At 42.3% G+C, this 113,826-nt stretch overlaps 1 protein-coding gene across 1 annotated transcript; it reads left to right on the forward strand.

Moving 5' to 3' along the window:
• Nucleotides 1–12,886: 12,886 nt before the first annotated feature.
• On the forward strand, nt 12,887–74,817 carry plppr2a (phospholipid phosphatase related 2a; the record flags this gene model as incomplete). Its single annotated transcript, XM_083931059.1, has 7 exons — nt 12,887–13,003; nt 50,955–51,143; nt 70,178–70,298; nt 70,855–71,105; nt 72,572–72,748; nt 73,545–73,672; nt 74,709–74,817. The coding sequence occupies exons 1-7, from the start codon at nt 12,935–12,937 to the stop codon at nt 74,815–74,817; spliced, it is 1,044 nt and encodes a 347-aa protein (XP_083787185.1). The 5' UTR covers nt 12,887–12,934.
• Nucleotides 74,818–113,826: the final 39,009 nt, after the last annotated feature.

The following is a 113,826-nucleotide window of genomic DNA, read 5'->3' on the forward strand; positions in this document are numbered from 1 at the left end:
TATGGAATAGCAATACTTTCATTCTGTACCCCTCAAACGCCCTGCGGTGTATCTTTAAAAAAAAAAAAGCTTTAATAAAGATTCTACATAATAATATCTATAGTAATAATATGACTGACTGAAACCTTGACTGATATGAATTATAGTCAGTTAAGGTAACAAAAAGATGAATACTAATAACTATGGCTTTGAATACGATATAATGATATGAATAGTTGCAATAATAGCAGCAGCAGCTGTAATGCTTCTAGAAATTTGACTTGATCTTAATCTATATGAGGTGTGCTTTGTTTTCATGTTGTATGTGTCCTTGTTTTAAAGTGTTTTTTATGTCTTTTGTTAGTGTCAGTAAACCTGCCCAGTGACTGCAGTTGCACATTTACAGAAATGTTTATTGATGTGCACTGTCCCTGTAAATTTAAACTGTAATTAAAAGAGTGTCCGAAAAACAAAACGGTGAGAAACAATGTCGAATATTTAGGTTAGTTTCAACCCCTTGCCCCACTCTCAGATATATCAGGCAGCGGTCACAGCTGTCTTGTGTGGTACCATCTTTTTTTTTGCTAAACTGTTTCCTTTGTACTTTATCGCATTTTGCTTTTATCGATTCATCATCTATTCCACTTTTTGCGATATTTTAAGATTTTTTTTCTGGAAATTATGGTGTTTCCAGTCATGCTTGCATACCGCTTCTTTGTAGTACATCAGTGTTCAGTGTCTGTTATTATTATTTTTAGAGAGACTTATATGTGAAGATTTCAAAAGTGCTGTATACACAACAATAAGTGCAAATAGCCATCATATAAAAGGGATGAGAATAATTAAAAACAAGAGCTTTGTTGAGTGGTTAACTGGTAGAATTAGCACAGGATCAAATGGAAGATACAGACAAAGGAGAAAGCAAAGTGTAGGAATGTGTTCCTTTGTTGTCGGGCTGATTAATGAACTGCCACTGTGGACCACAGCTGGAGCTCTCGGCATAATTAGACAGGGGTGTGTGTGTGTGTGTCAGCATGCGTGCGTGTGTGCGTGTGTGTGTGTGTGTGTGTGTGTGTGTGTGTGCGCGTGTGTGCATGCACGTGTGTGTGTGCCTGGGTGGTTGTGTTTAGGGAGGTGCTGGGAATTACGTGTGCTGTATAAGGTGTGTTCAATGATGGCTTGAAATTGGACATCAAGGTTGTGTGCTCATGTGCCCCTTTTGTCTCCCGCAGTGTGGACCCTTTAATGATAGATAGATGGTGTGTGGCTGTTCAGAGGAGGGTTTCTTTGTTCTTACTTAAAGGTATAAATTGACATTTCTGGAGTTAGCTGAGAAGAATACCATGTTCATTGTCTGTGGGGTAAATTTGAAGCTACAGCCAGCAGCTGCTTAGCTTCGCATAAAGGCTGGAAACAGAATGTCCAAAGATAATAAAACATACTTACCAGCAACGCATAAGTGGTTGAAATAGATAGCGTAGCTAAAAGTAATGAATAACCAGGAAGGATCGCTTTAAATATTTCTTTTAAACGATACAATATGTCGTGTTAAATAGCATCCAGTTTAAAATAAAATAAAAAGAACATGTTTGGACCATGATGGATTGAGTATATGAAGACTGGTGGACTTATACAACTTTAAAGCATTTTATTGAGTAGATTTGTGCTTCAAGCTCTTTATCCAAGCTTCAGATTCGGCACATTGGCCAAACTTTTTGCGTGAATGCCCATCTGATGTTGAACTGACTCTGAGTTGATCATCTGAATTATTGAAATGAGGTATGTGCAGTATGCAGTAAAGGTAAAGGAAGGTATCCAGCTGTACTTCTGGTCCTGTGGATGCCTGTATTCAGGCATGCAATGCAGCGCACATATACAGTATACAAGCATTACTGGAATTATGGTAGTGCATGAATGAGTAAATGTGCTAATGCATACAGTGCATATAACTTCCGTCCTGTTGACTAAATGGGTTTTCTGTGCATGCACAGAAAGGTGCATACAAAGACAAGGTTTCTGTGGTAAAAACAAATTCACACAGCTAGAAGGCTTAGCAAGATGTCTTTCAGAGCAACCTCTGTTCTTTTGCCCTACTGTATATGTATCCTACGGTATTCAGTTTTATTTTTGCATCAGTGAAGGAAAGAGTTTGGGGGGGGTTCCGTTCTAGATTCAAGGATGGTGCAAGTAGCCGGAGAGGGGGGATGGACAGAGAGATGGAGCAGGGTATATGGCCGGGAGGAGAGTAGACCCATGGGACAGGCCTCCAATGTGCTGCAAACCATAACGACCCCATAACAGGCAGATTTCTCATTTCCACGATGCTACAGCCATATCTCATCTACCGCCTTGACAATCCCACTGAGACCTATACAAGGCAGCACAGCTCACTCAGCACTGGAGGAGGGGAAGTTGGACCTAGTGAGGTAGCGGTTTGTTCATTGACAGATTATTTAGCGACAGGACCTAAAAAGCTCAAAAGATATGATTTGATTCCTCCCTAACTTGATTAGGATTGTGAATTAGGGAGCTTATCAGGTGATATTTTACATTTGAGCCATGTAGATTTATTGTTTGGTCAACTATTTTTACCACCCCGGGGAAATAAGTCAGTGGCAGTTATTGTTAGTCCTTTCCTCTTTCTTGATGTATTATTGTTCATAAAAAATAGACCAGAAGCTGTGTACACATGAAAGAAGCCTAGTGGCTATTAATGTCTCTGAGGTAATGCTATATTAATGAAGAGTGGGCAGGGCAGAAGCCACCAGCAGCCTGGCTAACAGAAAGGGCTGAGGTTAGCCTCTTGATTCATTTAGCACCTCTGGGTCTCTCTGAGCTGAAGGAGTCAACCTGTCCTTCTGTTAGTGTGTGCATTATAAAAGAAGATAATACAGTGTGTCGGGGATGAGGTACATCAAATAAGTTGTTCTTGATCAAAGCATCTTGCAAAAGGTGATCACGTCCGACTTTGTATTTTAAATTTGGCACATTCTGCTTTGATGTTTCATGTTATTTTTCATTTCCGTAACTTATTCAGTGAAGGCAAAATGTATGTGATGTCGGTTATGATCAGAGTCGGTTTAGGTGCCATGTCAACCTCTTTGCAGTAAGCAAAACTCAGATATTTTTGTCAAACAAACAACAAAAATGACTGGATAAATACATGAATAAGTCAAAAGAGTCATTTTTGTATATCATTTAAAGATTTCGACACATAGATCTGGAACAAAGCATCTCTTCTTTTCGGTTGAGATCAAAGAAACAAGTTGACACTTATACATATTTGCTTTCTTGTTGAGAGTATGGACTGTATCAAAAATGGACTTAGCATACCCGTCGGGGGGCTGTTCTCTCAACTTGATCCAGTCCTCCTCGCCTACGGGAGTCGCCATCTTGTCAGACTTTGACTCGGCCTCATTTCCTCTGACCAAAAAAGGGCATGTATGTGACGTTGGGGGGAAGGAGATACACCCATCTGTATCTCCCATGTTGTCATGGAGATATGAGCTAAACATACAGACTAGAATGTTGTTTTATCCCAGGCCTTAAACAGGTTTAATGATGCTGTGAAAACAGCCTGTTTAACTTGGGGGTCAATGAGAAACTGCTCTATTATTAAACCTACCCCTACTGGACACTCTGGGAACTGCAGTTTTGGCACTTCAGTATTGGATCAACCAGGAAGTCACTGTGGTGGGGGCTTGGTTAAGAGTAGTCTGACTCACTGGATGTAGACTGTTGGACTATAGCCTGCCATCGGTTGCCTATTTCAGGAAGTATCCCCCCCCCCCCCCCCCCCCCTTCCCCTATCTACGCAAGAGATAAAGGTGCAAACAAAATATTGGGCAGCGTTTCACCTTGTGCAATAAATGCAGGATTTAGATGACACTGTTAAAGATTGTGTTTAATGGGACAGGCAATAAATATGCAATATTCTCGAAACCTTAACAGGGACTGTGCGTTTAAGAGAGTGTTCCAATGGCCAGGTCCCCGGAGAATCTAGCTCTATCCCAGCGGAGTTTACTCGCTCAGCAGAGCGCAAAGAGACCAACAGCCAGCAGAGAGAAAGCAGAGGCAGGGATGCAAGCTGGAACCTGCAGTACCCGGCATCTTTCTCGCCAATAACCACTCTCTTATCAACAAGCTGGATGGCATGAGACCGCAGATTAACAACCACTCTACCGATAGCTGTGTTGTGGTGATATTGGAGACCTGAATGCAGGAAAAAATCCCTGAATTGGCCGTGGAGCTAGCAGGCTACATCCACTACTCGAGTAACCTCAACTGAGATTAGTTAGACCCTCCAGGGACCGGTTCTTTGCAACAGACTCTTAAATGCAGAATCTCAGTTCAGGTGTAGCTGGTTTTAGTTTTAGTTTTAGGTGTAAAGTTGCTAGCTGTTGCTAACGGTGTACAGTGCTTCCCCTAAGTTGGAGGTGTAGCAGCAGAACATGTGTGAGCCTGCAAAACACACCCTGCCGGGGAGGGCTTTTTGGACCTAAGTACAAACAGTACTTTTGTTCACAGTCATGGGAAAATGTCTAGCATACTACTTAAAACTTGATATGTCCAAAAATGTGTGTCTGTGTGTCTTAAATCCATACACACACATGTTCCTATTATACTTTAAGAGTCAGGGGGTCACCAAAATCAAAATGGTCATGGTTCATTCTCTAGGGACCATGAATTTCTGTACAAGGGTTTGTGCCAATCCCTCCTGTAGTTGTTGACATATTTCAGTGATGGATCAACCAAACGGCTTTGCCATACATAGAACCTGGCACGAGTTTGTCCAGTTAGTTTCGCCACCCTCTTCCTCTGTTACCACCCTAACCCTGTGGTGTTACTGTGCTTCAGGAGTGTAAGATCAACGGCCGTGTATCATTAACCCACATCCAAAGTGTGCTGAGCTGGAGGCAGGGAGCCAAGCAGCCTACAGAGATACACACACATCCACACATCCACACACACACACACACACACACACACACACACACACACACACACACACACACACACACACACACACACACACACACACACACACACACGCACACACACACACACGAGCAACTGTCTTTTTCCCCTAGTCTGCAGCATCCCTCCTTCATTCCCCTGTTTGGGTCAGGTTCATGTCCTCTATGTCCATTCAAGAAGAGGAGGAGAGGAAAAAGGAGTAGTGAGGATGGAGGTAGATAAGGGTAGAGATGGACAGAGACAAGAAGGGAAGGGGTGGAGAGGGAAAACAAGCTTTGAATACAAATGAGCTGACACACATAATGCATGCCCTCCCTTTCTCTTTCTCTCTCTCGCTCTGTCTCGTGCTCTCTCTCTCGCTCTCTCTCTCGTGCTCTCGCTCTCTCTCTCTCTCTCTCTCACACACACAGACGTATTCTTACTCTCTCACACACATGTTCCTGCACACTCTCCCTCACCTCTGTGTCTCCTCATTGGACCGAACGCTGCACAGGAGGTAATTTCAACCACTTAATTTATTAGTCATTGCTGGTTGTTGGAACAAGCTAATTAACAGGAGGGGGAGTGTGTGTATGTGTGGAAGATTTGGAGAGGGACGCCGCCGCTGCTGCTGCTGCTGCTGCTGCTGCCACTGCCACCGTCTCTCACGCTTCACTGTGGACCAGGAGGGAGCCGGGGAGAGTAGAGGGAGGAGAAGGAGAGCAGGAAGAGAGGAGAGACAGACAGCTGAGTGGAAGGAGATTTTCACACCACTTTACTATCATCTGATCTGACATGGCCACCACATAGGAATCTGGTGCCACGGCAAACGCCAGCTCGGCAACAGACAAGGGTATCAAGGGGTAAGAAGGGAGGGAAGAATGAAGATGAATGAATGAATGAACGGATGGCAGGTCTCCTCTCGTCTCCTTCAGCCAGGAGTGATTTGAACTGCCTGGGGTGATTTTAAACTGCCTGGGAACTGCCAGAACAGTCATGTTGTGGAAGTCACTGTTTGGCATTTTATGCTTTAAGTGGATCTGTTGTTATGTGCTTCTTCCCTGGATCTTTAAGTCTGCCTGTGGGTGTGTGTTGTGGTGGTGGTGATGGTGGTGGTGGTGGTGGTGGTGGGGGGGTCTCTCTGTGGTACTGTGGGTTTTTTGCAGTGGTATTCCCCAAACAGAAGCCCTAATTATCCATCCCTGGGTAAATCCTCTTATGGATTAACTCTCCTTCTTGACTTTGTCCTACTAATAGTAGTGAGGGAATGCCGTGTAGTAGAGTGGGATGTTTGTTGTTTGCTCGCAACCCAACTCCGTTGACAGGATAGGTGTATTGTTTGTGGTTGTAGCCTGCGTTTGCTTAAGAATTATCTGAGTGGAATGGAATTAGCGTGACATTGTCAGGGCAAAAATGGCCACACTGAACACACACATACACCAAATAAAAATTCCAAAGCAACATTAACGATAGTGACAGCACTAGGCTGCAGGTAAATGGTGGAACAAAAATGAGACTATTTCCATCACTGCCCCACACTGAAAACTGTCTGCAGTTAATGTCTTGAATATTTAGGTTATGGGAGAGTTATCTCTGTGGATGTAACACACAGATATAGAAGAATGGCAGACTGACAGTTGTTCTTTTACCGCTGCATCGCTGCTGCATCTTCTCTTATGTTGCTGCTGCATGAATGTGGATTTATTCAAATGTGTAGAGCATTGTTTGGCAAAAAATGAAGCATGATCCAGATTGTTTTGCCTAATTAGTGTGTGTGTGTGTGTGTGTGTGTGTGTGTGTGTGTGTGTGTGTGTGTGTGTGTGTGTGTGTGTGTCTGTGTGTGTCTGTGTGTGTCTGTGTGTGTGTGTGTGTGTGTGTGTGTGTGTCTGTGTGTGTGTCTGTGCGTGTGTGTGTCTGTGCGTGTGTGTGTCTGTGCGTGTGTGTGTGTACTGTATGTCCTGGAGCAGTGGTGGGCTGCACAGGCAAGAGAGAGGACTTATGGCTGCCTGGATCTCTACTCTTTGACTGGAGTCCTCAGAGCAGCAGCAGAGGATTCAAATGTCCTACTCTATGATGTGTGATCAGTGTAAGTGTGTGACGGTGCTAATTCAACTTTCCCCTCTGCAGCTTGCTATGCTCCTCTCATCTCCACCATTTTGATTTCAGTTCCCTCCTGTTTTTATTCTCATTGTTGTGTGTGTGTGTGTGTGTGTGTGTGTGTGTGTGTGTGTGTGTGTGTGTGTGTGTGTGTGTGTGTGTGTGTGTGTGTGTGTGTGTGTGTGTGTGTGTGTGTGTGTGTGTGTGTGTGTGTGTGTGTGTGTGTGTGTGTGTGTGTGTGTAAATGTCTTCTTTGCTGTAGTCTCAGTCTTTAACTGTCTCCTGTCCAAACTGCACATGTCTGTCTATCCATCCATCTCTGTGTTGACAGGTTGGTTGGATTTTCTCTGATTGATAGATGAACTATCACATTAGACCCCTTTTGATCTGATCCAAACCAGCTGGACTGCCCCTTTCTTCTACATAGTTTCTCAAATACAGACATGCACTGTTTTACTGGCAGTGGGACATTACTTAGCGTTGTTACAGTAATGTAATTACTTATTTCAGTTATTTTCAGTAGTTGATAGTTAGCGTCAGCTATGAGGACGGGGCTTCGAAAGTGCTTTGTGGGGTCACCGTGGCTAAAATTAGATAGCTGTTGATGGACAGCAAATACCTCCAAACTGTTAGCTAACTTGTTTAACCACAGTCTTGTTTTCTATTCCTACTGTTCACGTCTTAAAAAAATGACACATTATCATCAACTTTTCAGTAGATATAGTAAGTGTCTTACAAACAATTGTTTATTCACACATCCAACAATATTCATTTTGAATGTCCAGTATTCAAATGTTGCTGTAAAAGCTAAAGGAGTTAGCCATTGGTTTGTGGACTACTGTTTTGAAGCCTTGATCCTAGCATTTTGCTGTCGCCAAAAAAAACAAGATTTTTGTAGAATTTAGACCACATTTAGAACAGAAGACGGAGCCTGGGAGGAGCGCTACCTCACTGTCACTTTTACCAATTTTCAACCAGCTGACACAAGTCCTCCGCTGGGGTGAGAGCTGGAGCTCCACTCATTTTTTATTTTCTTATGTTTGTTTCTTCCATAAACTGCAGAATGTCTCAAACAGCTGATCTGTAAAGTAATTCAGTGTGTGTGAATTATGTTGAGAAAATGTAGTGCCAAAGGAAAGGGCTTTCTGACAACAAGGTAAAGCGGTGAAAATATTCTAAATATAGGTTAAATGTAGGGTTGTAATCTGTAAGAATTGAGATAGTTGTTTCTAGTGGATGCTTTGGCGGTAACATGTAACTGCAGGAGAGCCTCTGGGACCTCATGAATTCAGACTTGAACGCCCCCTTTCATTGCACTTTTACTTGGCAGAAGTTGGAAGTTTCTGATTTCCGAGTGAATGCGGCATAACATATAGACAATAGACAGTGAATAGCTCCAGCTGGACAGACCAACAGCTGCTGACTGACGCAGCACATCTGCATTTAGAGAGGGAATGTCTCCACAGACACTCAGACTGTAATACTCAGCAAAGATGCAAGTACAAGTGCTTTCATTCGTGGGTCATATGATCAATCACCATTATTTTAACTCACTCTTTGATAAAGAGGAACTTAACAGACAATTAACTAGATGAAAAACTCACAGATTAAATCTTTAAACTGAGATATGAATTTAGGTTGGCCTTTTTTTAAGGTGACTACTACGTTTTGATGCAGCTGCTGCCTCCGTCCACAGCAGCTTCTGCGTCAGTACTCCTGTCTGATTCTCCAAACTGACAGTATGCTAATTGTCATTTGCTGTAGCTAATAAACTGACTATGGCTGGGTACCTTATAAAACCCTACTTCAAATTAGCTGAATGAACCCTCTATTTTACCAGCTAATGCTAGCACTAGCTAGCGAGCTTGGTAAGCAAGTTGCTACCACCAAACAAAAATATTACAACTTACTTTAATGAAGTGAAAACACACTGTGAGAGGGTCAAAGTTCACACTGACAACACCCAAAAACAAGTTCACGGCTATTTTATGTAGATACAAAGTGCTGTGATACCCTCAATCCTGACTGACAGGTTGCAGTTTAGCAACACCCTTAAGCATCTCCTGCTCTATCATCTATTTGACTCTAAATGTGACCATAATTTACAAAATAAACATCATGCTGTATTGAAGAAGATGTTAAACTATTCATTTTCTCATTGACTTCTATACAATCAGACTTGTTTTTGCCAGCCAGTGGATTCGCCACCTGCTTTTTCTCTGAAAACACCAGTTTGACGCTAAAGGGGAAGCAGTGAGAGTCAACCAAAATAGTAAAGTTGTGGGCCCGACAGAACAATGGGCTGATACTCACTATAAAGCTCTGGAAAGATGAGGAGGGCTTCAGATCGAGGTGACAGTTTGAGCAAAACCTTTGACGTTGTCACATTGTTTTCACATCTATCATTTGATCCATCCTTATTATAAAAATATTGATTATAGCAGCTTTAAATAATGAAACGTCTGATACGTTTGGATTCTGGAAGCTTTGGAGTCGTTTGAAGGTCTGTCACAGAGCTTTGCTGAATAACAAAACCAAGATAATAAGTAATTGATAACAAGTTTCAAATAACTTGCTCAACACTGATTTTAGTGCCTCTGGACTCATTTGAGGAAAGCAATTTTAAGTAGATCTGTGTAAGCCCTCAGCTCGGTTTCCATGTTCTGCATACAGAGCAGTAGCCAGATTTTCTCATATTAATGAAGCTGCAAACTTGTCACCCAAATCAGCACTCACACTTCTGAGAAAAAAATCATTCACACCAAATTTGTGTGGGGCAGCTCAGAAGCCTGCACACACCCCTGGAGAAAACAAGCTTTATAATTCCCATTCTTTAGGTGAATTATCCCTGGCTTGGTGTCCCACTTATCTGTTAATAAACATCAAAAGCTTCCCCGCCTCATGTCTGGCCACTCGAGTGCTTTCTCCCTTAACACAGTTTCATCTTCAGGAGATCTGTCACCACCAACTTACAGCTCATGCCTGTGCATTCTCCAACGGTGGCCCAAACTGTGGGGGAGAGCCTCTTTGTGCTGCCTCCCACTTAAGAAATGAAATACTAAGTAACACTTCCCATCAGCCTCTAGTGGAGAAGAAACAAAAAACATTTATTCTTCCGTCTCTCTGTTCCTCTTTCTTTCACTGTTGGTTTCTGTTACCCGGGGCTAGTGCTTGTTCATTCTGACAGCTACTTTTTTTTGGCAAGTCACGCACACACACACACACACAAACACACACACACACACACACACACACACACACACACACACACACACACACACACACACACACACACACACACACACACACACACACACACACACACACACACACACACACACACACACGCGCGCACACACACACGCACACACACACGCACACACAGGGTCCAACCAACCCTCTCTAAAAGCAGTCTTGGTTGGCACCTTGCATTGTTCTGAGGGCTTCTAAGAGCTTCATGCCTTATTCATCCCTCAGGCCTATTCTTTACAGTGTAGAGGGAATAAGGAGGAAGAAACCTACCTAGCACATAACACACCACTCACCAGCAGAGCAGAGGTCAATCTGACAGCTCCTTAGAAACAAAAAACTATTTTTTTCTATTGTCCTTTCTATATTGTATGTGTATTTAAAACCTGTCAAACTTGACAAAAGATGATTCGGGGTCTATGCCGGGCCAAGTTTCTGTTTTAAGTTCAGCAATGCGATGGGTAAATACCTGAACTCTAAATTTATTTAGTGTTCAGGTCTGCTGACATCCCTGCTGTCAAGTGTTTATTTAGTACTCACTTGACAGCAGGGATGACACTGTACTGCTGGCACTTTACTGCGAGGACTCGATTATCCTCTGTAGTAACATGTTGAAACCCCTGTTCTTTGTCTGGGTTTACGTTCCTTCAGTTAAAGTGGAAATACATTGAGTCAGTCAGTAGTTGTCTCATGCGAAACTAGATATACTGCAGCTTAAAGTAATAGTCTGACAATTTGGGAAACATGCTTATAAGCTTTCTGCTGGATGATTAGACGAAAAGTTTAATACCACTCATGTCTGTCCGTTACGCCAGGAACGTATTAGCTTAGCTTAGCAAATCCAAGGTCACAGGGGCAACAGTTTGCCTGTCCAATGGTAAGGCCTCTAAGGTTCACTAATTAAAATGTTACATATCTTTGTTTAGTCCGTACACAAACTCAAGTGTAAAATTGACAATTACACGTGCAGTCGGCAACAATTGTTTGATCATATTCACTGACACTCTGCTCTGATAGAACAACATAAATCATCGGGTTTTAGAACAAATAAACACGCCTCTACGTGCACCTAGAGCCTGTTGTTTGTTTTGCAAAAATCCACAGCGCTCGTATCATCCTGTCCACTCAGCACAGTTCACAGTTTGTGTACACGCCAAAGATCCTCCCTCAATGCTCATGCATGTGACAATATCACAGGCACACGCTAAATGACGTTAGCAGTTGCTATCTATGAGTATGTTAGCCAGCCTTCCTCTGTGTAGCGTGTACTCCATGCTGTTTATTGATGAGAGAAGACACGGCCACGTTCACAGGAATCTGGTGCACACGCACTGACGAGCACTTGATGGGAGGGAGCGGAGGAGCTCGGTGGTAGAGGGGGAGGGGCGTGAGATTTGTAAACATTCAACATTTGACTGAGTCAACTCCATCTGCCAGATTTGCCGACTGCAGCTTTAAGATGAAGGAAGCTTTTATATTAGGTTTGCTTCACCCATAGAAATATAATTGGGTATTAAGGACATTGAGCTGTTTGACTAGTACAAAACAAAATGGCAACAATTGTTACTTATCATGCGGACAGCATGCATCAGTGGGGCCATAAAGTTTGTCGCAGCTCGTTCCGAGACCTTGCCTACTTTGGCTCATTTTCTGTAACCTATGCAACATGAAATCAATGCAGAACCAGCAAGCCAGTTTCCAACCGGCTAGCTAACTTGCTCACTCCATCATGCCTCTATGCAAAGAATCTCCCATTGTGGCTGGGATGTTCTGGGCTAGTGAACAAAGGTTCATCCCTATGTTCCCTGGGTCCTATGTTCCCCGGGTCCTATGTTCTCTACTTGGCATCAGACCCCTTTTCCCCAAAAGGTTGCTATGTTCCCTGGTCAAATACAAAGCAGGGAACATAGGACCAAAGGAACATAGGTACGCTCCTGTGGACAACATATTGCCAGTTAGCTTGCCTGCTACTGTACATCGCCACCTAGCTCTGAAAGTTGTCTTCACTTAGCTTCCGGCACCACTTATTTTGCGAGATACAGTGAATGACTGTGCTAATATGGTGTGACTGTTCACTACTCTCACTTGTAAATCATTAGTATATGAGAGTGAACAATGTTTCTGTGTGTGGTTGACAAATGATTATGCCTGCATGTTGTTTTGAGACTTGTCCAATAAAATGCAATTCACAGAGACAAAGATTGTGACATCGTTTTCACAATTTATCTGAATTTTTTTGTTCTAACTCCTCGGGCAGCTTTGATACATGGAGCTACAAAAAACAAAATAAGTAAAGCAATATCAATGACTGAAACAGTAAACTGTAGAAAGCACATAGCCCACAGCACCACAAAACAAGCTCACTTTTTGTATTAAATATTCATGGATATAGCAGAAATAGTGGATGAACAATACAAATGTATCACAATGTGCTGAATAAAAAAAACCCAGCAGTGTGATTGTGTTGAAAGAAAAACACCAAGGAAATCCCCAGATCTATCCAAAGCCTGTGTTCCTGATTGGATTTCACTTAATCTCATACTCTGGACTTGGCCTCAGGTTGACCTGTGGACTAACATGCCTCACCCTCTTTCCTTCAGGGTAAGGAGACAGAGAGCTGGACAGAGGGACGTTCAGAGAAACAGAGAGAGGCATGGCAGTGGAGGAGAAGCCCGGTGTGAAGAGCAGCAGCTCCATCGTCCCCTGCTTCCTGTTTGTGGAGGTAAGAAATGTGAACACTTACACCGTTTCTCTTCTGTCATGGTGTCTGGGAACGAACCATGAGAATCAACACTTGAAAGACTAGATCATTTTCAAATATGGGTTGATTATTGAGAGCAGACAACTCCTCACCAGGCTGATGCTGGTGTAAAGGGTTGGTCCAGTGTAAACATTTTCAAACCAGTTTGATATAAAGCCAAACACCAGACCGGTATACTGTGTGTCACAGTTGACTCAGAAGCTGCTCCTGAGACTGAGAGAGTCCATGAATGAGAGGGACTCCAGGCCACTGGGGGGCGCTAATGCACCTCTAAACCATTTTTCTAAACCAACTATTTTATCTGTAGTGTTTACACTTTGCATTGCCTTTTTAGCTTACCTCTTTCGTCGGCTTCAAATCCAAAATGCTGCTATATTGTCACCACAGTTTTGGTTTTCTTTGAGACTACTGTGACTCTGCTATGTATTGTCTCTTCACTCCCAAAACAAACACTATGTGTGCCGTTCAAGCCCCCACAACAGCGACTTCCTGGTGGATCTAATACTGAAGTGCCAAAAACTGCAGTTCTCCCAGTGTCCAGTAGGAGTAGTTTACACAATAGAGCAGTTTCCCATTTACCCCCATATGGGGTTAAACATGGGGGTCAGTGACACTGAAATGTCAAAATAATAAAACTGTGCGCTGTAGAGTAGTGCTAAACGTTTGTTAATAATATGTTAGTATATAATAATGTTAGCAGTAGCTGTGGCTGACAGACAAACAGATCTGCATTAAAGATAATAAATACACATATAAATCAAAGGTTAAATAACATATAACATAGATGACAAACGGTAACACTAACAAGAACACCTTTGGTTCACCTATACAGTCAATGATATTTCTGCTGTGTGTACTATAGCTGGTTGAATGGATGCATGAATTCATGAAAGAATCTCGTACCTGTAGCTGCTTCTCATGAAGGGAAAATTATATTTTACCGAGCAGCTATTCCACCAATCAAAACACCAGAAATATGGGCATTGTTCCCTAACCTCTGAGCTGGTGCCGCTTGTTCTGGCTTTAGCCTGTGAGCCTGTGCGAGTCATAGGGTGGGCAACTATACGTGTCGTTTGGTCAACATTTACGTTTTTAATTCTTTCCTATATTCCATTTTCCGATGTTTCAGTCACAGTGAAAACCGGGGACATTTCCTGGGACAGCAGTAGCCAGGGACAGGTCACCAGAACGGGGGACGTCCGGTCACTCTACATTAATCACATTCTCATGTTTCTGCGTGATGTTGGCTATTTTTTTTTTTTTACCAGAATGTGTCATAATGACAAATGGCGTTTTAGCTGTTTTGCATCAAATTAAACCGGTTTAAGCTCGACCTGAGCGGCAAAACTGGAAATCTACCCAACTCTAGTGAAGAGCCAAAAGGTATCTCATATCTCTGTTGTCATACATCCTATTTCTCTGGGCTTTCACCCCTGATTTATCTCTGTGATTGCCCGTCCTGTCAGCAAAGAGAAACCTTTGTGGCTCTGAGATTTGACTCCCCATAACCCCCCCCCCCCTTTCCTGGCCTCACATCTCTACAATCTAAGCCACAGTAGTAAATATTTCACGATGAACAGTGGAGTCTGGGACAGCTCAGCAAACACGCTCTCTGTTGCTGACAGTCCCAGTATGTGTCACACATCCTGCCTGTTCCAGCACCAGGGGCAGCTGAGGCTTTGCAAAGTGGCTGCAGTTGTTTTGTGGTTTGTTGAACATTTTCCAGCAAATTTGTGAAGTGCATGATTCATTGAGGTGGTTGCGGATGTCACAGCACAGACAGAGGGGATTCTCAGCAGCTACACTGTGGACTTTGGAGCTGCGCTGTACAGATCAGGCCAAAGGTCATTGTCTATGGCAGCCTGATAAAAACACCAATTCACCGCATTCACACTTACATACCAATTCATCCCTTGTGGAAAGCATGCACTACATTGTTTGTGAGAGCACTTAGACAGATGACTCAGAGGGGAATGGAAGTCCCAGGGCCTTCACTAAATTGTAGCTGAGGTGGAGAAACGCATGAACTGGTGAAGTAATCAGACTGTCTGTAATCCAATTAGACAAACCAAGCAGTCCAAAAGCTCACTGGCCCTAACTAAGTCAACCATCATCTTATCAGCTGGAGTACCCCATGCATTCAGAGCATTGTTCTGTAACAGATTTACAGAGGCGAAGGTGCATCATGATGTGATGCAGATGTCACACAATGTATGTGTAATGCAAACTGTATTTTACTGCATGTATCTGAGATATTTTTGTCTACATTGAGATCTCGTTGCATTCATGTATTCAAATTGATTCTAAGGTGGTTGTAACCTAAAATGATAAAAGTGTCATCTCAAACAGAAGCAAAGACACTGCATGGGGTGAAAGGGACCAGTGCATGCCAGTGTTGTAAAAACAGCAGGAAGTTTGTTACTTTAGCTTGGCCGTTTACCAACACAGACAGCAGTTGCAGCAGCAGCTTTGACACACATGGAGGCAATTAGGGTACTTAGCACCCGATTGCTGTATCCTGGCATCACCAGACTCATTTACAAATGCATATTAGTCTGGAACCTCTAAGTTTTTGATTTCTAAGAGGCGTTATCAACAGTGCAGAGCAAAATGCCTCTGGATGCAATTAGATAGAACTCCAGTTTGATCTGAATTCCATAAGCCTGGTAATCTGTGCTGAATGGAGAGTGCCAGTCACCTTCAGTAATTATGTTCAAGCCTCTGTCAATCATCGTCTTAAACCCGTCCCACATGAGATTGGTTGTCGTTGGCTGTCTTTGGCCCAATCAGCTTTTTCTGTAAAAACTACTAATCAGTGGAACACCCTGCCTGACGATGTGAGGAGCTGCAGCTCTGTCAGCACTTTCAAAACCAACCAAAAGAAGGTTGTTAAAAGCTGCTCAGTTCTGTACTCACTCACATTGTAATCATGCATGACTTTCATTCATGGCTTTTGTTTGACAAGCATACATTTGTGACGTTGTGTGGCTTTGTATTAGGGATGCAAATCATCGAGTAATTCATTAATCAATACTTGTTTCATCTTATCGGTTGATGATTGATCGATAATTGATAAGTGGTAATTCCTCTGAAAAGCTGAATTTCCCTCTGAAAAGGTTAACTGTATAGACCTTTTTAATGGAATGCCATTACTAGGCCACAGCGTAGGTCCTTGTTAACTTCCTGTCAGGTGATGTCGTTCACATTCACTGCAACAGGAATCAAACTTCGACACTTTTAGAATGTTCATGTTTACAACTTTGAAAAGGTCTGTACGTAAAATAAACATGCTATCTTCCTTATGATATAAAGAAAAAATGCAGATCATATTCCTTAATCACTCACTTGAGGGCAGAAAATAACACTTTGGAAGCATATCAAATGTATTCTGAATAGAAAATATCAAAATATTACACAGGCTACTTAACATGAAAATGAATTGGGCATTCTCTCATCTGCAACATTGGAAACATTAATAGCAGCAGCATCAAAAAATCATTCCTCAGTAGAAGAACACAGTCAGGGCTCCAGACTAACTTTTTCACTAGGAGCACTGAGGACCCAACTGAAAATATTAGGGTCACACACGGTAAATCAATAATAGATGCAGTAATTACAATGTGCTGTTTCAAATTCAGTGTCACATTTTCATTGTGCTCTTTTGAAGATGAAACATAGAAGGTAAACCGACAGCACCATCACTGTCATTACAGTACAATATTAAAAAATATATCATACATTCAGAATAAGGGCTGTGACGAGACGATACACGATAATAAGTCCATGAGGACAAGACGCGACAAGATTTTAACACTAAACTAACACTAACACTAACACTAAAATGTCAGTATTTTCTTTACAGGGGGGTTGATTTTAGCAGGGAGCTGTGGTGGTGCTGAAGGTGTCTTTGCATAGTATTTGTGTTAGCCGCGGAGTAGCCTACAGTACTCACAGGGGTAAAGTTATAAGGTTATGTGTTTTAAACATATGAACTGTATCTACATTATCAGATCAGTCTGTATATGTGTTTTAAACATATGAACAGTATCTACATTATCAGATCAGTGTGTATATGTGTTTTAAACATATGAACAGTATCTACACTGACTGATCAGATCAGTCTGTATATGTGTTTTAAACATATGAACAGTATCTACATTATCAGATCAGTCTGTACATGTGTTTTAAACATATGAACTGTATCTACATTATCAGATCAGTCTGTACATGTGTTTAAACATATGAACAGTATCTACATTATCAGATCAGTCTGTATATGTGTTTTAAACATATGAACTGTATCTACACTGACTGATCAGATCAGTCTGTATATGTGTTTAAACATATGAACAGTATCTACACTGACTGATCAGATCAGTCTGTATATGTGTTTAAACATATGAACTGTATCTACAATGACTGATCAGATCAGTCTGTATATGTGTTTTAAACATATGAACAGTATCTACATTATCAGATCAGTCTGTATATGTGTTTTAAACATATGAACTGTATCTACATTATCAGATCAGTCTGTATATGTGTTTTAAACATATGAACAGTATCTACATTATCAGATCAGTGTGTATATGTGTTTTAAACATATGAACTGTATCTACATTATCAGATCAGTCTGTATATGTGTTTTAAACATATGAACTGTATCTACATTATCAGATCAGTCTGTATATGTGTTTTAAACATATGAACAGTATCTACACTGACTGATCAGATCAGTCTGTATATGTGTTTAAACATATGAACTGTATCTACACTGACTGATCAGATCAGTCTGTCACCTGCTGCTTCACTCTCTGTGCTGGGCAGAGAAATAAAGTCAATGAATCAGTTAAAGACTGTTGATTTCTTCCCATAGAGCAGACATGAAATGTATTTTAGTTCGGTAAATTTCTGCTGTCACTCGGCTCTGGAGCTGCCGACAGACGACAGAGACCATCTGTCCCAGTGCGTCACATACGGAGGCTTCAGGTCCGTCAGGTCCCAACACTGTGATTATAACTTGTAGCCTGATGTTAACGAAACTGCGGGAGCTCACGTCTTAAAGTGGCTCCATACTGCACTCCGTTTTGGCCTCTTCATCCTGTCAGTGTACTGCTTCTTGTTTGTTTTGTTGTTGTCGTCAGAGAACTGCCCCTTCCAGCAACAGACGTCCCCGTCCCCTGATATCTCGCGTAACATTTCTGTGCTGCGGGGAAATTCGCTGCCTGGGACTTTTCAAACCTTTTACATCTATTATTAACTTATATTTTAACAAACTGACACAAATCAAAGTTTACATGTTTTGCTGGAATAAATCCTCAATGGGCTCCTTCCTTTTGGATTGCATTCGGTAATCAACTTTAATGGACTTTTCTACTCTTTTAAAACACTCTTTTAATAAACTCTGGGTTCACTAACTATGTTGTTGGTGCTTTGTTTTGTGTAGGGACTCTGATCATGCTACTGCAGCGGTTTTGTGTTATCATGAGCAGTATTAGTGATTAAAAAAGACGTTTTAATGCCTTCACCGTGTTGCCCCGAGCTAATCAGTTTTAGCCACATCTGGCTGTTAGCAAGTCCCTTGAATATACAAAAAAATATCTTAATGGCTTATATGATGAGTGTATTTGCCAAAAAAGACCCTGGGATGATTTTACACCGGAATTTAACTTCACGTTTTCTTTTATTGTCTTTACATCTATAGTAACACTGCATCTGCCTTCTTGTTCCTGAACACATTGTTTTTGTATCTAGCTGCAAGTAGACATGCCATAAACTGAGAGGGATACTGGTATATTTTATTAGTCCTTTTACCTGAACATCTCAGCAAGTTCTCACTGTCCACCTACTCTACTGTGCCTTTATGTGTGCCTGGCCCCAAAGGACACACAAGGATAGTTACAGCAACTGTCCCGCCCCTGTGAGCCTGTCTGTGAAACACTGTCCCTTTGGTTATAATACACTGTAAAAGCTCTCCATTAGGCCACTCCACCATATGCCTCCCACACATCAGCTCTCAGCCCTCAGGACTTAGTCAATTCCCTCGCTAGCTATACATCTGTGTGTGTGTGTGTATGTGTGTGTGTGTGTGTGTGTGTGTGTGTGTGTGTGTGTGTGTGTGTGTGTGTGTGTGTGTGTGTGTGTGTGTGTGTGTGTGTGTGTGTGTGTGTGTGTGTGTGTGTGTGTGTGTGTGTGTGTGTGTGTGTGTGTGTGTGTGTGTGTGTGTGTGTGTATCATAGTGAGGGAGAGAGTATTTCTATCTATTTCTATTTGTTCTGGGGTGGAGTACACCAGCAAGCAATCAGAACCAGGGAAAGAGGCCAGCAGCTGTTACCTGTAATGGGCAGTGAACAAGGTTTGTTTTTCTTGTTGTAGAGACAACAGCATGAATGTGTACATGGAAGCCTGACAAAGAGCAGGTATAATTACAGTTTCACTTTGCATCATCACCATCTGCCAAATTAGAGGTAGAGAGCTTGTTTACTTGATTATGTTTCTCTCCCTGACTCATTGATCCTTTCTCTGACTGGGGTTAGCAACTAGTGTTGTATCTCTTGTTCCTGACTACCTCTTTCATGTAAGATATTGAGCAAAGCTCAAGCTTGGCGCCGCTGTTTACTGAGTCTTAACGTTCATTAGTGTGGATGATGACATCCACTTCTTTATAGTTATTAAGTTAGGTAATTATAGTTATCAATATAGTTATAGTTCTTGGTGGGGACGTCCCTTTAGCTTGTCAAGGCTAGTTTGCTGGACATGCTCACGATTGTAGCTTAAATCATTTGATTTTCTTCAATGGCTGATCTTCATTTTTGTTTGATGGTAACTTAAAGGTTGAACATGGAGAATGAGCAAAACAAGTGATTTATCACTTATTTTGCTCATTCTCCAACTACTAATTTGGACTAATCTATTAATTTGACAACAGTATTTAACGTTAGCCAGTCTTCAACTGAAGTCTCTCTTTGAGTGGTTTGTAATCCATTAGCTAGCTCTAAACTCAAAATGATTCTTGTTTCTGTAGCAACAACAGACAACCCTGGTAACCAGCAACGCCCAACACTATTGGCTGCTACAATGGAAACAGAACAGGACAGAAAGTCATTGTCAAACCCGTCAAAAAATGTTTTTAATATTAATTCAGACTAAATATATTTTTTAATTGAAAAGCAATTATTTCATTATGTACCCCTCAAAACGCCTTGTGGGGGTATTTTTATTATTTTGGTTTAAATATACTGTAGCTTTTAATAAAGATTCTACATATTCAACCTTTACTCAAAAAAAATCAACTGTACTGTAACTGTGATGAATACTCATGCTAGAGATGAGGAACTACTTCTCCTACTGCCACAGCCTGAAACATCCTCGATGCCAGCTACTGACCAGTTATTTACATTTAATTGCCATTTTTGAACAATATTTTAAGGGGGTTTGTGCTGGGACGGCAGTCTAATATTCTGTGGACAGTAGAATGTGTAATCAGTCCTGACCTATGATTCTGCAATCAGGAAACTAGACTCATCAGGCCCCTGAGTCAAAGTATGAACTGGGTTTGGAGGAATTGATCTCATTGCTGATGCTACAGAAACATCACAGAATTTTCTGTATGGATTTCTAGAAAAAATCTGTAAATATGATATAAGATGACATTCCCTCATATTAGAAACATATGGCCCCTCTATTACACAAAATTATTTCCATTAATTGTCTGGCCTGAAGTGACCTCCTTTGAAGTTACCCAATGTTCAGTAAAGACAACAGTGAGGATGGCAGAAATTAGCTTTTCATTAGTAGACAAATGAGAAAGCAGGCTTTTCTCAAGCAATGATGTTACAGGGATAAAAACCGCACCACAAACTGAAGGGGTTCATCTGGGCTGAGAAGACAGTGTGAAGCACAGACAGCCAGGTATACGGCAGAAATGATTTATTTTGCACCATTACTCTCCATTAAGCTACTTCCCAGTATTATTACTCTGCACTGCTTCTGCTGCTGCCTTCCTGAAATAAAGGTGTTACTGAGCATCCGTGCTATTTCAACACCCTGTTTCACACACACACACACACACACACACACACACAAACACACATTTCGGCAGTCATAGGGAAACACCTTGGAACGGTTGCCTGTCTGACATCCCGTCCACGATCACACCCTGAATGGCAATTCTGAGAAGCCTCAGCCGATGACCGATATGGACTGCTGATTTTCTTGAGCCTATACTACTTTTGCGCCCTCTATTTACAAATAAAAAATACACAATGATGATAACAAATGTTACGAGTTTCAAAGAAACTAAAAAATGCCGGGAAAAAACTATTAGCGAACGCAGCAGCCTGCATCAGCTGATAGACGTAAACAATGCAAATATCGGACGATAATATCGGCTGGCGGAGGTATCGGTCTATCACTACTACATGTCTTCTGTGATTGGCTGGAGTTCACGTGACCTGGTTTCAGGACACTGCAAGCTGCCCATAGCAATGACTGTGAGTGAGACAGATCTTCAGTCTGTCTGTGTTAGCCTTGTGATGGGTACTTGAATCCCTTATCTCTGCGTATCCTGGGCCAGGTTCTGCTCCATGTGACACAGAAAACAGGAAAACTAAAACAAGAAACAAAGAAATGATTCACATAAGAAATAATGAAGGATGAGGATTGACAGCATGTAACGTGCTGAGTAGCGCACGGCTCTAGTGCAGTGGCTGCTCTGCTTTGTGAACTCAGAGAGCAATGTCAGTGAACTATTAATAAGTTGATATTAGAGAAATGGGCTTTTGGCCAGAAGGCACTCTGGAGTGGAATGACAAATCTGTGTGAGGAAAGTGGGCGAGGAGGCTGCTCACTTACCAACAGTAGAAAGAAAAGTGATTCTGAAATGTATATATGTATAAAAAGGACAGGGAACCACACAGGATACGTAAAAGGAATCGTTTGGTATTTTGGGGTAAAAAAGCTTGCCAAATGTTTTATGAGAAGACTGGTTCAACTCTCAAAAGATATAGTTCCAGCCAGCAGCCAGTTAGCTTAGCGTAGCATTTGGTCCAAACCAAGCCCCCACCACAGTGACTTCCTGGTTGATCCAATCAGGAAGTGCCAAAACCTGCAGTTCTCCAGTGTCCTCTAGGGGCAGGTTTCATAACAGAGCAGTTTCTCAGTGACCCCCATGTTAAACAGGCCTTTTTCACAGCATTATTAAACCTGTTTAAGACCTGGTACAAAAAACCATTCTAGTCTGTATGTTTAAGTCATATCTCCATGACAACACTGAGGGGGGTGAATATTTTTGTACCATGCTAGTTTTTATTTTAGTAAAGGTTAAATTTTATGAATAATTAAGGGCGTGGCCTCTTGAGTGACAGTTAGCTTCTGGCCCTCACTTCTAGTTGTCAGGATTAGCATCATTAGCATGCTTACTCCGTCATCTCGACCTTGGCTGTGGTCATTCGTGTGGTGGTGTTTCTATAAGTGACAAGATGGTTTGCGGGGGAAAACACATCCATATCCATCATCATCCATAAACTTTGAAGGAGCAATAAGCGATAATGCATTATTTCTAGACTGAAGGAATAAAAAAATCGCTACGTGAAGAATGGGAGGTGTAATTTCATCTGGAGTATAGGATGATGTCACACACCCGCTCTCTGTGTTGATCTCCAGCCCAACATTGACGAGGCGGGCCAGCCGTGCGTCCAGATTCATGTGCGTTCATGAGGCATACGGCGTCACTGACTGCATTCGGTCTCTATCATGCATCTTCAAAAGAGCACAATGAAAATGTGACACAATGAAAATGTGACACTGAATTTGAAAGAGCACATTGTAATTACTGCATCTATTATTGATTTACCGTGTGTGACCCTAATATTTTCAGTTGGGTCCTCAGTGCTCCTAGTGAAAAAAGTTAGTCTGGAGCCCTGACTGTTTTCTTCTACTGAGGAATGATTTTTTTGCTGCTGCTGCTATTAATGTTTCCAATGTTGCAGATGAGAGGATGCCCAATTAATTTTCATGTTAAGTAGCCTGTGTAATATTTTGATATTTTCTATTCAGAATACGTTTGATATGCTTCCAAAGTGTTATTCTCTGCCCTCAAGTGAGTGATTAAGGAATATGATCTGCATTTTTTCTTTATATCATGAGGAAGATAGCATGTTTATTTTACGTACAGACCTTTTCGAAGTTGTAAACATGAACATTCTAAATGTGTCCAAGTTTGATTCCTGTTGCAGTGAATGTGAACGACATCACCTTACAGGAAGTTAACAAGGAACAAGGCTGTTCCTGAATTCCATTAAAAAGGTCCATACAGTTACCTATTCAGAGGGAAATTCAGCTTGCGGCGCCTACGAATAAGATGAAACAACTCTCGATGAATGAATTACTCGATAATTTGCATCCCTAGTTGAAACGATTTTGCTTTAGTCTCTAAGTAGATCTTGATTTCCTGTAACTAGTGACCACCGTTAGCCCCTCCTTAGTGTGTAACTACACTGTAGTTGTCCTGGAGTTGCCCAGTAACTACAGGGTAGTGGGCTGTATTATAAAGGGAGCACCGTAATCATCAGAGTTACATGCTAAGATGCAGCCGAGTTACACTGTAAATGCAAGGGGGCAACCTACGCGGAAAGTGAGCACTAGGTACGCTCTAAGTCCTGGGCCTTATCGTGCAATGTTATCTGAACTATTTCTATAAATTACGGTAAATTTAGAGAGTGGACCTAATTCATCCTCAGCCTCTAATAAGGAAAGGAGTGAGACTGCCTATCAACCACGTCCCTCTACACCCTCAACATTTAGAGTGTGTGTGCGTGTGTGTGTGTGTGTGTGTGTGTGCGTGAAATGTGACAGTGATCCATAACAAGCCACAAGGACCTGCTCTTTTATTTAGACCCACACCTCATCAGCAGTTACCATGGAAACCAATCAGCCAGACTCATTCTCCATCTCTGCTCTCTTTCTTCTGACTCCTTTCATCCTGCCCGCCCTAATCACAAGTCACAACCTTTTCTATCAGTGCTACCCACTCAGCCATCTTGTTCTGCGTGTCTCTTCTGTCCCCTCCATTTTGCTCCATCATTTCCCCTTTTTTTTCAGTGGGATTCCCTGCCAGTGCTCATCTTTCATCTCTGATTTTGGTCAGATATTTGCCCGGCCATTCACAGCAGCACAGACATTGACATCAGCTCTCATTAATCTTTCATTAATCCCAGTTTTTAATGTGTACAAATAAGCGCCATCGTCTCCCCTCCTCATCTCATCAAATTCTATAAAGGCTGATGAGACAATAAGATGGAGTATTGAACCTTCTACAATTAGGGAGCAGAAATAAATCACTCTAGCTCATTTGATTTACAGATTGCAGATGTTTTTCTGCTTGTAGTGTGGGCGGACCAACCTCTCTCTAGCTTCTCTCTTAATAAATGGAATTATTCTCTGCCATCTGGGGACAAGCAAGCAAATTTGCAGTTAAAAAGTCATTTCTGTTTAAAGCTAATCTACTATGTGCTTCAGTGAAGAGTTGTTATGGAGAATGCATGCTTTTTTTCTATTGCGAAGAGCCTCTGATGAGGCACTTATCCAGACCAGTGGAGGGGCGACCATAAAGCCCCATTCCACTGCTGTAAATACTCTTCACAGCTCTTCTCAGCTCTGCATCATGTGGCACACTGGGCTGTTTCGTGTCACATTTTCACCTGGGTTCACCATTTACGCTGCAGTTTTTAAAAATGCATCGACCCAGTTTTTTCCGATACCTGGGCGGAGCGTATCGGCAGATACCTGATACAGATCCTATCCTACTGTTGAATGAATGAAGTGTTTACCTTACTCTGTGAGTGAAGGCATCAGGCCTGACATTTATCCTTGTTAAAAAAAGGTTACAAATTAACACAGATATAAATGTACTTAATATTATTTATTAACAAATATCAAAGTGTACATTAGCAGCAAAAAGAAATAAATAACACTTCCATGTAAAGTGCAAACAGATATTTTAAACTGTAATATAAAACCCTAACCACTGTTGCAAACATAGAATTGTAGTGACTACATCCCTGTAACTGTATTTCTGTTTGTGATATTAATAAAAAAGAAATGACTGGATCGGCCTCATTCATCCCATATCTGATCCAGATAATTAGTCAATATAGGAGCTGATATCCGATCAGAGTATCGGATCTTTGGATCTCTTGCAGTTTTACCCCTTGGCCTTTTCATAACAGCTGTGATTGACGACAATTGGGATTTTTATCAATATATATTGTCAGTTTAGGCCTTTAAAATATCATCATATTAGGGACTGCACAAATTATGTGTAATGGATTTTTACCCATTATGGTAGGGAGGGTAGTATGGCTTTTTTTAGAGGAGAAGGGGGAAGTTCTTGTCCTTTCTCATCCTGGTTGTTTTAACCTTTCCTTGTGAGATTCAATGTTGCAAACACAATAATAAGAAAAAACATTTATATATATTTGAAAACACAACAGTCATTATTTTATCTACAGAAAAAATGAAAAGTCCCTGAACAGTGCTTATATTCTTTAAATAAAGTTTGCAGAGGCACGCAAGGTCAGTTCCTGTGGGATAAATTAGATGAATAAATAGAAGTATACATGCTAAAGTATTTGGGGAGGTCCAAATCAAACATGAATGATGCTGAACGTTTACTTTTTTCATTCAAATAAAATATATAGAAAAAGAATACACTGTGATCATGAAAATGCCATTAGAACTGCTGCTTCAGTAATTAGTTGTCAAAGAAAAAAAGTCAAAATTCTCCGATTCCATCATCTTAAATAGGGATATTTTCTGGCTTCTTTCCTCCTTTATGGCAGTAAACAAAATATCTTTGAATATCTAATTAATTTAAGAAAATGATTTGTCAGATTAATCCATAATAAAAAATAATGATTAGCTGTAGCCCTGTACACCGTGATCATTTTCTTTGGCATCATCTAAATGTAATCACATATAAACAGTCAGCAAGTGTCTTAATCGTCCACTGTTGTCCCTGAGGTCCCGATGATGAATACATGACATGTTTGGATGGATGTCTTCCATTAATCTTCTGGATTCTGCACACATTTCTATGTCTTTAGTGCTCTGCATAGCCAACCGTGGACACATGGTGGGACCTGATGGTGCTTTTCTTTTCCACAGTGCTCCTAAATCATTTTTGTAAGCGTAAACCTGGATTTATGCAGCAGTTGTGTTCCCATTACTTATTTAGGATAGCAGCGCCGCCACCAGAGGGCAGTGTTGTAACGCAGCTGAAGCTCCCTCACAGGATACACTTCTGCTGTCTGCAGAGTGTTTGAACCTGGTCCATCAACAGGTGTTTGACATCACTGTGTTTTTTTACATTCCTCCTTTCTCTCACTTCATTGACTTTGACACTTGGGGGGGATTGTGTCATGCATGTACACACAAACACACACACACACACACACGCACACACACAGTCTCACAGCCTCATTAACACCTGAGCAACATGCCGAGATTAGACAGCACACATCAGCGTGTCTCTGGCTGCCGCCCCCTTCTTTATAAATAGTGTTGTGTTTAATGGTGGGTAACACTCTGGTACTGTAGCTTCACACCTCACACGAAGTCCCCCCAGTCTAGCCAACAGGGACCCCCCCCCCCCCCCCCCCCCACACACACACACACACACACACACACACAGATATTGGAATAGACGCACAAACATTGTCGAATATGTGGGTAAGGTTAATGCACTCAATAATGAGCAACACATATAAGCGTCTCTGAGGTGTGATCGTGCCCTAAGGTCAAATTAAATCACAAAGCTAACTAGAAAAGAAATGTTATCATTTTCAGCCAAACTCCCTATGAACAAAGAAAAACAGAAGAAAAGGAAGGAATCAGAAATCGACAGCTCTCCCCTTCTGCTTCCTGCTGTCAAGTAATTGAAAAGAGTTTAAGACTCAAAAACCACGGGTAACAGTAATTCAGAATAATTAAGTAAACTGCAATCTAACAGCAAAATGGCTACATTTCCCAAGTTTTCCAATTCTAATCCCAACTCGTCACATATGGCTGCTTTGTCAGGAGTCTTTGGCGTCATTTGTCATTGCATTGGGTAGCGTTATGTGTGTTTTAGACACAGGGAACACGTGGTTAACTTTCAAACAAAACTACGTGGTTAGGTTTAGGCAACAGAACCACTTGGTTGGGGTTATGAAAATGTAGGGGGTGAGGTTAAAATAAGTGAGTTCATAACGTAACTACAGTGACACATGGGACATGAATAGGATATGAACTGCGGCCTCCTGGGTGAGAGTCCAGAGACAGCCAATCACCAGGACTTTTAGATCTTGACACGTCTAGCATGCTGCATGCTTATTGGCTCACTGACACTGTTGAGATTCATCCCTTAGGTATCGAAAATTTGGCACTGAACGACGCAACATTCTTCGACCTGACGCCATGTAGGCATTTCCGTCAGTGCCAAAAAAGTATTGAACTTCAGCACCTAGCCCTTGTCCTGGTTGTTCCAAATTCTCCCATCTATGAATCATGGAGGCCACTGTGCTCTTGGGAACCTTCAATACAGCAGAATGTTTTTGTAGCCCTCCCTAGATGGTGCCTCGACACAATCTCGTCTCCTTTGATTAACAGTCATAAAAAGACATTGACATGTATCCGTCTGGAAAGGGTTCCAAAGCCATTCCTAAGGCTTTGGGCCTCAAGTAAACCACAGTGGGAGCCATTATCCACATGAGAGGCATTTGTTTGATGAGCTGAAGCATGTTAATGGCACAAAAAAGCAAGAGCAGAAGAAATCTGTCTTCCGCAAATACATTTGCAAAAAATACTTAAATACTGTTTTGGCTTTGTCTTTATTGGGTATTGACTGTAGAGTGATGAGGGGAAAATGTATTTTACTGATTTTAGCCTAAGGCTGGAACATAACAAAATGTGAAAACAGTGAAGGTGTCTGAATACTTCCTGAATGCACTGTTTATCAAGTGCTGGCTACATAGGCAATATGTGATAGCAATATTATTCTCCCTTCATGAGAAGCAGCTACAGGTACGAGATTCTTTCATGAATTCATGCATCCATTCAACCAGCTATAGTTCAATCAGGCTGTCCTCGTTCAATGTTCGTACATACATCTTCAAAAAGTAATGTTGGTATTTACATCAGGTGGAAGGGAATCAGGTGATGTAGTGTGAGAGGGCCAGAATCTGCATAGGGAGGTGGATGGGTCCCAAAACACAGGCCTTTTACCCTGGGGTACCAGAAGTACTGACCCTAAACCACAACCTTTTGTCGGATCTTGTTTTGTTGTCTAAACTTAACTGTCCCCTTTTGTTGTCTAAACTTAACTGTCCCCTTTTGTTGTCTAAACTTAACTGTCCCCTTTTGTTGCCTAAACTTAACGTCACCTTTTGTTGCCTAAACTTAACCGTCACCTTTTGTTGTCTAAACTTAGCCGTCACCTTTTGTTGTCTAAACTTAACTGTCACCTTTTGTAGTCAAACTTAACTGTCCCCTTTTGTTGTCTAAACTTAATCGTCACCTTTTGTTGCCTAAACTTAACCGTCACCTTTTGTCGCCAAACTCAACTGTCACCTTTTGTCGCCTACACTTAACCATTATCTTTTGTCGTCAAACTAAAGTGTCACATTTTGTCGCCTAAACTTAACCGTCACCTTTTGTCGTCAAACTTAACTGTCACCTTTTGTGGCCTAAACTTAACCCTCACCTTTTGTTGCCTAAACTAAACCGTCACCTTTTGTCGCCTTAACTTAACCGTCACCTTTTGTCGCCAAACTTAACTGTCACCTTTTGTCGCCTAAACTTAACCATTATCTTTTGTCGTCAAACTTAAGTGTCACATTTTGTCGCCTAAACTTAACCGTCACCTTTTGCAGTCAAACTTAGCCGTCACCTTTTGTTGCAGTTGTTACAGTCACAGTCACGTACCAGTCCCCATTTCACAGCGATAAATAGAACATCATATGTCGTAAGATATCAGTCAAATTGTTGCGCGTACATTTTTCGTAAGTTATGACACGAGCCCATTGATGAGAATATATTGGATCGGTTTGCTGCTGGTTTTGGTCTTTTACTGGCACTTGTCAATAAAAAACACAATATCAAACACTGAATGCATTCATCATGGTGGTTTTCAGTGATCAACAAAGAGAGTAAACCATCCCCTGCTCCTTTCACTGTTTTGTGTTCTGGCTACTTGTAAGTAATTAATGAGGAGTGAGTAATACACAGATGTGTGACTTGGCAGACAAAGGAGTTTGGAGCCCGGGGCAGGAACTGGGCCAGCATTAGCTGTTTTGCTGCAGTGTAATCTCTGTAATGTGCACACCCGGGGTTTCCCCATGGTGCTAGGTGCATTGCAGGGGTGTGTATGTGAGCACACTGAAGACATGCAGAGGTGGATCCCCAACAGCGTGTACAGTTGTGTTATGTTACTGTATTATCTGTAAAAAAAAGACTGTTAGGCAGTGTACGCGATGGCGCAGGAACTGAAATGAGAGCAACAGGAGAGTTTTTAAAATGGCGAGCAGGACTGGAGGATGATTAAAGCAAAGCTCCTCTCTTTTCTCCTGCTCCCATTGGACTCTTCTTTCCCTTAAGCCCTTTTTTTATACAAATGCAGTATAAAAGCTCCCACTCACTCTTTCTCTCCTGCTCTATCTGTCTGTTCTCATCTCACCTGCCCAGAAACACACACACAGCCAGTGAGAGGAGCGCTGCTGAAAGCATGTAGACCTCTCCAGGCAACCATCTCCACTGCCAGCTCTCCTCTTCTCCCTTTCATCCGCTCACTCCATCTCAACTCCTCTGTCGCTCCCTGACCACCTCTCCTTCTCCCTCGTTTGTCTTGTCTTTTCCCTCGCTGCTGGGACTACAACAGCTCTCTGAATGCACCATTGGTTCTGTTGCTTTCTCTCTCCAAATCCCTCTAGTAATGGAGTTCTCTCTAAACTTCTATAGACTATGAAGTGCTCCTCTCACTCTCTGTCGTTTCCATTCATTTTTGCAAACAACTGACAACCCTCACAGGGTCATTATCATGTGGAAAGCATTTATTCAGCCCACAAAGCCTATTTATCATGTTCCCATCCGTCAAAATATGAGCAGAGATTGGGTGCACAGGCCAGCTCCAAACATTACTGTTTTAATGTAGCTGTTTGTCATCATTTGAGCGAGATAACAATAGAGAGGGATGATGCATGTTAAAATGAGTCGTGGAGTAGGAATGTGTAGAGAGACAGACAACAAATGCTGGGAGATTTCCAGATCTGATGCAGGACTCTTTGCATGGATTTAAAAGCTGCTTTTTCACTGCAGCTTGACTCCACTCCACTTTCTTTTTCTGTTTTCCTGAGTAGACTGTAGATAGCAGTGTTTTGGTACCATCTCGGTCGAGGTTCCAAGCGAGCTGAGCCGATACTAGAAGGTGCAGTTAAAACCTGCAGACCACTGATTGGGCAGAGAGAACAGTCACTAGTGCAACACGGGACATCCTGTGCAGCTTCTGATTGTTAAATAGTCACGCTGCTGTCAATAGGGCCTAGGAGTTTAAATCTGTTTAATCACAATACGATATTATATTGATTCTTTGGACAATGATACACTGTTTGCTGATATCACAAAGTCTGCCACGATACCATTTCGATTTGATTCCCTTCAGGGGTGCGATCGATGTGAGACCATATCATCGGCCCATTTAACACACTCAGTGACATTTATGTCAGCTCAAAAAAAGCTTCCAAAATAGGATTTTACAATTTTATTACCGCGCTCCTCCAGACATTAGAATATTAAACAATTCATTCTTTTTAAAGTAAAGGTTCATCTTAAAGACGATGAAATGTTGCAATATTTGACTTGTTGAAAATTGAATCAATATATCAATGCAGATGAATGCATCATTACACTCCAAATAGCTTATAGGTTTTTATTCACTCACCCTAGATTAAAAAATGGAGCAGCCTAGAAAACTTTGGCGTACAATTTGGTGTACACTACAAACATCATAAAAATCCCATTGCCGACTCATATGGGATCAAAAGCTAAAACAGTATGGGCCAACCCCAAACCCCTCTCCAAACACATAGCTGCTCCCAAGAGCCAGTTGGCTGTGCCCTTACCAAAGGGGTGTGGGCTGCACTAAAAGGGATCTGACCTGCCCCCCTATGGGTCTGGTGACAACCTAAAGCAGGTGAGAGCAGAAATCAAGGGAGAGAAGGAAAAGGAGTTCAAAAATAATTATAAAAGGGGAAGAATAAAGAAAATAATAAAAGTAAGTGCTCTATCGTGACCCAGCTGTCCTAACTGGACCCACCCTAAATCCACTCTGGTGCTTCACTGTCCTCCGTCCTGAGGGCCCAACCTGAGATGCCATCCAAATAGTTTTTTTACCCCTCTTTCACTCTCTCTGCCATCTGTGAGAGAGAGATGACCTCCGGCACAAACGCTTTTTCATGAGTCATGTCATGTTTCTGTAATAATGATTTATGTGCAAGTAACAACTGAAATTATCACACAACATTTTTCATTCAATATGTTGTCTATCTATCTACCTATCTATTTATCCATCTATCTATCTACCTATCTATCTATCTATCTATCTATCTATCTATCTATCTATCTATCTATCTATCTATCTATCCATCTATCTACCTATCTATCTATCTATCTATCTATCTATCTATCTATCTATCTATCTATCATCTATCCATCTATCTATCTATCCATCTATCTATCTATCTATCTATCTATCCATCTATCTATCCATCTATCTATCTATCCATCTATCTATCCATCTATCTATCTATCTATCCATCTATCTATCCATCTATCTATCTATCTATCTATCTATCCATCTATCTATCTATCTATCTATCTATCCATCTATCTATCCATCTATCTATCTATCCATCTATCTATCCATCTATCTATCTATCTATCTATCTATCTATCTATCTATCTATCTATCTATCTATCTATCTATCCATCTATCTATCTATCTATCTATCTATCCATCTATCTATCCATCTATCTATCTATCCATCTATCTATCCATCTATCTATCCATCTATCTATCTATCTATCTATCTATCTATCCATATATGTTAACTGAAAAGATGTACGTGTTCATTTGCATACAAAGCAAGAAAGTGAAATCAGATCACAAGTCGTGACTGAAGACGTATGTGGAGGCACATTTTTGCTGCGGGTGTGAGCAGACGTACTGAGAGCTGTGTTCTCTGCTAAATATGAATCAGAACAGCTTTAACACACATGTGAGGCATCCTGCTAGCTAGTTATCAGAACAATCAGAGCTGTAGAACTTGGTGGACGCAGATGTGGCAGACAAGAACAACTTCCACCCCCGGACAGGTTTGTCCTAAAAGTCGATCTATTTCATCCCACTCCTTACCAGTTGATAGCTACAATGCAGTTTATTGTTTGCCAACTGAGAGTGGAGGAAGGGATAATCCTATTTTTTAGGGCTGCCCCCGACCAAGGATCTTCTTGGTGGACCAGTGCCCCCCCAGTATAGCCTAAGCGACTGAATAACATAATTCAACATAATTAATAAACATTATTTATTTTATTACTTTTTTGAATGTCTGTTTCGACAGAACATGGGCAGGTAGCTAGGCTAACATTTATTACGTTTAAGGCGGTAGGTCATGTTCATCGTGGACGAGTGATGGACAAACTTTTTCTTGCAAACTTTGCATGTGACCCTCCTTGTTCTTTTCAAAGTGATCTCATATTTTAGACTAGGGTGACCAGACCTCCCAGGTTTCCTGGGACTGTCCCCTTTTTCAGTGACCTGTTCCTGGCTACTGCTGTTCCAGGAAATGTCCCTGGTTTTCACTGTGACTGAAAGATCTGAAAATGGTAAACGTAAACGTAAATGTTGACCAAATGACACGTATAGTTGCCCACCCTATGACTCGCACAGGCTCACAGGCTAAAGCCAGAACAAGCAGCACCAGCCCAGAGCTCAGGGCACAATGCCCATATTTCTGGTGTTTTGATTGGTGGAATAGCTGCGTGGTAGAATATTATTCTCCCTTCATGAGAAGCAGCTACAGGTACTAGATTCTTTCATGAATTCATGCATCCATTCAACCAGCTATAGTACACACAGCAGAAATATCATTGACTGTATAGCTGAACCAAAGGTGTTTTTGTTAGTGTTACCGTTTATCATCAATGTTATATGTTATTGAACCTTTGATTTATATGTGTATTTATTAGCATGGATGCAACAAACAACTGTTTAGCACTACGCTATGGCACACAGTTTTATTATTATGACATTTCAGTGTCACTCTCGCTTCTTAGAGGTAGTTGGTAACTTGTCATTAAATAAAACTTATTATAAACTGTTCATCACCACGTATGTCAGCCTGTCAGTGTCAGTGATGACCAGTGATGCTACAAACCAGTTAGCCTACTTACTAACGCTACTCTAATCTGACTCCTTTGTTTCAGTAACCAGGGGGCTAGTCTAACACGTTAATATTTCCAAATCAGTAGTCAGATTAAAGTTACTGATCTAAGTCACTGTGTGTTACTGTGGTGACAGACCCACCTCTTCATTGTGTATATTCTTGAGCTGAGTTGTATTTGCTCTGACAAGACGTCTTCCTCCAGTCTTTAGAATATTTTATATAATAATAGCAGCAGGATGAACCAAAAGTTTAAAAAGTCTTCCTTTCACAATGGGTAGGCTCCATATAATATCCAGTTTAGTTTGGCTCTGGTGAAGACTTAAAAGCAGATGAGCATCTGTTTGGTTGTGGATGAATGACATAATTCCATTATGGCCTTTTGGACATTTTATTCTTCACATGCTGTGACAGCCAGTGAGGACACACAGGCCTTTATTTCAGGCCTATCAGAACATTAAATTAGGACCAGAAACAGATATTAATACATTGCATATATTTTTCCATTGTGTTAGGTAAATCAAGTGTAAGGTATTTTGGCTTTCATTTGTCATTTTTAACTTAAAGTTGATTTATTTCAAGTTGTACAGCAAGAGGAGATATTTTATGCCAAGTTGTAGCTGTTTGCTATGTTCCACACACATTAATGGAAAACGGATTCAACCACCTTAAAATCACATCTTTTCTAAAACCATATACCCCAAGATGTCATTCAGCATGATCGGTGGCCTTTTCCATTTTAAACCAAATCTTGTGAAAATCATGTTTGGAGGAGGCCTTAGTTTGGGTGAAGTGTTATGTTGTGTTGTTGTTTATGTGTTGTGTGGATGTTCTTGATCTCTAAAACTTTGACCAGAGGAAGAAAACTCATTGTAAATCAATTCCTTTGCAATTTAGGAGAAATAGGGTGGGATAAACTGCTTTATGAATGGTAAAAATGTCCCAGAAATGTGGTCACCTTATGTAAGATTCCCGACATGATTAGCCGACAGTAAGTGGGTGTCACGACTTCATGTATATGGCCCTTCCTGTATCTGGCCCTTCAAATTAGAAGCCCTCCAGCCTTTTAGGCCAATTGCCAGTCACAGATTTTCACTTAATTTTGACAAGACACGGCTCCAAATGTTTTTTGCTTTTTCCTGCGACCAATGGACTAATGAAATGTTGGTCGCTAATGATTTTTTGGCCCACTATTTGGGGGCTGCCCTACTATTTGTTACTAAACTTTTTGAACATGAAAAGAGATTACTAATGTGGCTGAAAACAGCATTGTTTTTAGGGGTAATTTACACAGAGATGAGTCACCACGGCCATGTCTGCTTCAACAATTGTGTTTTTGAAATGTTTTGTTTGTGTCGCCAAGTCCCTTCAGTCCCAGTCTCAGCAGGCAGCCTCTTTTGTATTTGCAATGATCAGTACAGACCACTGAGAGATTCCCACTCCTCTTTCAAAGCTGTAATTAGCACTGACCGCCTGTCAGTTTGCACTTCATACAAAATTACCCACATTAGGATGACACAAGTCTTCCTGTTGTAGATTTGTGTCAGGGCATTTTCATCTGTGTAATGAAAGATAGAGAGTACACACTAATGTGTGTGTGTGTGTGTGTGTGTGTGTGTGTGTGTGTGTGTGTGTGTGTGTGTGTGTGTGTGTGTGTGTGTGTGTGTGTGTGTGTGTGTGTGTGTGTGTGTGTGTGTGTGTGTGTGTGTGTGTGTGTGTGTGTGTGTGGGCAGGTTTGGTGGATGTGCTGGCAAAGTGTTCTTTGGTAGGAGTTTTTTGGCTTTAAACCTGGATGTGGAAACAGACTGGCTGTACAACAATACCAGGTCACATTCTTCCAGCATCAAACTTGGTTTTTTTTTCTGGAATGTGTAGCAGAGGATACACCAGTTGTTCAATAATGTATCTTGTTATTGTGCTGTGGAGTTTGTCAGAGCGTGTAGTGTATTTCTGCTGTTACACTGAACAACTTTGATGTTTTGTCGTGTTGTTCACTGCAAAACAGAGTGAAGCAGAAGAGCTCCAGAGACTCAGCCACAAACAGATAAACCCATACAGTAAAGCAAACACATGTACATGCACACGTTACACTTCAAAGATATGTATACCAAAAATCTTTCATATACTGTAACTGATTTTTGATCTGCAGCCATATATGTTTAAAGTAATATTTTGATATTTTAGTATCTTTATTTTCTTTCTGAGGGTTAGAAGATAAGGTTGATGTTACTCTATTTATGTATGTTAAATATATAAGTAAAGCCAGCAGCTGGTTAGCTTAACTTAGCATTTAGACTTGAAACAGGAGGAACAGCTAACCTGTACAATGTCAACAAAGTTTTCTTTAAAGGTTGAATATGGAGAATGAGCAGAAAACCGCCATCTAGTGTCTCAAGATCGTAGTCTCAACAACAAAAAATAATTCCAGCAGTCGGGTTTCCAGGTTGGTCAGACCCGGCCCAGTAGCTACAGGAGACCAGAGTCTGTTTGAGCCTGTTTGAACCCGTCCCCTCCAGCAAATCACACCATAAAAACAAGTATTACAGAGGAGTTTGACTGACAGTTATCATTACCCATTAGCCGTTAGCGTTAGCCATTCCAGCTAAGTAAAGATAAAAGTGATAGTGATCAAGGAGAAGCGTAGCCATTTGGGCGTGTGTTTTAATGGCGTTTCTCTCCTTTCTCTCAGTCCATGGAGTGAATGCTCGGCCTATATTGACTTGTTTTTGCCCGTCTCGCTCACTCAGCTGCTGGGACAAATAAGCAGCTGCAGGATTGGCAAACTCCATTTCACCCAGTGCCAGCCTACAGTAGCTGCACCCAACAACAGACAACCCTGGCAACCAGCAACGCCCAACGCTATTGGCTGCTACCATGGCAACGGAACGGGACAGAAAGTCATTGTCAAACCCGTTGAAAACTTTAAAAAATATTAATTCATTAATTCATTCATTTTTTTATGCAAGAGCACCACTCTCATTCTGGGTGTATTTTGTTTTTTTCAAACTAGTTTTTAAAAAAGATTTTACATATTTTACCTCTGAGCACCTCTAAGGCTCACCAATTTAAACCACAACATGTTACTCAGGGTTCCCACCCTAAAAATGCTGTCCTGTATTTTCAAGAAAAACTCCTTGAAATGTCCTAGAAAATGATTTCTTAAAAAGAGTGGGGACCCTGGTTGCTTCTTTACTTCAGGTTTCGGTTCAGTTAAAATGTCTCAACTGCCACAAATCCACCAAAAAATGGAAGTAAATCAAGTTATGTCACAGCTGCTCCAAAAAAGAGAGGAGATGCTGATGCACTGACAGACAACTCAAATCACCATCGGTTCAGGGAGAGTCAACATTACACTTGAAAACACTACAGTCAAACCACCGCCAACCGTTCAGTGGCATCTTTTTAAATGTCCGTCTTGGGGAACAGTTGTATATAAATATATACATCAGGACCGCTGTCAATACCCGTGCTCGAGCTCGTACATGTGCATCCGTGCTTCACTTAAGTCCACCTCTCTCAACCAGGCTCCGGCCGGCAAACATGCAGTGCCTGGGTACAGAACAGTTGTACTCACACTGGTCAAAGAAACTAGACTTTAGCAGTGAAGCGTTCTTGGGCACACAGTGGACGGTGTGAGTGCGCCCTTAGAGCTCTGAGATGGTGACAAACTAGCCTGGATTCTGCTGGTGTTTCCTTTGCTCTGGCAGGAACGTCTGGCCCCTCTCTTATACAGACAGATTTCCAGCAGTTTTAGATCAGGGCCAATTACAACTGTTCGTCTCATCTGGGGCGGATTTAAGATGATGACTGACTGACTTTAGGTTTGGCTGAGATTGAAGAGAGATAGGTCAGGACCCCGTAAGTCACTACAAATAGTAATATTTGTCTCATTTGACGAAAATTTGACGGCCTCCATTTCAACGCTCGAAGCTCCCTCGAGGTAAATGCAAATCTACAAGAGCTGCTGGCTAAAGTCAGCGAACTGGAGTGCAGGAGCCGTCGCCAGAACATCAGAGTGGTCGGACTGCCTGAAGCAGTGGAGGGGCTGCTGCCAACAGCCTTCTTCGCAGAGCTGCTCATGGGGGTATTTGGCGAGGGATTCCTGGAATCGACGGCGGAATGTGCCTCACCACACACTAGCCAAGAAGCCATCATCAGGCTGCAAAGATACCAAGTGAAAGAGAAATTCAAATGCAAGGCCGGCACCAGTAAAGGGAAACTGCAGTACAGAGGCTCCCCTATCGCCATATATGTAGAGGACTACACACCAGAGGTGGTGGTGGAGCACCAGAAATACCGAGAGGTGATGTCCGAGCTTTACAACCTGAGCTTCAGACCCGTGCTGCTGTTCCCTGCAAGGCCGATCATCACGATGAAGAATGGAGGGAGGAAAAGGCTCTCTTCGGTCACTGAAGCTTATGCCTTTATTACATCCACCCGCACAGAGGGGCCCTGATGACCGCGGAGAGCTGTTTATTTTCCCGTAGACGAGCCGCTGCCATGTTGTCTTGATAACCGTGAGTTTGTGTGTTGCTGACTGTATAGCTGTGCTTTAACAGCCCCAGACTGACCAGAGTTTAACTTTAGACCGCTGCGTTAATAGTTACAGTCCTGACGGGCTCCTGATATTCTGTCTGTAAAGAGTTTTGAACAGAAATCGCTAAATGGACACTTTAACGCACCGTGGACATGTTGACTTGAGACCCAGTGTTTTCTGCTGTTTTTTTAATTCCTGTCTGTTCTTTTCATCTTTCTTTCTGTGCCTGCTTACACTAATATGTGAATTCAGATTGTCTTTAATCGGCCTTTGTGCCAGGTACTGGAAGCTCGTCCACATGTGGATTTCAGTTCATTATTATATATTTTCTTCTCAGCCTTAGGGTTATCTGAAGTATGTTAATTTCTGTGACTTGTTGGGTCGAAGGGTGCTACTGCAGCCTGGTACTTATCGGAGGCGACCTGCACCAGTGCAACATATGCATTCTGGTCTATTTTTTAGCTCTAAAGCAGACACACTGTACAACAGTTATATTTTTTCTTGTGTACCTGTCTGCAGAACTCAGTGAAAAAAAAAAAATGAAAAAAGAAGATGACCAAATGAGGAGCCTCATAGTTACTAAAGTAACTGGTGTTGTCCGTCCAGCGCAACCAAAAGGCTTTCAGAAACACATTTTAGTGTACTGCTTTAAAACGGTCCACCAAAAACACTGCCTCAACTTTCATGTGTCGCTCAGCACCATGTCATCCAGCATTTTGTCCCACACCGTTGATAACGCTTCTTGGAAATCAAAAATGAACTGAGAGATTTCCGACTAATATGCATTTGCCAATTAGTGCAGCAGCGTGAGTAAAGCTAAGTCAAGAAAAGAGGACATGAGGAGGATGAAAATGGAGCAGAGGAGGAGGTGGTGGTAAAGTCTTCGGGCCACCACCCCGAGCTTTGCACCTGTTCCCCAGCAACCCTCCTCTCTATTTTTTTTACCTGTAACACATTCACACTCCACCCTCCAACATTTCTGTCTGCCTTCCCCTCCTCTCTCTCTGCATTCCTTCCATCTTTTGTCTCTGATTTTCTCATTTTTTCTCATCTCCTCCTTCATCCCTCTACCCTCCTTCCTCCTCCTCCCCCAGGACTCCTGTCATGTTGGCCAGGTGCAGTGTAGCGTGAGTCAATGGCAGGCCTCTTAATGGACAGCATGTGTCTGACGGTGGACCCATGTGCCTTGCCGTCCTTCTGCTCTAAATCCTCCATCCGTAAAACACAAAACTGCTCTTTCAGGCAACATGGTTTTAATGGCATCCAGGGACATGACTGGACCTCCAGAGGAAGGTATAGAGAGAGAACAACAGAGAAGTGCAGACAGACATGGAGACCCTTGTTAGAGCTTTGTAACATATTCTGTGGAGATCTATCTTGGAAAGGTGCAAAATGTAACATTTAAGTATGAATAATATCTTATTTTCTATCTTAACTTAAACTTTCATTAGCTCTCTATACAGAACTGCGATGGAATAGGATCATTGTGGGGACATTTGGCAGCTGCAGTGCTGAATTTTGGGGCACCGGTTTAAACTTTGTGATAGGTTTATTGATTTACAGCACCAAACAGGAAGAGGGCAGTGTACCTCCAGCATAAACTAAGCTAAATGTCTGTGTTGATGAATGGAAAAATCCACTTCAAATGTTTATTCTCTTCAGCAAAGCAAAACAGAGAACACTGATCGAAGGCAAGATGTGAAGCAAAATATTTTTTTGCAAGAAAAAGCAGATGAGTGTCGGGATAATATAGTTTTTCATTTTGAGTCAATAACTTCAACATTCACACCAGGGTGAGACCAAGTCTCTCTATTTTGATGCATCATAATCAATATGATCAGTACTTATTTGTAGTGTGCATTAAAGGGACATTTCACATGAAAAATGGAAGATGTCGTCGCTCAAATTTGGAGAAAATAACCGCTGTGATGTCATCACGAGTTGTGCTTCCAACGGTCAAGCAAGGTCTAGGGAACATGCACTGTGTGAATTAATTTATTAATTCATTTCGATTAATTTTTGATTAGTTTTATGTTCTTTGGTGAATTTTATGTCCATCTTTAAAAATGGTCGTTCAATTTTGATTCATTTTTCGAACGACCATTTTTAAAGACGGACATTAAATTCACCAAAGAACATAAAACGAATCAAAACTTAACTTAGGAGCCGGGATCGATCCACTGATTTCCCAGTTAGTGGATGGCCCTCTCTCCCTCCTGGCGCACACCTTTGTGGCTGTGTGAACTGTCTGAAACTGCTGATGAAGACAGGACCGCTGTGCTGTGCTGTGTTAATGATGTCCTCTAAATACAATGATAGCTGCAGTGGTGACAATAAAAGAAATTGCTGGCAGTTTGACCCTGCCAACCCTCACAGCAGAAAGTCATAAGGGCTTCAGGCTACTGTGTGCTGTGCTGGCAAGATTTTTAACATACATTTTGGTCCTTACATCTAACTATAAGGCAAGGACTCTCTGCCTGTGTCTGTCTCTGTGTTTCTGCGGCGCCTGCTCCAAACAGTCACTGCACTAGTAACAGTGAATTTGTTTTGGAATATTTGAATCCAAAAAATACAGTAGTCACCTCACCACAACCTCACACCCCCTGAGCATGTCCAAAGCTTTTTTTAATGTCTTTTACGTCAACTCAACTCAGAAATTAGCCGTTTTTCCACTACCACGCCACTGTGAGCGAGGGTTATCGTAGAGGCAGACGGTGTTGCTGGCCCCGGGCCACCAGCCCGGAGAACAAAGAACATTTGCCTTTCTATTATCGAGCCAACAGACCTGCAGTATTTCTTTAAAACCCGCCCGTAACAATGGCGCCCTATGTGAACGTCACCCAGTCATCCCACGCGCAAAGTTAATGGACTCAGACTGTAAGCCACAATAGAATACAGGTAACGCCATTCAGCAATCCACAACACAGGTAGAGTTAGGCTAACGTTAAGATGCTCAGAAGAATTTTATTAGTATTTTATTGAACCTTTATTCAACCATGAAAAAGATTAAACCATTAAAAGACAGGCAGCAGTATAGTCTTACATACACACAAACAAGGTGGACACAAACGTTATGAACCCTAAAACAGCAAACATTTCTAGGTTAGCTGCAATAATAAAAGCCTCAGGCAAAACATCTACAGCCAGAAGTCTCTGCCTCCAGGTCATTCAATTTCCCCTTAAAAGTGTTCAATGAGACCAACTAATTTCGTTTTAAAGTTTTTGGTAGACTGTGCCAGGCTAAAGGAGCAGCAAACCTAAATGCTTTCTTTCCCAGTTCAGTTCTGACTTTTGGGACAGACAGCAAGAAAAGCTCCCGAGACCAAAGATTGTAAGTCCCAACATTGTTTCAGTTAAAGTAGAACAAAAGGTAAGAAGGAAGTAAAGCTAAGATAGCCTTTCAAACGAGAAGATGCATGTGTTTCAGTCTACTTGTTGATAAGGAGGACCACCCAACCCGTTCATACAGTGTACAGTGATGAGCCAGTGCTTTAAAACCAGTGATGAACTTCAGAGCTCCATGATACACAGTGTCAAGAGCATATAAGCTTTGTCAAACTGTTTCTGTTTAGCTGGCAAAATAGATGAACACCAAAACACTCCAGACAATATGAGTGGTCACCGGGGGCCCTTTCCCCAAAATTCCCCCTGGGTTTCCCACTTGCCTGCAGGCAATGGTTTGCCTCTCCTGACAGCAGTCAGCATCCACTCCCTGTGGAATCCAATATGTAGATTTAAAATGGAATCATACAGAGCTGAGGAGGCACCTCAACCTCTCTACAAGAGGTACACAGTACACATCGAACACTCACCTAGGTAATACACACTATATAGGAACTATATTGAGTTACACATTCTTCATCATATACAGTATTAATACAGCTCATCAAGTATGGCTGACCTTGTCAAGCTGTCCATCACTGTTTGTGAAGGAAAAGATTGATGATTCGGATTTGTGCAAGGATAGCGTGTTTTCTATCCAGGTTAAGGGAGGGAGGGAGAGTGGTTATATTTTAAGAGCTGCACTGAGCTCACTGTTGCAGGTCCTTCACTTGCCGTCGGCTGTTGCTGTTCCCTGGACTCGTTACTACAGTGTTTCCAAATTCCTCTCCATCTCTCTGTGCTATGTTTTCAGTCGTCTTGATGCCACTGCTGTTGTAAACCCTTGCTCCCTCTTGGCGTCACAGTCACTTCGGCTGGGAACAGTTGAAATGCAGAGGTACAGATATGAAATATTCAGCAAAGTTAAAACACTTGTGCATGTAGGCAGGGGTAGTAGTGCAGGAAGTGTTAGAGGGATGAGTGAGAAATGAAGAATGACCGAAACAAGGGGAGATTGGGAGGTCAAATTATAATGGAGGAACAGGAGAAGGAGGAGAGGCTTTGAGAGCATGGAGAGGTTGAAAGGGAGACACACAGTGACATTTCTATCAGCATACATGTAGATATTAGCTAAAACTGGACTGTCGTGTGGGAACAGGGCAGAATATCATCCTGTAGTGCTGTTGGGAATGTGATGGTGCACTGAGGGTGAGTCCCCACTGAATACTGTGCCCTTTCATGTTGTCAGTTATGTTGTTTAAAGACTGTCACATGACGCTCACATATCATACTTTATTTAATATACACCAGCTGTTTGGGAGGTGATTGGTTGTTAATAAAAGTATCATCTGACTTGGATCAACAACATAATCCAGTGCAAGACTGATGCCAAGCATGTGTTGTTAATCTTTATATACTGTACTGCACAAATGACCATTTGCTGTTGCTATGTTCTTCCATTTAATATTCCCATTCCTTTGCAGCCCATATGCAGTTTACAGTGATAACTATCAGATTTTATCAACTGCAGCTAGAAAGCTAATTAGTGATGCTCTTACTACAGCCCCAAGCACACTGCTCCAACATGTGCAGGCATCTAAAACTTGACAAGCTACGATTGGACATCCACTGTTTCTGTTGCTAAAACTGTGGACTTCCGGCTTTACAGGTGTCAGCTCTATGTTTGGAGCTCTGACTGATGTTAAAAACATGGCCCATTATGACAATAACTGGGGTTGGGGGGGGGGGGGGGGGGGTCTGAAGGGCTTCTCTAATTTTGCTCACTGTGTTTTTCACAAAATAAAGGTTTATGTAGAGGTGCCTTGGTTAAAACATTTGGTATTCAATAAATATATAGTCCATATGATATAACCACATACTCTTTGTTTCATGTTCAATTAGTGACTACATTTATTACAAGCTGTGACAGAGACACTGGTATTGTTTTCACCAGGGAGGCCACCCTGCCATCTGTCTCATTAACCTGGGTTAGCAGCATACTCAATGAGTATGAGTGTGTGTGTGTGTCGCAAGATGGTCTCTAGTTTAAACTCTCTATTTGGACATGGCAACATACCTCCTAAAGAATTCCCTGACAGAGACACAAAACAGCCCAGCAGGTCTCAGAGGTATGAGGAGGACGCTCTTAGTGAGGAACTTTTATAATATTAAGAAGTCCTCCTAGTGGGAATATCAAATGTTTTGGAAATAGGGGCGCTGATCTGCCTTCATGTAGGTCTAGACCCATTTTCAACACCCACTCCCCAAGTAAATGCATATTTATCTAGCGAGAGTGTAGTAATCATGACAATGAAATTTGTGGGGGCTTTAAAAAGCATCATATTTCTGCACATTTGATATGCAGCACCTTATTTAATAAGTGATTATACCATGTCATAGAAGTTTAACCAAAGTGGAATCAAAAGTGTAATTCTTCTCTCACCAATATAGATGACTTAAATTTATGTAAGTTGTACGGTTAAAATATTTAAGTACTGTAGGTACCACAGTAAGTACGTAGTGTTTTATAGATGAGTCGTGGAGAGCAGATAAGCCAGTTTCATACTGTACTTCCTCAGAAATCAGTCAATCCACTCATTTCCTGCAGGATTTGTTCCATGTATTCACAGCATAAAGGAACTGAAGCTTGCTTTAAATATCTGAGATCATTCAATCTGTTTTGTGTCAGTGTGTAATACAGCAGACTGTTAATGGCTTGATAATCTGACAGGTATTAGGTATATTTTCAAAGCGCTGATGTAAAGGCGGGCTCAGAGGGAGATGATGACATCTTTTAGAAGGTTGAGGACAGTCTTCACACACTCTTGGTGCTTGTAACAGGCAAGCCTCGTGTTAGTGTGACAGATCCAAATTTGAGCGTTCTTAACGTGACCTTTCATCTTGACAAGCGGCAGCCCTCTTTTAATATTGATCTACCTTCCCATCTCCATGCTTAAATAGGTCAGAGTAGGATGGGTTTTTTGCTCTCAAGCCTGTCCCCTTTACTATTAATAGCAGCTCCTTTTCAATGAGAGGTCAAGAGATTAAAAAGGAAAGGAAGGAATACAGGTCTCTGGGGAGAGTGGGGAGAAGACTGTGAAGGAGTCTTAAAGGGAGGGCAGGGAAATGTAAGGAACTTTTCAGGGAATGAAAGAGCTGCTGCCACCCACATAACAGGTTCAGCAAAACAGCTCTCTAACAGCTGGCTAATCTGTACGATCAGCCCCATATCACTTTGAGATAGACAGAGATATTCACATGTACTCATGTTAGGTATGGTGAGAGTAACTCACCAGCCTTTTCCGTCATTTTATGCTTGAGGTCATGCTCCTTTTTATAATCTCCCAGCACATCGTGACCTAAAATGGGGCAATGAGAAAAAGCCAGAATCACAAAAGAGAATTCACCAAGAAAGCAATGTTTCTGTCAGCTGGACGTGCAGTTTGCAGGTTACAGTTCAATAATATGAACCGGATCTGACCTGCAGCATTTGCAGGAGCTCAAGGCAATTTTTCTTGCCCTTTTCATGCTTCTCAGAGAAAATTAAGGAGGCATGTTAACAGCTGAACTATAAAATGAGAATGCTGCTGATTTACGATTCAGAAATAATCTCTGTCCATACTAACACACCTGAAATCTTGTATAACGTAACAATTAACGTACCCTGGGCATGTGCGTACTGGCATAAACAGGAAGCAGATTGTCTAATGTCACGCTCTGGTTAAAATCATGGATGTATACATTGAAAATACATAAACGTCAGAGTAGAGAACCAACCCCGTCCAACCCCGCCCACTCTCCATCCCTGCTGCTCCTTCCTTTGAACACCTGCCATTTAAACTATCCGGCCCTACGCCTCTCCTCATTTCTATCATCTACCGTCCCCCCAAACCCAACTCATCATTCCTATCAGATCTCTCATAATTCATCACTACATTGTCTTCAACTTTGCCATTTATTTTACTCCTTGGTGATTTCAACCTTGACATCGACTCCCGGACTGTAAAATAGCTATGGACTTTCTGGACCTACTTACCTGCTTTAGCTTCACCCAACATCAACTTTCCCACATACAACCGTGGACACATCTTAGACCTGGTTTTCTCCACTGGCCTCCACATCCAAAACATGTCCAGCACCAACCTCTTCATCTCCGACCACCGGGCCATCACAATCGTAATTGACATTCCCGTCCCCCAACCCAAACAGGACCGCACAATAACTGACACCTCGGCATCATCATGGGACCCACACTCTCCTTCAGGTCACACATCAACCGTGTCACTCAAACTTCTTGCTTCCACCCATGCAACATTGCACGCCTTCGCCCCACTCTCTCTTCCTCAGCCGCCGAAACACTCATCCACGCCATCATCACCTCCAGACTAGACTACTGCAATAGCATCATTTATGGCCTCCTCTCCACTGCACTTCAAAAACTGCAATATGTACAAAACTCGACCGCCTGACTGCTAACTCACTCCCCCTCCAGAGCACACATCACTTCCATCCTCCGTCAACTTCACTGGCTTCCCATAAAACAACGTATAGACTTCAAGATCCTCCTCATCACCTACAGAGCCCTGAACAACGTAAACATAAATGTGTTTTGATTGTATCTTTCTTTGACAATAGATAACAGTATACTGTAATTAGAACAGTAGTTTCACCTTCATGGTGCTGTGTCAGACTGTGTCGGATAGAATGTCTTTAATGAGCATTGCAGTGGATGCAATTTTCAGCAGGATGAGTGTAGTACTGTTGATGATATTTGCTGTAGGTTATTAGTGTGTACTGCGCAAGCCCCCGACACACCGACTTCCTGGTTGATCCAATAAGGAAGTATCAAAAACTGCAGCTCGCAGAGTGGCCACTAGTGGTAACCTGACTATCGCCAGATGACTTTCGTTCCGCCTTGACTCCGCCTAGCTCCACTAAACCATCAGGGATCGCGCCATGGGAAAGTGATTTCAGGTAGTCGAGCCAATCAGGACCGTCAGGGCGGGGTTTTATAGATATGACGTAGCGGAGAAAGGACTGTTGTGATTCAGACAACAATGGCAGCTCACATCGATGAAGCAGGCATCGACATCAATGCTGCTATTTCATCTGTGTTGTCCAATCTAGAAAATATTTATTTTTTAAAAGAACATCAGAGAACGGCTCTGAAGGCTTTTGTTGGTGGAAACCATGTTTTCTCCCTTCTCCCGACCGGGTTTGGATTTTCCCTGCATTGCTCTCATTAGCGTCACAGGTTGGTTTCGATGTGAGTGGTCGAAGTAGCACGTCAATAAAGATGACGGACAAGTGGTTTATCCAATCATTTGCAAGGATCGTTGAAAAGGCCCAGCCTCCTGAAGTCACTTTCCTATGGATAGATCCCAGATGAATGAGGGAAGCAAGGAGGAACCAAATTCATCTGGAGAGAGTCAGGTTACACTAGGAGCAGTTTCATAATAGAGCAGTTTCTCATTGACCCCCATGTTAAACAGGCCGTATTCACAGCATCATTAAACTTGTTTAAGGCCTGGTACAAAAAACATTCTAGTCTGTATGTTTAGGTCATATCTCCTTGACAACACTGAGGGTGAATTCTTTTGTACCAGGGTAGTTTTTTTTTATTGGAGGTTAAAGTTGATGAATAATTAGGACTGTGGCCTCCTGAGTGACAGCTAGCCTCTGGCCCTCACTTCTCGGAGGTAAACATCAGCCAGGTGGACGTATCTCCCTCCCCCCAACGACACATACATGCCTTTTTTTGGTAAGAGGAAATGAGACGGAGTCAAAGTCTGACAAGATGGCGACTCCCGTAGGCGAGGACGATTGGATCAAGTTGAATCAATTTTTTATACAGTCTATGGTTGTGCATCTGGTATGTGTAGACTGGTTTGTGGTCTATGACCACGATAATAACGCATGGAGTGACTCCTTTCAGATTCAGGCTTCAGCTCACTTCATCTTCACACACCTCAGCCTGTAAAGTGCATGATTTATGACACCACGATAGAAACGATAGAACAACATATATAGTCCTGGAACTGTTATTAAAAGAAATAGTATAATATATATATATATATATATATATAAGGAGGTAACAACGATTGAAAACACAGATTGGGTGTCATTGAGTCGTTGTAGCACCCACACAAGAAGGATGAAGTCACAAAAGGTCTGTTAGCCTACCCAACTGATAAGACTGACTGATGAGGGTCAGTCTGCCTCGTCGTTTCCAAATGTCTCTGTTTCTGCCCGTCCAGACCAAAACATGACCCCAGAGTTTTCAAACTAAAACCGGCTCCGCAGCGCTTCCATCTCTGTTTTAGAGGCTCAGAAACACCAGAGTAGTGTGGACACCAGGGGTAAATTACGTAAAAGACGCGTTTTTAAATGAAAACGTAGAAGCGTGGATGTAACCTAAGTTGTGAATTACTGGTGTTCCTTCGGTTTAGCAGTCCCAGGCATGAGTCAGTGCAATATGCTGCTGGGAAAATGCACTATGGTATTAAACAGAAAAACAAAGGAAAGCTTCATGAGTCACACGTCAAACACCCCCTTTCGCCATAAGCAAACCCACCAACAAGCTCCCATCACCTTCAGCACGCACATGCACACAAAACACACACAAACAGAATCACCTGCAATAATGATAACTGTTCAATGTTTGGTCAGAAAGTGTAATATTGACACCACCCTTACAAAAAGACTGGTCCCTGTGGATGTGCTAAAAATACAGAATATTATAAACCTGATTCCTCAGTTATTTCACCATGACAACCACAGATAGCAAAACACATCTTCCTCAAGGGAGGCCCGGCTGAGGTTCAACAGCTCATAGAAAACACCCATTGTTTATAAATAATAAATGTGATATGTACTGTATAGATTTCTGTGGTTGTTTGCTTAGATTTGTACATACAAACAGTGCATGTACTGTGTGTATTATTGCAGGCCATGTGCCAGTGTTTGTGCCACTGGTGTGGGTGGAGCCATGCCTCCGGTCAGAGGGATGTGACTTTGAGCTGCACATCCCTGAGGGCCTCAGGCTGCTACACTCAGCCTCTTCTCTGTCCTCAAATGCAGCAACATTTCCTCCAGTCATTCAACAGGACACAGGACGACAACATTAATTGATACTTCAGCACTAAAGCTGCTCTAATAAAGTCGTTACATCCATTAACAACTGACTAAATATACATGTAATGCGCAGTGATGATTTTTTATCAGTTCCTGTCTGTATTTTGAATTCTTTCAGCTCATTGTTTGGGTTTTTACAGCCCACAAATTTACTGTATTTGGTTAAGTCTTTGTTTATCTTTTGTCTTATGTTTTCATCAACCTCATTACCAGCAGCAGGCAGCTGTATTCAGTGAAAAGATCTAAAGGCAGGGACAACCCAAGCCATTGGTTGAAGTCAGGGTGACAGTGGGGTACCGCAGCCCCAGTTTTTGCAGTGTGTCCCGCACCATTGGCACTAGGGTTGGAAATCGAGAACCGGTTATATTTGGAAAATGCTCCCATCCATCGGAATTGTACCCGTCAACATGTTATCAATTCCTCGGTTTCAGGCGTTTCTGTGTCGTGGTGTACATTATAGTTGAGGGTTATGGTTTTAATTGTTACAGATACAGCTCCAACGGCAGCTCTCCTTTTCAACATGATGCATGGGTTTAGCCAATCAGAAGCAGAGTGAGGCGGGACATGGCTGCACTGCGAGAAGAAATCCAGCAGACAGCTGAAAGCACTGGGGTGCTGGAGGGCAGCGGAGCAAACGGGGCTACTGATAATCAGGGGCCTGGAGCCAGATAAAAAGTCTTCTGTGGAAACAAAAAATGATGCGATGCGTCGTGTGTCTCTTTCTCTCACTTCATCCAGACTAAAGACAACAAGAGCGGCTGCAGCCACACCGTGCCGTCTCACTGGGAGGCCAAGAAATCGAGATAGCACTCCAAACATTAATTTACATAAAAAGAAATAAATAAGGCTCTATTACAGGGAAATACATATTCAAATGATGCCACATAAACAAAATTAAATCACATAATGTGACCACACATTGATGGGCATCACATTACATTAGTTATCATAAGCCTGTTCAAGTCATAATACAGTTAGAATCAAAGTTTTGTATACTTTTACTTCCAATACATAAGTACATTTAATATCAGAAAAACAAAACTTTTGATACTTAAGCACAGTAAATGTCCGATACTTGACGACTTTTTATATAAGTATGTGGTCGGAGTTCCATCCTGGCCTCACCGATTTCAAGTCGCAAGTAAAAAACGCTCAATATTTACAATCCAATATCCTGTTGTGAGCATAGACTGTAAAGATGGATATCGTACCTCCACTTCCTCCTTCTGGACAAGTGAAGCCAAAATATCCCCGATACATGCGCCTCCATGTTGTCATTTGCAACCAGAGTTTGCGCAATAATGGTCAGGTGGTAGAGTTACATCATCCAAGTGGTGACCATACAACCTGTCAACCAATTGTGATTTCATCCCATTTAAAGACTTACCTACTGGCCCCTGTACCAGCTCCTCTCATAGTAAAGTCCATTCAAGTGGATTACCAAAGTCAATCCAAAAGGAAGGAGCCCATTGGTGCTTTGTTTTCTGTGTAGGGCCTCTTCTCATGCTGCTGCAGAGGTTTGCTGTTATTTTGAGCAGTATTAGTGGTTAAAAAAGACGTTTGAATGCCCTCACCGTGCTGCCCCGAGCTAATCAGTGTTAGCCGCATGAGGCTGTTAGCAACTCTACCAGATTTTTTTGTTAATTGTTGTTACACGAAAAAATATTGTCTCGATGGCTTATTTGATGAGTGTATTTGCCAAAAAAGACCCTGGGATGATTTTAAACCGGAATTTCATTTTAATGTGTCATTACATGTGGATACGTGGGGTCTCTCAGATGTTAAACATCTGTTAAGAGGTAAAAATATTTTAGTCTGAGCCAGGCATTAGTCAAAGTATTACAGGAATTAAACTTTGTAGAGACATCAGCTGATGGTGAGACCACTCACTCTGCTCTTACCACGCACATTCATGTATTTCACACACATACACACACACAGTATCTACAAATACACCCACAGCTCAACTGTAGAAGACTTCATGAGTGCTGGCAGCATAAAGGCTGCTCCCCCTTTCTCTCCCTCCCACCTCCCTTTCTCTCTCTCTCTCTCTCTCTGTTCCTCCCTCGCTCCCTATGTAATTCTTTGTTTTTACTGCTTGTGATGCCGCGGAAACCTCTTTTATTCTGTTATTTTGTTGAGAGAGAAGCCTCCTTATGCAGATTTCCTTTTCTCTTTCTTGTCTTATCTTGTTATCACCCCCTCCCCCTTTCTCTCTCTCTCTCTCTCTCTCTCTCTCTCTCTTGAATCCAAATACTGAACCTCTCTCGCTCTGTCTCTCTTGGTCCGTATTTCTTATGCATCTCCCTGTGGTTGAGGGGAACAGGGACTTGACTTTTCCCTCTTCCTCTCCGCCTCCTCATCCTCTTCCACGTCCTCCGCTTCACCCTCCTCTTCTTCACCTCTCATCTTCTCACATCCTAACGGAGGGATAATGTTCTATTTCCAGCTGGTGATCATGGCTGGGACAGTGCTGCTGGCTTACTACTTTGAGTACACGGACACCTTCCCTGTGCACATCCAGGGCTTCTTCTGCTACGACAAGACCTTCTCCAAGCCCTACCCCGGTCCGGACGACACCAGCAAGATCCCCCCCGTGCTCATCTACTCTCTCGTCACAGCCATCCCCACTGTCACGGTAAGAGTCGGGTGTATTTCTTAGTGTGGAAGTAAAGGTCGAGAGATAGAGAGAGGTGTGTTTGAGGTGCATGAGAAAAGCGTTTGTAAGTGGGTGGGTGTCTACTGCATGCTGAAAAAGGAGTGGGGAGTTTTAATAGAAAGTAAAGAAGTTGTTAAAGTTGAGGTGTTGTGTTTGAAGTGTTCTCTGCTTTCACATGTTGTAAAACTATATGAGAGTGTTTGCTTTTCTGCTTCGTATGATCTGTGAGCTTTTGCAGTCTTGTGATGAATAATCTCTGGTGTGTGTGCTGCATCAGGAATGAGCAGATTGGCAAGCTGCATGGAGGTAACCCCCTCCAGCCTTGACGAGCAGGTGTTTGTGTGTGTGTGTGTGTGTGTGTGTGTGTGTGTGTGTGTGTGTGTGTGTGTGTGTGTGTGTGTGTGTGTGTGTGTGTGTGTGTGTGTGTGTGTGTGTGTGTGTGTGTGTGTGTGTGTGTGTGTGTGTGTCTGTGTGTGTGTTTGTGCGTGCGTGCGTGCGTGCGTGCGTGCGTGCTTGCGTGCGTGTGTGTGTGTGTGGAGAGAGTGAAAACGGAAACAAGAATGAACCCCGGACCACACAAAGATGTAATAGGAATTGGCCGGCAGGTCATTAGAGAAAAAAAAGAGGCAGAAGCAGAGAAAGAGAGGCAGACCAAACAACAGTCAAAGAGACAAACAATAGAGAAAGCGGAGGCAGAGCGAAAATGGCAGGCAGCAGATGCTGTCTGATAAAAAAAACTACTCCAGATGATAGGTTAGAAAAAGAGACAATGAACCCAAAGAAAGGCAATCGGGAGGGGGGCTTGGAGTGTGTGTGTGTGTGTGTGTGTGTGTGTGTGTGTGTGTGTGCGTGCGTGCGTGCGCGCGTGCGTGTGTGTGTGTGTGTGTGTGTGTCTGTGTCTGTGTCTGTGTGTCTGTGTTAGGCAGTGAGCGTGAAGTGCAGAACACCTGGCCCTGACTCTATGCAGCGACACAAACCTTAACAGCTTACCAACACACACAGAAACATCACAGACAGAACCAGTCTACAGCCACAATACAAAGCACACAATGAGCTGAAACTACAGTCTGCACCTACTGTGAGGCTCTTACAGGTACAGACACAGATCCTGTGCAAGGATAAAGGCTGTTGGTTATTGTAATGTGGGACCACTGTGTGCAGCACAGTTTGTCTTTCAGCCACAATACACCCTGGACTTTTACAAGATAAAGTTACAAACAGCAGACTTCAGCAAAGTGTATGAATTGTTATTTTCTAGGTTAACAACACTAAAGTTGATACATGTGTGTCTGTGTAAGTGCAGTACTCATTTTTGTGGACTGTAAGAAAATTATTCATAATTTATGAAGGGAGGTCTAGTCGTTTTTTTTTCAAGTAGAGGAGGGGATTCCTCTTCCCAGATTTAATTGCCATTTAATCCTCCAAAAATATTCTCATCAATAGGTTTGTATGATATCTCGCAAAGTACAGTAGTCTAAAAGCAGTATAAAGATGGGCGCTTTATACTGTTCATCTCATCTCATCTTCATCTGCTTATCCGGGGTCGGGGCGCGGGCTTTATACTGTTGTTTTGTTTTAGTTTTGCAGAAAGTTACTAACTTCAGGTACTTTAAGGCTGTAGGGAAAAAGAAAAAATACCATTCATAATTTGAAGCAGAGTGAGACCCCTCCCTCCAGCTGTCCCTCTCCCCTCTCTGTCCTGAGCCAATAGGAAGGTTCTCTCTCTCTCTCTCTCTCTCTCTCTCTCTCTCTCTCTCTCTCTCTCTCTCTCTGAAATGACCAAGAGTCATTTTTTCCCACTTTAATTGCAATATGATGGAAGATTATTATGGATTTCTTTCCCCCTACAACACCAAAAATAAACTGCTTCCCCAGGTTTATGTTCATCTCATCTCATCTCCAGCCTCTTATCCGGGGTCGGGTCGCGGGGGCAGCTGCTTTAGCAGGGGACCCCATACTTCCTTTTCCTGGGCCACATTAACCAGCTCTAACTGGGGGATCCCGAGGCGTTCCCGGGCTAGTGTGGGGATATAATCCCTCCACCTTGTCCTGGGTCTTCCCTGAGGCCTCCTCCCAGCTGGACGTGCCTGGAACACCACTCTAGGGAGGCGCCCAGGGGGCATCCTTACTTTGCCTTCCGGCTCAGCTCTCTTTTCGTACCAAAATGACTTGGTTAAGATTTGAGAATAGGCTGGATTTGGATTAGTGCTTCTGGGACCTGAACGTCAGTCTTGCGAATGAAAGCTGTGTGTTTTGGGTCCCCTCCACCACTCCGACCCTCCACCGAACGTTATTTCTACAGTTATAATGTGGATTACATACAAATTACTGTCCATTGCTTTTGGTAGTTATTTGTACGATCAGTGAATGAGAACAGCAGCAGTCCTGTCTCTGTGTCAGGGCATTTTCACCCATTTGTTGATACTGTTGACTTAGAATGTTTACTGTATCTGTAATATGGAGCAATTATTACAATGTATTATTAGATTCAGCCTACTCCAATCATTTGGGTAATGGTTTAGTTTCTTCCAAGTTCAATTAAAATCCACTATCACTTTATTGTGTAAAAGTGCTCTACTAGAAATACTAAAAAAAGGTCTATCACAACAAACAACACAAAACTCAGATTCCAACCCACACAGAGGGTGAGGGACTTCATTCTCTGCTCAGGACGCCATTAAGGCTCATTTATGCTTCCATTTCTTGTGTAAACAGAAACGTCTGTCATCAACGTTCGTCACTGCTCTCATGCTTTCACGCGCCCTCTACGTTGGAGTGGACGTTGATCAAAACATCCTCTAGAGGGCGTCGTTCAGATTCAAAAGTTACTCCAATAAAGTTTAAAAAAAAAAAAGTTTAAGAGAACAACAAACATGGTGACGATGATGGGGGAGATGACGATGATGGAGGAAATGACGATCCTCCGGCTGATGAGAAGGAGGCAAAATGGCAACAGCGTTGTAGACGATGGTGGTCTGTGAGACACTACAGACGTCCCAGAGTGTGGACGGAGAATTACAGTCATTGGTTTGACAAATGAGAGAAACTGACGACCAACATCTCTTCCAGTGTTTCAGGATGTCTGCCGGGGCTTTTGATGACTTGCTCGCTCCTGATATTCACGCCACTCTTTGTGTACAATGCCCGACACTGCCCCCACGATTTCCGGTGGTAGTGCAACGTTTGGTCAGTATCAGTACGCATCCGTAAGCTTTCAGGATAAGGACAGAAATACAGACAAAATGTAGGCAAGAGTACGGACAGAAGGCTCCATCCGTACGTGTATCTTATGTAGAGCATAAATGAGCCTTTACTCCACTTTATTGTTACAAAGAAAGTGTTGTTTGCCGTAGAAAATGGTGGCTGCTATATTAATGCTCTTAATATTGAGAACAGTACCTTTAACATTGCTGTGTAAATAGAGCACTCTTTAGCACCAAGCTACACTAATTCAAAGGAGGCAGAGCTTCAAAGTTGCCACAGCTGAGGTTAAATGACTTTGGAAGCTGATCTGGGTCAGAGCACTTTACTTACACCAGCTATAGTTGGCCCTAACCTGTGCTGACAGAGGCATTAGTGTGTGAGTGTGTGTAACAAGCAGTAAGGTAAATTGTAGCAGTAACTCCCTGTGATGGCACCAGGCTGGTGCAACTGTGCTATGCCGTTTGCCTCTGGTTCCAGAGGAGCCTGATCTCTCTTCATAAAGTGCAGCAGCAAATCACAGCCTTGTGCTTGGTGATAAAGTGGCTGCCAGCTTTAATACAAAAAAAGAGTTGCTGTGACCTTTTCTGTGGTTTTAGGTAAGAGTTTTGGATCTTTCATAGCATTTTGTTGGCAAGCATCATTGTAAGTAGCATTGTATTTTCAACCCTGCCTTTATAGCACTGAATACAAGCCAGGCAGAGATGTATAGAGAGGACAGTATGAAGAGGGAGACCCGCTTTGCCCAGTCTCTGTAGTTTATCAGCCACCAGACAAAGATTTGGGTCAGTGCCAGGGTATTGAAAGCCCAAAAGAGGGCACTCTAGCTCTCTGACAGCTCCCAGTAGAGCCCCAACATCTAATTAAAATCATCAATCAACGATTCCCAGCACGGGAGCCAATCCACTGCTCAGAGACTGTACCAGAGGAAAAGGGAACTGACATCATCCCACTTCTGTCTGTTAGTCACATTTGTACTATGTGTGCCTTTTGAAACTTATACTTCACTGAATGCGTACTGTATATTATTCCTAGTTTGTGCAGCTGGTTGACATTTGTACCATTTTTGTGATAGTAGTAGTTAGCAGTAACCATACCAGTGACTTCTTGCTACTATAGTTCCCATCTAGCCTTAGCAGCTGCCAGTGAAGAAAGATCTGGAAACAAGGAAAAAAGCAATGGAACTGTCAAGGGACACAAAAGTGACAGAGAAGTGAACTTGCATAATCCTCCAAGATGAGGAAATTGTCGACTACATCGAGAATATGAAAATACACGCCCAAGTTTAAGCAGCGATAGCAAGCTAAGTTAGTGTTAACTGGGATGTATTAAAACAACAATCAATCATGTCGTCTTTTGCAGCCATTGTCCCAAAACAGTCAAAAAGGAGCAAGGATACAACAAACGCAAGTTTGTAGTGTATGTCAAAAGACATGATGCGCCTGAGCACAGTGGAGGAAGACGGGCTAAAACTGCATAATGACTGGTTTACATTGTTTGCATTTTGCACTTTTACTCTAGCCTAAATCTGCGTATTGGCAATTGAGTCCTCAATGAACCTAACACGTGCATGTCTTTGGACTGTGGGATGAAGCCGGAGAACCCAGAGAAAACCCACACAGACACGGGGAGAACATGCAAACTCCACACAGAAGGGCCCCAGCTCGGATTAGAACCAGGAACCCTCTTGCTGTGAGGCGACAGTGCTAACCACCACTGTGCCACCCTGATATATTGTGATAAATATCGATATTAAATATCGTATTTTTCATCCAGCCCTATCTGTAAGTGGTAACATTTGCCTTTGGGTTTGATTATTTACAAAAATACAACAAGGATTAGAGAAAATCCCAAGCTTTTGCAAACATTTTACATTTACCTGAAACATAACAGCAAATCACATAAAACAACCTCTTCTTTCTAATCCTATTTTTATTTAGAGAAGAAAATGAGTGAATTTGAGAAATCCATTCCTCCTTTTCATTCATAGATTAATGCTGGTAGAATACCCTAAGGCAACTGCTGCAGTAACTCTGAAAACTCCCCACACAAGCACACACTTAAGTTTGGTTCACTTTAAGGGCATCTTGAAAGTTTGCCTAATGGAGCTTATAAGCCAGTTAAGTCTAGGCTGAATTAACTTATCTAGCACAGATTCATTCTGACAGTGCATGCTCAAATGTGTCCATGCTCCTCTGTAAAGCCCTGCTTTGATCTCTTGTTTTTTTTTTGTCTCTTTATTTTGTAACCTCTGTTGCGTGTCCTCTCCAAAACCTTCCCCATGCCTTTTACCTTCATGTTCTATTCATTACCTTTACTCTCGACTGATTCGCCCAACTTCAGTCTGACGGCATTTATTTTTTCCTCGTGTTTACCCCTTTCACCTGCTCTTGGGTTTCCACTCTCATCCATGCCTTCACTGCCCTTTTCGACCTCTTCTCTCACCTTCCAATTACATATGTAATCCAACAGAGCTTCTCCGCGATAATCAAACTCCAACGGCACAGGAAGACATCACAATGCTGTTCCTCTGTCCCACTTCCTGCTCTTTTTCCTCAGATAAAAGGAGAAAACTTTTACGTGACTAAAGTCATACTAAAATAAAAAGCACATGCAGCAGATTAGTGAGAAAAAACGTAATCTTTCAGCTATGTTTGGACTCATCCAGTTCAATTCCAGGCTCGGCCCACACTTCATTCATGTGTAGTTAACACCGTACTTAGAAAAAGACAAGGCAAGCTCGATTCTTGATAAATATAAACTAAATTATGATTATAATAAGACCACCTTATTACTTACACAAATTGGTAAACAAGTGGGCCGGATGTGCGCTCAGAGGAGATACAACATTGCCCACCACTGCATATGTAATGAGCTGCAATACACTTGAGTTTCTGTGCTTTGATAACCTGCTGTGAAACATTACCTTCTTCGGTTTCATGATGCAGAGTTATACCTTTAGGGTTATTTTTTGTGTAACTAAAGCAAAAGTAGTGTAATCCAAAGTGGGTTTGCTGACCCATTTTTACTGGGTCACCAACAGGGGTGGAAGTAGTTTTTATTTTCTTGCTGGTACTGTCATTTTGACCCATGGTGCGCACACTTCATTATTTATTGTAGTCTACTTATCAAGCATTCACTGGGACATCTTATCACTCTAGTACTTTTTATCACACTAGTATCACTCTTTCATCCCCCTGTATCACTTTTTGATTACAAATAAATTGCAAACACATCATTTCAACAACACAATCATTTTAAGAAAAAAAGTTTCTTGACTTTTCATTTTGGACACTGGACACAGAACCATGGACTTTTCGTGGTTCACCTTGCGGCCTGACGGATGGTGGGAACGTTTGAGTAAGTGCGTAGGTTGGCGCAAGATCTGGTTAAGCCGTACGCATGCTGTGTAGCTTGCTCATTGTCTGCACACATAAAAACAGAATACTGGAACATAAACATATTTTTTCCGTATATGTTGTTTTTATTTGGGCGACTTTGCAACAAACCTCTGTCTGCTAAAACACTTTGGATACCAGCTGCACAAGTTTTATCAGAGACAGTATATTTTTCTTTCCGGTACAGTTCCCCCTCCAAATCTTTTAGTGCTGTGATATTATTCCCTCACTCTAGGTTGTGTAAATTCATGTTGGCATCTTAAAGAAACACCAAATGTCTATTTTGGGTCTAGAACTAAAAAAGCTTAGGAACCATCATTAATAAAGCCAATAGTTCCAGCTTAAAACCCCTATAGTGTATATAGTTATAGTGTAGGTGTATTGTGTTGTTTTATGCTTCAGTGTTCGTACAGATTAAACAAACATGATCGACTCCAGCCCCCCCGCGACCCCAACAGGAACAAGCGGTTGAAGATGAATGAATGAATGATATAAAATGTTTATTAGTGAGCTTAAGAGGTGCTGGTTGACACATTGTGTTATGGACAGAGCCAGGCTAACTGTCTCGCCCTGTTTTCATTTTTAGTGCTAAGCCAATGACCGGCTGCTCATATTTACCTCACAGACATGAGAGTGGTATCATTCTTCTCGTCTAACTCTCAGCGACAAAGGGAGTAAGCATATTTTCTGAGATTTTGAGCCATTCCCCTCACACTGGTCAGTTGTCACTGTTCACTTGACAGAGCTGACCTTTGAGAGGACATAGAGCTGCAGTCAAAAATGACTATTGCAGCTCATTAGATACGTTACATCATCTTTTATTTCACCTCCAAAAGAGCAGTTTGGAGGCCTCTGCCAAGGCCACGCCCTGTCTTGCAGCAGTGAACAGTGAAACAGTGAAAAATCTGTGTATCCACCAGGGTTGCAACAGTTCAACAAGCCTTTGGTTTGGTCTGGTCTGGTTTGGTTTGGTTTGGTTTGATATGGCTTGTAGTGGCTTAGTTTGGTTTGATATGGTTTGTAGTGGCTTGGTTTGGTTTGGTTTGGTTTGTGGACTTTGGATCACCGTTTTTGTTTGGGTTGTTTTGCACTGTATTGTTGTTTCTCCTCCAAAGTTACATCCTCCAAAAATAAATGTTCACCACCACATGCCACTGCCACTGATCACACTGTATTCTTGCCTCGGCTAATTTACACACAGAGCATTTTTAGAAGCGCACATCACTTGCTTGTCTCAAAGTATGTTTGCTACCATTTTATTAAATGTATCAATCCACTGTCAGTGAGCCCCGTGTATTAGTTCATGCTTAAAGTTTATTTTTGTTGCGTTAAGTGACGCATAATCTGCATGGTTTGAAAAGTGGCCGATCACTGTTGAGCTCTATTGTAACCACATTCGTGTGAAGATCTGATGTCTGAGTGGAGATATGATGTCTGAGTGGCCATGACAATTTTGGTGCCATTTGGCCAATGGCTGGTTCTGTAACAGCATCATCTAACTGTGAAAGAAGAAATCGGTCTGTGTTTGTATGCATGTATGACTTTCCTTCATATATCTCAAGAATTTCCAATTGACGTCACACTTGACGGGTGTACAGTGTTGCTGAGAACCCAAGCGAGTGCAATGACGACTATGAAGTCAGTCGGATGAGCCGTTCTCCAGAACACTGCCAACAGCACTTCCTTTGACCAAGCAGTCGGCCTGCTCGAAACAGGAATGCACTATTAATATGTACAATAAATCCCAGGTCTTGTGTAAATGGTGGCAACATGGTAATTGATGACCAATAGTCAGTAGTAATGCTCAAACGTGATCCTTTATTTTTTGTATTTGTCCTATCTTTAACCTCAGAGCATATCTCAGACGCCCTGTGAACGGTTTTACTGACTGTCACAGAGGTGTCCTGTCAGTGTCCTGTCAGCCATAATGTCAGTGGACCGACATTAAACTGTGGTAGGCCTCACCCAGAGCAACCATGACCTCACACCAGCGCCAACAGAAAACTCAGATATTCATGCACAGTTGCACAAACATGGATCAATGCTTTTCTGTCTGTCTCTCACTTAGTCCCTCTCTTACTGTTGTCTTTCTCTTGAGCTTTTGCTTTTTAGTCCTCTCTGCTGTCTGTCTAATCTTCTTTTTTTCATGTTGTATCTCCCTTTTCAAAATCAAAGACCACACACACACACACACACACACACACACACACACACACACACACACACACACACACACACACACACACACACACACACACACACACACACACACACACACACAAACACACACACACAAATAAACACACACACACACACACAAATAAACACACACACACACACACACACCCTAGGCGAGTTTGCTGCTAACCCAGGTTAATGAGACAGATGGCGGGGTGGGGTCCATGGTGGGAGAGGGGGGCATTGGTTGCAGTGACTGCCCTGGGTGAAGGCTTTCTCGCCTCTGCCCCTTGGCTTCTGTTTGGCATTCTGCAATGGAAAGGAAATGAGGAAAACAGGGGAGATGACGTTAATGCAGGGTACAAATTGTGTAATTGGGAAAAAAGATGTCTAAAGCACAAAATAAAAGAGAAAGGATAAAATCACTGTTCACCCAAGAGAACCTGATAGGGATTCTATTCATGGAATGGAGAGGTACGTGTTGTTTTTCCCATTACACATCAAAGTGGGTATCTGTGGTGCTGATATCCCTGCAGAAGGATAATTTACCACAGTCTGCACAGTTCTCACTCTGTCGGGAACACAATCACAGCTCTGATCTAACCGCTCCCGATAATAATCCCTGTACCCAAGCCCACCACATTTCCTTTTTCCTTTCACCTTAACCACTTCCTTTCTTTCACTCTCTCTATTGTGTTTATTCTTTCCTCTAGCCCATCTAGTGGTTTGGGCAGAAATGAGATTAGACCGAACAGTGGTTTTCATTACTGCTTTTTAGCTTTCATCCATTTTTCAGTCAAGCAGAGAGAAGAGACACCTCAGGGGTCTTGCGTAGCTGGTGGACTGCCACGCTTCACTCAGCACCTCAGAGATCTCTGACGAATGCCTCTGCCCAATCTGCATTCTCAACAGGGGTGCAACCCAGCTCGCCACTCTCTATTCTGACATCTCCTTCTAACAGCTCACTGTGGCTGCTCCTAACTGTTCTATTGCTCCTTTTAATATTTAATAATATTTAATTGACTTATCTTCTGTCAAAAATTAGAAAATGACTGTTTTCTTATTTTGTAGACACATTTTCGATATACTTCACAATATAAGCCTACCCATGTTTCACCAGTTAAATGCTTTTAAGGTGAAGCTGCCGCGGAAGGAAATGGTGGGTTAACATTAGCTCTAATATGTCTGTGGGAGAGTGAAAGGTAAACAGCAGAGATGGTCAAAAGTCACTTTTTGCAAGTCCCTGTCAAGTCTCCAGTCTCTGAGGGAGGCAGCAATAGAGTTGGAGTGCAACCTCATTGTATAATGACACAAGGTCCCATCTAATGAGAGTTTATAATCGACTGTAAATAAACAAAGTTTGCTGCTCCTTTTACCTGGAACTAAATACAGAAACTTCAGCTCCTGCTCTCATTGGATGCTTTTAAAGACATTTGAAATAACTTGGAGGAATCCCATGATTTTGGTGCATTTTGATGTATATTTGCTGTTTTCACTTGTTATTTGATATATTTTTATTGTTTTATAGTAATGGATTTTGTATCGGCTGCTCATTATGTTTGTCAGAAACGTTGTTGCTGCCTGTTTTGGCCAGGGCACTCTAACACAACAATAAACTTGTAACGTAAACTATTCTTTAACGGACATGAATAATAACGTGTATTTCTCTCGGCTAGCCAGCAGATGGTGGTAGCACTGGCAAGCAAACGCTTTTTTTAAATTTGTAATTTAATGAACGCCAATCTAAAAGTTAACCTCTCACAAAGCTAACATCAGTAGCAAGCTTATGTTGATAGATTATGCAGCTGAGTTTAACACAGAGGTTGCACCTTACAGTGATAGCATGATGGTGGTGTGCACAGCAGCAGCAGCTCGAAGCTCTCCATTTTAGTGCTTTTTGGTGCATCTTTGTTTGTATGTCTGTTTAACAGTATATACGTTTTTTCATGCGAATCCCACCTTGAGCTGACAGGATCTAATGACTATCGGATTACAGTGTAACCGGGCAGTGATTTTCTGCACTCACACAACATACCGGAGGAGATAGCCAGGACACTGAAGACTCTGTGGATTGTTGTCACCCCCAGCAAACATCAGAGATGGAGGAGGCACAGAAAGCAAAATCGCGGTCGCAGCTCCGTACTACTCGCTAGGTTAGGGAAACAACCACATAAACCACCGCTACCCGGAATCATTCTCACCAATGCCAGATCCTTCACTAACAACATGGATGAACTAATACTAGAGATTGCCATAAATAAACTCATCGTGGACAGTTGCATTTTGCTAATAAAGGAGATGTGGCTACACGCCTTGGTATCAGACAGAGCCATTGAGCTAGCAGTCCGCGCAGCATTTTGTGGGGATAGAAATAAAAGCTCCAGTAAGAGTAAAGGAGGGGATTATGCATTTACACAACTGGTGCACAAATACCAATACCACAAATCACTGTTCTGCTATTTTGGAGTACCTGATAGTTCGATGCAAGCATTTCAACCTTCCACGTGAGTTTACCGTTATCATAGTTACAGCTGTGTATATCCCACCGGATGCTTATGCCAGCATGGCCTTAGGCAACCTACATAGAGTCATCAGGAAACAAGAAAACACCCACCCCAAAGCAGCCCACATCATAGCTGGTGATTTCAATCATGCAGAATTAAAAGTTCTCCCCAAGAGAAAATACATTAGACAAATATCAAGAAGGGATTTAGAGCTACGCCGCCACCACACTTAGGCCGGTCTGATCACTTATCCATTCACTTAGCAACAGCATACACCCCGCTCAGAAGTAAAGCTCAACCCACAGCAGTAACTTGACCTGAAGGAGTTTCCTTGCAGCTACAGGACTGCTTTGAGAGGACAAACTGGGAAGTCTTTTAAAACCAGGACTTGGAGGAGTACACATCCACTGTACTTTGTTACATCCAGAACTGTGTGGACCCCATGAGTCCGGGTCTGAAACTCGAGTCCCCATCTCTGGTAAAAAGTGAGGCTGACATAAAGAGATATAGCTACAAACAGCCATACTAGATTACGAACACGCATAAGTTCATGTGAAACCCTCATATTTGTGTCAAGGCAATTTGAATCTGCAAATCGTGGTCTCTCTAACAATAAGGTCTTCTATATACATGTAAAAGCATAATTACAGAAAGTAAATACAATGAATGGCTATTACTGAATGCTGACCCTAAATCGCAGCAGAAGCTGGATTATTATGCCTTTAATGATGTTTGGAGAAGGTGTCTTTGATCTACACATTTGATCTTTAGTCTTAAGCCAACAAACACACAGATCAAAAGGATACACCAGTTGGACACAGACTAAACATCCCTGGTTCAAGGTGTAGATTTTGGCTAGAATTTTCAGGACGTTTTATGGTATTTAAAGTCATAATCCGTAAGAGTTGTGATGTCTTGTTTCTAGTGGCCTCTTTGGCAGTAAGATGTAACTGTAATGCCAGTTCTTTCAGAGCCCTCCATCTTGTCACATTCTCAGTCACTATGTTGACTTATGTTGCTATTACACCTCTGTCCTTACTACAAGCCTGTCTCAGATGTTGGAAGTTCCTGATTTCTGCTTAAAAGTGAGCATAACCGTTGATCTGGAAAGCCCAGTGTAGATCTGGCTGTCAGCAGCGTCACAAACATGGCTGCCTATTTACATCTAGCGAGGGAATGTCGCCACAGACACTCAGATTGGAATACTAGGCGAAGAGGCAACAAGTGCTTTCGTGAGTGGGTCAAATGATCAGTCACCATTGGTTGAACTCATTCTTTAATAGAGAGGAACTTAACAGAATTCTAAAATCTTACAAAGTACAACTTGAACTCCGGTCCTGTCACTGATTTAAGTTCATCCATCAGATGACCCTGTTGTTAGTGGTGTGGGTCCAACCCCAGCTCTGTGATTAATTAATGATTATAAGCCAAAGATGTAGGAGGACAAAGATAGAGAAAGAGCAAGTGAGCGAGAAATAGCGAAACATAATGCTAGATACCCAGTGAGACATTAAACAGTTTGCATTCTTGGTGCAGCTTTTTAAGGAGTGTAACAGAGCTGATTTGGAAAAAAGGGGGGGTGCAGGGGTACTGGATAAAAACAGAAATGGAAAGACAAAGAATATATAACCTACTTCTCCTTCCAGTGGGGAGACACAATGCAAGGTGAAAGAGGAAAATAGAGGGATTAGTGATGCTGCAGCACAATGATGAAGAGGTTTTTTTTTTCCGTCTAAATCTATTCTCCTAAGAGTATACCATTGTAATACAAACAAGTGTTTGGTTGCCAGGGCACATTCTCAGCATGGAACGAGGGCATTACTGTGCCTCTATGTGATATTGCAATCTATGTGCATGTGTACTATACATGGGTGGATGTGCTTTGCACCGTTTTTGTAGATGTAGAAAACTCTGTGTGAAGTGTCCTATGCCCATGTGCATGCATCTGTGATTGCGTGCCCATCAATCCAGAACTGAGATCATGTTCTTTTCTCAGTTGTCATTCTTCGTCATGTCAGTGGATTGATGTAAATGTTGTCTGTATTATGATTGTGTTTTCAGTCAGCCTCCTGCTAACATCCATTCCAGGCAGTCTAAATCCTGGTGAGAACCACATGTGAGTAAAGGTGACGGTGATCCTGATGTACTCAGACAGGTGGCACATTGTCTGTATCATCCATTAGCCCGTATCACCCATATACACTGCTTTGCGGAGACTCAGGTCACTGCAGATGATGACAGATAATGGGATACTACTGACAGCTAGGCATCTCTTTGTACTTTAGTTTGTAACGTTTATTCACTTTACGTCATCCTATTGTAAAGAAATATCTGCCGCAGATTTGCCAACGCTTTTTGTTTTGGTAACCGGTGTAACTGACGATGAATGGGGGAATTAGCAAATTTTGCAAAAATTGTTGGGCTTGCTGGTAGAGAGGGTGGTGCTAATGTTACAGGGTGGTGCTAATGTTACATTACCTATCTGTATAAGTTACAGTTTTATCAAAATAGAAAGGATGTATTTTTTTAACGTGGTGTTATTGGAAGAGGTTGTGTGGCTCATCCAAACTCCATTAATGAACTATGAGGCATGTTATCGTATTCTGATGTAAACAGTTTCCAGTGTCACAGCTTTCTCCAAGCTGGGGACCAAAGGGGTTCCATGGAGGACGAGGGTCTGAGCCTGGAGCTCTAGGAGGCACAAATGTTTACTTGGATTCAAAAATAAGGTGATAAGATTTTGTTGGTCAAGGTCACAGTGACCTCTTAAAATACATTTTTGGCCATAATTCAAGAATTCCTATGCTCATTATGACAACATTTCACACAAACGTCTAATAGAAGAGGCTTCACAAAAAAAACATACACTTAATAGCTTTCATATAATTCCGTCAGTCTTCACCCCATATATAACAAAAGTCTGGACAGTTTGGGTGTAAACTGCAACTTGACTGGTCAGCGGAGGCATACAACAGAGTCAGTTACTATTTGCATAGGGGGATAGTAAAGGAAGCAATCTGCATCTCGTTGCTCTGCTGTAGTGACATTGTTAAGGCTTTTTCCAAGATGCTTGATTTGTCCCTGCAGCTTTATTGACATCATTACCACATGATGATGGCACGACAGGCAGTTTGACTCCCATCTTTAGACTCACCCGTGGCTTTAAAGTACAGGAAACACACTAGTTAAAGTTGTTTTATACAATAATCAAATCTCACCGATTCACCATTAACGTTAAATGAGCTCGTTGAGATCACAATCATGTGGAGAATGAGCATATATCCTGCCTTTTTTTTCCTCCAGCTTCTAAATGTGTAAAATAATTAAATATAAACATAAAATCTTATTTCCTCCTCTTCCTGTTTAATAGTGTTCCTCCAATCATCCCTGCTCTCGTCTTGCTCTTTAATTCCCTTTCATCTTCACGATCCTCTTCAACATCCCCCAACATTGTCTTATAATTGACATGTATTCATAAAAAGGGCCAGTCTGAATGCACCCTCACATTTGACTAATACCCACTGACACAAATCGAGATCTGATTACTTACACACACAGAGCAGAAAATGGGTTCCGCACTTGTGACGTCGTGTGTGCATGCACACAGAGTTAATCAGTTCTCATGTGTGTATTAATGTTTCATTCCTTCACTCCTTTCTCTTGTTCTGCTCCTAAATCATGCATGTGAGTACGCATGTAATACATCCTCTACACTCTATTTTATCCAATCTGGAATCTCAAAATGCCATATCTAGAAATCATCATTCTGCACTGTCAGTGTTGACTAGATGGGCACTTTAATTTCAAGGAATTATAATCCGCTTGTCTTTAAACTAGAGCGACAACCTCGTCATATTTAACTGTGAATTGTTGGCAGAGGCAGAGAGCTGGAGCCACTGCAGTGGAGACGGATAATTTAGGAATGTTGGTTGAAATAATGCGCTACACGATTCACATCCATGCATGAATAATTAATTCCTGCGGCGTTACCCCCACCCCGCCACTGTTCTACCTTCCCCACACTCATCGTCTCCTTCTTTCTTTGCTCTTTAACTTTTTTTTTGTATTCTCAGATTCCGTCTTTCACAGACTCTCCTAGTCTAATCTCAAAGGGCATGTTTGGTTTCAGAGGTGATGAGGCGAAATGTAATCACAATGGAAAATATCAGCATTTAAAAAAATAAGAACCTAGTCAGTCTCCCGCTTCAACACAAGTGAGGGAGCTGTAATAACTTCTTATCTGTGGTTCAATACGAAGTGACAAAATTCAAAGTATTCGTATTCTATATTTGTGAAATTTAAAAAAAAAAAAAAAAAGCTTTTGGAGTTTGCTTTAGAAAATAGTCTTTTACATCGTAAAATGTCATCAATTATACTAAATCAACTCAGTTTTTACCAATAACTCAGTGTAATTGGATTGATTTTGGTGCTTTCCAGTTTTCTTTTTTCAAAAGTCGGGATTTCCAAGAGTCGGAACCTTCAACTGGAACGACCCCTGAAGTCGGATTTAAGACCCGGGAAGTCTGATGATCCACACAACCCCCGAGTTGACAAACAGTAAAGAGTAAACAGTAAAGAAGCTCCTGTAATATTCCTTTTATTAACACTTTTTACAATTTGTTGTCACAATAAGTCAGTCATATATATATTTTTGTTAGATGGTATGGAAATGCTGTCATAGTGTAATTTACAGTTTTTCATGTGTGCATGGGAACTACAAACAACGGCTAACCGTAGCCTGGTAGTTTCAGCCGTGTTTTTTCAGACTTTGTAACTGAAACGCTGATAACTCGGGTGTGACGTCATTCCCAGTGCCGACTTCTGACATCCGAGGTTAATGGAACGCACCATTTGTCTGTCTCAAGTCACGTGTATTTAAAATACCCAATGACCTCCACAACTCATAGTCAGTCTTGTAACTTGGATTAATGAATTGACTGACTGATGTTTCACTTAGTCCTTGTGACAAGTAAACCAATTTTCATCTGACTATAAAACAAGGAATCTCTGTCTGTCTGTCTGCCTGTCTGTCTGTCTTTATATTTGTCCTTTGAATATCTCAACAACCATTCATCCAATCACACACTTTGCATGTGTTAGGCAGCACTATGGCTGGGTACCTATTCGCTATCCTTCTGATAATAATTTATCCTTTGGGGTCAACAGCTAATATTTCAAGCTTTCTATAGCCAGCAGATATCCAGGTCAAGACTTACTTTTCCGAGCAATTTACGGCCCAATTAGCAACTTGAAACAGGAGAATGGAGTTGTGTCTCCAGGACCCCACAGACATACATACCTGTAGAATCACAAGGTGAAAACAATACTAGTGTTGCTGTTGCTGTTTTTGGAAATGGGCCCTTGAGCAAGCAGCAATACCAGAGGCCAAACAATCAGCCCATTCTGAACAGGCCTGTTTTGAGCTGACACCGCACTATGCTTCCAAAGAGCCCTAACAGCTCTGCTTTACAGCTTTGCCCGAAGCAAAGTGTCTAAAAGCAAGCAAGTCCATAATTGACACCACACTACCATTATCTCACATTCAGTAGTATACACATGTTTAAACGCTCCACAGCCGGGCAGTCCCCATGGAAACAGCCGCTATGCTGTCTTTAATTGCTCTATAAATGGTTGTCCACAGTGTGACGGTGGCCCTAACGTCTCTGATTTGAAGCTGCTGATTAACCCTCAGCTTTGATTTCATGCTCCTATTAGTGTTGCCATGGAACACCCAGTGGGCTTGCGTTTCACTGATGGAAGAAAGCACTCGGCTGGGCACACACTTCACAGCACTGCTACTCTGACTGGAACCCTGCATGCTATTAACTCATTGACTTGGCTGGACCCACTTGAAAAAGCCCAGAAACATTAGACCTCACTGAAACCTGCTTTCCCTCCTCAGACAGCAGTGCTTGTTTGTGAAACATGGTCAGCATTGTGGGTCCCCCTACTGTCACAGCGGTGCATGGAAACTGTGAGGGTGATTTAAGATTAAGCCTATCTCTGTCAGATAGTTATTCATTGAGGGAGCTATGTTTTGTTGTGTGCCAGTGTCTCTGAGTGCTGTAGGCTCTCGTACAGATGAGTCTCACAGTTGCAATCCAATAAGGGATCATCAGTCTGGAGAGGCACTGCTGTTCACACTCACAGGGAGTGAAGTGAGCACAATCACCTGATTCAAACCTCTGCCACAAGCCTGATGCTCCTCTCATAGAGAACAATGAAACTGCTATTTTGGGTCCCAGAAATGTCTCGACTGCAGTGAGTTCACATCTCTATGTCACCACGACCAGGGAGTCCATGCCTAATATAGCAGATGATGATTAAGTCTAATTAGATTCATTTGCACTGAGAGCTCTGGGGTCATTAGTAATGCTAAGAAGTGCAGCAGCACAGAGTCCATCCTGCTGGAGTTTTATCATCACGGTCAAATGGTTCCTCTGTGTAGAGCTGTATAATGTTAGAACTGAAAACATTCAGCTTATTGTCTAAAAGGTGAGCTGCCTGTGGAAAAAAAATGATTGTACTATACCTATTATAATACTATCATAGACAATCTGTTTATTATTAATGTAGATTTGGTTCAAAATGTGTTTAACAACAACATTTATATCTGCCTGTGCCACTATTAATCCTGACCATATACTTAAAAGATCTGTGATGTACATGTGTAATATACTTTTACTATAGCAAACAAGACTAAAGACCTCTGCAGTAGTCCATCTTTAAAGTCCATTTAAAGTCTGATGGGTTTTATTATTCTGTTTGTTGCAAAAATTTGTATTTTCAGTGGCTCCTTAGTCAGAAGGCTTTTGATGCAAAAAAGCCCACGGGGCGTTTTGAGGGGTACAAGATGGAAGTATTGCTTTTAAATAAAAAATATATTTAGTCTGAATTAGTATTTACATTTTTTTTTGTGGTTTGACAATGACTTTCTGTCCCGTTCTGTTTCCATGGTAGCAGCCAATAGCGTTGGGCGTTGCTGGTTGCCAGGGTTGTCTGTTGTTGGGTGCAGCTACTGTAGGCTGGCCCTGGATGAAATGGAGTTTTCCAATCCTGCAGATGCTTCAGAGCCTCAGTGAAGGGGGCGTTATTTGTCCCAGCAGCTGAGTGAGCGGAGACGGGCAACAACCAGAGTCAATATAGGCCGAGCATTCACTCCATGGACTGAGAGAAAGGAGAGAAACGCCATTCTAACACACGCCCAAATGGACTTGCTTCTCCTTGATTGCTAACATCACTTTCATCTTTACTTACCTGGAACGGCTAATGCTAACGGATAATGCTAACTGTCAGTCAAATTACTCTGTAATACTTGTTTGTATGGTGTAATTTTCTGGGGGGGACGGGTTCAAACAGACTCAAACAGACTCCGGTCTCCTGTAGCTGACCAACCTGGCAACCCTGGAATTATTTTTTGTTGTTGCAACTACGATCTTGAGACACTGGATGGCGATGTTCTGTTCATTTACCAAATTCAATCTTTAATTCAAATCACTGAATATTAGCAGCCTCAACGGTTTATGAGTTGAGGCCTACCTTGGCTTTTGACCTCTCTTTGTGTAAGCGTGTGGGTGAGTGTTGTTGCAGTGGTGGAAGTGTGGAACCATTACCACAATATGGTTGGTAAAGCGATATGATAAAGTCATTGTACCAGATGTTCCAACAGATGGTATTGTGGGTATGTAAAACACTTAACTCACACCCAGTTCTGTTTTCTTTGCGTGCACAGATTCTTGTTGGGGAGCTGTGTGCCTTCTTCACCAAGGCCGAGGGAACCCAGGAGAAGACCATCGTCACTGCAGACTGCTGCTACTTCAACCCCCTGCTGAGACGCATAATACGCTTCCTCGGTGAACACGCTGTTTTGTATTACACAGCCCCTCTGCTCTTTACAGACCTGTGATAGGGCATTTTTGTGTCAAGGTGTGAGGTTTTAATAGAATAAGAGACTAAATCAAAAAGATTAAAACTACATGAAAGGAAAGGTTGACTTGTAAGAACGTGACCTGCAACACTTCAGAGTTTGTCAAGCGGATCTTGTGCATGTAGCTGTTAATTGGATGATGAACTGCGATATAATCTTTGAGGTAAGATATTCAGGATCATGGCAGGAAGAGACTTGTGAATACTAAGCAGCCTACAAATTTGCATCGGGAGCCGAATCAGCTGAGGTGGAGGCTTCTTGTTGCAATTTCACACCTCAGCTGATAATTATGTGTTGCAGCTATTTTAGGAAGGAAAAACTTATTATCACCCTTTTTATCTCATAGCGCTGTTAAGTGTGTTGAAATCATCCAAACATGTATCTTCTGATATATCTCTGAACTTTTTTTTACCTTCTGTCTCTTTGCCTGTTTTTGGTTTATAACACTTCTCAACTCTTCCTCATGTTCATCATCCACCCAGGTGTCTATGCCTTTGGCCTGTTCACCACCACCATCTTTGCTAATGCCGGCCAGGTGGTGACAGGAAACCAGACACCTCACTTCCTGTCTGCCTGCCGACCAAACTACACAGCATTGGGCTGCCAGTCCGCCTTGCAGTACATCGCAGAGCGCCGTGCCTGCACAGGCAACCCGCTGGTTGTCGTATCTGCGCGGAAATCCTTCCCATCCAAGGATGCAGCACTCAGCGTCTACTCTGCAGTGTATACAGTGGTAGGTTGGAGTGTGCTGGAAGGGATACTTTGTGCCTCTGTAAATGTATGCTGCTGATTGAAACCTTGCTCTCTCTGCTAAAGAGGTCTAATCCTGTACCAATGTTTTCACATTTCCACTTTTATTATTATTTAGGATTGAAGCGCTAAACTTAACTTTTAAAAAAAAAAAAGAAACAAGCAATGCAGAGTGTGAGATAAGCAGGTTGATACCACTCCCGTGTACTGTGACTGTACTGTGAATGTGAAGCTACAGTCAGTAAGCTTAGCTTAGCACAAACGTTTTTTTTAATCTATACAAAAACGGAAGTGTAAAAACAAAATTGCTGGTTTTACGGGTGGTTTCCTGCAGGACTATTTCTCAGCGGGGAGTCTTATTGTCAAGGTGAGATTATCAGGCAACCAGTGGAAAGAAACAGCATGTTGGATTAAATGAGCTTTAGAGGTTTGTTCCCTTTGAACAGACCATGGCTAGCTCTTTCACTGATCTTTCACCTGTCTTTATGCTAAGCTAACCTCATAGATGTACACACATCAATCCTGCATCCAGCTTCTGGGATGCATTTCAGCCGCCCCCATCTTGGGACAGGGGTCAGACCCATTTTTACCTTATATAAAGACTCATAGAAAAAGCCAGACTTTCTTGCTGCTTTTGGATGTTCTAACTACAGAAATTCTAAAACGAAGTGACTTTGAATACATTTTTACAGATGAGAAGTTGTTTTTTAATATTTTACTGGTAAGAAGTTAAGTTAAGCTAACGCTGGTCAGTATGTAGTAATCAGTAAAACATCAGTAGGATGCTGAAAAGCGAGTCAACCCCATAGACCACAATGTTAAAAATACCCAACTTCAAAGCATGTTTACAGCCTGGTTCAAAAAACTGTCTCAGTGTCTAGAGCTAATTTACCCGTTCATGAAAACTGTACTGGGGGTGATTTTTTTTAAATAACTCACCTGTTTAAATGATATCAAGTCTTAGAGCGGCTCACTGTTTTTACCTCCACAAGATATGTTATTTTAGTATTAAATCTTGCATCTTTAATTTAACCAAGTATTCTGTATCATAAATACATCCGTCTGACATTTGTAATAAACCAAAGCGCTTGAAAATCACTTGAAAATTCAGCAGAAAATGCTGATTTAATAGTGGATAGACCTTTTGCTTCGATAGACATAATGCATTTGTCACAAAAGTGACTCCCCTGTCTCAAGATGTCTGCGTGATGACACATCGCTCCAACAGCAGCGGCCTAAGCAATACTTTATATACAACTTTACTGTCTCTTAAATCCCATTGTGTTCAGTCTGAACACAGCTCTTCCTCTAGTCTAAGAAGCTCTGTTTTGCCTGTTGTTTTAAAGTCCTGGTCAGTTTGTAATGATGCAAACGCGCTGGTGTGTCTTGTGTTGCTTCCTCTGTTTGTTGTACCCTACTGTGCGCGCCCTCCTCTATGCCTCTCTGCAGATGTACGTGACACTGGTGTTCAAGACCAAAGGCACAAGGCTGACCAAGCCCACCATCAGCCTCACCCTGCTCTGCCTGGCCATGCTAGTAGGCGTGGTCAGGGTGGCTGAGTACCGCAACCACTGGGGTGACGTCCTGGCAGGGTTCTTCACCGGGGGAGCCATCGCTGTGTTTTTGGTGAGAGACTAGACGAGAAAAAAAATGGACGCCATGTTCCAGGAAAGTTGCTGCATGTATCCACGTCACTGCACGCAGCATTGTGGCTGTACAATTCAATTCAATTCAATTCAATTCAATTTTATTTACAGTGCCAAATCATAACAAAAGCTATCTCATGACATTTGACAGAGTAGAAAAGAGACCACACATTTATGATTTACAAAGACCCAACAATTCCCCCGTGGAGCACACGTCGGACAGACCCAGCTCCCTCAGTAACTATAATAATATCTATAGTAATGTGAGTATGCCTTATATGATATGACAGTTAATATAGTAGAATAGTAGAAACAAGCACAGCTAAGGTGACAGATTATGACAATGATAATAATTATGGTGGTAAATGTGATCAATGATGAGTAGTGGCAATAACAGCTGCGGTACAGCGAGACATACCACTGGTGGTGTTTTTATGGCTACAAATGTTATGATTTATAAGACTAATGATAGTTTTTATGAGTGACAGTAATAATAGTAGCAGGAATGCAGGACCAGGGCAGCAGGCACCACCACGATCAGCAGAGACCTGAGAGACGACAAAGCACAAACAACTCCGGGGAAGAAGTTGAATTGATAACAATTAGTAACAAAAAAAGCCGGTTTGAGGGCGTTTAGGCTTGTGTTTTTTGATTAAGGCTTAAATAAAAGGGACTACCCTCCTTCTTGACATACCAGTTTGAATTAAGATTGGGCTATCGCAGTGGGGGGCGGGATTTAGCAAAGGGTTACCACTTAACCTGGTCTCTGTCTCCAGGTGACTTGTGTGATCAACAACTTCCAGCAGATGCTGCCAAGTCCTCCTCCAATGCGACCCCAGCGCCCCGAGTCCATGCTGGGCATGCCAATGGTGACGCTGCCCTGTGTGGAGAGTCCACTCGAAAAGTTAAGTGGCCCTCAGGTAAGGGGCGGGGGTGGGTGTGAGGCACGCCTGCGCTCACAAAAGGGGGGCTGAGATACACACCCCTTGTCTCTTACCTGAATCGTTTGTTTTTTATCCCAAAAAAAGAACAAATCCCCAAACATGCATGCTCTAAGCCCCACCCGCACCCCCAGTGCCAACAAAAACATCCAAGTGAATCCTTTAAATCTCTAAGCCTTGGTGAATGCTGATAAGAACGCAGCTGAGAATTGTTCTACCGCTGTGAAATGAGCCGCAGCTCTATTTCAGCCAGCGGAGGGAACACATTCTAGTGTGAATGTTTGCTCACACACACCCCCCCCCCCCCTCCTAAACTCTACAGTGTTGAACTTTTCCTCTGTACCAGGGGTTTAGAGTCACTTATCTCTTCGAGGTGAGTCAGCAGTTCGACTGACACACTTGATGTGTAATTTACCATTATGATATAATGCAAAGCAGCTGGCTCCAGGAAAACTATAAATCCAACTGAAGGTCCCCTCACCAGTTCAACAGTGCTGCATTTTCTAAAGACGTTATCTAAGGAGTCCACTTCCTAGTGTTCAGGAAGATGTCTTGCGTCTTCTGTGGTCTGTCACCGTCACTAACCCCCTTACCTGACTGCCTCTTTTCCTCTGTCTCCCACCTTGCCTGTCTCCTCTCAATCTGTTCCCTTGTCCCTCACTCTCCTCCAGCATCCTGCACTCTCCTCCTCCCCACCTTACAACACCTACGTCCAACCATTCTAACCGACTTTAAACTTTTTTTGCCCGTCAACGTCACTCCTCACTCCTCACTCCTCACTCCTCACTCCTCACTCCTCACTGTTTCCGTCATCCGTTGCCTTATTTCTGTTTTTGCTCTGTTACACCTGTTTTCCCCTCTTACCCACCCCTCATCACGTGCATTGCTCTTGATTATTCTTTTCTTCACTTTTCTCTCCCCTTCGCCTTCTCTCTGCCCCGTCCTCTCTCTCTCTCTCTCTCGCTCTCTCTATTTCTCACTCCTCTCTTTCCCCTGCAGACTCCGCGGGGATCTCCGTTCACCGAGATCACATGACCATCAGCCCTATCGGTTCCCCGCCACCCCCGATGTCCTCATACCGTCTCGCTCCATTTCCAGCGAAGTCTAGACCAGCCGGAGCAGCACTCGCCGCACTGCGCCGCCCATCCGGCTGGGCGGTACGCAACGCTGCACCGCTCCTATTCCACGCAGGTCTAGACCTCTCCTGATACAGCACACACACATAGACATACACACACACCATCCTTTTGCCCTTTCAACCCCCGGGGAACCGATAGGAAAACTAAGACTTTCTCTTTGCTGGACACCCAGTGAAGAGCTGAACAGTCAGTAAAGAGTCAGGTACATTTTCTTAATTTATTTTGAATATTCTAATTAAAGACTTTTGTTGTAACTTTTTTTGTATAAACTCAATCACCTGAAACTCACGTTCATCTTCAGTGGCGTGCACTGTAAGGAAAAACACATCTGTGACCACTGAGACTCTCATTTGCTTTTCTTTTTTTCCTTTTTTTACAACGGTATGAACGAGTTTTCGGTATGAAGGAATCTAAAAGTGACAGTGAACTACCTGCATGACTCCCAGGATGCAGCTGTGACATCTGCTGTGAGGAGGCTGCCATGATAGACCAAAGAAACCTGCTGAAGGATCCATGTGCTGCTCAGATTCACCTGTGAAAACATCCTTTTAGCAAGCCACACACACACATTCCCGCGCACACACACACACACATACATGCGCACACACACACGCACGCACAAACACACACGCACGCACGCACACACACACACACACACACACACACACACACTCTTTCTCACCCTCTCCCCTTATCTCATCCCATTCACACATTCCTCTCTCTCGCTTTCTCTCTCTCACACACGCACACACACGCGCACACACGCACACACACACACACGCACACACACAGACACACACACACACACACACACACACACAGTAGTCTCAGAAGCAGTGGCCTCGTCAGCTCAGCATGAGATTTACTCAGATCAAGGAATCCATTGCATATCTCTCAGCAGAGGCAGCAGACAAAAGCAAACAGGTTGAATGGACAGACATCTTCACTCGGCTATCTTCTACATGCTTTCTCTCTCAGATGGTTGCAGCTTCGCCAAAAACCAATGTGAAGCACAAACACATTTGGAGAGACAAAGCTGAGCTCCCGACTGCAGGTGGCACAACAGCGAGCCAAATAAAGTGCATCACATTCAGGAGCAAATATTTGTCCAGTTTTGTAATCTTTTGAGACAAGGAGCCTGCATACAAAACACTTCCTGTGATGCCAACAGACTTTTCTGTTTATTTCACTCTTGGACGGCATCGCTCACCCTAAACTGGAATTTCTTTCTCGGCAAACCTTGAAAAGATTTTCAAACTGGCCGAGTCATGTAATTATTATATTATAATGATTATTTTCTGAGAATTTATGGATAGATTTATTTATTGCCATGTATATATGTTGTGGTTGCCATAAGCGCTCCATATGTCGTGACAGTTTTGCTGATTTTGATTTGCACACTCCCTCGAATCCATGTTTTTTATTCTCTCTCCTCTTCCTCCTTTCCCCCACACATATTTTTACAACCTCTGTTTGGCTCTTCTCAGTGGTATCTTGACTAAAATACCATCACTGTGCTGTCAAATGTTTCCTTTTGCTGGACCAGACACACACACACACACACACACTCACACACACACATAAACAAACACAAACACAAACACACATATGAGCACCTGGCTATATTTCCCAATGGGCAAGCAAACTTGTGGTGGTGCGTTTGAGGGTCCTCCCCCATAAAACAAATTGGATAAGGTTAAGAAACATCCACCTGCACTAATCTAGATTAAGACCCCAAGTAATCAAATCAACAGCTCTAATGCTAAATATTAAGAGCCACATTACACTTTAAGAGCTGGCTCTCTGATCCTCTCAGGCAAACTAATGTTGGGAGGTTTGATTGGCAAAGCTGGCTAAAGTTGAGTCGCAAATCAGTTTGGCATTATGGCAACAGTACAATCCTACTTTAAGCTCATCTCTGTAGATAGATTTTGCATTTGAATGCAGGCAACAGGACAAGATTTGGGTAGCAGAAGTGGGCTGGTTTCTGTTTGTAGTCCGAGTGGTATTGTCAAGTCATGTGTGAGCATTCTTTGGTTGCATGCAGGTGAACAGTCTGTGTGGAGAACAGAAGAGTTGGAACGCAGTGACCGAAATGCAGTATCTGAACCCATGTTGTTGATGATGATTTCGTTTTTTATTAGCTTTTTTTTTTTTTTTAAGATAGTTTTTTTGGCAATTCTCAAGCCTTTTATTATATAGGACGAATAGGAAATGGGGTGAGAAAGAGAGGGGGAGACTCCGACCCGCGGCCCTTTGCTGCCTCGAGGACGTTCAGCCTCTTACATGGGGCGACTGCTCTGACCATTCAGCCACCGGCCGCCCCTTTATTAGCTTTTTGAGTTATTATTTATCTGCATTCATCTCAGATATCTGTTTATAAAGACACCGTCTCTCAACTCCAGATCCCTTCTCATGTCTCAAGTTGCTAATCGGACCATAAATGATGACAACCATTTCTTTAAACCAAACACAATCGTCTCGGGCGGTCTTAAGCCCCAGATGCAGCGATGGTGCCCTTGCAAAACAGATGGCAGAAGAGACAGTGCAGCACTAATATTCAAGCATTATACCTGCTCTGTACATGCTGCAGGTCAGACTAAACTGTGATTAACAGCCAAAGCACGCTGTGGCAATTGATAAGTGATGGGTTTGACTGAACCAACTCAAAGGGTGGTCCAAAAAATTAGGAATAATATATAGTACTTGTTTTTGTCAGTTGCTAGAAATGTTTTAGGTGGCTTAATCACCTGGTTGCGACCTGATTTTTATTTTTAAAAAGACAAAATGTGGGGTATCAAGATAACTTTGCTCCCTTAAACTGAATAATGGGGATGCATTTGCTCCACTTGCTTAATTGCTCAGGCCCCTATGCACACGTGCACAAGTAAAGTCCTGTTTTACAGAGCACATGAATGTTCAAACATATTCAAAAGCACACACATGCACAAACACACTTATATCCCCTAACCTAGTTGTTACCCTCCCTTTCCCATAGCCCACTTTCTACCACTGAAACCTGTTTGTATGATATTGTACAGAACTCGTTTTTTGTATGGAGAGTGATTTTTACACAAGCATTAGTCGTAGACATTGGGGGAATCCTGTATGTATTTTGATGATAGAGAACAGTGTGTATGAAGGTGCTGAAACACTCTGAACCAACACTGGATCAATTGGAAAACAGAGAAGACTCAGCCTCCTCGACCAAGTTTAGACTGGGAGAGATGTTTACTCAGATAATGGGTTATTATGTGTTCTTTAGGTTATGAACTCAAAGCCCTTTCTGTTTTTCTTTCTGATAAATGGTGGACGTGACTCACTTTTCTTGTAAAATCTCCAGACACATTCATGGTCTTACGCTAGCTCACACAGCCTCATGCTAGCTTCTTTGACCTTCACGTTTGTCTGTCAGCTAGCAGAAATGGGGAGCGTACCTATGTTCCCCAGGTCCTATGTTCCCTGTGTTTGATGTAACCGGGGAACATTGGACCCTTTTTTTTAACAGAAAGGGTCCTATGTTCCCCGGTCTGTTATTTCTTTCCACAATCAGTACTGAATTCCCCGGCAAATAGGCCTAAAACTATCCCCTGGCCCTGACACTAACACTACCCCCTAACCCTGACCCTAACCCTAACAAAATGCTGAATTAAATCAGCGAAGGCAGAACCTAATGCGACCGGAGAACATAGTGATGACCCCCAGAAATGTATGTTAAAGCAGCACTAAGTGATTCTGCAGAATAAGCTATGAACACAGCATGGATGTTATCTCCTTATAATGTTGTGGTTAACTTGTTAGCATGCTGTTGCCTGTTTACATATGAAGCAGACAGAGAAGCAGCCGCATTCATTTGGATGTATGTTTCTGGACTCCTGATGAATCCAGTGTTTCCCCAGTGTTAACTCTTCCTCTGTTTTTGTTCCCACCAACTCCCGAGAAAAATAGCTGACTCATTAGCTGCTAAATGTTCACCAACTATTAGCTAACGTTATTTGTCTGGTGTTTGGTGCTGGGCAGGTTTCGTTTCTCAGTTGTCTGCTGCTTCTGGAAACAAGGTTGGTGATAGTGCTGACACTGAACCACACCAAGTTAACCCAAAATAATGAGCTGAAAGATGCTAACATGTTCATGTTCTTTTTCAGGACCCCTGTCACGTTACAGACATTTTCTTCCATTGTTAACCTAAAAATAGTGATTAGTGCAGCTTTAAGAATTTCAATCTAAAAACTGCGTGGCATGGTGATAATAAAAAGATAGTCTGCTGTAAATGGGCCAATATTTGCTAATATGTTAGCCTCGGCAACTTCAAAAGGTGATAAAACGTCACTGTTAAGTTTCTAGCAAGTGACCGGAAATCACTTAATGCTGCTTTTATATCCATGTTGTATTTTTTATTAGCTTGTCTGGTGTCATTGTCAGCTTTTTTTACTTTTACATTTTGCTTTGTGAGCTGACAGAAGACCGTGAACATGACAGGACAAAAAAAGAGGGAAGACTGGATTTACATCCACATTTGCAGGGCTCTCAAGTCAGACAGTCACGCATTTCGGTCTCCCACCACACATTATATATCTCACAAAAACATTTTATAATAAACTTATAATAATCTCTCACTATGGAACCGGCAGGAATCTATCTCGTCTCCTCAGAGTTCAGTCGAGCCCCACACACCCGCCAATCAAAAAAAAGACGGGGGCTACACAATGGCCAATTAGAAAATAGCATTATTGTATCTGGGTAAGTTTAACGCAACAACCAATGAAAAAAGCATCGTTTTATTCACGTGATTCTTTTTTTTTTATTATTGTTTTGTATCTTTATTCACACAAATATACTTACAACAGTGATTACTGTTCCATCTTCTAACAATAAAACAATAGAAACAATAACAATATCGCTCGGGGTAGTGCATATGTCATAATTAAAAGAAAACATTGAAGTACATAAATCATTACAGATCAGATTCATTACGCATGTCTTTGGTTTTCACAGCTTTACAGTCGGTGCAGTACTTTAGTTTGTCCAGGGAAGAGTTAAAGTAAGATATGAAAACAATACAATCAGGGTTCTGCTTTGCAAATTTAGGCGTGTGTGTATAGAATTTATCTAATAATAAGAACAAAAATCCTAACATACAACCTTTTGACAGGATATATATTTTCAAAAATACCAAAAATAAATAAAATCAAAGTCGTATACCTAACTTTCTGTTTAAAAAGAGTGTTTCCCTAAAAGAGCATTCCCTAAAAAGATGTTGTGTCGTTTTATCTGTGATGTGACAAAAGGTGCAGAGAGGATCAACATTTAACATAAATCTAACAATAACACAAGTAACAGGATAACATCTGTGCAATAATCGTCGTTACGTCTATTATTAGTTTTATACTCAAAAATGATGAGTTTCAATAGAAAGCTTTGGTAGAGAGGTTTGCTGGATAGTGTCTCTGTTTGCAGATGATAGTAGAATTGTAACACCTGAAGGAAGTGCATCAAAGACAAGGAAGGAAGCACAGGAATGGTCTTCTCTGATCAAAAATTCATTATATGTAAACAAAAGACCCTCCTTGTTAAACGATTGACAGACAAGAAGTATTTCCATTATCAACCCAGTTCTTTAAAAACAATGACTTACATCTAAAACATACACTATATCTTGGTTATTCCAAGTGTAACATTTGTGAGGGGTAAAATTATGTTTATACACGAGGGAGCAGCTTAAAAGTAACTTCATGGGAATCAGAAACTTTTATGGGGAGCTTTTCTATCTTATAATTACATCTTAATAAAAAAATTAAATCCTTCTAAAGCTTCAAATATATATGTTGGATTAGTTAAATATCTTTTTAACCACTCGATTTAAATAGTGGAATGAAGAGTTTGAAAATCTAAAACATTAAATCCACCATTGCTTTTTTTTCCATACCCCCCCCCCCCCCCACACACACACACACACACACACACACACACTAACTAACACACGTCTTCTAACCTTGAGAGCCCAGCAATTGTTCTAAATCGTCATTACTTATCCGTCTTTATTGCTATTGTTCCAATAGTTAGAACTGAGCCACAGCAGTGTGGTTATACGTGCAGCACAGTTACAAAGGGGACGTGCTGAGTTACCCTTACGTATTATCCAGCTCCGTTCTCTCATGTGAGAAGGATGAAACAGACATTTACTGAACTTCAACTTTAACTTCACAACAAATCCTAAAACCTGTCACATTCTGTTGAGCTCACTGAGTCTTTGCACATATACCACGTACCTGCAAAGTTGTGACTATGAGTCAGACTCATGACCTTTGCTGCATGACGTCCCTTTGTTTCAGACGGTACTTTTCCTGTTTGCTTTCCAGATTTTAATGTCCCGAAGAAGCAGAAATGCCTTAAAATAATCCTAATGGAATTCAACAAAACATACAAACGTATATTAAGAGCATTACACGGACGACTTGTATAGGTGTGTGTATGTGTTTAGTGCGAGCTTCTCATTTGTGAAAAATCTCTGTAACCTTTCACTGATGCAGTCAGTCAGCATCTGAATCAGTGTTCAGTGTGTGAGCGCTGCATTAGAACAGCAAATGCTCGATGGAGAAAAGAAAACAACAGAAAAAACATCCTGCAGAAAGAGTCCCATTCTCTTCAAGTCAGAATATGTTCACTTGGTTTTAAATCAAAGAACAAACGCAGCAGTTGACTGACGTGAATAAGCGTCTCCTTTAGATCTGAAACTCTGAGGGAGGAACACGTTTCCTTTGATCCTGTTGCAGCAAACCCTCTGTTTTGTAAAGATTTGTGTGATGAGAATAAATGGATATTGCAATAAGAAAAGCTGTTTGTGTCAGTGTGCACTGTTTGTTTCCTTACTGTGTAGTACTTGTTTATTTCTGGACCAGTGGTCAATCAATATTGACCTTTTTCACTGGAGACACTACAGGTAAATAGGAATCGGAAAAGTTTTCACTTTTGGTGAATTTAATTTTGAAGAAACAAAGAAAATAAACACCCACATGTGTATTATGGATGTTTTCTTTCCACTAGTCTGAAGGTAGACATGTTATGGGAGCAAAATATCAAAATTGCCCAAATGATGATTTTGCCTGGGCTGTCTCCCCTTAAAAGTATCCTCTCTTTTACACTCTGTAAATGACTCCTTGACAACTGAGCAAACTACTGTATATCTGCTGATGAACAAAGAGAATGTATGTGTGTGTGCCTGCACATATTCAATTCAATTCAATTTTATTTACAGTGCCAACACATCAAAAGTTATCCCAAGACACTTCACTTATACTTAGACCACACTATGACTTATTTATGAATTACAGAGACCCAACAATTCCCCAATGAGGCAATCCTGTGCACACAGCGGCGTTGAAAACCTTCCCTTTAACAGGCAGGAACATCAGACAGACCCAGCTCTGTGGAGGACGGACATCTGTCTGCACCGGTTGGGGAGGAAGAAAAGGAGAGAGAAAGAGAGAAAAGACACACAGATGGACAGAGAGAGACAAAGACAGACACAAAGACGGACACACTTCCAGTAACTATAATAATATCTATAGTAATGTGAATATGACTTACATGTTATGACAGTTAATACAACAGAATAGTAGAAACAAGCACAGCTAAGGTGATAGATTATGACAATGATAATAATTATGGTGGCATCAATGATGAGTAGTGGCAATAGCAGCTACGATACAGCGAGACATACCACTGATGGTGTTTTTATGGCTACAAAATTTATAATTTATCAGACTAATGATAGTAAATATGATTAATAGTCATAATAGCAGCAGGAAGCGTCATGGAGGACCACGGCAGCAGGCACCACCACGATCAGCAGAGACCTATATTGTGAAATGTCAGACACATTTACCTCTTTGGGGCTTATTATTTAAATGAATGAATTTGAGAAGTTAAAAAGGGAAATTTTTCATGAAAGTGGAACTGCTTACAACTGGCAGACGCCTGTAAAAAAAAAACAAGGGGTCACAAGTCAAAAAATTAGGCACTGGTTTAGTTTTTAATAATGACTTGTATTTTAGGAGTAGGGGAGAGCGGGGTCGGTTGGGACTATGCCTTTTTAGCAAGTTAGAAAGCAACTACACCGATGTCCTTCACCATGCTCATACTCCTTAGACCTTCAGACACTTCGTTATATTTTACTCACACATCAAACCCATATTGTTGGAAAGCTTATTTTCTGGTCTATCAGTTGGGGTTAGCTGTCAAACCTTTTGTTGGTAGCTAGCACAGGAGTTTAAAGTGCAAGCTGTCGCAACTGTCCCAGGGAGGTGGAAATTTGAAAAATGCACTGAATACAAAATGTGTCCCAACTGACCTTGCTCTACCCAATCATATGTCTTTGGAAGAAGAAAAAGTACTTCTTAAGCTGTGAAGTAACGTTTTTCCATAGCTGTCAAATAAATGTAGTGGAGTAAAAAGTACATTTGCCTTTGAAATGTACAGTTGTGAAGTAGGACTTTAAAGTTATATAAAATGGATATACTGTACTGTGTAAAGTGCATGTAACTGAAAATCTGTTAGTGTTAGGGAACTTTTTTCCCCCTTAAATAAACCAGCTCAGCTTCTTTACATTCAAAGTACAAAGAAGACTTCCCGGCGAGATTCAATTTATTTTCATTGTGAATTAGAAAATGGACAGCAGGCCGCCCAGCACACTATTATGATCCTCCTTGTCCCAGCTGAGTACCACTGACCTACAGTATGACCCTAAAGAAACTAAGGAAAATATAGATATAAAACATATCCATGTCACAATAGTTCCAGTCCTGACCCACCATGTGTGAGGTTAATCAGATACTTTGTAACCGGCTCACCACTGCCATCTTGTGGTCTGATGTGATCTTTCCAACACACACCTTAGATCAGGGGTGTCAAACTCAGGCCCGTGGGCCAGATGTAATTATATTTGGCCCCCAAGATCATATCAAGGTTCTCTGAGAGCTGGTCCGTGAGTATAAAGCACATACACGTCTACTTTTCCGTTAACAAACATGAGCATCCATGCGACCAGTCTCTGCAGACACACTGAATCCACCCCTCCCCCAAAAATGACCCAAAGAAAGATGGAGAACAGGAGCTTTCAGCAGCGGTGGGAGGCAGATGATCTGTGTGTGAAGGTAAAGAGCTGTTTGTCTCGTCTGCAGAGCCACTGTGGCTGTAACCAAAGAATCAAGAATAAGAAACACCACGACAAGAACAAGGACCTGCACTGGAAAGGTTCAACGTTGCACATCTGGAGAGAAGGGAAAACATGCACATTTGCAGTCTGCAGTTTTTTAGTAAATATTGAGTTTGGCCCGCAACTTTGTCCCAGTTCTTAAATTTGGCCCACTGTGAATTTGAGTTTGACACCCCTGCCTTAGATGGATCCGAACCTTGGTAATAATACAAACATGTAAGTGGAGATTTTACTGTTGCAGCATATTCATTTTTAAATGATGTCAATGAACATGCAACCTTATACCTCCCCCATGTGGACTATAAAGGGTTAAAGGATCATGTATGCAGGTAATAATAATGGAACAAATCACTTGGAATTCAAACCATCACTCACTCAGACTCTCTGTCCGGTGACTCTGAATCGTATGCATGGTCGTGCATTTGCAGGTTAAATCCACAAGATGGCAATGTACGTCATAGACAAGTACTTGTGTATGTATTAGGGCTACAAAGACACAATCCTAACCCAGCATTCATCTTTTCAGACATTTTACATGAAGACATTTCTCAAGCTGTGTCATGAGATGAAGGGAACAATCGTAATGTTAATGAGAAGATGTACACCTGTGTATGCTAATGAGACATAATGAGATCCATTTTCTTAATGTCACAGATAATGGAAAGAATTACTTATACATCACTGTTTCTACACCCATCATTCTGCATGCTTGATTTCCACAGTGAGTGCCTTTTTCAATCATGGGAGGACTTCTCAGCCTTAGAACACAGAGAACGCCATCCCCGAATCACACTGAAGAGCTGATCAAAGAAAGCTTACAGTACATTTGACACTAATTGCAGCCAGCTCATTTCTGCAGACTTTTGAGAGATGCACCTGCAATTCCTAAAAAAAAGGCAAAAAACCTTTTGCTCGACTGCATTTAAACGACCACCAAACATTCTTGTCAGAGAGGTTCAAAGGATGACGCTGTTTCCTTGGTGAAATCCCACCTGCGGCGCCTTTCTGCCTGTTTTTTTTCCCGCCCATACAGACATCATTAGTGTGGGCAGCACAGCTCCTCCGTTAGTTTGCTGGGAATTTTAATTCCACGGCACGTTCTTCTCTGCATTCCAATCACGGGAGTTTTCTGGTCATTTTAGGCAGTTTTATTTTCCACCAGCATGCTCATTCAGTTTTGAAGGTAAACGTGATCAGTGTGACCAAACGCTTTAATAGTTCAGTGCTGAGTGGTGAACAGATTGTGGATGGAGGTGCATGTAAGGGGAAGAAGCCACAGAGAAAAGGCACTAGAGAATAACAAGTAAGTGATATTTCTTGGAGAGTAATCACATTGTGCCTTTGTGCAAATGAAAAGATCTGATATTACAGTCTTTTTCTGAGTGCATTACCATGAGTGGTGTACAAGGCAGCATTTTAGAAGAGCACCGCAAACACAAAGCACCCTTAAATGAAGAGAATAGGGTCAATATCTTTACATTTGACCAAAAAACACAAGAGTAAAAGTAAAATAAATTGATTAATCTGTGTTTCTATATGCTCTTCAAGAGTCAAGATTCAAGATTTAAGAAGCTTTATTTATCCCGAGGGAAATTATTGTGCAACAGTTTCAATATAAAGATGGGAAAGGATCAGAGTAACAATAAGCATAAACATAATCAAATCAAAAAAAAGCATACATACATAAAGCAACATGAAAATAAATCAAACAATCATCTAAATGTGACAGAGTGCTACAGACATTGTGCTGAAACTATTACCTACAGCACAGTAACCCAGTTCCCTTCAGAGCAATTTGTAACTTTTAACCCTAAAAATGAAGCTTTATCAGGATGAATGTCTAATATTACTCACTCATTCTGATTCCCCTCTCTCCCCCTCTCCCCTGCTTTCTCTCATCAGCTGATTAAGGGAATTTACACCTTCAGTTAAACCAATCAGATTAAGCCACAGCCTCTTTCAGCGAATCACGTAACTGCTGTCCATATTTAAACCTCCTCTCATGGCTGTCAGCTGTCCAACCATTGTGACCCTCCTCCACCCTGTTCACCTCCAGCTTCCAGCACACAGGTCTGGGCTCAGCACAAGCCAGCTCCTCCACTCATCATCTTCTTCCTCCATCAACACCACCGCCAGTGTCTAGACTCCATCAGGGGGGTATCTACTGTGTACTACTCAGCCCCTCTACCCCTCTAAAAATATGACCACACGGAGCGTCTGATGGCTCAGTGGTTAGAGCCAGCGCCCCATGTACTGAGGCTAGAAGTCCTCCACGCAGCGGCTCAGGTTCGATTCCCACCTGTGGCCCTCTGCTGCATGTCACCCCCTCTCTCTCACTCCTGTTTCCTGTCATACTTAAAGACCTCAAATCAAGGCATGAAATGGCCAAAAATAATCTTCAAATTATGATGACTTAACAATGGGGATTAATCCACAAAGACTTTCTCATGTATCATCTATTGTGCATATGTGAATAAATAATAGTGCCCTATAAGCAGTCTCTGCTGATGGAACTAATGTTATGTGGGGCTACGACTTACATTACATCGCTAAAAAAAGGCCAGTTGTTACAGAAGGTAGCATTTAAGAGATGTGCTATTTCTAAAATGCTTAACATGGCTGTCAGCTGTGTGAAAATCAAATGTTTGCAAAAGAAAATTTAAATGAATAATGTACTTATAACTTCATCCATCCACATGACGTGCAGTACTTTCAAACGAGGCTGCGCCCACTAAAGAGACATGAAGTGTAAAGCGCTAGCCTCTCAAGTTGTGAAGACACTGACTACAGATAAGTAGACTACATCATACAACCCCACTTCAAATCTGAACTATCCCTTTATATTTGCCAAACATGTTGGTTTGTCCCATGGGGCGATTCATTATTCTAAAAGTCTCTTCTCTTGAAATATTAACGCTGGGAATATAATGTTTCACAGTACGTAGAACAGCCTGACCTCTTATTTTCCCACACTGCATTGCTGCTGCTTTGCCTGTGACTTTAGCCTCACTCTTTTATCATGTACACTGGAGATCAAAATTAGAGAACAAATTATTAATACTTAAATACTGTTATTTTTGTATTGTTCAGAATTTGATAGAATATCCTCCGTGTCTATCCCACTGCTGTACTAACATGTTTTTTAAATAACCAAGGCACTTTAACAAAAACCTTTATTTAGTGAAAAAAATCAGTTATCAACATTAGAGAACAGTAACCACTGTGTCAGAAGAGAAGATTTCAACAATGTTTTCTTCTCTAGGATTCAAAAATGAACAGGAAGTGTAGAGGCCACAGCTTTGAATGACTTCAGCACATCTGCTCCCACAGGACATCACTAGTTTCTCACACTGCTCTGGTTTGATCTGGGTCCATTCTGACTCACTCTCTTCCACAGTTCACTAACTGGAGTGGGTTTCTTACACATTACTTTGTTACCAAGGATTTTCCAGAGATTCTCTATGGGGTTTAGATCTGGACTCTTCTTTACACACTTTGGGTTCAGTCGTTCCCCAGTCCTACGCCCAACATAATGTTTCCCATCAGACCCAAATAAACTGAACTTTAGCAATGTCATGTTATGGTTTGGGGGATGTTTTCTGCAGCAGGAGTTGGGCCTCTTGTACAGCTTCATGACAGGGTGAATGCAAATGTTTATGTGAACCTCCTTTGGGGAACATGCAACACCTTCACTGCAACCTTCCTGAATTGCCCCCCGGGGACAAATAAAGTTTTTTGAATTGAATTGAACTGTCTCCAACCAGCTGCAGTTTTCAAGACAATGTCCCCTGCCACACGGAAAAACAGGTGAAGCAGTTCACTGAAGCTAAGAATATTGAAACAATGAAATGTCCAGACCAGAGTCCAGATCTAGACCCCATAGAGAATCTCTGGAAAATCCTTGGTAACAAAGTAATGCCTATGAAACCCACTCCAGTTAGTGAAGTGTGGAAGAGAGTGAGTCAGAATGGACAAAGATCAAACCAGAGCAGTGTGAGAAACTAGTGATATCCTGTGGGAGCAGATGTGCTGAGGTCATTCATTAAGAACAATAAAAAATAATATTTCAGAATAAATCAAGTATTACTAATTTGTTCTCTAGTTTTGATTACAGTGCATGTTTTTTATGTATAACCACTACTTACAAAGATTACCCTTTTAAAACAAGTCAGCTGGATAAATTAAAGAGTTAGCTAGGACAGCATTTTTCAGCTCAGCTAACATTGACTAAATTAGCTAGCTAGCTTTAGACTACCTGATAAAATCTGCAATCAACAGTTAACATTACGGTTGCAAAATGAACAATGGCCGGTTAAAACTGAGGAGCCTGCTTTTGTCCAACTGTCTGAAATCAAGGACTCTTTGTTAAACAAATTTCCAAAGATAGGCTGTAGCTCTATATATCAATGTAGTCTCTTTGTATGATATGTTGAGAAATGTTATGCACAACCATTTGTATGAAATCCTACAAAATACGATATTTTATTTAATGCTGTGAAAGGGCTGCTGTTCAAAGTGACGGTGAGTTAAGGCGACTTGGTTAAGGTTAGAAAAATGCACAGGCACCACGCACCCCTGTGTTTGGGCGTCTTATTATTTCCTTTTTTTTCTCTGGAAGTAATTTCTACAGCAGTAAATATGTGTATTACATATGAATTACATTCTACACATGAATTATGTACATTCTGTCTGCCATCATTATAGCGTACGATGTGTTTTCTTTTCAGAACTAATTCCAGTTTATCTCAGACGCATGTTTGTCGTGGACAAATAGAGAAAACCCAACACAGAGTGATTAGTGGCTCACACTAAGATGTTAACCAATAATTTACTTAATTTTCCATCTCAAATGTAGTTGAATGCCCTGATCTATGTTCTCATTCCTGTATACATTTTTTAAAGCAGTGGAAACAAGCAGGTGGCAGATTAGGAGGAGAGCAGAAAGAGCCACTAAAGAAAATCTACAACAACCAGACGACGGGGCATTCCCATCTCAAATTCCATCCCAGTCCCTTGCTGTCTTCTATCTGCTGGGATACGGGACCTGTTTCTAAAAGCAGGTTCTGTGGGTCTGGGCCATTACTTTCCTCTGACAGTTTGGAGGTGAGGCGCAGTCAGCTGAGGCGCTCCATTGAGGAAGTAGCACATGTCATCATCGTGGTTAAGTGGAGGAGAGGAGGAGAGACAAGCCGGATGAGTCATGATGGGACAGACAGAGACGTGGAAGGGAGGGAGGGGAGGGAGGAGAGAGAGAGAGAGAGTGTGTGTGTGTGTGTGTGTGTGTGTGTGTGTGTGTGTCTCTCGCTGGTATTGAATTTGTATAGAATGTAAGCTACAGAGCAGGTGTAGAGCAACTTATTATGTTCCTGCTCCTCACTGCTCTGCCTCTTATTCTCCATGCTTTTCTCTCTACATGAAAAATAATACGCACACACACGCACAAGCACATGCACAGATACCAGATGTCAGCTCAATATTAATTTAGTTAAATTATAATTGTTCAGGCAGAACTACAGGCTGACTCGATGAAAATACACATAACCGTGAGCTATTGATTTTGTGTTATGTGCACAGGGTGTGAAATAAATTGAAAGTGTTACTCCGGCATCAGGCAAAGTGCAGCGCCGACAGGAACATAATGTATACACTTAAATCGTCCTTCTAACATGACTAGCAATTACAGATACCCATTGAAAAAGCAGGAAGATTCAATCAGGCAAAGTTGAGACTCATATCCAGCGGTGGAGCGGGGTTAATTAGTATACTTGGCTTTAACCAACCATGCAGGATGTTGAAGGGTTGAAGGATAATGCTTGTTTAGATACACAGGCGCAGTGTCCACAGATAATGTCTTCATTAACTATTGATGTGCTCACACACACGGGCAGATAGCTCCTGTATCTCCTCCAGCTCATATGCTGCATTGCCTTCACCTCTACACCTGTCTCCCCCTCTTACTCCGTCTCTTCTCCTTATCTGAGCATCGGGGGGAGAAAAATCTGTAAACACCACCCCACCGCGGTTTTTCACGCCTGCGCCCTCCTGTCTCCTTCCTCCTCTTCCCTCATCTCTGTCTTCCTTCCTTTCTTTCTCTTTCTTCACTTGAACATAAGCGCAAGGTACACACAGCTCCCCCCCCCTCCACACAGCCCTTCACTCCTTGCATTATCTTTCCCGGAAATTGCATTTCCAGCACAGCCAGGGCCCCATTATGAAGAGGGAGCGACATGCTGTAACCTTTTTAAAAAGCCATTAGTGATGCACCTGCCCCCCCTCCCCATCCCCTCACAGCAACCACCCTTCAGACCCCCACCAACCCTCACCCCTCATACACACTCTCCCTCTCCCTTGTTTCACCCTGCCTGACCCCTCCCCACCCTTATGGCAGCTGTAATGTTATTAGGCAGTTTCTACAGCCATTACTCGGCCAGCTCCCCTATCCCCAGCTGAACACGGAGCAGATGCAGAGGGAGCCACGCAGGGCAATAGGCGCAGCGATAAGTGTGCAAAGGGTCAGGTGTAAAGGAAGGTTTGTAGAGAGAGGATATGACGGACGGATGGAGGGAGGGGAGGAGGAAAAAAGATGAATACTCGTGGTAGAAATGATGGGAACGAGAGCAAGAGGGGAGAAGGGAGTGTGATCGATAAAGGTAAACAATGAAGTGTCTATCCCTCCATCCTCCGTCCCTGCTCGCTCTGTCAGCCCCCTTATCTAAACACAAACAGCAACTGTAACACCAGACCTGGGTATCACACAAATATGTAAACACACGCACACACACACACACACACACACACACACACACACACACACACACACACACACACACACACACACACACACACACACACACACACACACAGAGTAGTGCGCCTGTTGGAGGAGCACTATTGTTGTTGCACTGTTATGTAGTGTTGTAGTTGTGGACCACACTGGCTGCATTATGGTCCAATTAGAATGCAGAGATGAGCCAAGGGGGGCAGTCAAGAGGGGAGTGGAGTGCCATGGAGCAGCTGAGAGACACAGAGAGAGAGAGTTGAGACAAGCCAGGCACACAGACAGACACTAAATCCAATTGCATGGGCAGGTTCCAGGAAGTGGATAGTGAGAGATGGAGGAGGAGGAGGAGGAGGTGAAGGAAAAGTCTTTTTTCCCCCCATCTTCATCTGTACAGCACACAGCAGAGCATTGGAGCCCTGATGCAGCCGCTGTAGCTTAACTGTACTGTACAAGCCTACATAATACAGCCTGGGCACGGCTCAGCCCACTGACTGACTGTCAATGTGATGGAGGTGCTGCTCTATGCCGAGGCATCGGAGGGAAACCCAAAGGACACAAATCCATAAAAACAGCCCACTGTATATTTTATGATTCTGCCACATAAAATTCATAAAATCCCACTGTCACACAGGGTGATGTTCATTAAAGTAATTATTGGCAGCATGACAGCGTAACACGGGGCTGTTCTGCAGGGGGACTGCAGTAAATGTTGATAAGAATATCTCAGAAGTCTATATATTCACCCTGCTAATGTGATCTTAATGCTCGGCAACATATCGATCAAAACTGCGTGAGATGTTGAAGTGGGTTTAAATGATGGCCGGAGCTGGCAGTAAGGTTTGTAATCCTCCTCCATACAAGTCCCTTGTGTCTACTGGATGCTAACAGGGCTTGATTCACCTCACAGTAAGTCATGAGGGCACCATCCTCCCCATGCTCTCTTTCTTTGTTCATCTAGTCCTGCATTCAAAGTCTTACTCAAAGCAACAGTTTGACATTTTGTGAAATACACTTATTTGCTTTCTTGCAGACTCAGAGAGTTAAATGAAGAGATTGATGCCATTCTCATGTACCTCTTGCACATCTGTCTGGCTAACATCTGGTTCGCTTAGTTAAGCATAATTAATGCAGTGCCTGTTTGGAGCAGGCCGTTGCTTAGCCCTCAAAAGCGTTGCTTGCAGCGTCGATTGATGATTATGTGAGAATCATACATGCATACATATACAGACAGTTTCCTTCCTTTACAGTTAAAGGATGCTGCTACAGCTGAGTGTCTACTAGGGGCAGGTTTCATAACAGAGCAGTTTCTCATTGACCCCCATGTTAAACAGCTGTTTACACAGCATCATTAAACCTGTTTAAGGCCTGGGACAAAAAACATTTTAGTCTCTATGTTTAGGTCATATCTCCATGACAACACTGAGGGGGGTGAATTTTTTTTGTACCAGGCTTATTTTTTATTTTATTGGAGGATAAAGTTTATGAATAATTAGGGGCGTGGCCTCTTGAGTGACAGCTAGCCTCTGGCCCTCACTTCTCCTCGGAGGTAAACATCAGCCAGGTGGACGTATCTCCCTCCCCCCAACGTCACATACGTGCCCTTTTTTGGTAAGAGGAAATGAGGCGGAGTCAAAGTCTGACAAGATGGAGACTCCTGTAGGAGAGGATGATTGGATCAAGTTGAGAGAACGGACCCCGAAGGGTATGCTACGTCCATTTTTTATACAGTCCAAACGGAGACAGAGGTAGAGTGCCTCCTCCTTCCAGTGGAACATCGTTGCATCTTATTTTTGGAAAAGCTGAAGTCACGTGTTGTGAAACACAAACTAGCAAGCAAAGTGGCGCGTATTGTGTGAGACGAGAGCTGTAGATCACTGAGCCGTTTCACACTAAACTAAATGGTACCATGACGAACTGCAAATTTCTCCACTTGCAAAATGATCGTTTAAATGAACAAACATCATATGTGTAATTTATGTCACAAAAGGGATAAAAAAATATAGTTGTCTCTGAACTCTACCGTATATATTTTTTCTGACACAAGGTCCCCACTTGAAGAGGAAGGATTTGTCCTCTCTATAGAAAAATCAAAATATAAATAACCAAACATTGTGGTTTTATGGGGGTGTTATTTCCCCCTGTTCATAATCTAACCATGCAGCTTTTGGCTGTTGCTTCATATTTGACACACAGATATGAGAGTGGTATCCATCTTCTCATCTAGCTGCACAAGAAATCAAATAAATGTATTACCCATAATACTGTTGCTTTAACCTTTACTGATGCATCAAAAGATAACTGGATGTTTTGATTGTCAAATCTTAATCTTCAAAAGTAGGCTACATATTAACTAAAGCTGTCAAATAAATGTAGTAGATTAAAAAGCACAGTATCCCCCTTAAACGTAGGGGAACTGAAAAAACTTTCAGCCCCGCTGAGCTTCTATGTATGTAGCATGAGATCCACAGGCAGAGGCCCCTTTCTCTGTTTCAGAGTCCATACAGTATACTCTGAAGGGACCGAACCTTTGGAGGCAGGACCCCAAGGCTCTGGAATGACCGGCCCGGAGAACTCACTCACTACCACCTGTTTCCTAAAACACATTTATATCTAAGTCCTACTTGATAATTCCATCGATCCATACATCTATGAGCCTGTCTCTTTCGGTGAGCTACAGAAAAAGAGAAAAGATTCTCTCGCTTATCTTTCTCCACCTAACCCCATCAACCCCATCCTCTCTTCCACCCTCTTTCTCTCTCTCCAGACACTGACACCAAATCCCACAACAGACGCCCTGTTGATCGATACCATGACATCATCAGGCGTGGACATCATCAGTGGGCTGTGGGCGAGGTGCTGACTTGAAAACACACACACACACACACACACACACACACACACACACACGGTAGGACCTGAGGGACTGAGCCAAGCTGAGCTTCCTCACATCCCATCCCAACCCGCATAACCCCTGCCTGCCTGCCAACGCTGCTGCCGCTGCCGTAAATCTGACTGATGACAGGCACAGGACCTCTTTCACACACACGTAAACACATGGACACACACCGAGCTAATAGACAATGAGTACATTCCCCTTGAGTGAGCTGTGGAGAGGAGGCCAGGCTGATGGGTCTACAGTCAAGACAAAGCACTCTGAGGCGGTGAAACCACACTGCAGCTGTCATATTTGCACTATTTCACCCTACTTATCAGGGTGAATGGAAAACAAATATAATTGTGCATTGAATATCCCCCTCTCCTCTGGTCATTCTTACAACCAAACCCTGTCATTCCAAGCTTGATTGACTGACTGACTGAAAGAGTGATTGACTGGCAGACCTGCTTATTGTCCGACCAGGCCTGGATAATAGATGTACATGCAGCTTTATGTCGGTGCTACGTGTGTGAAGCTGTCACCGGCTTTACAGCCAGCTGGGAGGCTCCAGTCTGAAGCTGGACGGCCAGGATCAAAGCGCAGAGGAGGAGTCAATATCCATAAAGCTGAAAACACCTCCCAGTCAGTTCGAAACAGCTGCAAATGGGGAAATCGCTCCATGTTTATGGTTGCAGGCTCGGCAGTGCATTTCACACACAGACAGACAGGAAGACGGGAGGGAGGGGCGGAGATGCCAAGCTATCATTTCTTTTAAGTAACAGGAACATCTGTAAAATGTTGGTACATTTGTCTGCCACTGTAAGTTGCCAGTGGCGTTGTGATGTGTCGAAGCTCAGCCTGTCATGTATCTGAGGGATCTTACACCCAAAAAAACATATTGAAACATTGGTAAGTTTTGAATTTCTGCCTGCAAATGTTTTTTTTATACCAGTGAAATACTTGCTGGTACTTACTGGACCTAGAGGGACCTAGAAAAAAAATGTAAAGTACTTTCCTAATGAACTAGTAGACCTAAAGATATTTAATTGGGATATTTTGCACAGTCATCCCTGGGCAAATAAGGTAAAATCTTTATTTTATTCTAACGATCTGTTATTCATTTCCAGAACAGGTTGCTGTGTGATACTCAGGGGCAAAACGTTTCTCATGTTTAAAGAAAAATGGTCTGTTTATAAAAGTATGAACTAAAATTACAGACTTATTGTCTAATGAAAAAAGCTACAATGTAGAACGCTGAGGGATGTAAAATTCAAACAAAAGGCAAAGATCCCTATATATGTGCACAGTAACATTATCATTATCTCAATGACCCGCAGGTCCAATGCCACTCCACAAAAGGACACACTCCTTTTTGTGGGAGCTCTGTGAAATTGAAAACGAGGTCAATTTTTTTTTACCGTCCTGTCTACCAGGACAAAAAGGATGTACTTTTTAAAAAAATGACCTCCATTTATGTTGCCTTTGTTAGCTGATTGACTATGAAACATTTGAGCTCTTCTTCTTTGGGAAGGGAACTGTCCTTGTAGCAGATTTTATTTGGAAAGCCTGGGAGAGAAGGCAGGATGTTTTATTTAATACCAAGCTGTAAAACAACTTTGCAATATTTGAACACTGCAACGCAAATTTTGAAGTCTTGTAAACCCACGAGGGTTGGCCACTTTCTGTGCATGACACGAAAAAAGAAATCAGTCAAACCATATTGAACAACTACAGGGTACAGACAGGAAACCAGCAGGCCTGCATGTCCATTTGAAAAGGAGCCAAACTATATGTGGGCACTTTTACTAAATACATTTCTTTTAATAATAATAATAATTATAATTATTATTATTATTATTAAATTGGAAACCCTGCCCACTTATGTACAGATAGGTGTAGGGCAGGATGATATGGCCAAATCTCAATAACAATATATATCAGGATATAGCATGTTTCCTGCTTATTCAATAAATAGTCTGTATGAAATGACCACAGTGTAAACACCTTTCTTATACTCCTGTGTGAATTACATACTTGACAAACTATGCCTACTATGTTTGACATACATACATTACACAAATAGTGTGAAAATATATCGATATTCCTTTTGATTTGAAGAGAAATTTGAGTTTATATGTGCTTGTTATTATATATTTAGCTAACGTTAAATCACAATATCTCAATATATGAATTCATCATGATATGAATCCACTGAGAGGTGATAAGTGATCATATTGAATTGTCTCCCAGCCCTCTACATTAGTGTATCTGCAGTATCTACTGATCCATCCACACACTAACTTACCTTACAGATGTGCATGCACCAAAGCACTTAGTAATCTGCACATGTTCCACCCACATACGCTGTATTTATATTTACGGTGTCTTTTGATAATAAAAAACAAACTAGCATTAAAACAGAAGTAACCCAGGTGCTTCCCTTCCTTTGACACCAAACCTCTTGTCTTCTTCCATGCATTTACATATTTGTCCTGCGATTTACCCAGGAAGCATTTATTCATACTCCATATGTTCTAAATAATCACTCTAATCTAAAGTTTTACTAAAAAAGAATTGTCTTTTCCTCCTGGAACATTTCATTCCCTATTGAAACAGACCCACATAGAAAGGTCAGAGCTGAGGGCGCTCTTGACCTGATCCAGTAAATCATCACACATGCTGTCAGACATTCGTGGAAACTCCTCAACTCGTTAAGGGTGGAAAGTGCTTGATTTATTTAACAGGTAATTCATCTATTTTCAAAGCTATTTCAGTGAGCAGAATATACAAAGCTTACCTCATCTCATTTTAAATTACATTCAAACTTCTGTGCCAGCCAGGAAATGTATTCATTACATATCTGCGCCCTGCCAGTTTTTCCAACTACATTTTCACTTGTCTGGGTCAAAGATGCCACTTGCATGTAATAGACAATTCAAAAACAGTTATGTGGAGATTGTTTTTTTTTATTGCTTAAGTCCCATTTTGAATCATGCAATCATTGGTCACGTTTGATAATATTGTTTGGCTATGTCAATGCCCAACTGAACAGGCTGGACACCAACTGTCCCTGTTTGCATTGAGAATATTTACCAACCACATGGTCACAAACCTCCGACTTCCATCATGATGCAGTCAGGAAAATTCCAGCTCAAATTATGTTTATTATAAGATCTTAGGGGAGGTGCGACATTACAAATTCTATTCTGTAATTTAAATGTTTTGTTTTTTGATTCTGAACCTTCCTTTCTGGGATTTCTTTTCTTTTCTTTAGCACTGCATGGTTAGATACAGATATTTGTGATGTGATGTGAATTCTCTTCTCATTTGATTGCCTTAATTGAGTCAATTGACCAATTGATTCAATCAGTTTCAGTTGATCAAAGGGAAGCAGGTTGGATGAACTGGAAACCCCAGCTGTGTGTCTATGTGTGAGTGTGAGCCCTGTTTAAAACACATGTTCTGGTGAGGTGGAAACCTGCTGAGTCGCTGAATAGGAAAAAGGCTTGAGGGCTGGTGAAAGGGCTTTTATTCCTATTCATGTTTTTATGCGTCATACAGCACACTCAGCATCTGAGTTTGTGACAGTATAACAATAAAAATAAACTGACTGATCTCCAAGTCTTCCCCAAAACAACAATTGTCCAGTCATAGCTTGGATGACTCCTTAAACCCCAAAATGAGTCACCATTTTTGAACTTCCGGTTCCCTCGTATCAAAGTCAAAGTTGAATGGGGTTTTGGTTAAATGGCTTAAGAGAATTTTTAATGTAGATACTTCAATCATTTGTTCTACAGCTTTAGAAGTCAGTAACACCTTAATCGTGAATTTTGAAGCTTTTGTGTCTTAAGAAAATATTTGCTAACAAATGGCTTAATGAGACTACAAATGTCATCACATCGTACAAGCAAAATCAGCTGGAAACTAATGGGTGGTGTAGTTCATTTATAGGCTAATGTCAATTCAAGGCTATCTTGCTAAACAAAACATGTAAGTACTTTCTGCAATAATCCAAAATCAAATGGAACAATAAACCAAAAATGCAAGAAAAAGAAGAATCAATGGCTTTTCCGGCTAACTAGCAAACTACCAAAAAAAAAAAAAAAAAAATATCCAAAAGTTTGAAATAATTTAGGCCTATATCTTTATTCTATTCTATTCTATATTTTTGTGAGGTTAAAGGTTAAGTAAAGTACAGGTTAAAGAAAAAAGCTTTGTTCACTCGCAGAGCCACTGTGTGGTTTTAACCTCTGTAAGAAAGCCAGTCCTGGGCGACATCAGACTTTAGGGTAACGCTTGCAGCTCTGTCCTGCTTTATTGAATGTGCAGAATTTCTATCTCAGAAACGTATGTGTTTCTTTGGCTTGTAACAGTAAAATTAGAGCATACAACAACCATAAAGAATAAACTGGCAATACATACACTGCAATACATGAACAATGCTACTCATTTACTGTATTTTCTTCTATGTGGATGATATCATGTAATATCTACATAGTCATCGTGCATTTACGACAATTTTTACGTGCATTTACGACAACCAGTCATCTGGAAAAATTAGAAAGTCAATTAGAAACTGTGTTTTCAAACAACTGTCTGTTGGTGATAATTTAAAGTGGAAGCTTGCAGATGTTATCAACACAGTGTGACAGTCGCCAGCTATAAATGAAAAGTCTGATTTTATGTGATTGTACTCACCAAATAGGTCAGTTGTGCAAGCAGCTTATAACAACCTATATTTAACCTATTTTTTTTGTTAGGCAGCGTCCTCTAGTGGGATAGCATATATGGAGGTAAGGTGACGTAGTACAGGGGTGGCAAACACATTAAGAGTAAGCTTGGGGTGGTGGATGGGTCAAACAAACTGGACCATGAAGACCAGCGTTTGTTTCCAAAAGTAAACTGTGACATTTTCTAAGTTAACTAACTTCTGTCCGTGACGTAGTTACCTCCGTGACTAATTTTAATCCAATCTATGATCTTTTCCTAAGCCTAACAAAGTGTTTTTGTTCCCTTAACTTAAGTTGTTCCATCTCACAACATTAAACAGAACAGTCCCTTGTTGTGGTCTTGTGATTAAAACTGCAACCACGGTTACGTGTTGCGATCATGTGTCATGATCTTATATGTCGTTCTGGGAGTCACTGGCAATCACCTGAATCTGTCGTTTAGGTATGAGGACGTGTTGGATTTATCTACTTCTGTCTGAAATTATTGGTGCGTTCCATTAACCTTGGATGTCAGAAGTCAGAACTGGGAACGACGCCACATCCAAGTTATCAGCGTTTCAGTTACAAAGACGGAAAAAACACGGCTTAAACTACCAGGCCACGGTTAGCCGTTGTTAGCACGGCCTGCTTTGTAGTTCGCATGTACACATGAAAAATGGAAATTACACTATGACAGCATTGCCATATATATATATATACATCTAACAATAATATGTATATAGCTGACTTAAGTGTTAATAAAAGGAATATTACAGGCGCTTCTTTACTGTTTGCAACTGGGGCAGCCATCTTTAAATGTCAACTCGGGGATTGTGTGTATCGTTCGACTTTCTGCATCGAAAATCCGACCTCAGGGGTCGTTCAAGTTGAAAGTTTGCACTCGGAGCATGGAAATCCGGATTTCTGAGTATAAATGGAACCCATTCTTTTAAAAACCTTCACCAGTAAATCTGCCACTATTTTCATTAGAAACAGCACATGTGCCGTGCAAGAACGGGAAGCTTGACAGACGTAGCTACAGTAAATAGCAAACGGTCAATTAAGGCTGCATTGCTTAGCTATGTGAGATATGTGGAGCTCAGTGCCTCTGGTCAGAGTGACTGTATTTCTCTATGCAGCAGGGTGCCATTTCAGGCTGTCACCCACAGCCTCATGCCGGACCAGATGAGACCAGGCAGCGGAAGCGAGGGGGATAGCAGCAGGGTGTATCACACCTCTCATCCCGCTCAACTCCATGGACTCCCCATGTGTCCTTATACGTACAGTGGCGTGTAATGTATGTGCCTTTCACTTTAATCTTCCCTGTCACTTGAGCCTAGGGCAGACTTTGAGGAAAGGGAGATTTCTATTCTCAATTCGTCTCCTGTGCGAGGGCTCCTTTTCTATTTTCCTGTCCTGTCCCTCCCTCCTGCCATCCCATATTCTTGTCGCCCAGAGAGGAAGATACAGGGGCGTGACCCTTTCCTTGTTCCCCTCTCTTTCTCATACATTGCACATTCAGAGTGTGTGGTGCAACAGAGTGAAGTAGGCCCATTGAGCCGGGGTGCTTCTCTCTGCATGAATGTGTGCGTCTGGAGTGAATTGAGCTTGACTTTGAGTCCCCATGAACCCAACCCCCCTCACCCTCCATCCCCACCACCACCTCCTCCTCCTCGCCCACCCTCCCCTTCCATAGCAGGTGGCGCCACTGGCAGCGGGGCAGAGAGAGGGCTTTGATTCCTAAGCCAGTGGGCTCAGTGCATATTCAAACTAGGGCCTTTTGTTTGTGTTGCTGCGAGGCCCGAGTCAGACTTGCATGCGGAGAATACAAATCAGACCTTTGACAGGAGCAGTTAACCTGCCGCTAAATATAGCTGCCCTGGGTCTGAAAGAGATGGAGAGAGCACGGAGAGAGGGAGAGAGATGGAGGGAGCACATAGGGCAGGAGCAATGTAGAGGGTGAACAAAGGGATAGATGAGGTAGGGCGAAGAGAGAAGTGAGAATGGAATGTATAGAGGTGAGAAATGAGGAGCCTTTCTTTCTTTCTGTATCCTCTGGTTTTCTGTACTGAACAGAATATAGTGGGTATAGACGGAGCTGAAAAGTATGTACAGTACACACATCCCTGCCGAGCAATGCATTGACATATGCAAAGCCAGTGTGATGTGTGCATTGAGGAGGGGGCAAAAGAGAGAATAAATAAAAAACACAGAGCGGGAGAGTGGCAAATGAAAGATAGGGAGAGTCTGTTTAATAAAGCAGCAATCTTGAGGGAGCGAGGGTGAGGGAGAGAAGAAGAGGGAATGAGAAATGTGCTCATACCACAGGGATCTGAGCAGACTGCAAAAGAGGGGCAGAGACAGAGGAGAGACAGAGAGAAGAAATTAGAGAACCAAAGAGTCGGAGAACAGGACAGGCGCAGGACTTACAACCGTCCTGTCTGGGCTCTTCACTCTCTTTAGTCTCTGATTGCTCTGGATCCCAAAACCACCGCCTGACCACGGGGGTCATCTCGGCCGTCCGGTCATCTCGGTGCTGGGATGCATTTTTTGGGAGAACCGTGCCTACGTCGGGAGACGAGTCGCAGAATATTAAAGAGGCAGCATGAACACACTGAGCAGAACATACTAGCCTTGAAGATCGTCCTGATCTTGTGAGCTCCATAGTAGTGTACCCTCAGACCCGTCAGATCTGGTAATGGGCGGCGGAGAAAATTTGGAGAAGTTTGCAAAGCGACCGAACCAAACACCGAAGTGTGATGTCACGAGAAGCAACTGTCCAGTGTAAACAACATGGAGGCTTCCACGGCTGAGATGAGCAGCTATGGAGCAAGCTGCTCACTAACTCTTTGTTCTCTGGTTCCTTCTGTTGAATATGGACCGGGCTCCTGAAATTGGGCCTTTGATCCGTAAATTCACGTCACACAAAGGGAAAATATCCTTTACTGACATGTTGTTCACTTTTTGAGCTTTGCCTCCACGCTGTTAGTACATCATGCACTTCTTTAATCTGATTGGTTGATTAGGTCCGTATGTTGGTGACAGATAGTTTATCCAATTAGCAACCAGTATTTTCGCCCCTTCCCAAAAGATCACCAAACCAGAGTTCCCAGATGGACTACTGAGACAATGAGAACCAATCCATCTGACAGCATGTGATGTAAAATCCAACAATTGAATGATTGAAAGGCACCATGCAGCAGTATTATGTAATACAGCTGTATCAGCCGCAGAGTGATAGCTGGTCAGATACAGTGTGTGTGTGTGTGTGTGTGTGTGTGTGTGTGTGTGTGTGTGCTCTTTCTGCCTGGTCCTTCTTAGATATAAAGAAAATCTGCCTTCAGTGTCAGCCCAGTAAAACCCTGCATCCTGATACTGTTTGACAAATAATAAAATCATGATGGATGGTGGCGCAGTCCCACAACATGCCCACCTCGTCAGCTATACTGAGCTATTATGCAATGATGTAGCAACACCACTTCCACACCACTGCTACTACTACTGCCACTACGGGAGTACACTACCCCTACTTCCACTATTACCCAGGGAGCTGAGCTGTGTAATCCCCGGGCGGATAAGGCGAGGTTTGGGGAGATTTGGGAAGCAGAGATCCTGCTGAAGCTGCCAGTCCTCTTGCTGTGGAAATTCAACGGCTGGAAATCCCATGGGATTGGATTAGGATGGATATAGAGCCAGTCACTGAGAAGTTGCTGTCAGGGAGCTGCAATGCTCACAGTGGGCCACACTACACACACACTACACACACACACACACACACACTCACACACACAATGATTGTGCTCTTGAATGGGCAGGCGGTGAGACTTCCTTTACTTGTGCATCAGGCAGTAATGCACTTACCGTCTGTCCATCAGCTCCTATTATGTGCTGCTGGTGGAAAAGACTGTTTTAAAGGAAAAGAAAAAAGCTTGAAGGGCCTAATTTGATGCACAATGATGATTTTGCAGCAAGGGAGGCGGGGCCCGGAATTAATAACAGAAAATGTCGATCATTCCGCCCAGAATTTAAATGCGGGACCATCTGTAATTTTGAAAAGTTAATTAGCCTAACGCGCAACTCGGTCATGTTCAGGGCAAACGGCTCCAAAGTAGAGCTCTCCAGGCAGCCTGCCACTGCCTAATGAGTGTCTCCCGGTGTGCAGGTTTATCATTTGAACACTTTGGTGAAGGTTACATTTGAATAATTTGCCAGCCTTGGTTAGAGACTATTGTTTAATGTGCTTATTATAGCCTAATGGAATTAAGACACTGAGACAAAGGAGAAAGCTGAGGCTACACAAAGTCCAGTGACCAAAAAAAATGGAGCCAAGTTATTTTACATTTAGATTTACACCCTTATTACTTTTATTATTATTATTATTATTATTATTATTATTATTATTATTATTATTAGACTTCCACCTCATACATCCCCCAGTATCTGAACTGTCACTACACCCTGATCAGTGTGCAGCACCATCACCGTGATGTGTGAGCCTGAATCTTCTATGAATCCTGAATCGTTGAGTCGCCTCCGCCGCGCCCCTTTGACCACGCTTGATTCGCAACAATGGGAGGACAGGAGAGAGAGAGAGAGAGAGAGAGAGAGAGAGAGAGAGAGAGAGAGAGAGAGAGAGAGAGAGAGAGAGAGAGAGAGAGATGAGGGCAGAAGCAGAGCCAGAGATTCCAGGATCTAAAGGGAGGATAAAGGGTGTAGAGTGTCTGCCTCTCGGATCTTTTTTCCCTCCCCCTTTTACCTTCATTTTTCTTCCTACAAGGGAGAGGCTTTTTGGGGATGGAGGGAGAAAGAGAAAAAGAGAGAGAGAGAGTTAGAGAGGGGGGCGTTTCCCCTCCCCTGTCCTCCCGCCTCCCCCCTCCAGTGTGATTTCCAGATATTGCCAATACTGTCGTCGACTTGAGCGCATGAGGAGGAATTGACAGACTTCCAACAATGGGGTGAGTATGGAATCAGATTCTCCAGAGATGCTGCTGCTGCTGCTGCCGCTGATGCTGCTGCTGCTGCTGCTGCCGCTGATGCCATTCTTCTCGTAATCCGTTGGACTTTAATGCTGTGTAATAGAATTAACGCAGAACCGTAAGTCCCGCAGAAATGTGCGGCCAATATGGCTCCGGTGCTCTATGTAAAGCTGTCAGTTTTGTCAGGTGGGCTTATTCAAATGTTTGACCACCGTCTAGAATCGCCTGTGTGCGGGGGCGGCGGGGCGGAGGGGAGGGGGGGGGGGGGGCGCTCACTGTAAGAGTCGCATTAAAAAAAGCCAAGCGGGTGTCACGGTCCAGCCTCTCCACACCATGCCTCTCTTTACCCATTCACTCTTTTCCCTCACCTAGTGTTTCCTCAACTTGGCCCGGAGCTTTTCTTCCTACTTTCCCCCCCTCTTTTCTTCCCTTGTGCATCTGTGAAGTGTGATCCGAAAGAGTTGGACGTGACTTCGCTTGTTGCTTACCTTCGCGCTCACTTCTCTCTTCCGCGTTCGAAGTGCTCGGCCCTGCGCTGCGCTGCGCTGCGCTGCTGCGGATGGGAGTGACTGGCCCTTTCTAATAAAGCTTAGAAACTCAAGACATTTGGAAAAGTAATAAGAGAAGGAGGAGGGTTGGGGGGGCAGATTTGCTTTTTATTTGGACCTCAAATGATGCCACAATTCCTGCTCCCTTCATCAGAAATGCAGCCCAGTTGTGTGTCCATGAAATGTAGCACCATTTGATGTTGCCAGACCAACATGAGGCTGATATATTTGTGCATGTGCACGTCTACTTCAGGCTCTCGGCCTTCATTTCACATTCTCTTTTATGTTCCACGGCAATCTCGTGTAAGTTTTGTGTCAGTGTCTATGTGGGCTAAACACTGCACTTTAACTCCACGTTTGTAAGGCGCGAGCTGCTCTCACACAAGGGCTTCTATAATGTGATGGCCTCTTCAATTGATTGCTTTTCAGCTCACTTCAATGAAATATTCAAGCTTTTCTCCTATAGACCCCCCCTCCCCATTCACACACACACACACACACACACACACACACACACGCACACACACACACACACACACACACACGCACACGCGCACACACACACACACACACACCACCCCTGTGAGCTGCAATTCAATAATCAGTGAATTCTTAGATCATGCCTATAGGTTCGAATCGATTGAATTTATAGCGTTTGCAACTCGAGCTGCAGCTCGTGTGTGTGTCTGTGTGTTGGTTCCAGCAGTGTAATGTGTGTGTGCATGTGTTTGCCACAGAGAAAGTACGTCAATTTGAATGAGTATGTGTCCGTGCATGTCTCGGTGTGTATCCGTGTGTGTGGTGTGTGTGTGCGTGGTTGTGTGCGTGTGTGTGTGTGTGCGTGTGCGTGAGCCTCCCTGCCTGCCTCTCAGAGTGCATGTGCTCAGCCCCTCAGGCACGTTGGCAGGCATGAACTCCCTGAACTCAATCCTTGTCCATTAAATTCCTATTGATCAAGCAGCAGAGAGAGACATAAAGTTCCATCTCCTCGGTTTCATGCGGGCTCGGCTCGGAGCTAGCTCTCCTTTTAGGCTCTCTATCCCCACAAAGAGGAGAGGGGAGGAATAAAGAGAGGCGAAGAAGAGAGGAGGAGGAGGAGGAGGAAACAGTGAAAAAAAGATGGGTTGAAGCCTTGGGAATCCATTAGGAGAGATGGATAAAGAGGGGAAATAGGAATGAGCTAACAGTTGATTACTAAATTGCAGTTAGTGCTCGGACAAGGATCCTAGCTGTGTGTGTGTTTGTGCACATGCCAGTGTATATGCATTATGCATGTGTGTGTGCATGAATGTGTTGGCTTGTAAGCATTTTCTGTTTGTACAAGCATGTCCATTTAGTTGTGCTTCTTTGCAATGAGTGTGTACTGTGTGTGTGTGTGTGTGTATACAGGGGAGACTTCCATTTAGTAAAGCAGCAAAGCAGCACATATCTCTCCGCTGGGAGCTGTCCTTGGTTCTGATCCGTGGCCCTATACTCCTCCGCCTGCTGCCCACCACCCACCCCCAACACACACACACACACACACACACACACACACACACACACACACACACACACACACACACACACACACACACACACACACACACACATACTTGTACCCCCCCCCCCCATTCCCTCCCCAACCACCCCCCCCCCCCCCTCCCCTCCACCCTGTTGATTGACATCCACATGCTCTCCATTTGGCTCTCTAAAGGCTTGCGTGTGTGTGTATGTGTGTGTGTATACATGTGTGCACCTCAGTTAGAGTGACTGGTGGAGGGTGTTTTTTCGGGCGGCGCGGGGGAGGGACTGGCCCATCCTCAGAGGGCCTTGAGCAGAGAGGATGCTGGGTAAGAAAAAAGAAAAGAAAAGAAAAAGCAAGGAGTGAGAGGAGGAAAAACAAAACATCTGTGTGGTAATTGGGCTCCCCTTAGTATTGTAACGCATACATTGACATCTGTTTGATAATTGGCTACCCTGGCTCCTCGGCGTGTGTCATGCTAAATGCCGGTTTGGTGGAAAGGAAAAGAAAGAAATAAATGAGGAGGGGTGGGGGTGTTAGTGTGCACACACACATTAGTGTGCATCTATACCAATGGGGGATGGGAAGCTTGGATTTGTTTGCATTTTGAAAGCTCTACAGGTCTCTTGTGCATTCACCGCCACCGTCTCTTTCATAAAAGAAGGTCCTACCTACTGTGTGCGTGTCTCCGAGCGGAGGTGTGCGTGAGTTCACAGCTTGCATTTAGCCTGACAGATCAAAAAATATAAGTGCTAAGTGTCAAGTGATTGTTTACAGCCTCTTGTGCTCAGCCTCTGGGGCTTGCTGGCGCGGTGATTTGAGCCACAGACCCAGAAGCGATATTAGCTGCTTCCGCAATTTGTTCAGAGCTTTAGAGGGGAGAGGCCGTCAAATTGCATAGATAAATATGTTGAATAATTGATGCGGCGCATAGTGGGGAGCTGTTTGGGAGCACACTAGAGATTGCCAGTGATGCCTGTGCAGCCTCGCAGACAGTCTGTCTGTTTTAGACGAGCCTGCCGTGTGTGTTCTATCCTCACTGGGTCTAAACGTTACAACACTCACTCTTATCCTCATATGCTCAGATGTATGCTCAGATATGCGCATTCAATCTTCAATGTGTAGGTCCAAGCTTTGGGTTATTGGTGATGTGAATGTATACATCATCCTTTAAGTCTTTACAAGAAACCACTTGTATCTATAGAATTGAGATTCAAAACTCCTTTCACTGGTCTTTTGCATCATCAGACGTGAAGGTTTAAGCTGCTACTTAGAAAAAACTAATTCCAAGTAATACCTTATAATTCCTACCTATTCTATAATCCTGCAGATCTATACAAGAGTGTCAGAGCTTATAGTAATGGGTGAAGGATTAATTTGGGGATTTCTCTCAGAAGACACATGGGAAGTGGCTGACTGAGTCGGGGGAGAGCGGCTGGACAGGCCCTAAGGACAGTTAAGAGCTCAGATGTTAAGTCTCGCAGGAACTGAGACGTAGGGGACTTGCTCTTCCTCGCTCCATCTCCCTCCCTAATACTGTCTAATGTGAGAGCTTATGGTGAGTGGAAGAGGAAGAAAGAGTTGTAAAGACACAGGGATTTGAGATCTCAGCGTCTCGGAACCACAAGGCTACTATCAGACTACAACCTCCTGTGAAGAATCCTAAGGTTTTCAAACCAGCCGTTTTTCTGTCTTTCTGCCTTTTCTCCACATTCATCCCTTTGAAAAAGTGTGGTATTTCACATGCAGAGGTGTTTAGAATAATAGCAGGAATCACTCCTTTCATGTAGTCTCTTTTCAGTGCAGAGGAGCGTGCGGCGGTGTTCTCCACCGTTTGATTCCAGGGCCTTGAAGATGCGAGGGCAGAGGGATGTAAGGACTGCTTATCTCTTCCTGACACAGCCAATCATGTCACAGAATGACAGTCCGAACCCAGCTGATACCCCCCCACCCCCCATCTTTCCCTCTCTCACACACAAACACACCCTCCTGCTCTCTATCCATTCCTTCTCTTGAAATCGTACACTCTTCCTCTTCTTTCCTATTCTGTCCCCTGACATTTCCCTTATTTCTAACTCTCCTCGCTCCCTATTTTCCTCTCATCGGATGCTGTCGTGTCGCCGTCTTCTGTCCTTTTTCCATCTCATCTACATATACATAAAAACACACATGCCCGCATCGCCTCCAAATCTACCTCTTCTTCTCCTTCACCCTCTCCCAAAAGCCCCTTTCTCTATATGTTTTTGCTCAGTTTTCTCCTTCCCTTCCTCCGGATTTCTCTCATGTGTGCAGCATGGGGGCTCGAGCTCGCAGCACTGCGGGGGCAGCCCTCGCTCCCTCAGATGTGTGCGTGCCACTGTGGCGCTCGCTGATAAACACGGGGACAGGGACGGCAGAAGCTCACATCTCCCACCTCCTTACTCGCACTCAGTCAGGGGTTCCAAGCATTGAAAAAAGAGAAAGCCAAAACTTTATTGCACCCTAGTGCGTGATGACAAAATGACTGTTCGTGTAAGCACGGCAGTCCATCACATCCCCTCTCTTCTTTTCCTTTCACTGCTTGCTCGCTGCTGACTGCGGATACAGTTGGTGTGGCAGAAGAAATAGTGAGTGGAGAATATTTAAGTCGCTGGAAAACAAAACAGCAGGTTCATTGACGCATTGTAGTAAACGCCGTTAAAACACAAGAGATATTAACACCAATTAGCAAGGACTTCTATACAACACAGAACGGGCATCTTGAACAAAGCACACACCCTCCAATTAGACGGATTCAACTGCCGCAAATGATTTCCTCCTCTTTTTATTATTTTGCTCAGTGCTTATTACCTATTTTGATGAAAATGTAACTTTAATATCTATTTGGCATTTACAGGCGACGCTTGACCCAGTGGAGATAATGCTTTGTCTTCAAGCTGAATCCATTAGTATATCGACAGAAAAATAAACCATTTCGATTATTGATCGTTTTAATCTTTTACCAAACAAAAATAGTGGCTCCGTGTACTGCTTCTCATTGTCATATATCACTGTAAAGTGATTATCTTAGGGTATTCGGTCAAAGACATTTTCAGACGTCGCCTTGTGCTCGGGGGGTTGCAGTTGGATTTTTTTTTTCACAATTAATTGATTAATGGAAAATGTATGTGCAGATTAATTGATAATGAAAATAATCATTGGTAATTTGATGAAGCAGTCCTAAAACAGTTGTGTTCTGTCTCTTTTTCTTCTTGCAGGACCTGGACAGTTTCAGTTTCAGCTTATGAAATCCCCACCCTTCCCTCCAGCTCTCTCCTGCTGTATAGCGTCAAACAGAGAAAGGGGGGGATGGGAGATGAGAAAGAGAAAGAGGAGAGAAGGTGGAGGGGAGTGAGGTGGCGTAGCCGTTTGCTCCCGTCTCGACCACGGGTATTCTTGGGTTGATAATACAGATGTCGATGTTATTGCTTGAGAATACGCGTAGCTGAGCGGAAGCCATCATCATCGGCTGTACAAACAGATGTTAACACCATCCTGCAGACGCAAACTTGATGTGAGGAGCATCCTCGCAGATGATTATCCTCTCCTAAAGTCCCGCTTGTGGTGACCGAGACTCGCCCCGTTCCTCCACCCGGCATCCTCTTGGCCTCTGCAGGAAGTAAGATCCTTCCAAGCGTGCATCACACACCTTTTAAGCCCTGATTGTTCATCCGCTTGACAGATGCCCTTATCAGAGTGCGTGGTGAAGAGGGGAATCCAATAAGTGCACATGGTGGATGGGTGGGGAGGCGGGGGTTTGTCGAGGGTTCGGTTTGGGGGACGGGGTGGGGTGGAGGGGTGGCCGGGCCCCCGATGGCAGGAAGACACGACTCTGCACGACAGGACAGAAGGTCCAGCAGTGGCACAAGCTCCTGTGGCTCGCCGTGTATAAGGTCACAGTCAAAGAGCAAATCCAATATCCAGACAGGCTGGCGGGCAGACGGGCTCGCGGGCAGGTAGGGGCAGAGGCAGGAACCCATTTAGAAAGTCAGAGATAAATCTGAGTCTACTCTCAGCTGTTCTCCAAGCTACCTGGAGGAGGGGCAGGAAGAGAAGGAGACACAATTACAGAGACAGGGACAATGAGACATACTGGTTTGCAGCAGACACTAAGTACAATATGGGAGGAAAAGCTGTGGAAGTATGGGGTCAGTGCTCCTTTTCCACTGTCAAATTCCAGGACTTTTCAAGGTCTATTTTCAAGCTTTTACAGCACCTTACAGCTGTGGTAATATCGAATATTTTTTTACAAATCCATACACACTGAAAATAATTTTTTCACGTTTTTCATTTCAGGGGCTATCTTATGGTATTTCTACTCTATAGCTGTTTGTTTTGAAAGAAATGCAGATACAATTTCAAGCAAAACACAACATTCAAATTCAAGGACTTGAAGCAACTGTACGAACCCTGCAGTCACTCATTTACTTCCATTGTCTGGTACTTTATACTTCTAGTCGACCACTTGTCATTTCATTTGCTTATACAATATATATTACTTCTCAATGTTTAACTGACACCTTTTTTGAGAATCAGATTTTTAATACGCACTTCTACATCATGATGCATTGCTCTGTGCAAAACATGTCCTTATGCAGTCATTTCAGTCTGTGAATGGGTCCTTTAAGCGGCTGTGAATGGATATTTTTTAGAATAACAATGTATCCAATGATGATGTGAAAACAGTGTGACAATAGGAAAGGTGTTGCTCGTCCTGATGAACCCAGGATGATCAGCTGAGTCCGCAGCTCCACTCAGCCTCAAGTGAGCTTCAGCCCACAACTTCACCATAATGATCACATCTTTTCACTCCTTCCACTACAATAAGGACTCAATTATAAGCAGACATGTCTTTATTACATTTTTTTTTTTTTTAGTTTTTCAAAATAAACTGCCCAACTGTTTATAAAAACTTGCTGCACCTTCACCAGCTACGGCCGCACAATGCTACTTACACACTGATGTATCAGTAATAATGAACCAATAATGTATCATAAAATAATATACAATACAAAGGGCCCTTTTGCTTCATAATGACTTCATTTATTTTGGATACTTTTAGTACATTTTGAATGCACAACTTTTACTTAAAGAAGTATTTTTTACACTATGCTATCATCACTTTTACTAAAGGAAAGGATTTGATATTGTCTTCCACTGTCATGATTCAATCACTAATCAAGTATGTTTTTAAGAGCTGAAATGTTAGTGAAGTACACTGTTAAAAACACTATTCCCTTTAGGATTTTTTGTGATGGACTTGCCCCGTCTCTGGGATCCTGCGGGCTGGTCAAAATCGTCAATTTCCCCTCTCTGATATCGTTTGCAGGGCATTTGAACATATTAGTGTTATTGTAATGGGGTGTAATAAGATTATTCAAATCCCTCTATTTCACAGTGAGTGAATGTGATGCTGGGGCTCATCCATGTAAAAGGGCCCTTTGACAGAAACTGTGTCTGTGTGCTAAACCCTGGAAATTCCCAGCCAAGAGGATTCTCCACGCCACTCCCTAGAGACTCCACTCACATCAGCGCCACTGTCTCTCTGTCACTGTGCATGTGTGTGTGTGTGTGTGTGTGTGTGTGTGTGTGTGTGTGCGTGCGTGCGTGTGTGCGTGCATGCGTGCGTGCGTGCGTGCGTGTGTGCGTGCGTGCGTGTGCAATTTTTCTGCCTCTTCTTCCACACAGCAATTAAAGATCCAATTGATTTCCCTGCCTACACTGATTACCTGCTTCACTAGTTTGGTTTTTCTATGATATCTGATTAATACTGAGACTATATACAGGGGGCTGACACAATAACATGAGCCCCTCACATTATAATTCAACAATGACATTAAAACGACCCTGTATACAGCTGAAAAAAATGAATCGATTAATCTATAGAAAATGTATATTTACAGTTGTGACTGCTTGAGTCATTTGGAATGGAAAAGTGTCTTTGTTTTATTTAGTAAACTGAATTTATTCGGGGGGAAAAACATTTTAAAGAAGTAATCTTGTCGGGTTTTCCAAAACGTTTTATAGAAGAAAAAAAATCAACAAATAGATAATAAAAATAATCACAAGTTGCAGTAACGACCATTTATTATTTTTCTGTTGTTGGATAACGTTGTGCTCTACAGGTTCACACATTGTGTCCACTCCCTGTACATTTATCTCCAAAATGTTCTATGTGGCATTGAGGTTTGCAAAATTCCAGGAATTTTAATGAATTGATGGGAAACAAATGGGAAATATCAGGAATATTTGGGTATAAACTGGAAATGTTAGGGTTATTTATACGAACTGTATTTATCTTGTCATACACAGGCATAAATATAAATATTTTGTATTCTCATAAGCAGATGTGCATATAAACATTTGTAATACAACCTTTTTAAATTACATTTTTGACTCAATCTTAATCTATTTGTGAGTGGAGCCTAAATTCCAGAGCTCTCCACCATCCACCACACATTGTGTTTGTAACGAGACTTAGAGTGTAACGCCATGCTAGCAACCATGCAAGGATGCACTTGTGCTGTATTCCCAGTGCAGGGTACACTGACTCGACTAACTCTTGGTACCAGGTGCTTCTCTCCATTTTGTCTTCCAGTGGAGATAGTACCCCCTCCATGTAGACAGGATTGTTAGCTGATTTTTATAGTACTGCCATGTGAAACTGTATTTGTATTGTGTGTCTCTACCCAAGTGAGGCATGCACTTTGTGAAAATTGACCATAGCCTGGTTTTAAGGGCTGCCATTTAAAAAAATCTGGGTCGAGTGCATTTTAAAAATGCTGTGGTCCCTATTGATGGTAACTTGGCAGTTTGAAAATGGTAGGTTTGTGCCAAATAACCTGTGTTTTACAAATGGCGATTTGAGTGATGCTTCTTTGTGTTTTAACTCCACCTTTTAGTATCGGCTCAGCTTGCTTGGAACCTCGACCGAGGTGGCACCAAAAGATATTATCCACAACCTTTGCTAATGGAAAATAAAAAATTAAGTCAAGTTGGTCGTACCATGCAGTGGAAATGCAACATAAGGCACAATAGTGCTTTAAGCTAAATACTAAAACATCATAGTTTAATCCAGGGGTAGCCAACACTGCTTCTGTAGAGTTACTGCCCTGCTTGTTTTAGGTTTCTGCCTACTCTAACACATCTGACTCAAATGGTTATCAAACCCCTGACAAGCTTCAGCTGATTGATAACAAGCACATCATTAGAATCTACATGCAGGGCAGTCTTTTTTGGGGAAAAGCGTGGAACATCTGACCTTTTTTTATAAAAAAAGGGTGCAATGTCACATACAAAGCCGGGAACATAGGTATGCTCCCTCCAGTAGCAGGGTTGGCTACCCCTGGTTTAATGTGTAAGCATGCTAAAATAAGCGTATTTGCACTAAACACAAACTACGGCCTAAATCAGAAGATCTGGACCAAATTTAATGGAAACCCACCTGGTAGTTCTTGAGACATTTCACTCAAAGCCACATATGCCACTCTCATGATGGAACTAGAGGAGAAGTCAGGGGATCAGCAAAGTCAGTAGGATCCATCCTCTGGGGAACCATAAATGTCAGTACAAAACTGTGTGCATCCATTGATTAGACAGTGACATCTTGATCCCTGATCTCACAGGATGAGTGAAATGTTTGACCTGCTGTTGCCACAACAGGAAAAGTTAAAGTCTCCAGGGTTCATCCTCCGCGCACCATAAATTGAATGGAAATCAATATTTTAAAAACAGAATATAAAACAGCACATATATATATAACTATATCTACTGTGTATATATGTATAATATCAAATTTACAATAGTAATATATACAGATCAAAAGTTCTGTAATAACGTGCAAAGTAGCGTAAAAATGTCTAAAAGAACAGCTTGTTTATGATTGAGTCCGTATTACAGAGAGGGGGTGACAGACTCTCCCAGGGATGCGTTGTATAGTTTAATGAGCACAGGCAGGAAAGATTTCCTGTGGTGCATCTGGGTGTGAGGAGTCTTCTGCTGAAGGTGCTCCTCTGCGTGCTAGCATGGCTAACATATAGAAATATACAGTATATCCATATTGATCCGTAGCAAGTATTTGTAACATCTCTTTCCACAGATTATTATGTTGTTCCGATGCACACTTGAACTGCCTACACTGTATACCTATATACCTCTCAACAGGGATGTGGCTAAACATGGCCGACAAACAGTCCAGCATGTTACATCTGTGCGTGAAAGCAACCCCCGCCACAATCAACCTGGTCAACTGAAGCCTCTCCTCCTCGGCTCTCACTGACCATCCTATTCTTGATCCCCCTCCTCCATCCAAGCTGTCCCCCTATACTTCTGTCTGTAATAACCACAGCAATAA

This window comes from Echiichthys vipera (assembly GCF_963691815.1).
Source record: "Echiichthys vipera genome assembly, chromosome: 17".
NCBI lineage: Eukaryota > Metazoa > Chordata > Actinopteri > Perciformes > Trachinidae > Echiichthys > Echiichthys vipera.